Source organism: Gymnodraco acuticeps, unplaced genomic scaffold (genome assembly GCF_902827175.1).
Source record: "Gymnodraco acuticeps unplaced genomic scaffold, fGymAcu1.1, whole genome shotgun sequence".
Classification (NCBI taxonomy): Eukaryota; Metazoa; Chordata; class Actinopteri; order Perciformes; family Bathydraconidae; genus Gymnodraco; species Gymnodraco acuticeps.
Genome location: NW_022990701.1, coordinates 5106718 through 5250514, shown reverse-complemented (window position 1 = coordinate 5250514; position 143797 = coordinate 5106718). Strand labels below are relative to the sequence as shown.

The window sequence follows — 143797 nt, the reverse complement described above, 5'->3', positions numbered from 1 at the left end:
CTTGGAGCACGGGGACAAGCACCTGGTGGTCGACCTGGGTGGCAAGGCCGAGCACGTCTCGGTGGACCGGGGTGAAGGCTGCTCACCTGGACTTGGACCAGCCTGTGGTGCTGGCTCAACCTCCGCGACGGGGCCGGCCTCGTCCCCTGTCACGGATTTAAGACCTGTTGTTCCGGTCCCTCCCCTTCCGGGAGCCGCACAGGCGGAAGTCACTTTTCCGACTCCCGTGCTCAGGAGTCGTGGGGGTCGGTGTGTCGTTCCTCCCCGCAATGCTGATTTTGTTTATGTGTGAATTCTGGGGGGGCTTGTGTGGTGACACGTTATTGGACATAATTCACCTTGCTTACTGTGTTGCCACACGGACCCTTTAGTGGGGAACACCTGTAGCTTTAGCTGCCATTCCTGCTAGCTCATCAGGCAGAGCAGTGCATGTGTTAACCTCTCTAATATTAATGGATAATAAAGATTGGAACTCCATTCTTAATACACCGCCTCCGACTCTCTTTTCACGGCACTACAATAGCCCAATATCACAAATGTTACATTTGTCTCAGTGGACTTCACAGTTTGTACAGAATATCAGTATGACAATACGACACCCTCTGTCCTTAGACCCTCACATCGTACAAGGAAAAACTTCCGGAGAAAACCCACAGTTTAAAGGGAAAATGGGAGAAACCTCAGGGAGAGCAACAGAGGAGGGATCCCTCTCCCAGGACGGACAGACGTGCAATAGATGCCGTGTGTAAATTGAAAAGATAATACATTTGCAACATAGGTAGTTCAAATGTTTGGAAATGCATGTGTGTATAATAGGAAGATGAATCCACGAGGATATCCATCCAGGACTTATGATCCAGGACCACAGCCACGACTCAAGATCCAGGGCTCGCGATCCAGGACACAGGACCGCAGCAACAGGATCATCCATGACTCCGGATCCCGGCGTATATAGACACCAAAAAGAAAGAAATTTGGGGAAGCTGGGTTATTCGGAACATGAGAGTACAAGATGTCCCCCGACAAACTAAGCCTATATTAGCAAAACTAGGGGCTGAATCTAATCAGCCCTAACTATAAGCTTTATCAAAAAGGAAGGTCTTAAGCGCACTCTTAAAAACGGATAGGGTGTCTGTCTGCCGCCTGAACACAAACTGGAAGCTGATTCCACAAATGTGGAGCTTGATAAGAAAAGGCTCTGGCTCCCATTGTACTTTTAGAGACTCTAGGAACGACCAACAACCCTGCATTCTTGGAACGCAATGCCCGATTACAGTGTTTTTCAAAGTGGGGGCCCCGACCCCCCGGGGGGCCGCCAGGGGGGTCATGCAAAGTTTGAGGGAAAGGGGAATCTTTTTTTTTTAAAGTTACATTTTTTTGGAGGATTTTATTAATAACTGCATATCTATCAATCTATGTGTCCTTTGATGCCAATCTTTTAATATTTTTTACTTATTCATATATATATATATATAATATATATTTTTTTTAAATCACACGACCGCCCTTCAAGCCAATCAGAATCGAGCTACTGAGAGTGAAACTGAGTATCTGATCAGCTTTTGGAGCAAGTGAGAGCTAGTGAATATTTCGCTCTGCAGCTGGATGAGAGCACGGATGTAGCAAATATTGATGTTTATATATATGAATATAAATATGTTTATTGTTAATATTACTGTTGAATATTATATATAATATTATTAAGGCATAAGTAGCTTTCAAAAATGCTAAAAATATATGTTAATTGTTCATATTACTGTTCAAAATTATATAATATTATAAAGACAGAAATCACTTTAAAAATGCTTTAAAAATATGTTTACTGTTGATATTACTGTTTAATATTGTGTTAAGAATGTTCATAACAGAAGACACAATGAATTTAATAAATGACAAACAAAAGATAAATACAAAACATTTTAGAAGAATAACTGATTATTAATTATTAATACAAATATATATTAAGAAAATGTATTAAGCTGTATGATTAATTTGTCATATTATCCATCATAATGTACTGATCATTTAAAAAAAAATTGCAACAGGGGGGTCCCCGCCAGACGATAATGCTATATGGGGGTCCTTGGCATGGCAAAGTTTGGGAACCCCTGCCCTAGTAGGACAGTAGGGTATAACGAGTTATTTAAGGTAAGATGGCGCCTGCCCATTAAGGGCTTTGTAGGCGAGAAGAAGAATTTTAAATTCTATCCTGTGTTCTATAGGGAGCCAGTGTAAGGCAGCCAGAACAGGAGTAATGTGGTCCCTTTTCCTAACTGGTTAGTACACGAGCTGCAGCATTTTGAATCAGCTGAAGCGACTTGACTGACTTCTTGGTACACCCTGATAATAAGGAGTTACAATAATCCAGCCTTGAAGTAACAAATGCATGGACTAGTTTCTCTGCATCGTTTTGAGACAAGATATGCCTGATTTTTGCAATGTTACGTAGATGGAAGTAGGCGGTCCTTGAAATTGATTTTATGTGTGCGTTAAAGGATCAATCCTGATCAAATATAACACCAAGATTCCTTACAGTCTCACTGGAGGCCAAATGAATGCCATCCATAGTTAGTATATCTTTAGATAATTTGTTTCGTAGATTATTCGGGCCAAGTACAATAACTTTAGTTTTGGTCGTGTTTAACATCAAAAAGTTTAAGGTCATCCACGTTTTTAAGTCCTTGAGGCAGTCTTGAATTTTATTTAGATGATTAATTTCATCAGGCTTGATTGATAAATATAGTTGAATATCATCCGCATAACAATGAAAGTTTACAGAATGATTCCTTATAATATTGCCTAATGGACGCATACATAATGTGAACAAAATACGTCCGAGCACTGAGCCCTGTGGCACTCCATGGCTAACTTTGGTTTGCGTGGAAGATTCATCGTTGACACGTACACACTGAGAGCGTTCGGATAGATAGGACCTAAACCAGCCCCCTGTATGCCTAAATGCTCTAGTCTTTGCAATAAGATATCATGGTCGATAGTATCAAATGCAGCACTGAGATCGAGCAAGACAAGAATAGAGACACGTCCCTTGTCAGAGGCTATTAGAATGTCATTTGTGACTTTAACCAGAGCTATGATGTGTTCTAACGCCAGATTGAAAATCTTCAAATAAATCATTGTTTTTTAAGTAATCACACAACTGTTTTGCGACCGCTTTCTCAAGAATTTTTGAGAGGAAGGGAAGATTAGAAATAGGTCTATAGTTGGCTAAAACCTCTGGATCGAGGTTGTGCTTTTTAAGAAGCGGTTTTATCACTGCTACTTTGAATGACTGTGGAACATGATAATAAAGACATATTCATAATATTTAATAAAGAAGTGCTAATTAATGGAAAAACTTCCTTCAACACTTTAGTTGGAATTGCGTCTAACATACACATTGATGGTTTAGAAGAGAGAATCATTGAATTTAATTGTTCAAGGTTAATGGCTGAAAAGCATTCTAGTTTACTATCTAGTGTAATATTAGAACTTACGTTTCCGGGAGCTGTTGATAACACTATACTGGTCAAAGGCAAGAGGTCGTTAATTTTGTTTCTAAGAGTAACAATTTTATCGTTAAAAAAGCACATACAATCATTACTACTGAGTGCTAGGGAGGCGTGTGGCGCAGTGGATAGAGCCTTGGTGTTGGGATCAGGGGGTCACAGGTTCGAACCCCACTGCAGTCAGCATGTCGTTGTGTCCCTGGGCAAGACACTTCAACCCAAATTGCTCCTGTGGGGATTGCCCACAGTATTGAGTATGGAAGTCGCTTTGGATAAAAGCGTCTAACAAGTAACATGTAATGTAATGTAATGCTATGGGAATAGAAGGCTCAATCTAGCTATGGCTCTCTGTCAGCCTGGCTACAGTGCTGAAAAGAAATCTTGCATTATTCTTATTCTCATCTATTAATGAAGAGTAGTAGGCTGCTCTCGCTTTACGCAGTGCTTTCTTATATTCATTGAGAGTAATATGCCAAATTAAACGAGATTCTTCAAGTTTAGTGGAACGCCATATCCTTTCAAGTTGTCTCGACTTTTGCTTTATTTTGCGGGTTTCGGCATTATGCCATGGAGCTAATCTATGTTGTTTTATTTTCTTCTTTTTCAAAGGAGCAACAGAGTCTAATTTTATTCACAGCACATCTGTAGCACTATCAACAACATGATCAATTTGGGGTGGTGTACATTTTGTATAAGTTTCCTCCCTTACATGCAGACATGCTATCGAGTTAAGTATTGGTGGAATATCTTCCTTAAATTTGGCTATAGCACTAAAAGATAGGTTTCTGCTGCAGGAGCTTTTGACTAATGCTTTGTAGTCTAGTAACAGTACTTCAAAAGTTACTAAGAAATGGTCGGATAAAGCAGGATTTCAATACCATAAGTCAGAACAAGGTCGAGTGTGATTATAGCAGTGGGTTGGTTTATTTACACTCTGACGAAAACCAACATAATCTAATAGAGTTAACAATAAGGTGAGGACACGACAGATAAAAAAGTGTTTCTATTTGCGCATTTCAAGGAGAGATTGTATCTATGGGTTCAGATTCATGATCTGCTTACATCCATGGAAGTCACACACAAATGACCCAAAAAGTACAGTATGTCAAAAGAAATAATTCAAACCGTTTATTGTTTTAAACAAAACAAAAACACAGTCAGTCTGTTGTATTCCCTGCCAGTCAAACTACAGGCTGTGTACAAAATATGGCTGCTTTAAGAAGCAGTTGTTTTACAAATATTGAGCAAGACTGTAAATAATTTGTTTTAATCAAACAATGAAATATCAAAATGACCAATCATTAAGACAGAGAACTGAGAACACATGATGAAGAGAAATGGCACAATAAAGAATAATGGCCCTCACTTACTTTCCCAGATGAAGACTTGTGATGAATCTGATGAAGAGTTAATATATACCCTGTAGGCATGCTCCCTAAGAAAAGTAGACCAGCGGTTTCCTGCATATTAGATAAAATACTGTGATAATTAAATGTTGCAATGTGAAGCAATGAGACTGCATGTGGCATATGAGTGCATTAAGTGTTTCCTAAATGAATCTTAAGTGTATACCTGAAGCACTAGACTGTGCTGCGCTCCACATAGACAGAGTAGCTGCACTTACACTTTGAAAATCAACCTTCAGAGAATACCTGTTTGAAACCTGTGGTTTTAATTAAAGGTTAAATGCTTAAATGTGGTCATAAATGTCTAGTTTTCAAGCTGGATGTTGTTATTTCAGTGTGTTGACTTTTATCAACGAGAGAAGACCTGTAACTAGATCTTAACACCTGATTATGTGGAGGTTTCAGTCACATCCAGATAACTGAGGGCCAATATCTTATAAACATGAGATGCGATCTACAGTATCAGTACTGTTCAGCCATCATTAATACTGTCAGGGACGACCAGCCGGTGAAGGGGTGGCTCCCTTGGCCCCTGCCAGTGCCGTCATTGTACTGTTCCCAGATATACCCTGTTTCAACATACTGTCTGTAAACATTACTGATGATGTTAGTCCTGAGTTCCTCATAAAGAGCAGCTGCCATCTCTTGGTATGGCCCTTCTGTGTTGCTGTAGTGGTGCAGGGCTCTGACTGCCAAGTAGTTGATGTTAATCCATATCGGTCCCCTCCAGTAGGGGGCATCGTGTTCTGTGTTTCGCTTCATGTACATTGGATCGGACTTGGAGATTGAACGCAGGCCGTAGGGCGTCCACAGCTTGTTGGAGTCTCTCATGTCACGCAAGATGTGTTCTAGTTTGGGGGAATCCGGTGTTAGAATCTGCAGCAAGAAGGGGAACAAGCTAACGTAACCCAAAGCATTAACAAACTGCAGCTTAGGGGCCCGGCGGACTGAGCGCACGAGGCGCGCCACAGGGAACTGATGGCGAGGCTGTCCGGGAGGCACGTACACCTTCTCCTGCTGCAAGGACACAGCCTGGGTGTGGTTGCCAAAGTCGCTGAAAGCATTAAGTTGGTCTGACCAGTGGAGCTCATTCAGCTTGTCGTTGTCACTGAGCACATGGTGGGTGAGCTCATAGTCCTGATGTGGCTCGCCTAGAAGCCGCGCTATACTCGCCATGATGCCTGAGGATAAGGCCATCCAGCAGTGTAAATCCACATGGCGCTCTTCTGCTGATGGATGTGAGGCACGAGGGTAGTCGTCCAGCCCAGAAGTCAAGGTCTTGGGATTGAGGAAAAGATTGGTGTCCTTGTCACGTCCACGCCAGCGGTATGAGTTGGGTAGGGGCCCGGTCTGTGTGGTGTTGTACCATTCGAACCAGGTTTTCAGTCTGGGGAAGAGCCGTCGGAGGAAAGGCAAGGTCGGTTGAGATGTTGCCTTCTCTGGATTGAAATGTAGCTGTTCTATGAGTTTTTGAAGGGCTAGGAACAGAGTGGGTGGGTTGGCGTTCTCGTTACGCTGAACGACAAACTCAGCTGGGACTTTACTGCGAGCCTCGTCTCCCAGGATCTGCTCACGGGGGATCCAGCCCTCCATATTTATCAGGTCTATCCAGTGAGCAATAGACTCCCGTGTCACCTGGGGGTCCCACTTGCTCAGCAGCAGTTGGTGAAAGCCCTCATCCCAAAGGAATCCTCTGGGAAAGAAAGAGCGTGATGGTACGGCTGTGAATAAAGCCCCCTCGGGATAGAGGAGCGGGTATTCATTGTAGACCGACTGAACCACTGACTGGCCGTAGAAGTAGCCCATTCCCCCCAACATGTTGCTGAGCGCTGCCTTGCCAAACCTAACATGTGCCTGGCTATAGCCTTTGCTCTCCAGCCCAAAAGTCTTCTCAAACTTTGAGTCGAACTCCGCTTTCCTCCTCTCCAGCTCCTGAGTCATCACGGAGCCCACCAGTTGGTTGGGACGGCTGTGGAAACTCCCAGACTCAAACAGAACTTCTATCTGAAACGGCATTTGGACGGTCACCTGGTGAAGCACGAAGGCACCCTCTTTCCGGGTGTCAGCGGGTTTCTGTTGGTTCTGGTGGTGGGGGGGCTTGTAGGTATCTACAGCTATGTAATGCCTCTTCTCCCCAGAAGGAGGGCTGTAGACAAACCTGCGGTTCAGACTTTGCTTCACAATGTCACTCAGCTTCTCCAAGCCAGGAGAGACAGTCTGAAGATAGTTGTAGCTGAAAAAGACAAGACACTATTGTCAACTTTTTTGTGTTTTTAAATTCTATGAAATCAGAGCAATCACGAAAACCTTTAAATTATTTTTTAAAAATCTCAAATGCACTAGCTATGTTTGTGAAGCCTAAGCCCAATGTGTCCTAAGTCGTGAGGGTCTCATATTGTAGTGGTGAGGTTAAGTCAATTGTAAGAATGACAGTAAACCAATATTAAGCTCCCACTTAAATGACCCATCTTCTTTAGCCACTGCTCAATCTTTTTCTATCAGTGCATACTGTACCTTTTCATTTTCTACGCTGGTCTCTTCTGGCCCTCATCAAAGTGTGAAATATTGTCGGTCCCTGGAGGTGTTGCCAGCAGAGAATCAAAAAAATACTGAAACAACAGTTCCTTCTGAAGGTAGATAAACACCTTCACTAAACGACATCTGTGCCGTTCAGAAGAAGACTAGAGCCCTTTTTGAAAGGCTCGGTTTCTTTTAAGCTTTTCAAGGGATATATATATATATATATATATATATATATCGTTTATTTAAGAAGGGAAATGCACATTAATCAACATGAGCACTTGAGTCCACGATGTAAATGTGCCAGAACGAGCCATAAAGGCTCATTTTCCTCTGTATATGATATACTTTCTGCTGTATTGTATCTCAGGATGCTCATAAGACTTTTAGAATTAAGAAAACCTAATACCTTCAGTTGGTTTTTGAAAATCTCTGCTTTTCCTGCCATCTAGTGGTTGTTTTTTGTTTTTACCCAAGTAGTAATGTAGGTTCACCCAGAGAACAACATGATTACTACCATGTAGCATCCCGATGAGCGATTCTGTCCCACAGACATCAACAAATCAGGGACATTCAAATGTGTTGTTTTATATACACCTAAATAAGATTTTGTAATTCATCACACTTTAAAATCACCTATTTTTTCCTTTTGTATGCATCATTCTTTTCCTGAAATGCAGTTGAAATGGCCATTGCCTGTTAATGCAATATGACGATGTCTTCTTACTTTTGTATAAATGATTTATTAACACATGGCTTTTCAAACCCCTCACTGTTTGATCATTTCACTATTTGGATCAGCACATAAAAAGAAAAGTATGTTATTTTTTGGAAAAATATTAAGTAATTTTCTGTTCTCCATATCTTTAATTCTGATCAAACTGAGCACTGGCAGTCATTCTATAGCATGCACACTTCAGCTTCCTTTTCCATCATCACGCTCTTTTGGAGCTGAGCTCATTTTAACACCTACTCCTGTAATCAAACACTTACCTTGCATATTTGGCACTGGATGATTCCCCCGTAACTGGCTTTCGGAAGGAGATCTTAAAGTTTCCAAGCTCCTCTGAGAAACCAGTGATGGATGCGAGGCGGCTTCTATCCTCAACGTGAGCCTCCAGTGAGCCCTGGGTGTCTGCTGCTGCGTAAAACATCAGGGAGATGACTGGCGCTTGAGGAGCCGAGCTCTGGTGGGCAAAGACAAAACAAAAATGATCAAAACTTGAATAAAAAAACATTCATCGTAAGACATATCTGCAACTGGATGGTATATTTTAAACACATAGTAAAATATGTGTGGGTCATGTGAGGTAATATCTGCTCATAAAGCTGAACAAACAATCACACTCACATGCTGTTTGGCGGTGATCCTCCAGGTCCAGTCTCCTCCGTGACCCCCACCCATCCTCTTGACAAACTCTGTGGTGAGTGTGAAATCGTTGTCTCGGATTTCTTGGACCCCAAAAGTGATCCCATCATGCATCATCCAGCCATAGCCTTGCAAACGATCCCCTTGCTCACAAGTGTGCCTCAGGTTTACGTCCATGTCAGAAAACTGACGCATCCACATCATACCTGGGGAGATGTAGCAGTGAAAGTTCAGTTATTTGGTTGTGGTTTACAACACAGAAGATGCACAAATACAACATTTGGAAAAGGATTCAGTCTCAAAACTCACTGGCTGCATGCACCATGTTACTGGCCAACAGGGTTTTGAGAACAGTGGTGCTTGATTAACTGTTGGTACTCAACATCGGAAAATACAGTTCACATTGTGCTGTCAACTAATAAACAACATTGGTCTTCCAAATTGGCTGACAGGGTAAACAGGTAAACAGTCCCAGGAACTATGTCCAAAATGTTCTTGAATTTGACAAGTGCCTGGGCTTATTTCCCAGATCTAGTGCAATTTAACATTGAAGATTTGATTGAATCACCTTATTTCACCCTATGACATCATTGTATACATTTCAAATTGGGTTCTAATTAATTGAAGTAAGATGATGTAAACATTTTAAATAAAGCTTACTGTATTGCACAGAATCAGTAAGGTTTAAGAGGTTAAAAAGCTCTCTTTGTGGTTTTCAACTCATTATTGTGGGGCTTAACTCGTTTTGTCATCATAGCAAACATGATCCAAACATGGACACATTTGCATATGATATACGACATGTCTCTCACCTGTAATTATGGACCTGGGACTCCTGGTTTTCATGCCAAAGTAGACCTGAGGCCTGTACGAGCCCCAGAACCTCTCCGTGGAGACTTTGGCACTGCTGCTGTTGGCGTCCAGGACAGGGTGCGACGGGTGCAGCGTTATTACCCGTTTGGACAGACTGGACCGCATGTAAAGCGCGTAAAAGAACCAGATCAGGCTGAATATGCAGAGGCCAATGGAGATGTTGATGAAGACTTTGCCAATATCAACTTTCTTTTTCTTCTCTTTACGGGGAAATGCAGTGGGCTTCTCATCTATCCTTGGAGGTGGAGCAGCTTCACCGGTCACCACCCTTTTCCTCTGCCTGCCCATCCTGCCCTGCTGAAGCTGGAGACAAAGGGAAGATATTTGCATTTATAAGTATTTGCTTTGTACCAATGACATGTTCATGAATATTTAAATATTGCTTTTAGACCAAGAATGGTAGTCCTATTGTAAACAAAACTAAATAAATACACTGGTTATGGAGAAGTTGCACCATTAAGATAAAAAGGAAAACTCAGATTTCTCTTTTAAAAATATATATTAATATGAAAGAGAATAGCTGATTAAACCAACATGTTTAAATAGACAAAGGTCTAGCCAAGTTAGACATAAACTAAATACATACAAATTGGTTGTGACAAAAAAGCAGTGCAACAAAAACAGATAAGGCATTCAGGCATTTTGCAGGTGCATTACAAAAGAAATTGAACAGCTTTTCTGTCTGCACTGTAAACTATAGCTATGTTTAGTTGCTAGTTAAACGGTACACCTAGCTTAACACATGCAGTGTAATCGAGTCCTGAAACAAATCCTGCCCTTTAATGTTTTGTATTTTGTTTAAACTGTATTAGAGAGGCTGCAGTTTGTGTCGTGCTGATCAATTGTATTGAGTATACCGATCATTTATTTCAATATTCTTTCGACAAACACTGAAAGGGGGGGCCAATGATAAGGAAATAATCTAAATATTCAAACAAATGGATGTAGGATTTATTGAATGACTGTTATTTAAGGCAACATTATTCTAAGCATTACCACATACACTCACAAAGGAGTTCAGTGTTTCGTCCACTAAAGCAATGGGACATATTAACCATTACTAGAGTACATTACAGTATTGTATAATAATTGCGATAGCATTTAGTTAACGTCTTCCAAGGCTAAAATAAGCGGTTTAGCTAGCTTACGTTAACTCTTATGGTACCGTTGCATGGTGTGTGATGGCAAAAATGGTGCAAGTACAGCGAGCATGTTATACTTAAACTCTGCCTGTTAAATGTAAGACACATGGCACAGAAGCCCGGACATACACCTGCTCTTCTCCTGACAGATTCCGCTGTATCTCTCCACTATGCCCCGGTTATGCAGCGCTTCCTGCTGCACGATACTCGCTAGTAGTGCTAACGTTATATCATTTTTTAGCAAAACCGACCGGCTATCGCTATCTAATGTGGCATTAATCAGTCAGAAGCTAGTAAATATGCAACCAATAAGTACTTCTAGGTTAATGTTCATTGAGCAAATGATTACTAACCTGTCAAAATACCAAAGTCTCAGCTGCTCATTATCCGTTGCTAGCTTACTAGCCACTTCCTGGTTACTACTCGTTCCCACTGACGTGTACTTTGTTTCTTCTTCTACTTCCGTTTAAGGTAGGCGTTAGTCTACAGACCTATAAATATATAAATATATATATAAAAAAATATATATATATATATATATATATATATATCGGAAACATGATATGTTAGGGGATATATATATATATATATTTATTTTTCCCTTTTTTATTCAAGAACATATTGAACATCATATATTTTGTTAACATCAGGGGTATTATAAAGTAATAATACTTTTTTTTAATTCTGTCAAGCGTCGTTGAGTTTCCTGAAAAGCGCTATAGTCTCATGTATTATTATTATTATTAATAAAAATGTCCTTAAATGAATAAGAAATAAAAGAAAAATAAAGTTTTATATTTCAAATTAAATATTTGTTAAAAAAAACTATTAGTTTAGTAGGAAAAAATGCAAATATGACACTGTGGAGGGAAATATGTAGTTTTATTGAAATATAGAAATGGAAGTTAATGTTTAGGGGAGTGTTTTAAACATGTTGCCGTTCCAAAATAAGTGAAGAGTACAAATGTGATGTAGGAATACAACACATAAACATTATAGTCTATTTGAGTGGACAGCTGCATGCATGCATGAATGTCCTGCAAATAACACCAGTTTCCAAAATATGAACCAGTTAACATAATTTCCCTCAACCACTTATTTACACTGTAAGCTTTATAATTTATAAAGCTTTGCCATGAGACATGGGGTATCTTAGATGTACCATGGACGGGGTCAAAAGTCAGAGAGAAAACAAAAAAATTAAAGCTTTGGCCTCAAACTGCTTCTCAGTTACAGGTTTAAATTAAAATGTCTACACCTGCTCCGACCAGTATTCATAAAGAAAGATGGGAAATGAGAAAGATAGAAGATATATTGTTGAAAGACAAGTGGAAACATACAACTATGATCACAACTGTTGAATGATCAACAAATGTGATTGATGTACATCTCTACTACACTTGCACAATAAACCACCCCTGGTTACTTTGAATCAATACTGCGGGCATGACCAAAAATAAATACAGAAAACTATTTTTTGTTGCTTTTAATGAATTATATATATACACACACATTTTTTACTTTCGTCAACATGAAAAACAACCAGTGCATAAATGAATATGCATAAATGAATATGCTTATCAAAGCTGAGGTGGCCATTTTACAGACAAATTAGACAGGTAACCCAGTTTAAAGTCAACTTCCTGATTCTCTACATGTTGAGCTGTAGATTTATTAACTGAAAATTGCTCGATTGCTCAAAATATTGCATGCTTAATTTGGTTTTATTTGCATACATTAACCCCAATATTTGTTTTTCTTCCAGAAAAAGAGCAACGTATATTTGCCCAAAGCAAGTTTCAATTACCCAACCAACCAACCAGTGTCAAATAAAGTTAACATTTGGTCTCAGAGGACCAAGATGCAATAAAAAGAAAACTGAACAAAAAAAAACCCCTTTCATAAAAGATCAATAGAAATCACTTGTACCAGAAGGTAGTAAGTATGTTGTCCTTGAAATAATTTCTAATAATTTGTGGCAGAAAATGAAGCGGTTTTGATCCTGTTGTTGAGCCAAATTACTAAGCGCTCTGAATGTTGAGTATGCTCTGTCTTTTAAGTAATTTGTTTCGATAGCGCTCAACATTTAGCGAAGCAACAGACAAAACACCCAGATTCATCTCCCACACACCCCAGCCCGTCTACTCGTCTTTCTGCAGCTCTGACTCTAGTTATTCTTGACAAACAGGTACAAAGACTGAGGCAAGGGGGGCGCATCGACCCCAAAAATAAAGAATTTTCTTACAAAAAAATGTCACAAACAGTGATCAACAAGATGAATGGAACCGATCGCCTGGGCAAATTTTCCGTCTACTTACACCAAACATCAATGCTGGTTTGTGTAATGACAACATTATCAGGAGAGGAACAAGGAAACTTTAGACTGCCAGCACGCCCCGATATCACAGGGGAAACATGTTGAAGCTGGAGAGGAAACTGGGTGAGGACCTGTAGACACCCCTCCTCTCCCTCCTCCTGCGGCTCTTTCTCCTGTGAATTAGCTCTTGATCACTCCACCATCTCCTTCACTGACAAAGCGCTTCCGTCCCCTGGTGGTGAAAATACAGATTGAGAAACATGTTTAGTGTAAATTCAGTATGCACCTTAATACTTCTTAATAAACTAAAATAACAAATTATTTAAAAGGTTAAAAAAGCTAGTCTTTTTATCGTCAACCAACCCAGTAATACAACCAAATTGAATCGATCCTTACAACAAGTTCTGTCTCAGTTGTGAAAGCCTGGTGAGTCTTTTTGTCTTTGGCATAGAGCTCCATTGTTTTATCAAAAACTATAGACATCAATGAGCTACACCGTTGTACTGGATGAAGTAATACTTAATACTACAGTTATCAGCTGTTTTTGAAAATTATTTATTGGGAAAGTTGTGCAACAGATATAAATACCATTATATAAATACCAGGATACAGTTGAAAGGTACAAATTAACCAAAGGAGAGCAAGCAGCAGGTTAAGAAAAAAAGTTTTATTTTTCAGGAGGAATCAGAAATAGACATTATTGAGCAGTATTCTTATATAAATCAGCCACCAGGATTTTTTAAATTGTGGAAATTAGGCACCGATTGCACAGAATGTCCTGGACTTCGTCATTGAGTGCAGCCAGTGAAAGAGACTTTTCTCCGGTTTTATTTTTTATTCAACATTAGAGAGCTGAAACCATGGTCAAAATAAAGCACTTAACGAGTGACTATGAAGCACCTTTTGTGCTTAATAACAGAGCAGGTCGCTGTCTTGCTGATCTTTGTGAGTGTGGGCGGGTTTGCAAAACATGACATGCAGAGACAAGCAAACGATTTTGGCCTTTTCTGAGGATTTGTTGGTTAAACTATAAAATAACAACAGCCATTAGGACTTTTTTTAGTTTTGAGATATGAAGACAAAAACTTGAGGTGCTGATTCAAGACCAGTTTACCTGGCAGGGCAGGCTTCCTGCAGCTTTTTGGTGATCACACCCTCCTTGAAGCAGAGGTCCACAAAGGTCTCCATGATGGAGTGAGCATGCGGCACATCGAGGTTGATTTCTGGGAGCTCGTCATAGACACGGTGGAAACCCTACATGGAGAACAGCATAGAAATTGTTTAACTCATGTGTTTAATGCACAATTATATTTATAACTTTTGATACTAGAACATTAAAAATGTCACTGACCCTGTTCATCTGATCCACAGTGATGAGCCCCGTTTTCCAGAAGGACTGCAGCAGCTTTATCATCATGTGACTGGCAGTGTCTCCTTTCGACTCCAGCACCATAACCACAACCTAAAAAAAGAGAATACAACACCTAACGTTTAAAAAAAAGAGAAGTGTTGCAATTATTTCTTTATTTATGTTTAACATCACAGCGAGCTGCAGAGTTCTCCACAGGGTGGCAGTGTTTAACATCATTTAAAAACATAAGGAGAAGGGGCTATAATTTCATTACTTAAAGGTGGGGTAGGTCATTTTGGAGAAACCAGCTCGAGTGCGCTAGAATTTGAAAATACACAGCCGGAAGAAATCTGCTACTTCCTTACAGAGCCCCTCCTCCAACACACACGAACACGCACATGACCAATGAGGGCACGAGATACGTTTGTGCACAGATGGAAGGCTGACAGGCAGGTAGGCCATCCGGTTATTTTAGCCGGGCCGGCTCAGATGATTGGTCGTGCTTTTTACAGTACTACAGCTTCCACAGATGACATTTTTTTATGGATTTTTTGTCAAAGCACTTAAGATATTCATTGCTATTGGGATGTTAAGAGCATTCCATGGAATATAACAAAAAGTGTATCTCGAGCCGGTTTCTCAAACTTACCTACCCCACCTTTAATATGGAAAAAAAAAACATTTTAATTTGTAGTTATTTCTAGATACTATAAATCTGATAAGCTAAAACAACTCCAGCTGAGTGAATCCTTTATGAATGTGCTGCACCTTAAAAAACAAACAGCACTAAGGTACAGTACATTGTGTCCACAACTAATCCTGATCAAACATTTGGTAACCAATTCTTGATCACCTGTTTTTTTATTACAAAAACAGATGTCACAGAGTAAACATGTTCACTCAGCTACACCCTGAACATAATCAGAGAAATTAGCACGGAGGATAGACAGTTCCATGTAATGCAAAGTGCCTTTTAATTTAAGATTTATTTGGACTGAGCTGTTGATGCATAAATTGCAAATGAGAGATTGTCACTGCCAGACACACGCTGTCCTTGGCAGAGAGCGGTGAGGACAGTCACCAACCACTTACTAGTTTTCCTTTCCAATTCAATTCACTTGGCTGTCTGACATGTTTGACATATCTCTGAAAATGTTATTTATACCTGCAAGTCTTACTCATTCTGTGTGCAAAACACTTAGTTTAAAGTGGACCTATCATGCTATATTTGAATAATATATTGTAGGGCCATACCTATATAAAACATGTCTGTGAAGTTGTTTTTTTTTCAAAATACCAAACAGATCATGCATTTTAGCCATGCCTCATTTCGCTCTATTTGCTCTATTCCAGTCCTGTTTTGCAAGGGCTGATTCTGTGGCAAATGAGCTGCAGCTGACCACGCCCCCCTGCAAAGGAAGGGGGCGAGGCACGAGCGTCATGTTACCATGCTGTTACCATGCTGTTACCATGCTGTTACCATGCTGTTACCATGCCACGCAACCTCTCATTCCCCTGATAGGTGGAGAGTTGCCCATATAGGCGGAGCTTCTTGTTTCTGACGTCAGAACAATTTCAAATCTGGATCAGTCTGTATCAGATCCGTTGCAGCCCCGTTTTTAGAGATTTGGGTATGGAGGAAAAGAGAGAGGGTTGTGTTTTCTGACACTTGGTGAGTTCCCTGACACACCGGGGACACATATTCATGTATAAAAGATGTACAAAAGTGCATTTTGCATGATAGGTCCCCTTTAAATGTGTCTTTTACATATTTAATTCAGCTTCTGCATTCAAGTGTTTTATTCTATTGCTTTTGTTTGACTGTTTTCTTGATGAATATGTGAGAAAGCGTGTAGGGTTTTCCATGACATATAACCAGAGTTGGGTGTAACCAGAGTTGGGAGTAACGCGTTACTGTAATAATATTACTTTGTCGGTAACGGAGTAGTGTAACGCGCTACTTTTATAATTCAGTAATCACACTACAGTTACTAACATTGCCCCGACACGCGTTACTTCGTTACTTACTCAAATCAGTCATAATCACACCTCAACAAACACCTGCAAAGAACACATGCTGGTGAAGCTAACGCACAGCTATTTGTTGTTTGTTTATATCACGTAGTCTGTGCTTCTTCTCTGTCTTCCGGTTGTTGCCTGTTTTGAATGATAAATACACACTACCGCCGCCTGCTGGTAAGGAGAGTTATTGCCACTCACGCATGCGCAGTTCGTACGTGCTCGGCTGAAGTCTTTGCGTTGTGCTCCAGTCTGGTTCCAGTTCAACACATGGCCAACACGCAGGAGAACACGCCGACGCAACAGCGTGAGCAGAGATAGACTAGACTACGCAAAATATACAGATAGCAGGAGACAGAGGACAGCCACGGTCAGATAGGAAGAACATTCAGGAGCTATCTGGATCAGTCTAATGCGACAATGGAAACTGAACTAAAGAGAACATTTGAAACTTTAGCAGTCTGCGTGATCTGCCTGCAGGGAGGGGCAGGCCGGCCCTGCGAGTAAAGTAACGAGTTACTTTATGTAGAGAGTAACGAAGTAGTGTAATATATTACTTTTTTTTTAAAGTAATATGTAACTTTTTTTTAAGTAACGACCCCATCTCTGGGTGTAACGCATTACTGTAATAATATTACTTTTGTCGGTAACGGGGTAGTGTAACGCGCTACTTTTATAATTCAGTAATCACACTACAGTTACTAACATTGCCCCGACACGCGTTACTTCGTTACTTACTAAATTAATCAGTCATAATCATCACACTGACAGACAAGAGGGGTTTCCGCCACAGGTTTATAACGTAATCTGCGCGACTTGCGCGTCCACATCTCCACGTGCAGTGCTGCATGGCTGAGTCAGCGATAACTTTCGAGGGGTGGAGGTATGCCCATTATTTTGAGTTCGTCGGAAGAATAGACAGGAATGTGACGGTGAGGTGCAAACTGTGTCCAGGCCAGAAGCTGTTATCCACTGCTGTAAACACCACGTCAAACCTCAACACACACCTGCAAAGAACACATGCTAAGGTGAAGCTAACACACACGGTATTTGTTGTTTGTTTATATCACGTAGTCTGTTCTTCTTCTCTGTCTTCCGGTTGTTGCCTGTTTTGAATGATAAATACACACTACCGCCGCCTGCTGGTAAGGAGAGTTATTGCCACTCACGCATGCGCAGTTCGTACGTGCTCGGCGAGTAAAGTAACGAGTAAAGTAACGAGTTACTTTATGTAGATAGTAACAAAGTAGTGTAATATATTACTTTTTTTTTAAAGTAATATGTAATATGTAATATATTACATATTACTTTTTTTAAAGTAATATGTAATATATATATTACATTTTTTTAGTAACGACCCCATCTCTGCATATAACAAAGGCTTCAATACCTCATAGACCAGTTCATGGTGGAAGTGTGGGACCTCCAGATCCCGCAGACAGTGCTCCGCCTCCGAAACGTCTCCTGATACCAGGTACTCCTTCAGAAGGAGGTTCATCTGGAAACAAGACACACAAATACAACTTTGTTATTGAGGTTTTTGTGGCAATAAATATCCTTTGGAATCTTTCCATGAGGATACAACAGAATGGACTGCAAAAGTTTGTTTCTTTACTTCTTTATTAAGACAAAAATCAGAGCGAGGGTGGTGATTGAGGCATGATAATTGATGGAATAAGTCTGTTGAAATTATGCTAAATATCCCACGTTCAGTTACACGGACCTCGTCTTTATCTAGTGCAAGACTTTGTTTCAACACACCCAAGATATTGTGATACTACAGTAGTTGTAAAAGTTAACATAAAATCTTTAAATATATGTTTTATTCACGGGACTGAAAAAAAGACAAAGCTGAAGAGAGCTCAATAAGATCTACCCGTTGCTCAAAAGTATTTCCTCAATTCACAATATGTGGGGGGGATTATTAGAGCAATAACCTGACTTCCTTAGGAAATAAAACTCTGCACACATGTCTGATATATCTGGAAAACATTTCTTCGTGTTTAGTGGTGTGCATAAACGGTTCAGTCTCTGCTTTATTTTTAAGTGTTCATTTGTTATATAACGTTTACTGATCTGCACATGCACCAACCATTTCGCTTAAAACCTATTTTTGGAACAATTAGTCATTCGCCTTGAGGGGAGCAACAAGTTCAAAACCCTCAAAGCTACACCGACAGTTGTGTAATTGGGTCTAATTCACTGAGCGTTGGGAATGTGTGGTTGTCCGAACATCTGGTAATAACAAAGACATTTATGTAATGTGGACATACAGGGCTCTGACAGAGGAAAGGACGTAGAAGTTGAAAAGACAAAAAGAAGAATGCAAGTCATAGCCCAACAATGAGAGGGAATCCGAAATAAAGTAAGAAGAGCAGGCAAAATAATCAGTTTGCTTCCTGCAGTCCAGTGTGTCGCCCTGAGGCTACACACCACCAGGCAGGAGGTCAACACTGGAAGCCTGCACCTCTGAGGCTTACACAATGCAGGGTGACTGAGAAAACATTGACGAAAATGCAATTGCTTAACAAGCACTGAATCCCTAAAATGCATAAATTACAAAATATGAAGACAATAAACACGACACGACACACACCCACATTAGCATAAATCATTCCAGCAATTCCGGTTAGTATCCGTTAAAGGCTAGGGTGTGATTTTGTGTTTGCCCCTCCTGTGCCAATACCAAATTCTCATGGGAGAAAAGTGCTCTGTTGACAATGAAAAATAGCAGAGGGTTGGCCTGTGGCTCTCTACCCAGCATGCATTTCTGCCTTCTGTTTACCTTATGTAATGTCAATAAAGAAGCAAAACGTGTCAATACATATGGAAATGAGAAGGTGACTCATCAGTTTATTGTTTTGTTTTTTAAAATGATCTTACCTCTCTGACGAGATGCTTCACAGGTCTCAGGCCTCCACCAACGCCCCACACATTATCTAAACGAACCATCTCCCTCTTCATGGTCAGCAGCACTTCGGCACGGTCTAAAGCCACTCTGGGGAGAAAAAACAACACCATAATATATTTCTTGCACTTAAATGGGCTTTCAGTAAGTACATTCAGTCATTAAGTGAAAAGGAAGACGTGTTGCGTGTTCCTCTTCAAAAATGAAAAGTAAAAACCTTTCCCAACACAGAGGAGGAAGATATGACACATTTTAGAACTGTCGCATAAAAGGTGGATTTCTTTAAAAGGACTGTATCTTGAATTTGTTGTTTTGCCATCTCGTCTCACCTGGCATGCTCGCAGTCCACTTTGCCCTTGTAAAAGTCCAGGAAAGACATGGGGAGGACGTGGTCTGCTATGGCTCTTGCTACAAACTGCCCTAACATCTGAGAGATATTAAAGAAAAAAACATCAGAATGCAACTCCACATGACATATGTTTTGTTACAGCACTATGACACAATATAAACACCTACCTGTGGAGCCTCTGGTGTGTCCAGTATGAGGTCTGGCAGCTCTTTGAGGATCTTGTCGAAGGCACGGGCCATTTCACTTTGTGACAGCATCTTGCCTGACAGATCGGACAGCAGGCGGGAGGTCAGCTCTCTGTGGCTGGCTTTGCCCTCCAGGGACAGGGACACGGCCAGGGAGGAAAACTCGTACTTATGTGAGCCCAGGTTGAGCCCCTTCAGCAACATCTGATAGAGAGAGGACAAATAACAAAATCAGAATCCCTTTATTCGTCCCACAGAGGGGAAATTTGCATTTGTTACAGCAACAACAGAGCTAAAGACAGCTTAATATTAACTTAACATTAAGGTAAATTGTCAATGAATGAAGTTTGAATAAGTTAAAATGTAATGTAGTCGCAGAACCATATAGTCTCTGATCAGTACTGATGTAATCTTTCTATATATGCTCTACATTATTGGGTTAATCCGTCCAAACCTGCTCACTGGTGGTCAGCAGTGAGAGGAAGAGGAAATGCTTCATTTGAAAATATTTACCTGGACCTCTTTCGTGTCTCCGTGTTCAAAGTACTCCTGTACAATCGGGTTCACCATTTTCTCCAGTTCCTTCTCATCTATTTCTGGAACAACTGTCGCGTAAACTGTGTCCCCCTGTGGAAGTATAAACATATCAGTCCATCCGTGCACACATGTATGCACAACAAAGTGGATGTACATTCAGTATTACAAGCCGTCAGTTATCCAAAATAACAGGTATGTTAAATGTACACTATCAAGGTTTCATTGCAAGTTTTCATGCGAGTCTAAAAAAATCTATACCAACAACCATTAAATAGTTAGATAGTGCTTTCTGTCCCCATGCTATCTCGAGGTGGTGATATAACATAAGCCTCTTTCATCTCAACTGTTTGCATTAGTGTCAAAACCCATCCAACCTCCCTTTCAGGTTATGTTTCTTTTAATAGGAAGAACAATGAAACATTGATAAAATAATGAGATTAGCATTGATTGAATACATTCAACAACAACAACAACAAAAGCCTACAAATTATAATAAAACTAGAAAAACACATTTTTTATTTAAGCTGGCTCTGATTTGTCCTGTCAAACTTGACCATAAAAACTAATCACAGGATTGTTTTGACCTGTACTGATAAGACCAAGTTTATAGAACAAGAAAAGAAGGATTGTAGCTAAATGTCCAAAATGCTGATTCACTTTCCGGTTTTATAAGCTGTTGCCTATAAACAATGTGGACTGTAGAAGGGGATGTGAGAGAATCAAAACAATAGTTTACGGTCAAGTACAGGCAAAACTGAACCTGTATTTTACACATCTTCAACATGGAGGCCTGATACTTTAAGGCATAATCAAAGAAGAGGAAAGGTGGCATGCTTTAGTTTCCGCTCCATTGCCCGATTTTATTCTTAATACATTTTGTTGGGCCTTTTCCTACGTACAGGATGACCTGTGAGTCGAGAAATCCATCAGGTGACCCCCTCAGTCTGGTTCAAAGGGCACCGTCTGCAAATCAACTCCGTCCCCGTTCCCTTTTTAAAAATCACTTTCTTTCCACAGCCCTCCTACTACGTTCAAAGCCAAATCAAACAGGCTTTACTGGGCTGTTCCCAAAACTGTTATCATTTTTTTTTTCTGACAGAAGCTCGGATCCCACCCTGAATGAAGCCAGTGTGACCTGAGCCTGGGGCAAACTAACTCAGCCTTCAGCATTACACAGAGCATTTGGTCGAAAACAGGGTTAAAGATTAAAAATAATGTTGATTGTGAAGCAATGGAGCCACCTGGATGAAACAATCCTGTGTGTTTAAAAAAAGTATTGGCCAAATCATATAGACTCTAATGTAGAGTCGCATCTCCCAATTGATTCATACTCTTTGATCTTATGCCATCCAAGTGATCGATGCATTGTGTAACTCATTAGAGATGCAAGAGAGCATGTTTTATGAGAGTGTACACTCATTATCTTGTTTGCAGAGCAAAGCCTCTTTTATATTCAGCGTGTTTGAGCAGCAGCTCCTCAACATCAGCATGTTTGTTTGACACAAGAAATAAAAAGGTGTCGGCTCTGATCACCGGGCCTCTTTGGAACAAAAAGCTGCTCGGCACAACAGGTCAGCCCATCAACAACTGAGATAAACTATCCTCTGCTCTTTCATCAGCAGCAAAAACAGATGAGAGAGTGTGTGTACAGACTGCTGACAGTCAGGTAAAGGAAACATTTTGGATCAACGTCAAACACATTTCCCTTTATCTTAGTCGTTTTTCCAGGTAAAATTGTCAAGAATCTGTGGCCAATGTTTTTAGATTGAACATTTTAAAGATTGCAATTTGAATCAATGATAGAAAGAAATCCGACTGGTTTCAGCCCTCCTTTAAATCGTTGATAAATGTAAGTATTGTATTTACTCGCAGATAGCTAAGTGGAAATAATGTGTAATGACAATTTGTTATGTTATAAGCACAAAACCTGGGGCACAAGTCCTGCCTGCATCATTTTTCATTTCCCATCTCCCTTCTTCTCATTTCCTGTCATCTCTCTACTGCCATACATGTCTCTAAAGACATACAATGCCCCCGCAAAGAAAAACAAATATTTAAAATCAACAAAATGCAAATTAAAAAAAGCACAGAAATCAAGCTTTGTGTGAGAGTCTAAAACCCTTTAACATTCATTTGATGAAAAATCCAGATCTGCTGTACTCGCTTACCTGAGAAGACTCATCGTAGTTTGGGTCTCGCATATCAGGCTCCTCGTCTTCATAAACCATCCCTGCGGCCCCCCACACTCCTTTACCTCCTGCCCCACCTGTAGACACAAACCATAAACACATGCTCAGCATTATGATTAAATGATAAAGCCATTGGCTGCAGGGAATGAAAAGTGGATCATGCAACAGTTTTCCAACCAACATTATTGCTACTGTCAACAATCAGCACATGTGAAAACAAATATTCTATTGTCTGTCGTTTGGTTTAGGACTTTAGGTTATATAACCGGTCCGCGGTTTATTTACACTAAAATTCTGTACATGTTTTGTTTTTACAAGAAAAAGGGGAGCACCTGTCTTAAGCGCTGCTCTATAAAGTTTATTTATATATATATATATATATATATATATATATATAACACAACGCCTCTTCTATGCTACTATAACATGGCTGTGAGTGTAGCTCAAATGTACCTTTTTTTGGCAGCCCTCTTCCTTTGCCGGCCCTGGATTTGCGGTCGCTGACGATGATTTTGCCCTTCGGACTGTTAGGGTCACCTCCTGAAGTTTCTCCCGATTCGGAGAAGGACTCGCTGGTGGAGTTGCGGGATGACTTGCGCAGGCGGCGCTTGGCTTTGGCTTTAAGTCGCGCCTCGTGGAGCGCTTTCTCCTGAGGGGTCCAGTTCTCGTTCACCTCCGCCTCATTCAGCAACTCATCGTCAACCGTGTAGGGACAGTTCGCCTGGGCCAGGTTGTCTTCGAAAGAGAAAACCCCTGTGGTCAGAAAAGGGTTTATATGGTTTATATTTTGCCAAACGAGACGATAACACCAAAGCAAACAACGTTGTCATTCTACTGCCATAATAACATTATTGGGTAGTTAAGTAGACCATCTTGTGTAAATGATCTGGACACAATAGTAACAGTTTGGGGAAGCCTTTACCGAGACAATGTCACAGTGCACATTGTTACAGAAGTTATTGTAGGTCTCAGACCTCATTAATGCTCTTGTGACTGAATGGAGCAAATCACTGTAGGTCACACTCTTTTGGATTCAGGTGTATGCATGTTAAATCGTATTACAGTGGATAGTGTACATTTCAGATGCTATAGTTTTACAAATGTTGTCAAACACTTTTGTAAATCTGAGGCTGGCTACAAACATTAATGCTTACTACCAACACATTTCTGCCATTTTTGTAAAAAGACAAAGTTATGTTCTGCATGTTGTTGCTGTATTTATCCTTATCTCATGACAATAGTGAGACATGTTTTCTTGTGTATGGCTATTGTAGGTAAAAAAATAAAACTGCACCAACACCTTTACACCACAGCAACACCAAAGCTTTGTGCCCTACAGCCAGCGCCATATATCAGGGCCATGTTGTGCGTATCAAGCCAAAGGTCATGTAACACTCAAAAGATTACACCAGAGGATCAGCAGCAGATACGTTTATACAGTCTTTTAAGACCTAGCAGCAGATGTTAAAATGTAGGTGTGATATTTAGTATCAAGTTACTTTATATACTATTCTGTATTGATGAAAATATTGTATATAATAACAAAATATGGCCTCTACTAGGTATGGGACGACAACAACAACATGTGCGACTGGAGTTTTACTGCAGGCCTGGGGGGAGGGAGGGACCAAACGGGAACACATGCCTGAGAAATGCTGACATGGCCGTTTGACTTTTTTCCTACTCTGTCTTCTCGCGATCTGTCCGCGGCTGCTAGAGTGGACCTGACTACATATGGCATGTTTTGGGCCACGGCTGGTCACATGACCAGGCGGTAGTACATAAACAGAGCAGGAGGAGGAGGAATGTCTGAGGGTGTAATGAATACTTGCAGTCCTTGTGCAGAGTTATGGCCCTATATATTACAGGTCATGTATAAAACACGAGGAGGAACATTTCCAGAGCCAAAGTAAAACTGACTACCTAAAAAAAGCTGTCTGTATTCGGCAAAAAGTACCAAATGGTTTTACCTTGGGTAATTATAATACTTTTGGCAAAGGAAAAAACTATTAACTTGCAACCTTCTTTATAAAAGAAACATTTCAAAATGACCTTAAATGTTTTTCGTTGAGTTTGAATAACAAATGAAAGGACGCACCTTTGTGCAAAGCAGGACCTTTAATGCCTTTACTTAACCTGTTGCAGTAAGAGCAGCACCACACCCTGGACTTTAGAAACTGTAAACAGCCGGCCATGTGTCATGTCCTCCTCCTGTTCTTCCCTCATGTTTGCCACAATGCCTGCCAGCGCACTAAATTGGAAACGTACCAAGGGCAACGAACCAAATTAACAACCAGCCAATTGGAAAAGAGCAGAAAAGTAGGAAGGCAGAAAAGTCAGAGCTGTCTTCTAAGAGTTGCTAAACGAGAAGGGGAAAGAATGCAGACGAGCTAAATGCATTTTTAAACTCTGCAGAGACCATGTGACTCTGTGACTTCAGAAAAGTTCTGGTGTAAAGGTTTAATCTATACTGTCTCTCATAAAGCTGCAGCAACAAACGCAGCTGTCTTAAAGCCTTGAAGACTCCCAGAGCACAACCAAATTATACCAAACCACACAACGCTGTCATGGTGGTTTTCAAAACCACCCCCACATGTAACCAGTTTCTAAACCCAGGCGGAGGCAGGCCAGCTGAAGACCTCTGCACTACATGTTGAGTAGAAGCTGTCCACAGCCATGAGGTTAGTTTTAGGTCTCCATAGAGAAGCAGGGGTCATGAATGAGAGGGTCAGTGGAGCACAATTCCTCCATGAACAGTCCTAGGTACACTGAGAGTTAATTTAACTATAAGTATGAAGTATTGCAATTTAGGAGAGTCTTGTCAAATTCTGCACTATTTATACCCCCCCTGCTCAAAAACATGTCATACTAGTATGCGCAGAATGATGCATTTTCAAGGTTTAACACAAGAAGGCTGTGCATACTTCTCTCTCAACGAGGAATGTTGTTTTTTGTTTACATTAGGCATATACATACAGGCATGATTTATGGAAAGTGTTCCCAGCAGGCACATTTTTGTAATGAGCATTTGCATATTCAGAAATTACAGATTTTATAATTATGTTTTTTAGTTGTAACTAAGTTATCAAAGTTTTTTTTAAACTAAATCAGAGGATCTGAACACATTTTGAAAAGGACAGCAACTAATGCAACTTAAAGCCTACTAAACTGACTCACTACTTGTATTCATTTCTGTGAATTGTAACTTGTGACCACCAGCAGTTTACGCAATATATATATATATTTTGTATGAACTTAGTACAAATTATTTATAGTTATTATTATTTATAGTTTATTATTTATAGTTAGAAGGTTGACCAAAAAACTAAAAACGCATGTTTGCTAGGCTTTATGTTTTCGAAAATCTACTTAAACATTGTTCCTCTGTCCACCTACGCTCAGAAAATACATTCTAAGGTCAAACAACTATCTGCACAACAAAATAGGGGACAAAAAAAACTGCCGTACTGTATAATGTCCTTTAGTGTGTTTATCTATCAGGGGAGAAAGGGTGTGGACGTCTTTGGGGTTTAACGGTCATTTCATTTAATGAAAGGGGAAGAATTTTACAAAAACATGTTTTAGAGACATCAGTAAACGTTGTGGGCCAAGGTGACTCATGTTTAAATAGACAACAGCAGGGCAAGTGCCACACACGCTCCAAAAGTAAAACAAATACAAGGGTTGCTACTCGTATAACACGGTAATGTTATATTTATGCAGGAAGGGAAAAATTAACAACTAAATTTAATGTAAAGTTGTGCTGTTTTGCTGACTGTACTTTTTTGAGTCCCCCTCTGTAACTGCTAAGCAACAACAGAGACAAAGTGCATGCTCAGGGAGGTGCATAAAAGATTAGAGCTACTTAGATAAACGGTTAAGAGGCTAATTACATGCTTCTTTTTTTTTTTTTTTTTTTTAAATCAGACAATCACATCTGCACAGGACAACTCTACTTTGCACCAGTTGTTTTCTCAGCTTAAAAACTGAACATCTTGTGCAAGTGGATGGTGTGCAAACATGTTTTCATGAATGTATGTGGGGGAAAGAGGAGGTGGTAACAATATATTAAGTACAGAACTGAAAGAGGGGTAAGACTAAACAACTAAATATCTACTCAGCAGGCCAGGAAGAAATCTGGTCTGACATGTATGGCTGTAGGTTTCTATAGGATGCTTGTTACTCAAGTATTTACCCAAGAAGTTAGAGTCACATAGTGTACAAAGACACATTATGGCAAAACCTCACAACTCTCATAAATGCAAGTATTCATGGAGAGATGGGCACTATCAATAATCTGTTTATATTAAAAAAATCCCTAATTTACGAGAAAAAAACCGACATATTCTAAACCAGGATTACCGATCATTTGGGAATATACGTGTTGGATCAGACTGTGCTATAAAGGTTAACATGGTAAAGACTGTTGTGCAACTTCATTGACCCACAAATGTGTCGGCACAGACAATAGAGTCTTTGACAGTCTGCATGACCACCTCATCAACAGTGGCTGCTCAATCAAGCATGGCCGACCTTCCTTGAGAAAAAGGCAACCAAGTTCATGCAGAAAAGCCCATCTGTGCCCTGGAGCACAGGCTGATTTCTCACACACTAACATAACACACCAGTAACAAACCGTGTGGTTTCTCACATGCAACCATTTACCTCCGTGGAACCTTGAATGTGTGTGAGAGTGCAACACAAATATAGGAATTATTGTGCAGAGGTGTGAGAAGTACTCAGATCTTGTACTTGAGTTAAAGTAGAAGTACCGATAGTGTAGGAAAAGTCCTGCATTAAAAATGTTACTCAAGTAAAGAAAAAAAGCATAAGCATCTAATTAAATAAAAGGTACAAAATAAATGTATGAAGTGGAGTAAAAGTATACCGTTAACCTCTGAATTGTAGAGGGGTAAAGTACAAAGTAGCATAAAATAGTATCTCGAAATTGTACTTAAGTACAGTACATGAGTAAATGTACTTAGTTACTTCCCACCTCTGTTAATGTGTGAAACCACTCACACATAACTTACAGTGCTAACAATACTACTACTTATGTAAGCCTTAAATACACAGCAAGGGATGAATTATGTAAGGATTTCCTATTGGCTCCTATGGTAGGCTATACTACATGTCTACGTCATCGCCAGTCTGAGAGAAAAAAACCACGGGACCCAGTGTACCATAAGTGAGATATCAAAGATTATTGAGAAGATATCACACATTACTCAGACAATGTGGAGACATTATTCGTTAATTGTCGTTGCTGCTCAGATTGTGCTTCATGTTGTTGTTTTTTATACCCATAAAACGTCGTGTTTTTTAAGCATTTCCTTGTAAAAATATGTCTGTTCGTGCAGGAAAGGGGCGTGCATCGTTGTAAGCTCCGATAATGGGTCTAAATCTAAAACGGGCTAACACAAAAGGTGTTGACACAAGTAGGTGATTAAGGAACCGTATATATTTCATACTCTCAAGGGGGAGACTAAAATCAGGAACCAAAACAGCTAAGTGTTACTCATGCATGTAGTCTTTTAACGTCAAAAACATGCAGCAGAAAAACAGCAGCAGAAAAACAACAGGTATCTCAAAATGCACTCAGCAGCAGCGCTGGTGTGTGCAAACAACGACTTGTCAAAGCGGAAGTAAGCATGGTGTCCTCGTCCAATCAGAAACGCGAAATGGTTAAATGCAAAAGCAGTTCAACAACAACACCGTAACAAAGCACCATTTTAAAAAAAGGGTAACGTTTGGGTCTATTTGCAGCGTGAATCAAACAAAGCTGCGTCAGTGTGCAGTGACTGTTGCACCAGCAGTGCTCGGTGTGTGTGTGCGTGCACGCGCGCGCGCGTGTGTGTGTGTGTGTGTGTGTTTTAACAGAGCACATGGTGGAGTATGGCTGGTGTTGCAGCCCATCCCATGCAGGACAATGGATTAGGCAGAGCACGCCAGCAGGCCCATCGTGGCTCGTTGACACTTTGCACCGATGAACCACACACAGCCAGCCCGGGTTCAGTTACTCACCATCGGCTTTAGGAGCGGAGGACCACGTATCCACTTCGGTCGCCATGGCGCTCTCCAAATGCTTGATTAAAAAACCTCACGAGGAGCTTCTAAAAAAAAAACAGCAAGCCTCACGTCTGCAGAACAATATATTAAGTACAGAACTGTCTTCGACAAATTGCAGGTGCTGAAGAACAAAAACTGAAAGCCTGGTCGCTTTTTGTGTCGTGTTACACGGTGTGAGCTGCAGAAATCAGAAAAAAACAATGAGAATTAATTACAAGGAAATGATAAGGCAGCGAAATAAAAAGAGCTTTTCGTGCTCTTCTCAGCGTTTACGGCTGGGAAGAGTAGAATAACGTGGCTTTGAAGTAGGTTCTAGTCTGAGAGCATTTCAGCTAACAACCTGCAAGATAAACAAAGTCTGTTTTTAACTTTGCAAGAGAGAGAGGAGGGGGTCACGTGAACACAACGCGGATGGGGAGTGGTCAGAAAAGGGGGTGGGTGCTGGTCCTCTCTGACCAATCACAGAGCAGGAAAAAACACGGCCACTGTAATGTACACAATAACAACATATGCTTATTTACCTGAATTACCTTATTACAAGGACAAAGAGCAACATTTAAGTCTTTATTGCATTAAGCTCATATCGTTCTTTATATATATATATATATATATATATATATATATTTTATAGTTTTTGTTTTGGCACGTCAATGAGGTATTTTATATCTAACTGACTATTCTCATATGTACATCTCCTTTTTTCCAAGCTGGGATGTGGTTGTTGTACGTAGGCTTGTTGTACACTTTCTTTGCAACTGTAGTTGGTATCCCATGTGGTGGTTAAATGCATTTGGGAATAAAAACATGAAAGATTAAGACTGCTAAATGAAGGTCATGCAAAGCAGGCCAATAATATGTAATATGATATACATTTAATTCTGGAGCATTTGTGCCCAGAATGAAATGTGCTCCCCTATGGTTTGGGCAGTTTTTGCCTAGTAATACAGCCGTGGTAATAATAACTAGTTTTTCTAGTGGGACACAAAGGTTTTGGACTTCATCTCATCAGGGGGAGAAGAGCAATGCAAACAGACCGGTCTTGTATAGGCATATGGCAGTATTTCATATATTACAACTATGTCTAGCAACAAGGGACTGCAGATGTTCTCACACTGCATGTTGCATTTGACATCTCTGATAAACAATGCTGCCTGCAACACACGATCACACATTTTAAACGCTTTTTGTTCTTGTAGTTACTCCTGAAAAGAGGATTTTTTTTCCATGTAAGTGCAGCTTGATGATTCATCCTGAGTCACAGGGACAGCCACTCATAAGTGGGTGTTTTTAGCTCTTCCCTGGTGAAATAAGTTCAGTGCATTTGCTTTTTTTCAAAGCAGAGTACAGCTTGTACCTCAGGCAACTACAACTAGAGATGTGTATATTTACAAAAACCACAGACATGCATTTGGTAGCATTTTGAAGCTTTTATTTTGACACAAAATCCAAAGTTTTGCTGAATAAAGTAACGCAGATTTCTGTGTTCAACAAGGTAGAATCCCAATGAGCATCAATTGAAAAACCTCAAATTGAAGGAAATTAAATACTGCGCCTTCTGGGGGAAACCAGCACCAGGACATGTGCAACCAAACAAATAGATATGAGAGAATCTGCTAGTTTTGATTTGACATCAGAGTAAGCATCAGAAATCTCTATGCTATACACCAAGATACAAAATCAACTTGATATTCATGATGACATAAACATGTTTGGATATTTATATTGACATGTTAACAAATACCAGCAACAATCGACTTTGGCCTCATAATAAGCAACGATGATTTAAACAGCACAACAACACGGCCGACGATAACTCTCTCACACATGCATACACTGAAGAGCCGCAGGTAGAATTGCACAAGGATACCCTCAAAGAACACCACATGTTGTAGCAATATTTATCTGAACTAATCCACATACAATCACATAAAGATACTTCTAAAAATCCTGCTGTCTTGTAGCTGCAGGGGTAAAAGGGGAGAACACTTTCCCAGGGGCAAACATTGAGTAATCCTGAATTAACAGGGACTGATATTTTGTTTTTTCCTGGCAAAACAGCACTTCAGCCGTACCAACATGAGCTCTTCAATTTCAATTTTTCAATTCTCGGCATCACAAAATAAAGTCAGTACGAATATAGAGTAAATACTATCTTGATAAGTTGAAGTAAACAGTCCTTTGCAGTCAAAACTCAGCGAGGTAACAGTCTTATATCAGGCCTTGGCCTGTAGTGGCAATGAGGGTAGAGTTTGGGCGTTTTGTCTGTGCATACTAGCTGCTGACAAGGTAAATAAATCAAACTAGTTCTATATACACTGAACTCAGTTCAGTTTGGCTTCAATGTCAAATCAGAGCTGGAGTCCAAGTAGCCTCTGGTTGGGCCCTTTTTGCTTACAATTACATTTGAGACACAGAGCTAAACATCTGTTTGAAAAAAAGTAATAATAATAAGTCCATCAAGTCATTTAACAACACAACAACACTGATCAAAATCAATGAAGGATGCCTTTATCAATCTGGACAAAACGACTTTTGTACAATAAAAAGGTTATTTTCCTAACAGAATATGTCATCGTTTGGTTGTGCTATGTAAAATTGACACTCAAAAATCGTCATAAAGGAGTATTGGGACACACCTTCCTTGATTTTCTTTGCTGACTTTACCTCTTTGGGCTCTAAATAAACAAGATGTTGCATATGGGCCACGGCCAAATAAATGCAATATTATATATAAAAAATAGAAAGTAACATTAATATAGAAAATGTAACAGCTAAAAAAACATGTGAATATTGGTCCACGTTCACACATGAAGCAAGGGGATACACTATGTGCAGCTGCCGTATTTGTGTGGATAAGGAAAAAATACTTGAATTTGAGAAATGCCTTCAAACCTTTATCTAATCTTTTGGGACTCTGGAAATAACGTCATCAAATATATTTTTAAGAAACACAGATGCGTAGCTCCGTGACCCAAATATAATGACAATACACGACAGGCACAACTGGGCCTATGTAAACCCAGATCATCTGAGTGTGCACTTGGGAGAAACCTTAAGCCAAGGCATTCAAATGCAGAGTCATGTACAATCACAGGCCTCTGCCCAGCACAGCTCACGGATCAGTAATAAAGAGGTAAATGTATTTTTCACAACAGTTAATTTCCTATCAACCAGCATTAACTAGAGTAAGGAAAAAAGTGTGAATACTATTGCTAAATACTATTTTTGCAAGTCTCACATGTACTGCGTACTGTGTATTTTATAAAGAGACCGCTAAGCACTGCTAGAAAATCTTTGCCCATTTGTTGTACGACTTTACAATTTACGTAACACATATACACTCACATAGCAGCAGTAAACTATAACAATGCCTTACAGAAAGTCTATTTTCATCTAGGCACCATATACTTTGATAAACGCCCATTAAACTTATCACAAAATAAAAAAAATCCCGACTATATAGCCAAAACATTTACCATAGCCGCCAGAAAGATTACATATTGAAATGTTCAGAGGGTCTCAATCAGACCATCCTTCACCTCTGAGTCATCACAGGAGAGCTTTCAACAGAGATGATCAGAGGATGTTAAAATGACCTTCATAACAAACCAAAACATCCTTAGACTCCATATACAAACAAGATCTGTGACAAATAAAGGTAATATTGAGCCGAACCCAGGCAATGTTTTCACTCCGTAGAACTATAAATGAGTTGAAAGCTTTGCCTTCAACTTTAAACATTTAAGGTGGCTTTGCACTGAGCCAAGGACACAATGAAGTGGCGTCTAGTCATTGAACTACAGACACATTTGTCTCATATTGACTACAGCAAGACAAACACATACAAAAATGTGATGGGAGACATTCTCACTTTCTAAATCTTGTTCCATGCTTTAGTACACTTTGCACTGAGAATTCATTACACGAGTACATTTGTGCCATTCCCACTGCTAAGATCATCCAATTTCACACAATCCTAGCAAGTAAGAGCATCTACCACAAGTTTCTACCTCACAGTGAGGCTATTTTCTACACACTGTGCAACTGACAGATGATTTTAAATACAAAAAAGGATCAGCCAGGATACATTAAGAGCAAAGCAGTCCAACTCTCAGAAGTGACCACCTTTTAGCCACAGAAAATAAAGAGGCATTACTCTGACTCTAAACCCTTTACCTCGTACATTTACACCATCGATATCTCACAATCATTACTTGCCTCAGACAGACATTACAATCGGCACTTTATTTCTAACCCCACACCTGGCAGATTGTATTGCCTTGCTGCAGATTTGGACACTTTTCCAGAGGTTTTTCAGTCAAGTTGCATTCTATAAAAATTATCAGTAAACAATTCAAATGTTCCTTTTTGTTGCGATGCATAACCTTTTACATTCAATAACAGTGAGGAGACTAGGCTTAAAGTTTCTGCCTCGTAAAAACCCAACAGTCCGCCCATGGAGGAATCAGATTTATGTTGCCTTGCAAAAAAATGGCAACGACCAACCAGGAAAACGTGTTCAACAACATTGAATCCAAAGTCAAACAGTCAGTTCATTATACAGTATAATCATGTAACAGTCTAAAACAACAATATATTACCATTGTAAAGCTTTGCCACCCACACGATATAATTAAAGTTGGCACCCCTTTCCTATTGGGAGCAACGTAAGACACAATGTATAAAAACACACAATTCACAATTCAGTCCAAATGGTTCCCTTCTTATTTCCTCTAAAACAGAGGGAAGTAGGCTGGTGAAAGCAAATAAAATCACCCTACAACTAAAAAGGTCACCACATACCTCAAACTATTCAATAGTTGTGAACCTCCTTCAAAAGATAGGATCCAGTGAATTAAGATTATATAACAGGATCAAGAGACACAATAAATTAGAGCTGCTCTTTTGAAAATAATTTGTTGAGTGACTTAACTTCATAAACTTCTAGAATATAATTTGTCCTCAATTTAAAACTATGTAAATTGATGATAGACAGTCTTCTTCATTGCTGCTGAGATGATTTGAGTAATATGCTTTATCAGGCAGCGGCTCCCAACCGTGGTGTGTGTGACCCTTTAAAATAAAATAATATTAATGTGTGGACCCCTCATACATTTCACACCAAGACTTTTAAAGCAGGCCCTTTAAAGATAGATGTTTGCCTCTCGATTGTGTTATTGAACAACTTTGAAGTGCATAAAAAATTGTTAATAGTTTCACATAAAAAGATATTAGATAAAGCATTATGTCGTTTTTTCTTTATCATAACAATATGTTTCTACTTTCTTACACGGTTAGTCGTCAAGACACCTCGAGTTATCCGGAGACGTCTTGAGGGGTCCTGACCACCAGGCTGGGAACCACTGACTATTAGGCATGTTGTTTCTATGGAGCTAAACGTTTTTTTTTTAGCAATGTTAAACAGTAAAGGGACATCGAGATATGACACTGAGCCACTAGTGAAAATGGAGATGGGGAAAGAGCAATTCATTAGAATTTTTCATAACTTCAGAGAATAAGATATGCCTTTTCCGAAACCATAAATAAATCAACTTAAAAAAAGGGTTTTCAGGTGTCGGCTTCTCTGGGAGTTTCTCATTTAAATACAGAGAAAACAAGAGGTTTCATTTCTCATCCCGTCTCCAACCATTAAAGTAAGACCTGCAAGACTTTTCTTCAGTGACTTTTCACCTACTAGTCTTGATCCATGAAGATGCTATCAAGCATTTTCATCTCACTTCTTTCTCTTTTGGATCACATCTGGCTGTCAGCTTACGAGGACTCCACAGTGATGATGGCCTCGCACGTCTTCTGGAGGATTCTACGGGATGAGGAGACGAGGCCTCGCTGTTCAGCGCAGTCTTCAGATAGCGGTGAGTGAGCGGCAGCCCTCGCTCTCAGGGAGCAGTCCATGCTGTCGTGCAGCACGTCTGCCCTCTCCTCTTCCTGCAAAGCCTCTCTTCCTCCTTTCCAAAAATGCCCTTTCTGCAGTTCCTCCTCCTCTTGCTCTTCTCTCTTCACGTGACAACGACATACCTCGATGCCCGAGTCACCCGTTAGCCTGCGATGCCGGAAATGATCCTCCTCTTCTTCTTCCTCTTCCTCCTCTTCTCGTTTTTGCTCCTCTTTTTTGTTGTTGTAATATGTTAAATCAGCCACATTTGAAGCAAAGAGAGCCGGTTTAGGGGGGGACAGAGCGGGTCTGGGGGGCGGACCACGAGGCAGGACCTCTTCTTTTCTGCTTCTCTGAATGGCTCCAAGTGGGTCTGAGAAGAGAAGAGGATGGACTTGACCAGGAGAGAGGGAGGATAACAGGATGAGGGGAGAAAGTGGCAGGCGAGAAGGGTGTGAAGGACGAGAGTGTAGAGGGAGAGAGAGAGATGGCAGCGGGACCCCTTCACTGCCGTTAGGGGACCTTCTCTGTATGGGTATGACATCTGGGGCGGCGGCAGGTATAACATCAGGTGGAACTTGTGAAGGAGGTGTCGTAGAAGAAGTGGGAGTGAAGTTGGCCCCGAGCCTCGGCATGACGGCGCAGTCGCACCCTGCTTCACTGGGGGTGGAGAAGTGGCTGCTGTACGTCTCGTCTGTCACCTGGAGAGAGAAGGAGTTGCTGGAGGGGGAGGTGAGGGAGCACGACTCGCAGGAGCAGCTGGTGTAGTTGTCAGAGCTCTGGGAGGAAGTCAGGCCACTGGGACCGGGGCCGGGGCCCAGATAGGGAGGGCAGGGGTGACGGTGGTGGTGGTAATGAGCGTAGGAGGAGCTAGGACCCCCCATGGTTCCTCCCTGCAGGGCGAAGACGGAGCTGTAAGGCGGAGGAGGAGTGCAGGGCTGCGCCGCCACCTCCTCGTAGGAAGGCAACTTGAAGGATGCCAGAAAACCTGAGACGAAAGAAATGTCACACATCAGCTCAAATGTGAAGTATGCTACAAGACTGGAGAGACAGTTTTTAATATGCATCTGACATAAATCACAACAACGAGTGTAACTTACTAACAAGTACTGCCTGTGGATCCATACCTCCTTAGTGACCAAAAACTATTTAAAACACACCAATGAGAAATATCTCACATGCTTCCTCATTAACATGGGCACAGTATTTTCTTTAGTCAATCCCACATAACTAACTCACCAACATTTTTTATATTATATATTTCCCAACTTTCGAGAAACAAGTTGTCGAACAAATGCACTATAAATATTATTGTTAGATGGTCGTTTAGTAAAAACCAGTGGCCAACTGCTCATCAAAATCAAATAGCTTTATGTTGTTCCAACTTTTCTTTGCAGCATTGATGTTAAAAGTCTCTGACTCTGCAGTTCCCCTGACAGCAGAAATACACCATCAAAAATAATGATAATATGAATAAAAGAACCTACTGAGGTCAAGCATGGAGGAAGGGTAGTTGCTGGCTCCGTTGTAGGCGATCAGGTTGATCTCCCTCTGTCTCTGCTGCTGTTGGATCCTCAGCTTGGCTCGGCGGTGGCGGTAAGCACAGAAACAGCTGAAGAGGATCAGCATCGTCCACAGCAGCCAGAACCCTGCACACAACGGGAGCCCAACAATAATCAAAGATCAATATGAACACAACAAATCATCTGTTCTGTTGTTTGAAATTGCATCTCAGATCTATTCAAATAAGAGGCGATAATAATGGTGGTTTTGGATATGTTGTGCCATCACGTAAAAATATTTTAACGTTTTACATTACTACTGTAAGCTTTGCAAAGAAAACCTTAAGATTTAAGACGAATTTCCTTGCTTTGTTTGCATTCATTTGACCATGATGTTTATAATTAATATGAATATTAAAAAAATTAACAATTCCTAAGTACATACCACTTAGAAATTCAGTGGTTTTAATCAGCGTACAGCTGGGGAGTAGAGTATAAATCCTCAACAACATCATATTACTTAACCCCTAACTTTTTCTTTAAATCTCCAAATATTTGATGCTGTGATCTGACTGTATGATCAGATTAAACTAGAGAGTGTTGCAACATGAAGCCCAACACTGTAGTTTGGTGCTTCCTAGTGTTTATTTCTTGAACCCTGAAAGCATTTTTAGATACAAGTTAAGATTAAACCAATAACAACAACTAAAGTTAATGTGAAGGGTGAATGGAAAAGCTCAAAAGGGCCTATCAATTAGGTAAACCTAAATGTTTCATAATTGAGAATGTAACAGACATATATAGGTTAAATGTGTTATAGAAGACAATTATATCAATACAAGTTCATCACTGCAAGAGAGATGTTCGACATTTTAAAACTGACTCATGGTGTCTGTCTGAATTCATTTGAAAATAAATTCATAACATTAAATGCACAACATTTATTACGTCGGATTATTTAATTTACATTTTGTCTGGATATGCTGGTTTGATAAATCCATTCAATGCTCCATAAATCCAATTAATATGTTGAAGAATGTAATGGAAATGTGAGTAAAATCTGATTGTTTTGTGTGCAGTTCACCTAACACATCCTGGCAGGACTGAATAATACATGTGATAGAGCGCAGCCTTGGCCTCGTGACCTTGTTACAGTAACACAGTAGAGAAGAAGTAAAGTCAGGTGACTCACACCAGAGTTCATAATAGTAGGTGCAGCATCCCGTCTCTCCGCAGCAGTGCCCCGTCTCACACAGGTAGCCGGGGTTGTTGTTGACCCCTGGACAGTACTTGGGGCTGACACCAGGCTGGCTACCTGAGCCCCCGTGATGCTTCACCACCTAGTGGACAAAACAAAGCATCACATATCACCACAGAGAAAATGATGTTTCTGCTAAAGTTCAATAGTTGGTGTGACTATGGTTTCCTTTTGAAAAGTATGAGCGCAGGGACCTTTCAAACCATGCAAATGTAATATGACTGTTGACCTGAAATCCGCTTCTTTTTTTTCAAGGCTTTTAACCAGAAGATAAGGTCAGGACAGAACAGGCGGCCATTAACATCTTACACCATCTTTAAACGGACACAGGGGTTTCAATCTCATCTTTATATGACCACTCTATCGCCTAACCCAAATAATAATAATACATTTATTTTGGGGGGCGCCTTTCATAACACCCAAGGACACCTTACAGGGTTACAGATTTACAATTTACATTTACAATTTTACCTTACAATTTAAAACAGTGGATTTAGTGAAGTATCAGCCGGGGTAAGACAAGACAAACAACGGGAAATTGACTACAAAAGGACACAAAGGGACACAGGGTACAGATTATACAGAAAATGCCAGTTTGAACAGGTGGGTTTTGAGTTGGGTTTTGAATGTTGTTATGGAATCAGACTGTCGGATGTGTAGTGGCAGGGAGTTCCAGAGTCTGGGAGCCGAGCAGCTGAAAGCTCGAGCACCCATGGTTTTGAGGCGATAGCTTGGGACGGTGAGAAGTCCTACGGACGAAGAGTGGAGGGTGCGTACTTAAGTCAAATTATGACAATCAAGCCATCGTTGTGACTACTGAGAAAACTCCATCTCCTCATGAAGACCATGAGAGGGGGTTGAAAGAGGGTAGTTCTTCAATCTGACTTTTATATCCCAGGTGGCACAATAAGCTGTATATACTGACATATTATTGATAAACTGTGGCCGATATGTTAGAGTAACATTAGCATTCATTTCATGACCATGTTCAACTGATAAATAAATCCAATACAATCTATACTGTATCTGTATTATAGCTCTGTTTTGGCCTCCAACTCATAAGGGAAATATGTGTCTCTTAAGTAGCTGAATGCTCGATTAGGTTCACAAGATAGTCACACATTTTGTCTGTGCAGGTAGTGTACAGTGGCATCATCAGTTTCACAAAGAAAGACTTTGACTAGATGTCACAAATAGTCAGCCTTTAGATTATTTCTGGATTATTTTTGTCTTGTTAAGCAAGACAACGGTACAATGAATTCTGAATAAAAAAGGACTTAGTCTAAAATATCTTTGTGATACTGGTCCCAGAGATTATTGGTGAATAAAGCTGCCTGTGTTAGTTTGAAACTGTGTTGACATGAGCCTGATTTGACTATATGATTCTGTAATGCTTCATGGTGGCTGATAATTCTCTATGGGCTGCTTGCTACAAGTGACCCCTTTCACATTACACATTTAATTAATTTTTGCATGGAAATATTAATTACTGCAGCTTTAAGATGGTGGCTACAGTTTGTGGTTTAATAAAAAAACACCTCACACCTTATTCACTGTGCGCTCCTTCTGGGAAACAGCCACCTAAAAAGAGAAATGGAAAGCCCTCTGTGAATTAAAACATTACATCTTATTCATTAGCAGGTCAGTGCTAAAGAGAGAAGATCTGAAGCCATACTTTCAATATTATATTTTGGACACATCATAAAAACATTTCAATACATGGCGAGAAGAGTCTAGAGGAGCTCAGACGCGACAGTAATAATGCTGCAAGAACAGGTTGGTTGCTATATCTGTTATGTACATAGTTACCACATATGAGGCTGAGAAGTGCTAACAAATTATTATTATTTGCCATAGCAACCACTGTGGTTAAGCTTGGAGGCTTTTTTTACTCATGTGTGGACAATGTTTTATATTATCTAGTGTTTGAAATGTTTAGTGGTTGAAGGTCACGCTCCCTACCGTAGCAGCTTCAGTGCCATCCAGGCCCTGCAGGGACATGGTCATCTGGAAAAAGGCAGAGAGCCAATGGTTAAAAAGGAGCCAAACAGAGAGGAATAATATGATGTAAACGACAACGAAATGATACGAAGTATGGCACTGTATGATTACAGACAAGGGCACAAACAACCCATATATTGTGCTGTCATTCTAGTACTCGGGCATGAAAAAAAAAGGCCACTAAAAGCAGTTTCCATCCGCAGGTTACCCAACACTCGGCTCCTCAAGGAGCTGGGAAGGTCAATGGCTTTTTAACAAAACCTATTTCTCCTCTGTGGGCCGAGGTAGCAGACAGATGGCACCAATTCCCAGACACTCTCCCTTTCTCTTTCAAACACACACATACATGCAATAGCTACAGCTCTAAAACTGTGACCATTCAAATTCAGCGTTTAATCTAAAATATGTCAGAAAATTGAGAAAAGCAAAGCAGGCCCAAGGTGAAATGTTCAATTTGCAAAAACATAGAGGCCCAAAGATATTCATGTATTTAAAAGCAAGACAAACAAAAGACTTGATAAAAGCATGATAAATAAGTTATTAAAATGTTGATTGACAAAGCATTCCTACACTAAAATCAGTCACATACTGTATGAAGCATCTGGTCCTTTTAAAAGAGTATCAGTTTGCCTCGTGAGGGTATTTTTGACAGATGTAGCATCTCAGGCAATGACACCTATAAAAAAAATCACACAGGCTGACCTACCTTTAGGAAAACTAATGAATAAACATATATTGACTTGAGTCTGCATACTATCTACAAAGGAAATAAATACCATATGTGCATTCGCCCAGTGCAATTCGGTACATAGTGAAAAAGGTTCTGTGTCACCTCTGTCCACAGTGAGTAAAAGGATTGTATCCCTGTGTGTGCTGCTGGATGTGGGGCTGGGCCGCTGCCAGAAACAATGTGAGACAGTTGGGGCTGCAGCCATATCACTGATGCTTTTGTTAACAGCTGCCTGCTGATTATGTAGTCAATGTAGGAACAATGTTGGCTGCACAGTGTGTTCATGCACACATACACACAAAGTGCTACAGGTTCTGAGTTACAACTATTGTCTTTTTACAAAGTGCAAAATGAAAATGAGCCAAATGTGACACGAAGCTAACTCCACACACTACCCTGAGGCTGTTTAAATGACAATAGTAGCTGTTAGTTAGCCTAGAGACAATGACATTTGATCAAATATATCATATACAACTGTTCATATGCATCAGCAACACCTGTGCATCTACAGGTTTATATAAAATGCATGACATAACTTCGCATGACAGTGGTGAAAGAGCAAGGACATGAAGGTGGAGCATGAGACAAACTGACAATGACTCTTCTGCAGGAAAGTGATGTGGATGCTGGCAGCGACATGTGACCATGAACACATGATGTTCACAGGCAGTGCATCTATAGCTGGGTACGATTTCCGATACTAGCAATATAGTATTTAGGTGTTTTACCTAAATACCATTTTGTTGATTTCTTTCTTTGAGAGATACATTATATTCTTTCAAACTAATGTAACTTTGTAGCACTATAAGCCAAAGGGCTGACAATAACCTTCCTTCATGACATATTCTAAAAATTACCATTTAAACAACACACAATATGATCAAAGCATACAAACTTTGGATTGGCTACTTGGGGATTTTAAATATTCTGTGCTGCAGACACATTTTAGAGGATACCAAACAAGTATTGAGGTCTGATAAATACCAGAGTTCAGGTTTATCAATGACATCCCTACTGACAATCAACTGTTCAACAAGAGCTATTTTTTGTATTAACTTTGCTAAAACTAATCATAGATAAATAAGATATCCTGCAAAATGTGTCTATCTGCATAGGCCAGCAGAGAAGTCATGCTGCATATTTGCCTGTCAAACATAACCTCAGGAGGTTCATAAGTAAGCTTTTGTACGGTTATGCAAGTCAGAGTCAAGAGGGTTTCAGGAGGGAGCAGAGTTCCTGTGGTAAATCCACCGCACGGCACAGAGTACACGCACACGGGTGTGAAGTGATCATTCAGACTTCCCCAGAGACCACAGACTCACCACAAATTATTTCCACCCCTGGGGTCCCAAGGTTTACCATAGTACCACCACACACACATACAAACCTTCACTAAATGACTTAAAACCTGTCAGCCTTTTCCTGACACCTGAAAACCCACAAATCATGAGTGAGGGGAGATCGAATGGAGAAGCACTGCTAAAGACTGCAGGATATAAGAAAACATTCAAAGTTCTGTCAAATGGCCTTAAGTCAAGTCACAGTAAATTGTGAACATGCAAATAAAACATGCCATTACGTAATTTTGTCATGAACACGATGCCATGGATGTTGTATTATAAAGATGGCATGGAAATAAGATGCGATTAAGGTGAGGTAAAGGGACTTCAGGCAAACCATTGTAATCATCATGTTTTAAGATTTTCACTTTTATTGTCAGACTAAATGCAATAAAGATAACCACTGCACTCTTCCTTGGTGAAATATTATGCTGAGGCAATACTGTACTTAATATTAACAATGATATTAAAGCAAGCATAACAACATCTCCCCACAGGACTTTTATTGTCAGATGTTATCAATATTTTTGTTATATGGCACACTGGCTTAACATACAGCAGATTTCTTGAAATCCTTCAAATAGATGTAAACCAATTAAGGTTTCATGTTGTTGTAATAAATACAGTTGTGTAAGCCTACAAGTTTTCCGACAACAACAGACTTGAAAGAAGGAAACATCATCCTCAGTGTGGAGCCAGCAGTGTCCTAATTCAGCATTGTGCTGTTCTTGTGCTGGACAAGCAGCTGTACATAGATTTATGAGGCTACAAGGGTTTGGCAGACAAAGCTCTTTCAATGACATGCATAAATTAAAAAGAAATCTTTGGTGCATTACGGCAGATTTAATATGCTATTCCGTTTCAAACAAGAAATTAACTTGAAATCTAACTGCGGTCTTATCAACAAGTTACAACCTGCTATTGAAATCATAAATATCCAACTCATAACTTTCCTATAGTTTTACAAGAAAAAGTGCAATTCTGTGGTAGCTCTTAGTTTAGAGATAATGACCTTACAGGACATTTTAGTACAGTATATCTGTCAGGACATCAGTTGTGCGTTAGAGGACCCATGCTTCTAAAAACCTATAATCCAATGTTATGCATTACCTAGAGCTCTCACAGTAAACCTTAACATTGAGCACAAACAACCAAATTAAAAGGCATACCTGACAGACTTTACTGGAAACCAAACATTTGCTGCAGTGGTGCAAAAAAAATGCCCCCTTTGTCCTCGATACATGTCAACAGATAACACATCTCAAGATGAAGACATGAAAGACAGATGGTTACAGAACAAGTTGAGGCCACTGTTTGTCAACAACACACAGACCTTGGAAAGCATGTTGCTCTGCACAATAACTGAAGCCCAGCTGTTGGCAGTGTGTGTGCATCAAAGGAAATATGTGCATTACCTCCTCAGCCTTCAGCCCGAGGCAGAATGTCAACGTTTTCTCTGGATCCATGGCGAGAGCTGAATACCAAGCTAAACAGAGAAAATAGACACGCAGAAGTGGGATGTTATTCTGCTAAGCCCCCATCACTGCTGTCCCACTCCACAGACACGGTGGCTTCCCCATCCGCCATTACCCGGACGTGCGGACGGATGCCCCTCCCAGACTCCGCTGCACACGCCGGAGCACCAGGGCCAGATCCCAGGTGGGTTTTAAGGACGGGCCCGCGGGGTATCACAGTGCAGACGCTTGTGTCGTCGACTGTTGTTTGGAGTAGTGAAATAAATATGTTTTACTCTTTGTTTTCGCAGGGAGGGATGGGGCTGTGCATGATGTCATGCTTCTCCAGCCCCCAAAGTACTTGTATGGCAGCGCTGCGGCTTTGATTGGCCGGAGCTCCCAGCAACAGCCGCACCGAGCAGCATCCACACTGTTGCTTTATTCACTTACTACCAAAACACCTGTGCGTTTCATATCGTAGTAAAACAGAACCGTGCTATTAAACAGTATAGGTTTACACAATTTAAAACAATGCTCAATGACGTTTTTACTAGCTGTACATCATGCTACCTGTAGACAGGTGATCCAAATAGTAATGCAAATGTCAATTCAGGGCAGGATAAACGAACTTAGGTTAGGGCCTTTAGGTAGGTGAAATAGCCCAATAAACTCATAATTGATTAGTTCATTGGAAGTGAAACCTACGTAACGAATTAGTGATGTTCACATTAAACAAGGTAAACAGTTTCTTCACAGCGTTGAATTATCGCTATTATGGAACACATTGATGTGTTGTTGCTGAAGATCATTATTGTTTTGTATTTAAAATATTAACCTCTAAGGTAACTTGTTATTATAACTGTCAACTTAATGTATTTGAAAAAAAAGTATAATATTTTCCTATCTATGAAGTAGCAATGTACTTAAGACCAAGTACCTACTAATTGTAGTACAGTAACTGAGTAAATATAGTTTTTTTCTAATGCTACCTGTTGCTGAACTTATAAGTATGTTATATGTTTGATTGTTTTTTGGCTTGGTCTACTTTGAGAAAGTAGAGTTTACAACATGTTATGTTGCTTTCTTGGTAAGGACCCTTGTAAACTAGTTTTAAATCTAATGAAAATGTTCCTGGTAAAAAACACACTTAATTGATATTTTAAGCACATTTGGAAATGTTTCTGTACCACTTTTCTTTTCTTTTGGTATCATGTGTTATAGAGATGGTTTCATGATCAGCTGTCATATTACATGATTGCCTGTCAATCCAAAGTCGACGAAGGTGCATGAAAAACAGAGTTGGGCTTTTATTCACTAGAGGGCAGCAGACTACATGTTTTTGCATTTTGGCCAGATGGTTAACCTGCAGTATAAAATAAGACTACAACTCAGTAAGACATGGGCAATAGTGACAGTTAATATAACAGTTAAAGAAATGGTCCTGACATTTTCCTTTGAGACTTATGTATCATAAATAATTTATCCACCATTGCGTCTCCACCTATTTATTTCTCTCGTGACATAAAAGGGGAACAAGGAAACTCAAGTATTTTCATAGTTCCACCTATATTGTTTCCCCCATAGTTCATACCTGTGGTAATGTATAGTGAAATACCAGTTTGAGCTCTTGCTCAGTATTGGTCTGACATTTGAGTGTAAACCCATTGTACTCTCTGGATTAAACACTAATAAACAGGGTGTGGTAGCACCTAAGAGGTATTGTGTGAATGCAGAAATGGGTGTCGATTAGAAGGTAATCACAACTTGTTCCATACCATGTGAGTGAGCCACATTCAGGTAGGAAATTATTAAGAATCAAGATTCAGGATTTACAAATTGGATTCTCATTGTGTGAGCACAACAACATTGCTTCAGTTCAAAGAATAAAAGGCACTAATAGAGATTATTGGTAGCGCTAGCCTAATAACTTCATAAAACAGTTGAATTATTACTGTACCCTGGTTTACTGTAATTTTCTCACGTAATACAGAACAATTAGGTCAACTTGTTTGTTCAGCCACATAATGACAAACATCCTTCCTCTGACTTGGCATAGGCCTACACATGTATGTACACACCCACACAAAAACAACAAACCCAAAATAAACCTTACTGGGCAATAGAAGTAAGGTTTTATTTGAGTGAAAATAAATACATAAGTGTATCATGCTGTGGTATAAAAAAAAGAATATGTTTGCATAAAATAGACTAAATGAATTTAATTCAGAAAAACTGGAACTAGACAGTTATGGCACACAATTCCTGTCATATATGTGGAAAAATGGGAATTCATTTATTTGTTAAAAACGGGAACACTTGAAAGTACATGAGAAGGGCACACAACTTACTATCATATTTAGAGGAGACTCAAAATGAAACTCATTTTATGTTTTGTTTTCCCCTGGTGATGTTAGACATGTGATTTCTGCAGTAATCACTCCTGTTCCACGCCCAGCAGCCTGAGGAATATTGATATGGTCAACTGGCATTCAGTAGTGAGATGTGGCCTTGAAGCACGTCTCCATCTCTATCTCACATCAAAGTCATCATCCCATTTTATGGAAGAGGAGTGGCTAACTCATAAGCTACACAGTGTCATTGTAATTTATGTGTGTAATTTATGTGTACAATACAACAAATATTATAATTTTCCATTTTTGTTTCACCTTATAATGGAAAAGAAACATACTACAGGTGCTTGTAAAGACTTCCACTGTCGGGTACAGCTGACAGTCACTTCCTTAGCTCACACACAATGGATGCTGACAGCATGGGGCATGACAAACACAGGTTGTTTTGTGAGAGACGAGATACAGCCGGACCTAAATTCAAGAGTTCATTCCGTTGGATTTGACGCAGTTGTCAAAAATAAAGCCCTTTTAAGACAGTAAGGAATGTTTCCTGTGACTGCTGTGTTATTTAAAACCTGCCCATCAAATAATAGTCATACATCTTCACAATGATGTCACTCTGGAAAGCTGAAAGGGGAACAGTTCATGACACTTCAAACTTCCTTCTTATCTCTGAATGTCCAACCGAAATTCCACAAATCAACCACCAAAGCTCAATAATTTGCTAATGCCGGGAAATGCAAAGTGGCCTTGTGCTGCTAAAAAACATGCATCAGCTTACCACATTGTCAAGTCACATCCTGTGCCTTGTGGACATGTGACATTTAAAAATGCCACTGTAAATGACAGCACAGTGCATGATGGGTCCCTGAAGGGGAGTGAACAATTCTATATACTTTGCATTATTGCCGTCCATTTTCCAAAGCAATGAGAATCACTGAGCTTTTCCCTTACCTGCATGTTAAATTAAAGCCGTTTTGTTCACCTTTTCAACAGTGTGTGCCTTTGATAACATGTCCTAGTCGAAAACCTCAATATTTGAATTTTCTGAAGCAGGTATCTCCCAACGTAAATACCCCCTTTACATTGCGTCTCCCTCGGCCCCTTTGTAGGATCTAATTTGCACTGTATTTGACTTGGTTCTTTGTAAAATATGCAAAGTGACAGGTTGTTTATTTACCGATCTAGCATTTTCCCTGGTTAACATTGGCTTAAAGGACCTTGAAACCTGTTTTCCTAATCAGCTTTTTCTTTAAGATCCTTTCAATTTGATATACTTACAATATATTATTGTATGTGTGATCCTGCTACTTTGAATTGGATTAGGTGATGTATCAGCATCAGTAAAAACAATATAGGAATACCTTGTTTTTTTTGGGTTATATTTGTACCTCCATAGGCCTTTAAAAACCCTTCAAAATGAAGCTCTTTAATTCATCTGAGATAGTTCACTTCTCATGACCATAACCTCTAATGAAGGTGAACAAGTACACAAAAGATGGCTGTCCCTTATATAAGATGCGTACTACTTTAATCAGCAGTACATTTAGATTTCACACTTGTGAATTATTTATTTTTTACCTATTCAAATAAAAAACTGTTTTGCATTACTGACATTTTCACATCAATTAATGTCATGTTGTGGAAACATTTTTGCATAAAAAAGTAATTTATACAGTAAACAAGAAGTTATATCAGACTCAGCGGAAAAATCAGAAAACACATTTGTTTAGGTTTGTTTTCTTTGTTGCCATGGTGATTTCACTGTCAATCAACAATGATTCACCACAACCCAAACACTCCTCAAGCAGATCTTTTGAGAGATGAGAGATCAATTTTTATGTTTCAATTTTATCCTCTTCAACAATTTCTTTAAATATTTTATTTTATTTTATTTATCCTTTATTTATCCAGGAATGTCCCATTGAGATACAAGATCTCTTCTTCCAGGGAGTCCTGACCTGAATATGTAATGTTATAAAGAATATAAGACAAGAACACTTCCATTACATTACAGGAAATAGTTGCCCTGTCATATTATTGGTCAGTTTGATTGAGTTGAAATTGTTAATATAAAATGATCTTTCTAGCCTGCTTAACGCATGAATGTTCAGAGAATTGGAAACAGCATTGAAGGCGAAGCCAAACATATTTTACTGTCAATAATTGGCAAATAATACATAACATTTCAAACCACTTTTTTAGATGCTTTGAATGTATTAACTTTGCATGCAGGCAGAAATGTTGTCGTCACAGCCATCAAGTACCTGCCAATGATACCTGACAGCCAACACAAGGCCTTCAAATGCCCCCCTAGAAGATCCTCCACCAGCTGTCACTGATTAAGTCAGACCTAGTGTCTGGATCAGTGTCATTGGACTCTTTGTTTGAAGTACGACTGCAGTGTGTTATCATCAGCATAGTAAATCAGCGGTCCCTGTGCTAATATACTACAGCTGTCAAACAGAACTACAGGGAGATAGATACACAAAACTATTTCTCTGATGTTTGTTGAAGGATCACAGCACTAATCCGGCTGCAAACATTTGTCATTATATGTCGTGGTATAGTGCTGCGCCAACCACATGAAAACCACACATAGAAAAAACACAATGTATTACACTGCTGCACTATGTAAGTCAATACACAAACACAAAGGGCTTTATTGCTTCTGCTTTATGATGCATTCTCATCTCGTCTCGTGTGAGTGGACATCATGCGACTTTCAGGGGAAAACATATTTTTGCTGATGTGTGCCCAATCAATCTGTGGTGTTTTGTTCCACCAAGCAGTTGTATTAATGTGAGTCACTATCTCTAGGAAGGAGAGCACAACCTGACTCTGCTAAAGAAAATTACAAGATAGTAAACATCTGCTGTTTGGGCACAAACTTCTCACATCACACTCACACATCTTCCTGTTCTAACACTTCATTTTTCTCCCCTGCAGGTCTTTTTCTCGTGCGTGTAACTATAGTTTCCATGTGAAACAGTTGATGCAAACATAATGACTTGAGACAAACACTGCTTTTCACTCAGAGAGGAAGAACGCATGACTGACAGGCTGTTTTGCACCCCTTCTCTCCTGTTCCTCTCTTGGACAGCGGATTAAACTGACAGATTGTAGCCCCACACACACACACACACACACACACACACACACACACACACACACACACACACGCACACGCACACACAGACACCCACACACACACACACACACACACAGTCTGGAACCACAGGCCAAACAGAGGTTAATGACAAGTCCTGGCAAGCCATCCGTAGTTAACTTAATGAGGGTAGTGAAGACCTGGACACACACACACACACACACACACACACACACACACACACACACACACACACACACACACACACACACACGCTATCAAACATGATTATCATGCCATTGAGTGAAACAGCCAAAACACCATATGAGACGACTTGCATCAGGTGACCTCTTATTGCCTGAAACCTAAAACTTCACATCAGATGACAGAACACAAACAAAATGTTGTATATCATAATCCAGAGAATTCAGTTTTGATATTTCTGTTTACCTGAAGGTTCAAAAGGATTAGCTACTGAGCCATGTGCATCATTCTAAGGGCACCAAGGACACAGACGTCAGAAACATTATTTTTAAACATTTGAAAATAATATCCACAATAAGAGTTTTGAGTGATGACAAAACATGTACATGTTGGTTTGGAAGCAACACATGCATAAATAGTGCAATAATTCTTGTGACTCTCTAATGTAATTAATGCAAGCTAAAAGTGGCACATATCTATATGCTGCTTTTGGAAACCAGCCCTTCTATTTCTGACACGGTTGTTCAAATATGCACACAGCGGTGCGACAAACAACGTGGTATACAATGCTGGGCGCCTGAAAAAAGAGAACATATCAAAGATAAAGGAGAGCACAATTGGGATCCCATTCAAAGTCAAATTCAAGGTTTCCCCCCATTCCAAATGAATTATCCATTAATAACTGAGACCAAACACTGGCATAGAATAACTAAAGTATTGGACAATCCTGAGGAGTAAAGAATTGAGGAAGGGGATTTAGAGAAGCGCATATGAAAAACAGAGAACGAAAAATCCTGAATAAGTTAAAAGTGGGCTTCCATATCAGTGCAGTTCTTCCCTTTTCTCCATTGTTGCATCCACTCCCTCGGCAGGACCTTGATGTCTTTCTTTAGTGCTGCTGACATTAGGCTTTTGTTTCAGCCCGGCACAAAAACAAGAGGAACCCAAAGGACCAGCAGAGCCCAGAGAGGAACAGAGAAGCATGAGCAGTTCAAGAAGTGCACCAAACTTCTGCAAGCTAGTCAGCAGAGGAAACTCTGGCACAAGCATGTCTGCAATATGTCTGTTTCCCCATGTGCAAGTCTCATTTCAATTGAATTATTCTTTCAAGGAAAGGTTTACTGCTGCAGCCGTATTCCAATAAATAACACGGCACTGCAGCACGTAAACATGCACAAAGAATGCATCTTGTTTTGTATTTACCATGGTGCATGGTGGGAAATCTCAATATGGTTTCTTTAAAAAGGGGACTGACTGATATTGAAACATGGCTCCTATGCGCTAAATTGCAAACAGCTTTTGATGCTTGCACTTTTATGTGTCACACCTGCTTTTGGTGACACAAATCGAAAGTGTGCCTGTGAGGAGTAATGCTTTTGCAAACACCATTAATGTGTTATTGTCTATCAAGTAATCTGGCCTCTTAGTTTGGCCTCCTTTTTCTCCCTTCCTTACAGATTTGTTTCAGCACAGTTCAGTCCAGTGCTTTCTGGCCTGAGTCCACTACTGACTCTCTCTCTCAGTTTTCCCTTCCCCACTGCTCTATTTTCTTTCTTTTTTTCTGGAGTACTGAGACCATGGGCGTCACTTTGTAAGAATAAGTGGTGGCGACAATTTCTCCAGGTTTAACATCAGCAGCAGACAAAATACGTCCCTCCCCTGTTGAACTGCGAGCACCTGCATGTAAAACCAATGCAGACCTCTGGACCACCAATATGTTTTTATTACAATGAACGTCCAACTATAGGTCTTAATGTGATTTGTACCTTTATAACCACAACGAGCTAACAGGTATGGAGGATAGAACATGACATGAGTAAACAAATAATGAACGCATAAATACAGGAATGAAAAAAAAATACAAGAATAAAGAAATAAATAAAAACAAGGACAAAATTATGAATATGGAAATAAATAAATGAATGTATAAATAAAAAATATGTAAGTTGAGAATAAAACAGAACACACATCATTATATCTTTAATGTATTTCCAAATGTTCACTTAGAATAGAAAACTAACTTTAAAAAAAAACATTTTATATGAACATTTTTTTTTTCGAAAACTAAAGAAATAAAGTGGTACAAATATGAATTAAGTACATTATTTTTCATAAACTTTTTATATAAAACTTGGAAAAAATATTGAATTAAAAATGTGTTTGCAATAATTTACATAGTAGATAAATGGGGACAAAGACTTTCTGTTTGCTGCTCTAAGAAAGAAACACACACAAAGGAACAGGACTTTTTATGTTTTCATTTCCTTTATTATCTTTGTGATTTTTCATGTTTTGAGAGATGTTGTGTCCTGGGCAGCCTAAAGGGGACACCCCTCCACCTCCGTGGGACAATAAAAAAAGTCATGTGATTTAGTCATTTCAAATCAATCCTGCCTCCACAAGCTGCTGTATAGCTCAGTGGTTAAAGCAGGCGTCCATATTTAGATCTCTGTGAGACGTGGGTTTGAATCCCGAGCCTTGTAGTGTGTCTGGTCAAAAATAATAATAAAACATTTAAAAGTTCCTTAAAGAGAATTCACAAAAATTAAGCAAATGCAATTAAAAAGTAGTGGGGACAAAATTGGCCATCTCAAAAAGTGGTGGCATGTCCCCAGCGTCCCCAGAGCAAATGACCATGACTGAGAGACGTTGACCCACTTCCAGTTCCTTCCTCTCTTTAAAGCAAAGTGTGCATAAAAGTTCAAGCTAACCGTTTTTGTTTGAGCAGTATTTTTGCTTGAAGCCCTCTCTCTTTTTCTCCACTTCTCCTATGCAACACACCCACCCACCCCCACTCACTCGCTCGCTCTGCATGACCCAGGGAAGCGTCCTGTTTGCAAGTTGTGAATAGGGATCTTTGCCATGAGTCATTACCAGGGGACCCCTGGCACTCGGCTGTACCCCTCCTCTGCATGCAAGGAATGTTAGCTAGATGCACTCCAGCCTTAATGAAAGAGGGCACTTATTCAGATGCAGAGAGCAGAACTTCATGAAAGTTTGATAGACAGCAGGGTGTTGACAAAGAAAAGCAATTTGGCAAAATGAGGATTTTCCGAGCGTAAACGTGTCCATCCAGAGGACCAGAAAATTGATGGTCAGGATATTTTTATGAGCTCTTTTTTCCCTTTTTCTCTTTTTTAGGTGTGCACAGCTGCACTCTTGCTGTGGAAACATTTGCAGGCACGCACAAGGCTCTGGCTCTCTGACACACTCTGTCATTAAACATGTATACACGCCATACAATCTGTGTTAAACCTATACCTGCATGATCCAATCTAACATAAAAACAAAGCCAGGAAAGTCTTTCTTTTTTTCTCCTGTCTCTTTTTTCTCTCTATTATTTCTTTTAGCCTCTTGACTCCAGCCACTCCTGACTCTTGTTTTTCTCCCTCTGTCCCTCTACCTTCCCCCATGGCTGGCAGGGGCCACGGGTTCAAAGACGTGCAAGTGCCAGAATGTAGGTCAGCCATTGGTGCTGAGTTACCGATTAGAAACAGCTGTAAGCTTGTGGGCCATTCTCTCTGTCTGCAGCCATCGCAGAGACACACTGAGTTGTATCTTTACTTTTCAAAAGCCCCCCACCGCCCGCTCTGAAACTCCTTCACTTCGCTCAACTTTCCTCCCCTAAAAATGATGAATAAGGGAATTGCATGAGCTCTTCAGGTTTTGGTCAGCTCTTCTGAACTTGTGATTTGAATGCAAACAAAGGTTGTGAATCCTGGACCTCGCTGCTGTCTGACTTATTTCAATACATGTAGAAAAAACTATTAGCATGTTGTGTGTCTTTCCCAACATGCATGTTTCCTCTCTTGTTGCTTTTCGGTTCCCTCATAAAGACACCCCTGGAAGTTCATTGCCCTCCTTTTCACCGAGCACTTGAACACAGCTGGGCATATCTGTGGTTCTCCCTATTGTTTTCTGATGAAAACATTGCTCAACAGCATAATGTGTTTCCCTCCTGCTGCTCAGGACAAAAACTGATGTGTAACATGCATTAACCAGCGAGCGCCTGAGCAGAGTGAAAGCTGTGGTGGTCCTGAAGGTGACACTTATACTAGCATGTGTGGATTAACCCTCCATGCCCTTTCGGCCTTGCCCTCATTCCCAATGATGGTTCCTAAATATATATTTATGCACACACAGCACCTGGGGGTAATGACCTGTCATGGCCCATGTGGACGCCACCTGTCAGGGGCCTCAGCACATGTATAGAGAGAGGATACATGTCTTATTTTAAGAGGAGTTCCTTGCATATACAACTTCTACTACTCACAGAGACCCCTCCCCAAAGTGAAAGAGAAAAAAACCACAAAAGCAAGAAAACACCCCGCTGAAGTTCTGTAAGAGGAAAGTGAAGCAGGGCAAGAGTACTGCAGGAAGAGAGCTGCGATGACTCCTCACAGTCCGGACCCTTTCACACCCCTCCCTCCACTGCCAGCTCAGCAGCAGATATGAGGCAAACACTGTTACATGCAGCTGTGGGCCTTAAATGCCAGATGGGCAAAATAATGCACGCAGACACCCAAACACACACATCCACATATAGCACACTCACAATGCAAGTGTGCGTGCAAGCATAGACAAAGCATAAACAAAGGTTCCCATGTAATCAGCCTCAAAAACAAATGCTTCCCTGTATGACCCTGTTAGCATGGTAATTACAGCGGCGTGCTGTCTCTGACATTTGTCCCTGCCACGCCCTTTGACTCCTTCAGTTAGCTGATGAAAAGCTTAAGCGACACATTCCAGCAACGCAGGTATTCCCTCACACATGCAACTAATTACTGGTGGGGCGCGTGTACGTTTGTTTTTCCAAAGCATATGGATACTGCTAGCTCAGAAATTTAATCATACTCCAAGTAAAGTTTCTTTGAAATAAAGGGGTTAACTGGGAATGTTTAACTAGTGTTTTCTGTGTGATGACCGATGTGTGTGACTGAACTGTCTTGTTGTGATGTTTATATCAGTAAAGTGATCTTAGTTTGCTCGTGTAGAATATTAAGCCACTTTTTGTCAAGAAGATACAGAAACTGATTTAAATGTAAAATTGGATTATAATGCAGAAGTGGTAAAAAAAAAACGATTTTGATCTGTTTCCTAGTTGGTCATTTTCACTTTCTGGCTAAGAACTAGAGAGTCATATTGATCTCTAACTCATATCACACCATTTCAAACAGTTTTTCTTAATTATTCATGTCTTTTCTGGTCTAAATGCAGTAGGTTTAAGATGACCACTGTTTTCAGGCAAAAGGCCTGCAAACCTTTAAAGTCACCTTTCATGCCTACAGGGGGTAATTACTCAAAAGACAGACTTTGGGTGGAGTATCAACTGACCTGAATGCAGGGAAATGCACGGTAAACAAATTACAAAGGTTATAGACAATGACACACCGGGGTTTTGTTAGTCCAGACATCCGGAGAAGTATTCTCAGTGGCAAATCTGACTCAAGTCCAAAACCAGGACCGGGCCTTCGTTTGTGCTTCTTGTTTAATCATTTTCTAATATTCATCCATTATCAGAAGTGAATCAGATCCATCGGTGGGTGGTCTGTCTGCCCGCCCACCAGAGGAGATAGGCCTGGTTTGCATATTTATATGGAGGATGTTTGTTGTAAGAGGCCCGCTGTTTGAGTGTATGAATTAGCTGAAGTTCGCCGGTTGTCATGGTCACGGATATGGTTGTTTTATTTGAGCCCATTCAACCCCACATGCACCCCCCCAACCACCCCTTTCCTTGAGTTTCAGTTGCTGTCTTACTCGCCAATGGTGTCTGTGTGTCAGCTTGGTTTCACATTTTACTCTGTGCTCACATTATAATTAATTAAGGGAAAACTAATTACAGTAAATGGGAGTTTTTTTGTGTCAGATTTTCTTTGGATAGATTTGCCATGATACTCAGCTACATATCTGAAGGCAGCAGCCCTGTGCACTCTGCTTTAACATCACATGAGTTCCTGGTCCCACAGAGGACATATGCCACAACAACATGGTGTTGTCATGTGTCATCGGGCACAAGAGGGGAAGGACCAACCACAGCAGCCATGCCAGCAAGGCAGAGGAACTGAGGAGCCCAGGAACCTAGGGAGAGTCCAGGCCATGCAGGACACGTCAGGGTGATCCAATAGAGCCACCAAAATAAATTGAGGAGCATAAGACTGAAGCGGTGTAGGATAGACACATAGTTTGCAACCTTTCAGCCTCTTGCTGTGTGAACAGACGCCAGCTCTGTGTGCAGACAAATAGAGAAAGCCGGACAGAGGGGTGGGACACAGATGGGTGAGGACATGGGTGGAATGGGAGGAAATAGTCATTTGGATGAGCTCAATGCACATGTATGGACCCAGAACACACTGCTGCCCGGGTGACAAGTAAATTACTCGGTTTCAAATATGCTAAATCAGCTTTATGCAAAATGCGATTGCAAAAATGTGTGAGAAAACGTCAAGCACCGAGAAAACAGAGTGGATAAGGATAGCCAATGGTGTAATGGGTACATACAAATACTGTAACTTATAATAATGTACTTATAAGATTAACAGATTTAAAAACTGAGACTATGTTACCTATTCATTTTTCAATCACTAGTTTGTTTGTTTATTAGTTGCTACTAAAGTTTACTTTTATATTGTACATTGCTGAGGACCAGCTCAGCAAATTGTAATCATTCTAAACACGATGACAAATATAGATCTATATACAGTATTAACATTATTTGTCTATTCTTGTATGCCTTTAAAAGAACCAAAGAGCAACCTAAAAATATCATTACATTACATGTTATATGTTAGACGCTTTTATCCAAAGCGACTTACATACTCAGTACTGTGGGCAATCCCCACAGGAGCAATTTGGGGTGAAGTGTCTTGCCCAGGGACATGCTGACTGCAGTGGGGTTTGAACATGTTCTGAACACCAACGCTCTATCCACTGCGCCACACGCATCATGCTCATAACACATGATGAGGTAAACATGGCTGTATAAGATATGACTCAAATAGATGTGACAGTCAGCACGTTGAAGATGCACTTTGAAAGCTGAGAGGGGGAATATAAAAAAAAAACTCTTTCCAAAAAATGTTTAAATGGTTACAGCAAACCATAAACACAAAGTATGATCATGATGATTGTTGAAGGAAAAGGTCTAGACTGGATACCTGCATGTGTGATGTGTGTGTGCATCGGACTGTCCTATATGTGTGAGATATTCTGACTGAAAGAAAGACATATAAACCCACCGTCTGAGGTGTAAAACCATAAAAGCTTTCAACCCTGGATTTGAGATGAGACTTACAGACGTTTCGTTATGTGACGCAAGCTGGGAGTTATACCATGAGAGCGCCCTGCCTTAAACACACTATAACATAATGCAATACAATGTATTGCATCATGCCTTAAACACACTATAACATGATGCAATACACTTCTGAAAATGTACTCTCTTTGTGCTTGTAGGTGCCGACACACTTCTTTTAATTACTTCTTATAATTAGATTTGTACAAGAAGGTTATGTACTTATTTAATTTCATTCAACCCTGTAAGTCAGATAATCAACAAATGTTGGATAATGCAATTGGATGTTTTGTTGTGTTTGTGAATATGAGCATACACGCCCCACCTCGCCATTGAGTAACTTTTCCAGACAGTTAACTCAGTATTTACCGTCACCATCTATGACACACAGGATGCTCCTGAAATGCACCGGGGGGGGGGGATGTATGAAAGAACCTGTAATTTCTCTTTGTGTCAATGTCTGTACGCAAACCATGTGGTGTATTTCATCAGCTAAAGCAGGTGTCACACAAGCAGAGCACCTTTTTGTGACGGGACATCATTATTACGGTGTGAACATGAAATGAAGTGTTACTCGTCACTCAGAAAGTAGTCACGCTAATGCGACCTGACCTATGTTCCTGACCCTTAGTCAGTGTGGCCATGGACACTGGTTCCTGATCTGAGCCTTCTAATAGGCTTTAACTCTATCAGCTTGGGTTTTTAGCATCTATTTCTACATCTAAAAGATCTAAAATACTTTTAACCCTTTAACAATAATCTGATCCGGAGCGTGTTGATAGAGTCCGTTGACTTTTGTCCTGTAGCATACTGTTAACAGGTTAATCTTGATTACATGGGAAAACAGGATCATGGAAAGAAGACTACAGTTTCTGACCTTTGGCCTAAAAAATGGAGTGGAGGGCGCTTGAAAATGGAGAGAAGGTAGCCGGTAAACAATTAGTGTAAACAAGAAAAACAACTCCCCAACACTGGAATCTCTTTATCCTCTTCCTTCTGAACCATGGACCTAAACCAGGATGTAGCACAATATGAGACCATCCTGGTTAAAGAGGAGGGGGAAAAATGAATAAATATGGACGGGCCCCACACTATTTACTGTTGTCTTTTAGGATTCAATCTCTCCACTATTCACTGTTGAAGGTTTTACGAGCCTTAAGCGTGACTGTAAATGAGACTGACAGCAGCCTTGTGTAGAAAATGGAGCCGCCCCCCACTCACATACTGAAAGCATTTGGGTTATTTCCTGAGAACATAACTTTGATTGAGGGATTATCACTTTGAGTCTGTGGCTCAGGAAGCAGAAAACACATGTTATTGATATGTTGTCGCTCACTCATTACTAGAAGAGGAAGGAGGATTTGTTATACTTAAATACTTAAGGATACATTTCTGACCTCCTGCTAAATTATGAACCATCCAGATCTCTCAGGTCTTCAGGGACTGGTCAGCTTTCTGTCCCCAGAGTCAGAACTAAACATGGTAAAGCAGCGTTCAGTTATTATGCTCCAAATATCTGGAACAAACTCCCAGAAACCTGCAGGTCCGCTGCAACTCTGACTACTTTTAAATCCAGGCTGAAGACTTTTCTTTTTGTCGCTGCTTTTAATTGAACTATTCACATCTTAGACTGCACTGTAACTTTTATCCATGTACTTTTTTCTTTTAATGTTTAATTGAACTATTCATATCTTAGACTGCACTGTAACTTTTATCCATGTATTTTTTCTTTTAATGTTTATTTTATTAGCTTTTCTTTTTAATGACTGATTTTAAATGCCATTTTCTTAATGTCTTTCATTTTTTGTAAAGCACTTTGAATTGCCTTGTGTTGAAAAGTGCTATATAAATAAACTTGCCTTGCCTTGCCTTAAATTAAAACATTTTATTTTATTAAATTGATTCCCTCTATGATCAATGATTATTGCATTGGGCTGGATTGCACCTTGAAGAATACACATGTTGTTATATTTAATTATTAGAAAAATAAAGAGTATTGATAAATAATGTCTGTTTTCAGTGATTTCATGTTGAAGGCTTCTGCAGAGCTGCAGCACAGGTCACAGTGTGGTGTTTATTAAATGCGACTTCAAACATGTAGGCCAATAATGTTCAAGTAAACAAGGGAAAAGGGAAATGAGAGCAGCTAAAAAAGACCCCAATGAAGAAGCCTGTAGTTTTAGTTGTTTCTGAAATTATTATATCCATAGTCAGCAAAGCTGGCAGTTTCTAAATATAACAAATGTATTTTTGATCAAAATTAAACAAATAGTTTAATAGTGGAATTTGGGGAAGTATGCTTTCCAAAAACTGTGGTGCAGAACCAAACTAGAAACAAAAGCCCTAAATATTAAAATCAAATCATTATCAAAAGCTTTACTTGGTAGATACCAAAAGGCTCATGTTGCTCTCATTTACTGCACTACATACATGTTGTTGTTGTTGTTGTTGTTGAGGCCAGCTGGTTACCGGTAGGATGGACAGCATAGAGATGTTTGGCTCAGATGAAGCGATGGATGGAAGAAAACAATAAAAGAGTGGAGAGTGTAGTCGTTTGGCTTACTGGCCCGGGGTGTCAGCAAGCGAGGCCTGAGCCACTATGATCAGAGAGCATGCAGATGATAAGTCTATAAATAGAAACATGCAGCGGGAGGGACAAAGGCTATTTGCTTTCATATGATGCAAAAGGATGGTTGGATGTCTCTACTGTAATGAGCGCTTTAGAACATGACCTGTTCTCAGTTCATGTGTTCCCCTTTTGGCTCAATGACCTAAAACACGCAAGCATGATGACTATTCTGATCATATTATATTTAAATTAAACATTAAAAGGTTAGATGGATAACACTGTTTTCTAATGCAAGTTAGGAGATAAATGTACTCCATTCATTTGTTATTTGGACAGTATTAAATTCATTAATATAAAAACAATTATTCATACATGTTGCAAACACCATATGGATTGCACAACCATGGACACATACTAGCCAGCTGATATGACCTTTTAGTCAATGACCAGGCTTCTTTATGGCTGTGAAAATGCTCATGCATTTGCAAAAGATGATGATAGATACTTGCACACGTTGACATGACAGTTTTCATTTTAAGATATCTTGTAAATGAGATTCAGGCTGAAATTCAAAACATAAATGTGTGTGACTAAAGCAGATGTTATTTTGCAAGTCTTTTGCATTCTGAATGAACACAAGGTCAGAGTTCTTCCTTTGTCTCTGTTTGATCAGAATACAATATTTAACACCTTTCTATAAAGATTATTGGTTTGTTTTATTACTGTAACTGAGAATGTCCAACCCTGTCAGTCACTGAATAATTACAACACAGAGCCACATCTTTCTAAATGTTCAGTTGAGAAAGAGAGGAAACAGGACTTCTAAAACTATACAGGCTGAATGAATGCCAACAGCTCAGAAATAATCACATTCACAGAATGATGAATGCTTGCTTACATAAAAGGTTCAAGGTCAAGTTTCTCATGCACATTTGCTCGAATGCATTGACCTCAAGTAAGGTCAAACAAATGCTCACACATCAAAAATCTGAAGAGACAAACACCCCATGTGACTCGATAAACCTGTGGACTCCCTGCAATCTGAAATCGGCTTCAGATGAACAAAGTTCGAGAGAATCGACGTCACTGCATATGTGGGCATATGATAAGAAGTGTACAAGTTGCATAACGTCTCTTTAATTAACCCAGAAATAGACATGAGGTGTAGCCCAAACACTGTATCAGGCTTAAACAGATCGAGCAATAGCTTAGCTGCACTGTATGTGTTACATTTTCACTATGACTGTACAGCGGCTTTTTTTTTTAAAAGGATGTAAAATGGCGGATCCGGTCTCTTGTTTCTGTGAAGCAAGCTATCAAACCTCCTCACAATAAAACATTATTTTATGAAGCCTCAAAGGTGACACAAACACAAAAGAGCAATAGATATCTCCCCTGTTATGATCTGTGTATAGCACATTCAAATTAAATGGGAGGAGAGATCATAAATCATATCACTGAAGGCAGCCTTGCATCATAAGATGGTTTTAAAGAGGACAAAGACAGCTAACACAACATATAAGCCTTCCACATAATCATCTTCTGCACGAGGGCGACAATGCATTTGTGAAATAAAAAACAAACAGGTGTTACCACTCCATTCAGATGACACTGAAATGATGTCAAGCAAAACTAAGGCAGGCCAGACAGGAAATAAAAGTTCTTGATGCAGCCTGAATAAATATATTTGTACATTTTCATTTGCAGCTGAATGTGGTTTCTGCATGGTTTTAGCTGGCTGTTCTACATATAATAATACTTTCTGTAAATCATCCACATCCACCCTGCGATTTGAATGCCTTGCCAAATCATTTAACATGTACACCAACTTGCCAGTAAATTATTATGCCTAGGTAAAACGAATGCAGTATAATACAGCCCTACGTCATGACATAATGTTCAGTTTTAGAGAGATATTTCTTTCAAATGTATGGTTATGTTGGAGGATGTAGTTAAAGGTGTAAATTATTGTGGTGGTGTTAATAGTGAGAGAGCTTTTTCTTATATTTTACCCAACCAAATTGTATCAATGATGGTATACAACATATTAGTAACTCCTCTGAGTATAAGACAGTCATTTTGTCTTCACATGTAAAAAGTGGCAACTGTACAGCACTCTGTCTTATCACAAGGTACATTTTTAACACCACCAATATATTTCTATTTGTGTGGCTGTTAGTGGAAATCTTACACAGCTTAACACATTCTAGGATTGTTTGCACATTTGTTCACATGTAGAAGCTGACAGCAACAGATTTAACCAGCAATTTGTGTCGTCAGATACCTTGAAATCCATTTACTCTCTGCGTTACATGCCCCATGAGGAACTTTCATGACAATTGTTTCCAAGAAACTTCAACAAAAACAAAGTTTGTGGTTCTGATCCTCACGGGCCTTTTCCTCATCATTCACACTAAAAGGTTTCTTCCCTCATCATAAAGCCTCTGCGATTTCTTCAGTGTGTACTCGATCTGAGGCACAAACATCTGGCTGCAAGCAATATAAACTGCCTGCCATGCAGAGAAACCCACTTTGTACTCTGCAGGAATTCCTGCTGAGATATGCATAACTCTTCTATTGCTCTTGCGAAGTGACACTTTGCTCATTTCAGCTGCAAGGATATCAACAACTGAGGATTTTGTGTGAAAACTAAGCAACTTAAAGCATTGTTCTGTTTGGAGTATACCCTCTGAAATGAGGCACTAGTACTTGATCTGGAGCCTAAAGTAGTCAGTCATGATTCTGGTTACATCAGGCTTGATTAGACTAAATTACACTTAAACCAATGATCTAGGCTGTTGGTCTGTGTTACATCCCAGGACCGTAAATAAACGTTACATATTTTGTCATGAGTTATCTGTTGTCATTTCCCTGACAATGGATACTGAATCAGCTTAAAGGAAATATCTTATCTGGCAATGCAAACAGGCAGACAGACAACAGATAATCAAATTCAGATGTAAAGACTTTCCTTAGGTCAGCTCAAAATGGATGGCATCGTGCTAAATATTATTAATCTTTTGTTTGGTTTGGTTTCAAAAATTGAACAAAGTCCATTACAATTTGTTGAGTTATTAAAATTGTATTGTCATACCAACAATATTTATTCAGAATCTATAACTAGAATATGTTTCTCATTTTTATTTTAGAATATGTTTGTCATTTTTATAATAACATTTACAATTAATCAATAACTAATAGTGTCCTATTATGTTTGGCGTATTTGTCTTAAAAAACATGCTTTATTTCTTCAGCACTCGTAAACCAAATCAGTTTCTGCAGCCTCATACAGGACTTTCATAATGACATGGACAGGAAATGAACGAACACACCACGCTGTGGGTATTTCTGCAATGTCACACACTCTTGTGGGAAATACAGACTGCAACACAGCTTTGTTTACTGAATGTCGTGTTGTAGTTTACTTCACGGTCCACATTTAAGACCATACTTTTGAGAAGTTATCAAATATTTTCTACCCAAACAACAGCCCAAGTTCAACTATGTGGTCACACGCCCAGAATTCTTCCCAGCCAATCAGAGGTCGCTTGTTTCACACCAATCAGCTGGGTGGTGGGCGGGGCAACTCAGGCTGTTGCTAGGGTATGCCTTTTGCAGGCAAGCCAATCAATTCACACCACACCGTGTTTTCAGCCCGCCCATAGGCTGAGACATACTCGGAGAACCCGCATACAGGCGTTTCCCATTGGGCAGACGTGCCATCACTCACTTCTCTGAGTTTTAGTTAGGTGCTGTTGATACTGTAGTTTGGAGTCACCAAGACTCAGAACTGAATATAGCAGCACACGTTCATCGCTCTGAAACAGTTTTTAAAATTTCCATTACATAATCCCATGACTTGTACATTTGTGTAAATAGATATTTTCTATTTTTTTTATATCGAGACAACGACGAGATGGAACTTAATTCTCTTCTTATTCTGCTGGAGGCTGCAGAGTACTTGGAAAGAAGAGACAGAGGTATTTCCAGCCAAACTGACAAGTTGACAGCATTTCTACTGAATACTATTGAATGGGGCATTGCTAGGACAGCAGCTAGCTTAATCTTGTATCTTGTGTAAAGTTTTACCGAGCCCTGCCTTAGTGCAGGTATGATGTCACTTTACAGACAATGGGGCGATGGGTGCAAAGTGGACCTAGCAGCCTGTATTCCTAGAAAATAATAGCTCTACTTTATTATTTAAAGTATGTCACGTGTTTATAAACTGAGCTTTCAACCTTTCCAATACAGCTCATGTGTTGTGTATGCTCATAACTGCAGTGTGTATTCGTATTAGCTCTTCGGAAATGAATAAACAAGAGTGACATTGACAATATGAGGCAGTATCATAATGACAGATACTCACCAATGCAAATGTAACACTGATTGTTTTACACTATTAGACCTTGCTGAAGACTATACAGTGCTATATTGATATATTGCAAGCGATTACTCTGATGATCGATCACGTTTTGTTCCTCTTGAAATGACTTAGCCTCTATAAAGCTATCTCATGTTTCACCATTTCCCCGAGTGACTGATGGACAGCTTACATTTTTTTTATTCTTGCAGCAAACACCAGAATAAATTAACATTTTGTTTTGTTTTGTCTATAGAGGCAGAACACGGTTATGCGTCTGTTTTACCGTACATGGACGACTTTTCCAGTAAGAAAACGAAAGCCTCGCCAATTTCCCGCAAAACTCACAACAATAGGTAAATACAAGTCTTGTTTTTTTTTTTTTTTTGTGGAAATGCAAGCTTATAGAAACATGCACACACACAGGGATCTGTTTTCATGCACACTGCTATCTCTCTCTCCGCTGCTGTGCCTGGGCTGGGTCTCTGTTTTGGTCTCTCCCATAAACACTGCCACGCGTACACTGTCAACTCTGCTGCTCCAACTCTCCGTGTTTCACACACACTGTCTACACACACACACACACACTTAAAACACTCCCCATGCTCAGAGAAACATGCACTCAACCTTTTGCTTCTGCACCCTGTCTGTCTCACACATGCTTCCACCTGTGCCCAGGGGCGGACTGGGGGGAAAAAGTGGCCCGGGGATTAATTGACAGACAGGCCCACTTAATGCGTGGCATGTATCGGCCGGCCGGCGACGAAAGTATGTTACTTAACAAAAAACCCTATGTATTTTATGTTATTTTGGACCATTATTCATATAGTCATCACATTACCTGAGCCCTTGAGTTGCCTAAGCAAAATAGTTACAGCATATATTTAGTGATTTTAATGTTAACAGATCATTGATGCAATAACATTTGGACCCAATTTGCCTGACTTGATGCATGGAATAAAACATGGGTGTAGGAAGCATCCTCAATGTGGGTGAGACAATTTGACAGGGGGTATGGGCAGGTGGTGGACCTCACCTCCTCTAGGGGGGTCCGGGGGCATGCTCCCCCGGGAAGATTTGTTTTAAAATGTTGAAGTTAAATGCATCAATCTGGTGCATTTTGAGAGCAAAATTAGGGACTAAATCTATGGATACATCTCTCAACACCAATATGAAACAGAACTGTAAACAGATTTACTTTTTCTTTCAACATTTATTTGAACAGCAAGTGGAGGCAAAAGTGACTGCACCCAGAACAATAAACCTGCTCGCTAACTAGCCTAAACTCAGTAACAGAATGTGGGTTCTGAATGAACGTTCTTCTCCACAGCCGTGCGACCTCTGAGTCAGACGTCACTTCCCCCTTTTCTATCCTACGGGTGCAGCCACTCCCCCTGAACCCCGTTTTACCCCCCCTCCCCTATGCAAGCCCCTCCCTCTGAACCCAGGGCTCGCTACAATACTGTATACACATACACAACAACAAAAAACACTAGAGGGCAGGGCAACATACTTATAAACAATAAGCCCTGTCAATACTTCCCTCTCTACCCTTTTGGGTCTATAAGTGAGCTCATCCATGTGTTGCTTTTAAAAGGAGGAGGCTGGGTTGAAGTGGTTGATTTTGACATTGGGAGCAAGGTTGTAGAAGTCAGTCCCCTCTGGAAAAAATAGGGTGGCCTATGGGTGAGAGACAAAACATATATGCATGTTATGTACTATGTATGATACTGACATCCACCTGAAGCCTTCATTAGAACAAATGTCATGTTTTTAATGTTGTTTAATAGTCTGCAATAATCACTAATTTATTAGTGTCAAGATTGGGAAGTCACATAGTAATAAATGTAAATGTATTATTACCTCACTGAATTAGTAGTTTCTGCAGCAGCTCACTTTTCTCTGCAACACCATCTATAATTTGGTCACTATCCAGCATCTTCAAAACATCTGGTTGAGTAGCCATGAGCATAAAGGACTCCAGGTTCTGTTGAGAGAGCGAGCTCCTGAGCTTGTTTTTGATGAATTTTAGTGTTGAAAAGCTTCGCTCGCATGCTACCTGTGTGACAGACAGGGTAAGCAGGAACCTGTATGCAAGGCCAATGATGTGGTATGCATCTGTCAGGAGGTTGTACTGCTTAAGGATACGGTAGCAACACAATGGGCAGTCCTTGCAAGATGAGCACTTTTTATATACCATCTCCGCTTCATCTTCAGCATCCTCTGGCCCAGCCTCTGTTGTCTTGGTTGTGTATTCCTCAAATACAGATGTCTTCAACCTATTCCACTGTCCTGCCAGACTGATGAGCTCACTCTGTAATTTGGCCACCGTTGCTCTGTCATCAAATGGCAGCAAGCACTTGCTTAATTCTTGGAGTGCTGCCTCTGGGAAACCACCGGCATAAGATGTTACCTGGCTGAATCTTTTTGGGTCCAGAAGTGCCAAATCAGCATACAAAGTGCCATTTTTGAGGAAGCGCTGGTGCATGCTTCCTGTGACTGTGTCCATGATTTGATTATGGACATCAATCTTGTATGATGTTTCAGCATCAGTCACAGCCTCATCCTTGGACATCTCTCCAGGCATGGTTTTCTTCTTTCTACCCCGTTTCTGTGGCAGAGCGGCCTCAACCTCCAGCTCAGTCTCCTCACTCTGCTCCTCTGATTGATTGTTGGCCCACTGGACGAATGTGGCGGCCGCCGTCTTGACTTTCTCGAAGTCTCTGGTCATATCTTTCAGCTGTGTTTCTGCAGCCACAATCATCCGATGAGCTGTCAGGATGTCCATTCCACTTTTCTGAAGGTATTTTGAGACTGGTGAGGTGACCTGGAAAATTCTCAGGAAGATCTGAGCTGTAAGTATTGTTTCATACCTCAGAAGCTGGGTGATGTATCCACGTGCATTGACCCGTGCAGTGGCGTTGATGGTCTGTCCATGTTGAATGGCGGAGAGGGTATGAAGGACATCAACATACAGGGCATTATCTGGCTTTCCAAAAGAGCCAAATACCTTAGTCACAGCAACGTCTTTGGACCACCAGCGTGTCTCTCCAATCGGGGCGAGACGTCTGTGTCTTGGGTCTTTGCTCTCCTTCTCCCAGATGTTCATCCTCTGGTAGGACACTCTGATGAAGACAGCGATGTTGTTCAACAGGGAAAAAAGAGACCCACTTGCCAATACACATTGTGTTGTGTCTGCCAGGACGAGGTTCAGGACGTGTGCGTAGCACCATACATGGACATGGGTGGGGGACATTTTGGCGAGCAGTGCAGAGAAGCCTTTATATTGGCCTTGCATATTGGAGGCCCCATCGGTGGAATCTCCAATACACTGCCTCACATCCAGTTTCATGGTCTCCAGTACTTCATTCACAACAAGTTGTGCAAAGTACTGCCCAGTGGATGCCTCACATTTAATCACAGCAACAAGTCGCTCATGAACAATGTCTGTCACATATCGTATGACAACAGAGCACTGATCTTGGGCTGTGATGTCCTGTGTGGTGTCAATCTGGACAGAATACATGCCAGATTCCCGGACTTCAGTGGCGATGGTGGCCTTCATTAGGCGTTGGATGGTGGTGATGATGTAGTTGATGGTTGTTTTGGATAGGAGAGTGACAAGGGAACCTCTACCTTGTCTTAAATCAGACTGGTGTATTTGCTTGCTCTTTTCTATACAGAGAGTGAGGTGTTCCTTGAGACACACATCATATTTTCCCAGCAAAACAATCATCTCTAAAAAGTTACCATGATCAATGGTGTCATCATCTAGTGTATATAATGCCTCCGCCTGCGTGCCCCTGTAGCTCAAACCCCTTTGACCAATGAGTTTCAACACATCTATGATGCGCTCCAACACTTGACGCTTCCTGCGGACTTCCTCTCTGTGACGTGACATCTGAGGTCCCATGAGAAGGTCCTGAATTGTGTTTTTTGAGAATCTGAGGAAATATGCCTCAGCGCAACCTCTGTGAGCATGGCTCTGCTCATGCTCCTCGACTCTCTGATGTATGTGTGTGAAGTTGGTCATACCAGTGATGAAGGAGTTGCTATCTCTAGGATTAGCAAAAGCCATACAAAGGGAGCAGAAGAGTACTTCTCTAGCTTCACTGTATGATAGCCATTTCCTGTTTGTGCCGTCTTTGCAAAAAAAAGCCCTCTGCACTACAGCCTTGTCTGCCTTCTGCTGGGGGTGAAAACGGAAGAATAGGTCTAATGTGCCTGACATCGGCCTGGTGAAATAATCAACTGGGGTGGCACTGAATCCTGGCCTTGACTAACTCTGTCAGTGTCAGCAGCAGGATCATCTTCAGCCTACATAAATGATTAGTATTGATTAGTATGTTACGTTATTATGTTACCACCATGGTATTATTATGTATGTAAACCAAGTAAAGTCTTAAAGACAGTAACAGGCTAATTTCCACCAGACAGTAACTTTAGTTGCAGGTTGACAAATAATGGACCCTTTATTATTTTTAGTATTAATAAGGTAACCTAACGTCTAAGCTAATCAAACAAAAGACAGTATAAGCAATCATAGTAGTCTCATTGATTCACCAGCCCAAGTCAAGTGGCTATAATGTTCAAATAGATTACCGTTGTCAATGAGTGAAGCAAATCTACCAGCAGCTTGCATATTTCACCAGAATTTGGTCAGTGAATGGTGTTAATTTTACCCTGTCCCTGTGAACACACAATGTACTGTAGGCAATAGGCTAGCTAGCTAATGCATTAGCTGTCCCTGTGAACACACAATGTACTGTAGGCAATAGCCTAGCTAGCTAGAAATAGGCTAGCTAGCTAATATTACCTCATCTGCTACATTAAAAAGCAAGCTAGCATTAGCCAAATGAGGATTTTCACTTTCAGCATCAATCATAACATTAACTTACCATCATATCACTGCTGGTACTGGGCTCTAGATGCCGCTGTGCTGTGTCAGTTTCATTGCTGGACTCACTGCCACTGGGAATGGCCGCTGTGTCGGCTAACGTTACATCAGCTTCTCCGGTGGTGGTTGTACTACAACTAGAACCAGCTGCAGGACCAAACGAAAAGTCTGTAATTTTTTTTGATTTTGCTGAACCTTCCTCAAGTGCTTTCATTTTTTTATCCCTAAGTTTTTGTGCACCTCCTTTACGCTTTGGAGCTTGTTTATCCATCAGTAACTCACTCCTGATCTTTCACTGCGCAGTGACAGCTGCTACGGGCCTGATGGGGAGTGGCCGGCCCGGAACACTTACAAATGTGGGCCGGTAGGATTTAGTTAAGCAAAAAAAAAAAGGGAGTGGCCGGTATACTTACAAATGTGGGCCGGTAGGATTTAGGCAAAAAAAAAAAAAAAAAAAAAAAAAAAAAAAATGTATTTATTGTTTTGGCCCTCCGGCCCACGCACAGCACCGGCCCACCGGGGAAACTCCCGGTATTCCCGATGGCCAGTCCGCCCCTGCCTGTGCCTCTTCGTTCTTCATGTGGTTTAGTGTGTTTTGTATGTGTGTGTGTGTGTGTGTGTGTGATGTTAAGTGCTTTACCACCAAGGTCTCCCATCCCATGTAGTTCGACTTTCTCCCCCACACACAGGGCATGAGTAGATCGAGGTTCCTGAACAGATTATCGATTGCTTTTCATTATCTCCTCATCAAACTGTAATTAACACGCGTTCATCCCTCGTTTGACTCCATTTGCATCTCGTGACAGTTTGCAACCAATAACAACTCTGCTGCAAGGCCATAATAATCACACAGAATAACATTGCACAAGTGAACAGATTAAAGTTTCAGTTTCGGTCCTATCCTGATCTGAGGCTGTTTTTAGACCAGTAGAACAGCTGGCTAAATGGAATGTAAAACTAAGCATGTTAATACGTGATAATAATTAAGAAAGAAATAGGGAGTGCTGCACTGGGTACAGAAACTGGGCGTTGGTAATGAATTAAAATCATATCAAAAGGCAATAACTTACTGGAAATGGAAGTCCATGGAATTTGTGGGCAGTCTGAATTCATCTGATGCACTCTTATTATATTTTTAAAACCCTATATTGCCACCCAACACCATAGACAACTATTCAAAGAAAGCAGGGCAGTCTTTTTTATTCTTACTAGGTTTACATTGAATTCTTATCTCTAACAATGTAAATGCATGTTTAGTAGGAAGATCAATAACAGAGCTGGTAATCAATATTATTTTTATTATTTGTTCTTGTTTAATAATTCATAGTTTTGCCTATAGCATATCAGAGAATAGTGAGATGGCCAACATGGAGGACAAGCCAGTGAACCTTATGTTTGTCTGGAATAGTGTTTAAATTGGCTGTATCAACGTGGGACACGCCCTCACTAACTCCTTTTCTCTTGATTTATGACCCTAATTTGAGGACACCCAAGGCTGCATGCAAAATGTTGTGGGGTTATTTGGCCAGGTGTGGACAACAGTGGACCCTTTCATCTGGTAACCACCTGTCATTTGCAGGAAAGGTGTTTTTAGGTTAAACTGTCCAGAAACATTTGCATGATGTGTCCAATTGAATTCCCAAGAACACAAGCACATGAGTTTCTGATGAAAAAAACCAAACTTTCCTGTTAGCTAATATTAGTTTAGGGAAGCACCGTGAGGCCGGTTTCCTCAGTAGTAAGAGTTACATCACTGCACGTACATGCTGAACTATTGTGTTACTATTGTATTTACACTCTTTTATATGGATTTGTAAATAAAATAAAAACACTTTTCGATGTCACAAATCAGGTTCAGGTTCAGGTTCAATGAGAATGCAGCCTCTTCCACATTCCTTTGACAGTCTGACAGAGCAACACAATTGTGTACGTGTGTGTGGTTGAGGGTGTGGTGCCTCCAACAGACACCTCCACACAAACACCAGCCCCCAGGCTCCATGCACCAGACATGCTTTTCCTCTTCCTTCTTGTGACTGCACTGTGGCCAAATTCCCATATTCCCTTTATACTCTCCAACAGTTTTGTATAAGCGTCAACAGGATGCAGGGTGTATGAAGTAAAAACATGATCTTAAACCGTATTTTCGGAAAAAACGAAGCTGTTGGTTAAAAAAGCAAAATGCAGTGCTTTGTACCGAGCACTGTTTAATACAGTTCATGACCAAATCTGCAAATCAAACAGATCACATGTTTTGCAAGAGAGCAATATTCAGGGCATGTGGAAGAAAAACAACAGCCGGGAGTCTATTTCTGCAGAGAGAAAAACCCTGGTGGAGTTTCCTTTCTTTACATGCACACTGGTATTAAATCAAAACGCTTCTAAAAGAAAGGGGAAAGACATGGAATTGTATTGTTGAAAGATTTCCTGCTTCACCTCTCTGTCACAGATACGAAATTTAAAATAAAAATAGCGTGACCATGGGAAAAACATACACACGATGCTCTGCTCTGGCAGTTCTGCATCCCATTAAAACATCATTGATAGGAGGCTTATATGTAGGCCTTTGATCATCGGGGCCATGTATTGACATCAGAGTCATTTCCATGGCAGCATTATTTTACATAATATGTGGAGGTGTTTTAACCTGCTGTAATATTACAGGTCTGATGACTTCCTGGTCACGCCTTGCGTTTTGAATGGGCAATTCCCCAATCTGTGCAGATTTGAATGGCACAACTTCCTCCATGATGGTATGAAGCTATGTGTTGGCCTTTTGGAATCAGGTTATTAGCAGCAGTGCAACATCCTGTGTTACTTCTGGGATCATTTTGTGCAGACGCCACATTATCACAGTTGCACAGTAACCCTTTTTGATGCAGCTGTGGGAACCACTGCTTCACGAGCACAAGGGCTCTCAAACAGCGGAAAGAATCTGAAAAGGCTTGTTGTCAGTCTGGCCCTTTGTTGTTGCTGTTTTTATTTGTATTGCCGTGGTATCCATGACGGCCTCATGAACAGAGGGCCTGTTTTCAGATGGACTGCAGTGCCCTCGCTGCAGATCTCGACAGGGGCTCTCCCCGCTCAGAATAGCCCACACGCTGAGGAATTCTGCAGCCGCTCGGCCTCCAGACGTCTGAGTGTGTTTTTATCCCATGTCCACGCTGCTTTCCTGCCAGCGTGCAGCAACAACAGCAGTGTGTGCATGCTGTTTGTGTGTGTGAGCGGGAGGGGAGGGATCTCTCTCTCTCTCCCTCTCGCTCTCATTTTTGCCCACTGCAGCACACTGTCTGACAGATGTCACACAGACATGCAAAATATTAAAAAAACTAGCACACAAGTTTTATGTTTGTCTACAGAGTGATCAGTTTTGGACTTTGTTAATAGTTGGTGTTTAAGGTCAAACTAGTAAAGCAACGCACGCATTTAAAAGCCTTGAGGCCACACATGGACGCAGAAAGATAGACAGACACAGAAATGAAATGACACCACATTGTTCCTCTGAATAAACGTTTCTCAGATGTGCATTCTCTTCCAAACGTCTTGCTTTTATGTCTTTCATTTAAACTCTTAGACTTAAAAGTTCATCTCCAATCAAGACTTTTAACCTTCAACACATTTATTAACTAAGCCTCACTCCTTTGGATCTTTCTCCACACAGCTTCCTGTCATGTCATTTGATTTGAAGTGTGTGTAGTATTTTGACAGCACGACACTGCCCTGACACGCCTACTTGTCTTTTGTCCTTTCAGATCATCGCACAACGAGTTGGAGAAACACAGGTAATGTGACATCGGAGGCTCTGTGGCCTATTTGTATGATGTGCGTCTTTGCCAAACACCTTTTAAGTTCCTCACATACTAAGTGAAGATATGCAGGCTGCAGGTAGACAACCACGATACCGCCTCTCATTCAAAAAACACCAGATAATATCAGAGGTCGTCTTCAAAGAGATTTGAATCAATTAATTCCTTGTGTCTGAATAAGGATTATAATCTGATTTCAGAGAGCGACTTCATGTTGATTAGATCTGTCTCCATTTCACGGATGAGACTCGTTACCTTTTTATGGGAAGGGGAATCCTGTCAGTAATGTGATAATCCTTCCCAGGCTGACGCTGTGAATCTGGCTCTCGCCTGTCATTTCTCCAAACTGAGAAACACACACTCACACACAGACACACACACACATCCCGCTCATTAAAGTCACAGACGTTTGTTTTGCGCTGTTTTGACTTCACTAAGAGGAAGCACCTCTATAGATCCAAAGGGGTTTCTAGTCAGGAAGCAAGACTCCTCTTTGATGCTACAAAGCCGAGTTGCTTTAGGGGAGAATGGTTGGGGGAACAGGCAACATTTATTTTTGTTACGTGCAGGTTTTTGTTTTTGAATTGAGGCCAAAAATGATCCTCTGAAAACCAGAGCAGAGCAGAATTAGACAACAGCTGATGTGACTAACAGCATGTGAGCAGAGGCAGGGATGGGTGTGTTCGGCTGCATGTTCGTGACGTTGAGGGATTGGGGTTTGCCAGTCACATGTCTGGGAGTGAGTAATATATGTGTGTAGTGCAGAGAAACTTGTCCAGACATATTCCTCCCAGACCTGAGATTAAGAGAAGCCCCGGCTGAGCGCACTGCAGGCGTTGACACACAGCAGTTACCTCATGTCCGATGACGGGCGTTGTTGGTTACCATGGTGTGACGTCCAGTCAAACTGACAAATGCAAGTAGTGCCAGTAAAGTGTTCCTCAATCAGTTTATTCACTTCCCTTGTTGTCACTAAACGGCCATAGGTTTCTACATGTATTATGAATTCAGTGAAGCATTGTGACGATGATGGTAAAATATGTGATTTACTTCCCTTGTGTTTCGGCCTTTTTGTAAGGGCTTCAAAATAGGAAACTAAGAAGAAGTACTCCGTCACACTGCACTGTCCTTGGTGACAAATGAAGCATGTCTTCTTTGTGTTTGAAAGTACCTTCTTGCCCTCATCTTTCATTCGTCCATGACTGTTTGTACAGAAACATTTCCACCTACTTATTTGTAATAACAGGCCCCGTCGTGCCGAGGTGTGAGCGTTTTGCAACGTAATTCATTCTGATGCATCCTCAAATTACACGGCCATTACCCCCAAATGCCAGGTGTTAACGGTCGAAAATGTGACTTCAGGCTTTGGCACGATCATCAGCAGCGCATGGGTGTGATACCTTTTACCTGAACTAGTGTTGAGATTTGAATCAGTCAGTCAAAGTCAAAAGTCAACTTTATTGTCAATCTTTCAGTTTGTATGTACAGACAGAGATCGAAATACCGTTTGTCACAATCCTGAATACAAAAACAAATATATATAAAAATATGTATACAAATATGTATATACCTATATATATATATATACACAATCAACAGACAGTTGACAGCTAGCAGTTTTCGTTTACGTTTTTTATCATGGAAAAAAAGTTACAGCTGCTCAAATTCAAGGAATTGTACAGATGTTCTCAGTTTTGTTATCACATGGATTGATTATCTTTAGGTCTTGGACTATTGGCCACAAAAACAAGTCATTGAAAGACATATAGCGTTCTCTCAATAAGTACAATGGGCTTTTTTCAACATTTTCTTACATTTTAGAAACTTCAAACAATCAATTGTTTATCAAGAGTAGATGTCTAAGCGAAATGTTATCAGTTACAGGCCTAATGGTATGCTTTCAAAGAAACTAAACAAACACGTCCAGTGTCCTTAGTTGATTTCCTTCTCTGTTTCTGATTCATAAGAGAGACAAAAGTCTTCAGTCGTCCTGTTGGACCAGTTTGATGATTGTTTGATCAGGGCAGCACCAGAGCTTCAGACCTGTTTAATCTCCAGCAGTGCCAGTATCGCTTTCTGAAGCTCGACCTCCCTCACGCCCTCAGACGCCACTTCAGGGAGGAGCTGCAGTTTGAGCCCTGACTCACAGCCTTTGTTTGGTCATGTGTCGTCGTTGTGTTGGGTTCACGTCGGTGCAGCATAGAGCCATCCCTCTACTGTTCAATCACGTGATGGGCAAAACGTCTGACAGATATTACGTTTATTCAAAGGTTTGACCTACCCCTAGGCCAATGTCATTGGGTTTCAAAAGGGCCAGTCTTCTATCATGATAGCATGAGGTTCTTTATATATCTCAAGAACGATACATATATTAAAATATAGCATGTTTTCTGGTCATTCAATAAATAGTCTTCAGTAAAAAGCCACATAGTGAAGCCCCTTTTTGTAGATGTTGTGTGAATTAACTACTTGATAAATGAGTATCATCTCATTTCATCAACTGTAGTGTCAAATCTAAAGTTTCAAGTCAAATTATTATAAAAACATATATATCTAGCTAAACATTGACTAAGTCTACATGCAGGAACAGAAATAATGAAATTACTGTAAGATGCAATTTCATTTAAATTGTGTCCAGTTTTTGAATAAAACTCAACTGAGCTTTAAATTAAAGTAATCTCCAATAAATATTCCCTCAAAATATAAAATGTCTGAGTCAGTATGACCTTGTTATTATCAATTTAGACAAATTAATTGAGTATCACTTTATCTAGATACTTTGATATCTCGATTCATTGAAAGAGGATAAATCATTTTAAGGAATTATCTCCCAGCTCTTGCTTTCATATGTCCAAACATGTCCATTACCCGTGGATACCAGGCTCACTGGCTGCTGCTCAGCGGCATCATGTGTTCTAGGTGTCCTTCATGAAACTGAATGGCATTTACGAGGCACCCTGAATTTATTTGTGTCCTGCTATCAGAGTGAGCCGTCTGGGTGGGAGCCAGCGCCGCTCCAGGCTCTCCTGTCCTGAGTCGACACAACCTGCTTATCTGCTGCAGCCATGACAGCACTTCTGGAGGGTGACGCTGCTGTTTTCTGTCTCCACCTCCTCGATGCGTTTGAGAACAGAGCTGCGCGGCGTCAGCTTGTCGTTTCTGGGAAACCAATTGCTGCTGTGTGGTTGGTCGCTGCTGGCATTGCTTCCTTCCCATTTCTGACTTAAACTGCTCTTGATGAAGCCTATGACGTCTTGTCAGCGCCACTCGTTTCCTTTTCTAGAAACGCTTGAAAAAAGAGTGAAACTACAGACGTTTCGTTTTCCCACACATCACCTGATTACAGGAAATCCAGTCGCGTAAGGCTGGTATGTTTGTGATGCTTCCCTCATTTGAAAAAAAGGATTTACATCTCCATTTATAACTTCCCATAAGCAGACACCGCCCGTGGCCATCAGGTGCCTTCGGTTTCATTTCTGAGATCACTCATAAACAATGCTCAAAGTGCGTACATCAACAAACAGTATTTTCTTACAATATAGATCATACCACAGATAGCGTACATGTGGGCCAACATCTGAAGCTAACTCTGAATGGAAATGCACTTCATGGACAGGAGCAGGACTCAGTCTGTCACGCTCTAATCTTCACTCTAATTAAATGTACTCTCTTCCACTCCCAGCTGTGATGAATGACTTATTTGGCTTTGAGGAACTCTCTCCCCTCGAGTAAAGCTCCTGTGTGTGTGTGTGTGTGTGTGTGTGTGTGTGTGTGTGTGTGTGTGTGTGTGTGTGTGTGTGTGTGTGTGTGTGTGTGTGTGTGTGTGTGTGTGTGTGTGTGTGTGTGTGTGTGTGTGTGTGTGTGTGTGTGTGTGTGTGTGTGTGTGTGTGTGTGTGTGTGTGTGAGAGCTGAGTTATGGCAGTGTGTTATGTGTCCGACTCCTACAGCCCCGCTCTTCACCTCCTTGCCTTCTCCTCTTTGTCTCCTTCTTTCTCCAGAGACCACATCTGTTTTCTCTGTTATGTTTTTTTCTCCTTATTCCGGCTCTCCTTTTCCCCCCTAAAAGTGTCTGAGTCAGCAGAAACCTGAGGCAGCAGGGAGGAGAAAGGCTGGCTCGCTGCTCACAGAGGGCCTTTATCACTCTTTACTCGTCCTCCTGCCAAAACTCATCCGTGCCCGTTTCTCATCCTTTAAAGTATAAATCTTCTTTTGTGACGGTGAGTTTATGTGGAAGACGCCAGGCTTTGATGGGCCTGTTAATCCGGGTCATCTGCATTTTAATAAGGACTGTAAATGAAACAACACTGGACTCATATTAGGTCTACATCCTGCCTTTAAAAATGAGTTAAGAGACAGCTATAAACAAGGTGCAAAGCTTCTTTATTGTCTTTTGGGTTTAAATGTGGCATTCACGTGCTCACACGATAGCACGTGGCTTTTGTACTTCACTTCCTCTAATGTCACACTGTCAGTTACATTCCTCGTGTGTGTGTGGTGACCTGGAGTCATTAGGTCTGCACGGGCAGCTAATAACCCACAGTAATGACTGATATACTGTATACTCTAATCATTAGGCACATAATGATAAAACCCTGCATACTAAAAGAGTAGGACTGCAACTAAGGATGATTATCATTATATATTACTTTTTATTTTCGTTAATGATTAATAGTTTTGCCTATAAAGCGTCAGAAATGTGTGAAAAAGCCCATGAAATATGACATTGTTTCGGCATTTTTACTTGAAGAAAATACTAACTTAAATAATTATATAAATAGTAACAGGTCAATATTATATTAGTAAGCCTTTTATATTTAAAGAATGCATTTTGTGTTATTGATATGTCTTTTGCAGATACAAAATGTATTGTAAAGTCTGTGTCCAGACATCCAATAAATTGTACATATTGAAATTGCCATAAAGAAGTGTTTTTATAGAGAACAACAACCAGATGCATTAAAAGGATTTCTTTATTGGTATTCACAGTACGTAATATACAGTTAAGATAAGATAGATAAGATAAGATAGTACTTTATTGATCCCAATTTGGGAATTTTTTGTGTTGCAGCAGCATAAAAAGACGTAATATACATTTACAACCTTTCCTGATCATCATATTGGGTTTGTCCACTTTGTTATACACGTACTGACGGTATAGCTGCAGGACAGTCTCCGTTGATAACAGATGTAGACTAAGAATAAAGAACCGGCTATAGCTGGAGGTCAGCCGTAGAGGTCACATGTGTAATTTCTCCACCCTGAGGTCACAGAGCACCGTGACACTCAGGCCCCGTCTCAGGTCGACTATTTTAGTTTCCTCGGTCTCACCGGAAGTTGATTTGTCTGCGCCATCTTGAGTAGCGTCCCATGGCTCTTATTTCTGCCGGAGGACCGAGGATCAAGGAGCGATAATGGAGGAGCGATAACCGAGGAACCACCAGACCATCCTCCGATGAAATCCTCAGACACTTGCCCCGCCCCCTTACTGTGTATCGCTCACTGATTGGACGATGCAGCGCATGCACTGATCTGATGCTTCTTGACATGAGAGCAGTTTCCCAGCGGAGTGAAGAAAATAAATGAAACTCACGGGAGTCACTCCTCAGTTTATACCGTGTTTTGTTTCAATTCATGTATCATTTAGTTAAAAATATGTGATATATCTGAACAACAAAGTGGTCAAAAATCATTTTATTCATTTATTGGAAACATTTTCATGATCGCTTTTTTCGTTTTACATTTTCGTCATTTCCATTCAGTCAGTCATTAAGTGCTATTTAAAATGTTAATGTGCTACATATCCAAACAAACAAACAAAGTGTGCAATCCAATGAATGTTAATCTAACTGGGTTTTGATAGATAATATATCTCTTTTTCTTCTCTCAATTATTTTATTTCTATTGTACACTCTAATCAATATTAATCAAACTATTGTTCGTTTATACATTTTAAGAATGGCGTTTATCTTTTTTGAGAATGAGTTCTTATTTTATTTTATTTATTGGGGTCTACAACAGATGATACAAATGTTTGTGTCAGTAAATGTGTGGCGGGGGTGTTTGTGAAAACAACGGGGACAGAGCATGGATGTATAATAAGAACTGGATACAGCGTGGGAGGCGGGGCCTCATTCATTCCTATGAGAGTTGCTCAATGGCGCATGATGACAAAATGGCCCAACGTTTGAGAGAGTGAAACGTCACAGATTACCCGGCATGCCTGAGAAGTACCCGTATGTGCACTCATAGAGCATGCGCAACTTTAACCACGCCGCCCAAAAGGCTCGTTCACATTAAGCACGTGAATTTGCGTACACGTAACAGCACCGCGCGTTCATGACAGCATGGTACTGGATTTATATTAACGAGGCGGCAGTTAGCAGCTAGCGGCTAGCTAGTAAATTATGCTAAGTTACACATCAATCGTTATGTACTTTTATATTACGCTGACATCAGGATCTAGTGATATCCAAGCAACAGAGCTTCATTTAGCATAATACTTGTGTGGGTTGTACATGAAACCACTTGGTAATATATAAAAATGTATATGTTGAAGCCTGTTATGATCAATTGTGAGTTAAAACTGTATCTAAAAAGTAAAGCTGATGATGGATTACTGTGGTGGAGTTAAAATAACAATAGCCTATTTATTTTTTAAATGTGATGGAGTAAAAGGATAGTAACGGTGATTATTCATGTTAAGTAGCCCACAAGTAACTAAAACAATTGCAAGTGCAATAAGAAGCTACAGGAACGTTAATCTACGTCGGTAATATTAACTTTATTTAATACAACATTTACGGTACAAGATTTACATCATACAGCCCATGTAGTATAATATTTTACAAATGATGAATTACAGCAAACATGTGCAATATATCCATTATTACAGCTCCGTGGGCTGGCAGTAAGGCGATATGGTCCGTTCTTATTGTGCATCCATGGGTAAAGAGAAACTCATGTAGTACTGACATGTAACATGAACGTGCCGGGCGGCGCGGTCCCGTGGGTTAGATGCGTGTTCATAATGCCGAGGGAAATAACTCTCAGAATAACGTTATTAGCACATTTTTACAACTTGAGGAACGAATGTTTTTAATAAGGGCTATACAAACGTTCATACTGGGTAGTTAATTTAGTTTAAAAAAAATTATCCAACGAGTTACAGACCACTCTTTCCCAATGTAAGTCAATGGGAAAAAGTGTTTCCGGGCCCAGCAACCTAAAGGAAGTGTAGTACCGCCGTTTGACCAGCACGAATATTCTCATCAGACTCCGGCGCACTTCCTGGGGGCTTGGGACAGAGCTGCTGTCAGACGAACAGCGTCATCACAAACTGACGTCGGTTCACGTGACGCTCCGGAGGAAAGGACGTTCCATTGCTCTTAAAACTCATTTCCCTGCCTCTCGTGGTTTCCTTGCGTCCCTCCATGCTTCCCTGGTGGGAGGGACTAAACGCAGGGAAACTACGCAAGTGAGGGAAGCAAGGATTCCATTTAACCGACCTGAGATGGGGCCTCAGTCAGGTCAAGCCCGGCCACACTAACACATACAGTACTATCTGTGGACGCGTGTGAGGCCTGCTGATAATGTCTACAGGCTGTTACACTGACACTGACATATTTAAGTGTGCCACCGTAGACAACGAGAACGTCCCACTCCCTCTCAGGTGTCGCTGCTGCAGGGGACATCGCCTTTCTGTGTCAGTAAACTTTGTTAACTGCAGCAGCTGATGCCCATAAAAACAGCAGCGTATGATGCACTTTAACAAGGTGTGAGCACAGCCTTGGGGATTCAAGGGCAAGTAAAACAACAATTAAAGAAAGAAGTGTAAAAGAGGACAGAGGGGAGGAAAGGAAGTCAACTACCTTCACCATGCTGAGGAGGAGGAGGAGGAGGAGGAATTCTTGAGTGTTGCTGCAGGGAGGAATGGGAGGCAGCGTAGGATGTGGCTGCTTTGTGTGTGCAGCAGGCAGCCTGAAATTCACGTCAGCAGTGTGCACACACACGCTGGAATGTAGGCTGTTTAGTATGGGGGTTATTCCCTATCTTTATTCAAGAGCGTGGTATTTAAATTTGAGAGCATACTTTATGTATGTATTTCCCTCAAACCCTGTCCTCGCACTCAAATAGTGCCTGCTTGCACTTAGATTTACTCTGCTTGTGCTCAAACTGTACGCTTGCACTCAGATATATTGCTGCTTACAGATTTGTTCTGCTCTCAGATTTATTCTGTGCGCGCTCGAAACTTTTGTGCAACAATCCTGTCAAATCCCTCAACCAATAGGAGGCCTGGTGTCCTTGCGGGTGCGTTCGCTTTACTTATTACAGCGTCCCGTAAGGGCGGTTACTCTTTGGTTTATAAAGGTTACTCTTTGGTTTATAAACTCCCGCCCTTCACGGCTTTATAACATAACATGTACTTCACTTCGCTGTACAACTTTTTTTTTGGGGGAGGGGTTAGCACAGTTAGTATATGTTTATAAAACGGACAAGTCAAATCAAGCAATCTGATGTTTCTTAGCCGTGATATAATGAGCATATATCCCGGGTATAATTGTAGTTACTTTTCACAAATCAGTATCCCTCCGCGTCTGAGAACCGTTACAACTGTTACATTACGTCCGTTACGAAACTAACTAACTAGGCTAACTAACAAAGCTTAAGATGGAAACATTTAAGGTTAACTTCGACCTCCGGGGTGGCCTTACTATGGAGGAGTGGATTGAGAAGTGCCTATCTCCAGAAAAAAAAAAGCACCTAAACGACGACATTGCGGTCTGTCTAACGGCACATTTCCACTGCAGCGGGGTAGCCCCGTTCAAGCGTCCCTAAGCGTCCTCGCTCAGGCCTCGGGCTGCCTCGCTGGCCGTCCGAGGCCGTGGCGCATTTCCATGACAGTTTAGGACCTGGGGTAGCAACACAGTGTAGGCGGGGCATCTGTGCAGAGACATCCTGGAACACTTTCACATTTCGAGTTGTTCCGTCGAGCTCCCGCTGGATTTTATCATCCCCAATGATATGTAGGAACGTCAAAAAATGCTGTGTATAAAAATGCTGCAAGCTTACTTCTAGATATATATGCGACGCTAGGGATGATCTCGCGCGCGATCTTGTGACGATTCTCTCTGACCAATCAGCAGTCGAGAGTGTTGACGTCACTAGTTCAGCCCTGCATGGCCCTGGCCTGATAGAACCACGATTTTATGGGGCCGGAAAGAGGGAAAAAGTACCCGCTAGCCGGTGCTACGCTATATGGAAAGGCCACCAAAAACTGGCCTGGCCGCTTGAGGACGATTAAGGACGCTTAAACGGGGCTACCCGCTGCAGTGGAAATGCGCCATTTTATATATATATATAATATGTTCTCTAGCTGTTATTGTTGTTGCATAGCAACCAACTCGCACTATGTTTTGTGCAGAAGGCAACGGAGGGACTATTTTATTTTGAACATCATTATTTAATAATAAAAACTATTTAAATTGGAGTGTGTATTTTTCTTTCACATTGCCAGCCACACGTGGTAACCGTTTTATAAATGCCGGTCGAGATTCCCGGGCTGATTTTTAGTCCCAGTACGCCACTGAACGTAGCTATTATGTAAGGTGCTGGTATACTAACTGCTTCACCCCCCAAAAAATTGTAAATCAAACAAGTGAAGTACATGCTATGTTATAAAGCCGTGGAGGGCGGGAGTTTATAAACCAAAGAGTAACCGCCCTTACGGGACGCTGTAATAAGTAAAGCGAACGCACCCGCAAGGACAACAGGCCTCCTATTGGTTGAGGGATTTGAAATCTGTAAATCTGTAAACAGCAATATATCTGAGTGCAAGCGTACAGTTTGAGCACAAGCAGAGTAAATCTAAGTGCAAGCAGGCACTATTTGAGTGCGAGGACAGGGTTTGAGGGAAATAAATACATAAAGTATGCTCTCAAATTTAAATACCACGCTCTTGAATAAAGATAGGGAATAACCCCCATAGTTTAGGGGGGAGACAGCGGGAGGATGGGGGTCACAAAACTTGCAGGCCGAGCATTACTACAATGCTCTGCAGCCGCGTCCTCGCTGGGTGCTGCCTGTGTTTTTTGCCAGGCAGGGGGTCACAAGCAAAATATGTGTTTGATAATGCATTGATAGAGAGGATCAGAGCTGCAGGCAGGCTGTCACTCACCTATCTGTTCCCTAATTTCATTTTTTCTCTGTTGTTGAGTTGTTTTACAGCAGCAGTTTGCCACATTTATGGCGTGCACCCCCAAAAATGACATCTTGTTACAGGTTGCATGTTGTGACTTATTCTTGTTTTATTTAAAAGGTACTAATGTACTGCATTTTGCAAGAAGAAAGCAAACAAACTCAGACCTCAGTGTAATAGAAATGTCTCTTTTTCTCTTTATTATCTCCTCAGATTTATCTTAAGTACGCCCAGATCTTCATACAGGACCCCCCCCCCCCCCCCCCCACTCCTAAACCTCCTTCCAGAAGTAAAAATGCAACTTTAACAGTAAACACTTGAACTGTCTCTCATGCCACTACCCTGTGTGTTGATCATTGACGAGCATTCATTATAAAATGGAGTGTGTCCCGTGTCAGGGGAATGTGTTTATTGAGCTCGCTGAACTTGTCTCTGCTAGTCCGTCCAACATGTGCAGATGCACACAGCGGAAGGCAATTCATGTCCAGGTCTGTCATTTGAGGTTGTGTTGAAATGATTCAGAGATGCCCAGGGAGCTGGTTCCCCTCTGTGTTTTACCCACTCTCCACTTTAAGTTCTCCATGACATCTGTTTCTCTGTGGACAGCAGGGTAAGCTGGCCGTGCTGAGGAAGGGACTTTGTGATGATCCATGCTCACACAGGGGATTTGTTTTAGTACACGAAAAAAACTGAAATGAATGTAATTACTAGGCATCCCCTCGCACGCCCAGTGGAAATTCCAGTTTGTTTGGTAGAAATACTACGAGTGAACAACAACTGCCTAATTCTGCAGTTTCCTGTTGTTCAATCAGCAGTAAGGCATGCTGAGCTCTTCTTTAGTGAAGTTCTGCCCCGCCCTCTGTGTTTCAGTTTGCTGCTTGCGTGTGAGAGCAGAGTCATGTGAGAGCGAGCTCCATATTCCTGCCGCCAGGAAAATGTGTTTATGGGGGACTAGTATCCGACTGTCTGGCTCTGCAGTTGTCACTGCACACAGCGGGTGGGTGTGGCATCCTTGACGACAGAAAACAAATACAGATCTTTCCCAGACGACTGACATTTCATATCAGGGTGATGAAAGAGTCTCCCCGCGTGTCTCTCGTCTCGGGGGCGTGGGCAGCGTGGCAAAGCGCTCTGCAGGTTTCACATGAGCTGCTCCGTTTCTCTTGTTGTTCACAGACAGCACATCTGTTAAATGTAAACATGTTGAGGGCAAGGCAAGAGGGTGACAGGGAGACTGATGAAGGGCTGCTGAAAGGCCCAGTGTGTGTGTGTGTTTGCCGGCTGGGACCCTGGGTAGGGTCCCTCACCACCTCAAGAGCCCCTCCATCTGGCCTCGCTCTCTCAGCCAGATGTGGAGCCGCTCGGTTGGCAACCCCAAATTCCACCACCTCGACATGGCGATCCACACTCACGCACCGCAGCCCCACTTTCACTTCACATCACAGAGCTGCGTGTAAACAAGGAGGCCAGATGCATACAAAGTTTGCAAAATTTAAAACAACGATAAACTAAGTCTTCAAATCAGGAATAACATGTATAATAAACAATTGTTATGGTGCTTGTCTGCAGATTTTTTTAGCCATAACTTCTATCAGTGATGGTAAGAATGCATTTAGAGATGATACGATTGCGTTGTTGTGTCTGCTTAACGCTGACTACGCAGTGAATCCGTCATGCTGCTGTCTTGTGGGCTCGAGTGAAAACAACACCAGAGGCCTGGTTGTGCATTTGTCTTCTCTTTAAAGCCAACGGGGAACAAACCGAGTCAGCTCTGGCAGTGAGAGGAAACATTGCAGTGGTGTTTCAGATGACCTTTGACCTTAGTTTAGCGGGTTTGGCTCCTTGCCAGACAAGCCACTCAGTGCTGTGTGTACGGGCTGAGGAATGCGCCGCCGGGCTGCAGCGAGCTCATTAAACAGAGAGTGAGGGGTGAAGGCCCGTTGTTTGCACTGGTGCACTCCTCAGGCCCTGCAGCGCTTTGTGTGCCCATAGATCTCCAGTCCCTGCACTGTCCTGGGACACTGCTGTCACCGGGACAGTCTGTGTGTGGACACTGGCCATGTTTTCTCTGCAGCAGCAGCAGCAGCACACAAAGATAACCTTCAATATGCTGCAGATACAGAGCTCGCCGTCAACATTTCATGGTTGCTTTCCTTCGAAGGCCTACAGTTTGAGCATATCTGTGAAAAAGGGTCTGTACAGTAACCTTGGAGCACAAGTCAGCAGTTTAAAGATCTTGTTCCAGTTTTCAGCAGCGTGCATGCAGCTTTTCTGAGTAAAAAGTTCCCTTTTTTTCTCTCCCCTGCCTTTGCTTTGTTTTGGCACTGAGCCCCTGATGGAGAGGGAGGACAGGGGCGGGGGGGGAGGCCAGAGATCAGACACAAATCATCCCGTGGTACTCTGCACGTGAGAACAGTCAGGTGGTCACTTCCCTGCAGACGTGACTCTGGATCAAATCTAATTGGAGGTTTACTATTAAATCCTCTCCTGCAGAGACATGTTGTTTTTTGCAGAGGGATGGCTACTTTTAAAACAATAACACTTTGAAATGAGAGTTTTTAGTCAAATCCCAAGAGTATTGTGTCCACAGGACATAGAAACCATGGCTTTTGCACTGTGTTTGAACTTGTTGACACACAAGTAGAAACTGTTATACACCACAGTAACAGGCTTGCATCGGGACACTTGTCATGACTGGAATATCAAAGACTGTCCTATTTTCAACCCAGACACATTTGATGATTTTCAGAACCACTTGTAGATTCATGTTCATCTGGTGGGCTTGCATGGCTGTTTGAAGCCGTCTGATAAACATAGCGTGACTCGGTTTAGGAATAACAAACGTGAGTGGAGGAGGGTCCTAACCCTGCTCCAAATAGACTGTGTGCTCTTGAAGAAAAGCAGCGAGTGTGTCTCGCGGCGGGGGGAACATTGGAGGAGCTGTCAGAGACACACTGCCAGGTTAAACCAAGAAACCTACTTTATTGATATGCATGAGAAGCCTTTTTGTCACAAAGCATTTAGCATGAAATGCACGGCTCAAGACGAAGAGAAGCCCAGACTTGTTGAAACTTCAGTGACAGAAATGTTGAAGTGGATCGTTATCAGCAATTACATAAATAACCTGTTTACGTCAATTCAAAAGCTACAGTTGGAAAGTATAGATAAGAGTGGAGAGATTTTGATTTAGGTTTTCACATTTGAAACTCGTGCCATGTGACATACAAAAAATAAATAACATAGAATAAATAGTCAGATGTTATTCCATATTTAACCTAATAATTTAACATTTTAGACGAGCTTAGGAAGAGAAAATTCATCCCACTCTCACATGATCGGACTGCGATAATAACTCCAGACCGATCTTCACACATTAGAGCATCTGTGCACATTTATATCCTCTGCATGCCAGGTCAAATATGCGGTGAGCATACAGGTGGAGCCTTCAATGAAGTCGGTACAAACAGGTTTTTCTTGGAGGGGAAAGGTGGGAAGTCAGGCAGAGTATTCGGGGAACGCCTTGTTTTTGTTTTTCATCATAAGAGAGGGGGGAGCGGGGTGCAAGATGGTGGCCCATTGGCTCAAGTTTCCCTGTGAATGGTGTGTGTGGAGCGCTGCCTGGTGCAGCTGAGCACACTGCGCTCAAAGGGCCCTTTTTTCAACCGCAGAGAAAGTCAAGCCGCTAGCTCGGACCCCGCTCCCTTTCCAAAAAAACACTCCCCTCCCCCCGCTGCTGAGACCCCCAGCTCCTTCCTGCCCGCTTCCCCTGGCCGCTGTCCAAGTGCTTCATGTGGCTGGACAGGGGCAGGTTGGAGGTGGGCCCTCGCCCCTGACTTCAGAAGACACTTGTTTTCCACTGGGACGAGGGTGTGTTGGTGTTGGCAGGGTGGAGCAGAGGGGTGGAAGGGTTCAGCGGATGAGGGGGGAGACAGAAATGCCTCCTGGGAGAGGAGGAAATAAAAGAACCAGAGCACTTTCACACGCCCCTTCATGGGAACGCCTGTGTGCACCTGTAGGGAGGTAGATGTTTAAAGGGCGCCTTTGATAATCTGGTGCATTTTTACCATTTAAATCCATAAAATATTTAAGATGCAACTATCATTTAGGACTTCAATTTGTAGCGCTAAATATTTATTGCCTACAGGCCGCCTCTGGGTGACCTCTGAATGAAACAGACGGAGCTTGTGAGAGGGTCTCAATCTATGTGGAAAACACAGACGACGCCCTTCCTGAAAAAGACAAAAAAAAGACAGGGATGTGTGTGTGTGTGTGTGTGTGTGTGTGTGTGTGTGTGTGTGTGTGTGTGTGTGTGTGTGTGTGTGTGTGTGTGTGTGTGTGTGTGTGTGTGTGTGTGTGTGTGTGTGTGTGTGTGTGTGTGTGTGTGTGTGTGTGTGTGTGTGTGTGTGTGTGTGTGTGTGTGTGTGTGTGTGTGTGTGTGTGTGTGTGTGTGTGTGTGTGTGTCTGATTAGGTGCATTGTGGTTGCAGCGATGGCCGGTGGAGACCTTGCATTGTTGGAGTTTGTTTACCGTTCAGACAGAGTTAGCCAAAGTAACGGGAGAAAAAGGGGGAAGGCTAGCTCGGAACAAAGAGACGGTTCATGGACTAGCATGACTGATGGAGGATTGAAAGGCCTTTATGGACACATGTGAATGAACCAAGGACAGACAGGGAAGGTAATCTACTGATAAGAAATGTTGTGGATTAAAAACAGTCTTTTGGAATTATACACAATAACCGTTGAGTGTCCGCACTGAGACTTACTCTGCCTTGTCGTCACTATCGCTGAATAAAACGCCCGATGCTGCATCCAGCGAGCTGTTTACTTCCAGGGTTGTTGGCCTGCAGGACTTTGGCAGCGATGCAGAGTTTTCCGTGGCCACAGTTTGTGTCTTGAGTTCAACCAGCAGAACAGATGAGAAACTTCTCATGGCTGTCATTTTGGTCAATAATGATTTTTGCACCCGGTGACTGCGGGTTAAAGATCGCTCCCACAGACTTCGGGTGGAACAGCGTGTCCATTTGGTAAATCAATCAAACACAACTTTTATAAGAGGCTATAAAAGCAGCTGAGATTGGTAATGCATGACTACAGTTTGCAGTTATATAGAAGTCAGCATGTTGCACTGAGGTGTTATGCATTACTAATAGTGAGCAGTTGTGCAATGCCAGTAGGCCTATGTTATTTGTGAAAATGTAGTCACAGGGAGGCCAAACTCTAAAAGGTTAGATAAAAACAGGGAAACTAAGGCTGTGGTTGGCCTTTTGAATGTGTGTTACATGTGGGTAGCTCTTTTTGAGGAGGAACAATATAAAAAGTTGATTTACCTTAGTAAGCTCTGGCTTTATGGTATGTAATATAATATACAAAAATGTCCTCTCTCATGCTGAAAGGAACTGATTCCTCCCTGGGATTTGAAAGAGGTTTTCTGGCCCCTTTTTGAGCTTTAAACATGTGAAACCAGCACGACTCTGCACCCATCATCTCTTTAAACATGCAACGTCTCAATTCCAAAATCACAACAGCAACTTAATCCGACCCTGTAGTATTCAGTCTTTGCTTCAGTATGTTTCCCAGTCACAGTTCAGGAGGATCAGTATATGTTTCTGCCCTTCAGTGACTTGTGGATAAACTCCTGTCGGTGTGTTTGTGTAGGTCACATGTGTCAAACTCAAGGCCCGGAGGCCAAATCAGGCCCGTGGTGGATTTAATTTCGGCCCGCAGGATAATTTTTAATTACTATTAGATCTGGCCCGCCGGTATTTTTGCACGCACACCTTCACTCAATCCTGAGGGTTTCCTCAGCTCAGAGCCTGTCCCCAAACATTGATGAACTTGCACCCAAGATGAGATGCCAAGTATCTGGCTTGAACTAGCATCACAGAGCAGCACACTGAGTTTAAATGAATGTTTCCTTCTGCACTTTTTCTCTCACGACGACAGGGCATGTTTGGTTTTTTTGAAGCTGTTGTTGGCCTGTGGAAAAATGTAATCATAAGAAATGACTCCGGAAAAGCTGCAGATAGAGCCATAAGAAATTAATGCAACTGATTATTTAATGTTGTTTTTATAGGCAATCATTTAAGCTTTGTTAGTTCCAGGTTTAATATGAGCAATAAGTTCATTTCAATACGTTCTGCAATAAACATTGAACCAGTCCAGCCCTCGACTAGTACCCATTTTTTCATTTTGGCCCACTGTGTATTTGAGTTTGACACCCCTGGTGTAGGTGCTTGCTCACTTTTTCTGCTGGTGGATGTCCACTGACTCACCCTGTGCTTGTGTGTTTGCAGACGTGCCAAACTACGGCTGTACTTGGACCAGTTGAAGAAGCTGGTGCCTTTGGGTCCAGACAGCACAAGACACACCACACTGAGCTTGCTGAAAAGGGCCAAGATGCACATCAAGGTATTAATAAAACACAGCTGTATGAAAACAAAAATGCTCCGAACCTGTCTTATTGTTTCATTTTGGATCTGTTTGATGAGTTAGCCTTTGTTTGACAGATTACTGACAACAATTTTGATAACTGTTTGGTCAAATGGAGCATCAATGCCAAACATTTGCTGGCTCCATCTGGATACATTTTAGGATTTGTGCTGTTTTTCTATCATTTTAAATCAAATATGTTTGGTTCTGAGCTGTTTTCAGATAAAAACAGCATTTAAAGAAAGTCTGTGGGTTATGGTGAAATATCAATCGAATTTTTTACAATTTTTGGACTAAAAAAACAATCAATAAATCCCAAAATCCAACCATTTTTCGTTTGAAGCTCTAGTGTAGAGTGATTACAAAGTGGTTGTAGTTTTTGTCTTCCTTGTTTTTTTTTTAAACGTTTTCTTATCTTTTAATCAGAGCCGTTAAGGGCATGTCAGAAATAAATACCCCCAAGATCTAAAGGAAAACAAAGAAGTCAACAAAGAGCAAGACGCAGGACATAATGGCTGATCTGTAGATATGTGGAAGGAGATAATTACATGTTTAAGGCCTCTTTCTGCATGGTTCATTAACTGTTGCAGGCCGTTTACACACACACACACGCACGCACACACACACACACACACACACACACACACACACACACACACACACACACACACACACACACACACAGATACAATGATGCAACAGGAGCTGTGACAAAGAGTCTTGAAACACTTTAGTGCCTGCAGAATATTATTAGAATCCTATCGTTGCCCTGCAGAGGATGAACTTGCATCTAAGGACTGTACTGATCTCACTGTTTACCAGCAGCAACACTGTGGTCGGTGGAAAATCCAGACGTGGCGCGTTTTAACCCTTCATTTCCTGTTTACCATGTCCTCTCTGCTCAGACGATCTGCGCTAATTCTCGTCAACGTTGTGTCTTCTCATATCAAAAGGGGCCACATGTGTTTGTCTTCGCTTTCATTAACCACTGAAAGCTTTCATATGCCAAGGAGTGCAAAATATAATCCCACATTGACTCAAACTTAGAAATGTCATACTTAGTTTGAGTCATTCAGTCACTTCCTTATTGTTGTTAAATATTCTCTTTGGCAGGAGATGATAGAAAAACACTAGTTTTAGGAGTAAAAATAGAGAGGAAAGGTGGATATTGTTGTGTCCAGAACAGACTCTGATTGGTGCTTTGCATGCTTATGTCCCTGCAGAAGCTGGAGGAGCTGGACAAGAAGGCTTTAAACACGAAGGAGCAGCTGCAGAGAGAGCACCGCTACCTCAAACGCCGCCTGGAGCAGCTTTCTGTCTCCGGATCCTCGGAGCGCATCCGCACCGACAGCATGGGCTCCACCATCTCCACCGACTCTGAGCAAGGTACACTGTTTTTAAAAAAGGCAACCAGTCGCACTCTCCCTACACACTAAATAACCTTGTTTGTCCCAAATGTTGATAGCAGGGGTTTAAAAACAAAAGTTTTATCATGAAAGAATATTACGTGAATTCTTTTAAAATGTCAATTTAGTGGCCTTCGATGGATAGGAGACTAAATCATATAATATTAATAATACATTTGATTTTTAGGCGCCTTTCATGACACCCAAGGACACCGTACAATTTGTTAAAAAAATAAATAAAAATAAAACGCTAATAGGCAACAGAACATGATAAAAACACAAACAGGAAATCATGGAGGAGACAGTCAAGTGGACACAAATGAAACATATAATGGGGAGCACTACAGTGAGTAAGCAGATTTGAACAGGTGGGTTTTTAATTGGGATTTGAATATGGTGATTGTGGCTGACTGTCGGATGTGCGGGGGGAGGGAGTTCCAGAGTCTGGGAGCAGTGCAGCTAAAAGCCCGAGCACCCATGGTGACGAGGCGTGGGGTGGGGACGGTCAGCAGACCAGCAGAGGAGGAGCGGAGTGAGCGAGAGGGGGTGTACTCCTGAAGAAGGTCAGCCAGATAGGGGGGGGGGGGGGGGGGGGTGGCAGGTTATGTAGGGCTTTGTAAGTGAGCAGTAGGTTTTTGAAGTTGATACGGGATTGAACAGGGAGCCAGTGGAGTTGGATGAGGATGGGGGGTGATGTGTTCGGAGGCCTTGGTGCCGGTGATGATCCGGGCTGCGGAGTTCTGTATGATTTGTAGTTTATTGATGAGCTTGGTGGGTATGCCTGAGAGGATGGCGTTACAGTAGTCGATGCGGGACGTGACAAATGCATTGACCAGGACTTCAGTGTTTGATTGAGAAAGGGATGGGCGGAGTCTGGAGATGTTGCGTATGTGGAAGAAGACAGTCCGGGTGATGTTATTTATGTGAGGTGAAAATGAGAGGGAGCTGTCCAGGATGACACCAAGGCTCTTAACTTGGCCAGAGAAGGGGATGGAGTAGCCATCAATGATGAGGTTGGAGGCAGGGGAGGATGAGGTTTTGGAGAGGGTGGTTTTGGTGCCAACCAGCAGGGCTTCGGTTTTGCTGCCGTTGAGTTTTAGGAAGTTCCTGCTCATCCAGCTCCTGATGTCCTGGAGGCAGTTGGTGAGAGAGGTTGGGGGGAGGGCAGTGTTGGGTTTGCTGGAAATGTAGACCTGGGTATCGTCGGCGTAACAGTGGAAATGGACATTATGATGACGGAGGATAGTGCCAAGGGGGAGTAGGTAGATAATAAACAGGAGTGGACCCAATACTGACCCCTGAGGAACACCATGTGAGACAGTGGAGCAGCTTGACCGGTGGGTGCTGAGACGGACATATTGTTTTCTGTCTGTGAGGTAGGATGAAAACCATGAGAGTGCAGTACCAGTGATCCCAATGTCTGCCAAACGTTTGATAAGCAGTGCGTGTGAGATGGTGTCAAAGGCAGCTGTGAAGTCAAGGAGGATTAGGATGGTGAGCAGTCCAGATTCAGCTGCACGGAGGAGGTCGTTGGTGATTTTTACCAGCGCTGTTTCGGTGCTGTGCTTTGAGCGGAAACCCGATTGGAAGGGTTCATGAAGGTTGTTTTTGTCCAGGTGTTGTTGAAGTTGGTCAGCAACCACTCTTTCAAGGGTTTTTGAGATGAAGGAGAGGTTAGAGATGGGCCTGTAGTTATTCAGGTCATCTCGGTCAGCTCCAGGTTTTTTGAGTGTTGGTGTTATTGCAGCAGTTTTGAGGTTTGGCAGTACAGTTCCAGTTGCGAGGGACGAGTTAAGGATTCTTGTGATCAAGGGGTAAGTAGAGGGCACACAGGTTTTAACGAGGGGAGTGGTTCGAGCTGACAGGTAGTAGGTTTGGATTTACGGATAAGCTCAGTGATGGAGAACTCAGTAGCTGCCGAGAAATTGGACAGGGTGGGGATTAGCTGGTGACTGGTGGAGCTCAGGCACTGTTGGTCGTCTTTGGAGGTGCTAGATGCAGCCAGTTGCAGGTGGATGGTGTTGATTTTGCTATTGAAGAAATTCAGAAAGTCATTGCAGTCATCAGATGAGATGTCTGTGGGGAGTGTTGTGGGAGGTTGAAGTAGGTGTCTGACGGTTGAGAAGAGGTTTCTCGTGTTACCTTTTCCAGAACTGATGATGTTGGAGTAGTAGGAGGACTTAGCGGTGGTGAGGGCGTTCTTGTAAAGGCAGAGATGTTCTTTGTAGAGCTGAATGTGGATTAAGAGTCCAGTCTTTTTGCACAGACGTTCAAGACGCCGGCCAGTGGTTTTTAGCTGGTGGAGGGCAGCAGTGTACCAGGGAGCAGTGTACACAAAAGAGACTATGCGAGACTTCAGAGGAGCAAGCGCATCCAGGGAAGATGTGAGACAGTTGTTGTAGTGACTCACCAGTTCAGCAGCGGTTGAGGAGGAGGATAGGGGTGGACTGGGCACGGAGGCAATAAGGGAGTTAAGGTCTCTGGGGTCAATGCGTTTGATGTTTCTGAAGGTGATGGTCCGCAGTGCTCTTGTTTTAGATATGGGGACATTTACCTCAAAAAGCACAGATTTATGGTCAGAGATGGGGAACTCAGCATCAGTGAGGTTAAAAGGAGTGCCCATTTAACACAATCAGTTTATATAAACAATCCCTATACAATAATATCAACTCACAACAAGCAACTCATTCGACAATTGTATTACTGGGCTCTGAAGGAAGGAGGTGTGCTTTATCAGAAATGGTGACAGCAGTGAAATGAGAATTTCAAAATAAAGGCGTGTTTGCTAGTAGTTTTTTTAATTCTCCCATCAGTAATGACATGTGCGTGCAAAGACATGTACAAAGAAATGTGTACCATATTCTGAAAAGCCTTTTCTGACAATATAAATGTAGATTTATTCTAGATATTATTACGTGACATTAGATTTGTGTACTTTATCATGTGGATAGTCCTGGGCATTGTTGTGGTCACAGCTTTTTGTAACTATGACAATAATGTAAATAAAATGTAGATCACTTCCAAATTTGATGCAAATCAATAACCACGGAGGTATGTCTCGGACTGACGTTCACATGCTCACAGACTGTATGCCCTGCAGCTAAATACCCGCTCAGCACAGCTCTATTAATGCCTTTATTTACATGTAATAGTCAGCTGTTTGCATTCCTCTCGCTGTCCACCGATAAACTCTGAGCCAGACTGTGATCCCTGCACGATTTGCCCCGGCCTTGTTTGCAGGTGATGCCCCAGGGGTTAAAGGTTAAATATTGATTTTCTTCTATAGCTACTGATGGTGGGAGATCTCATGTCATGTGGGATTGCGGGAACCAGTGCAGATCATAGCAGCTTAAAGAACTTGTTACGTCTCATCTGTCAAAATTACAAAAGAGTAATCTTTCAGGTTCAGGTACTATTTGAATGTCATTACCCTGAAACAGCAGCCAATATCAACTAAAGGAGCCAGTATACTTCCTTAAAAGTGCTTCTTGGATAGAAAATCGGCAGCTCAAGACTTCCCACTTTTCTGACATCACAATAAAATCTAGGGAGGTCTGTGTTCGGCCAACTTTATGAGCACCATGAATGGCTTCTAGGAGAGTCTATTTTAAAAAGGTTTGCCGTTAACCTCATATTTAAACCGTTAATGGTGAACTCCTCTCTTTCTGTCTATATATACTTTTTTCCTTTCAATGCAGTCGCACTACAGGTTGTATCATTTAGTTGTTTTCCAGCATACCCAGAGTTCAAAGGTGCAATGTGCTGCTCACTGGTGTCACGTAAAAGCTCAGTCTGGTCTGTTACAGTGTGTTTACTAATCCTGGATGAGGTAAACACACATGCGGTTGTTTATCAATGGAGGGGGATAAGCTTTGGGAGCACAAAGATCTGTGTGGTAATGGCTGCCTAAATCTGGGTTTAATCCGTGGGCGCTGCAGGCGGCCTCATAAATATTCCCACAGTTTTGGTGGAAATAAACAGTTTCCTCTCACTTTTATCTGAAACTGAAAAGTGCCAAATGTAACCATGTGTGTTTTTCTTTTTTTCGCTTGCAGACGTGGACATCGAGGGCATGGAGTTCACTCCCGGCGAGGTGGACAGCGTGGACAGCATCAGCGACGGCGAGGAGGAGGAGGACCACTACAGCCTCCAGAGCAGCTCCAGCGACACCAGTTACACAGCCACACATTCCCACAGACTGCAGCCGCACCACTGTTAGGACGCCGAGCGGACATCCACCTCCCAACCAGCTTCCTCCCCCACGCTTCCCCCCCCCCTCACCTATACCTTCCCCGACCATTTTCCGCCCGCAAACCTCCATCAGACCGGTCCACAGCGGAGATGAACCCCCCCTTCTCCTGGCCCCGGCTCTACAGGAAATGCCACTCAAAAAGCCTTCCTGACCCCCCTGACCACTGACCCTACCTCACCCTACTGTATCCTGCCTGAACTCGCACCACCCCGCCCCCCCCCTTCACACCCCCTGCCCTCCCACTGCCATCACACCCCCTTACCTAGTGTTGCCACAGGCTCATAGAGAGCAGAGCAGAGTTTGTGGGTTTTATTGGGGACTTCTGTGGTGTGGTGGACAGCTTTGACTTGTTAATCGTGTGTGTGTGTGTGTGTGTGTGTGTGTGTGTGTGTGTGTGTGTGTGTGTGTGTGTGTGTGTGTGTGTGTGTGTGTGTGGTGTGTGTGTGTGGTGTGTGTGTGTGTGTTGTGTGTGTTGTGTGTGTGTGTGTGTGTGTGTGTGTTGTGTGTGTGTGTGTGTTGTGTGGGTTGTGTGTGTGTGTGTGTGTGTGCGAATATGTAAGAGAGAAAGAACAAGCGAGGGAGTTTAGGAGGGTTAAAAAACAAAATATAGACTTCCTGTAATCTCTATAAGGCCATAGCAACCCCAGACAGGCACCGTGTTTGTGATGTAAAAGGTAAAGCACTTCTGCATTCTCTGCAATATTTGCAACACGCAAAGGTATTTACATCACACAGTATCTTCCCTTTACACAATATAAGATTTACCGGAGCAGCTATTGCAGGCGTCACGCACTTTCCTTGAAACGATGAAAAATGGAGAAGGTTAGAGTAATAGTTTGACATTTTGGGGAAATGTATAGCTTTCGTTTTGAGCCGTTTCTCCTACAATTCCAGTCTTTATGCTAAGCTAAGCGACCGCTGGCTGTAGCTTCACATTTAGCAAACAGACGTATGGTATCGATCTTCTCATCTAACTAAGCTTCTTTTTTCCCAAAATGTAAAACTATTCCTTTATTTGTTCCCCATTTTCATGTCAAAGTGCTGCGTCTGTGTCACTAAAAATAGGACGTTTTCAGTAGCTACGTCTGCACACAAATGCATGCATCTTCAAAACAGGGCTGATTTCTGGCCAAAGACAATCTGAAAAACGTACAGAGCTGTAGCAGAGAATAATTATTGTATATAGACGCACAGTTACTGTCTCCCTGTGGTCGGGTTGCCTCACCACTACTCCACACTACTGACCACTACACTATACCACCCTATGGTGTGGATGGACTACTAAGTCAATTGAAAAAAGGAGTTGCCTCATTACTAAAAACTCTATTCCTTAAAGATTGATTCAAATCTTGTGATTCCTTCTCAGTAGCGAATTGATGTAGCAATAAATACGAGAGGCAGGTTGTTCCTCTGAGTGTTTAAACAATTCTGGAGGACCATGAGGCGTCACGGAGACTTTTACCTGTTCAACGGCCAGTGGGTGTTAACTGAGAGCGGACCAGCGGAAAAAGGAGCAATTCTCCTTTTTCTTGTTCACTAATGGATCCCTCTCTGTGCTCACAACGCCATTTACCCAGAATTCCCATTCCTCTACAGCTTTGTTGCTTTTTCAACAGTATTCAGGTGTGTCCGGATGTTTGTCTGTCTTTCTGATTAACAAGTCAAAGCTGTGAATTTGGAGAGAAAAAATGTAAAAGATAAAAAAAAAGGGCCAGCTCTAAGGACGTGTTTTCTGTAGAGGCGTTTGCTTTAGCTTATAACTAATCACATTCAGTTTCTTTAACAAAGACTAATAGTTATTTTTCTCTGCTATCTGTTACTTGTCTCCAGGGCTTGTAATTGATTCACGATAGTCACTATTGACGGAAGGGGCGCTTCTGTCGCTCTCTGACCATTTAATAATCATTAGGCCTCAGTCTGGCAGTCTTTAGAGCTTGGCATTCAAACACTTGAAAACAAAAAAGACCTGTCCACCATGGCAGGTCTGCCAAAAAACTATAAAAAAACTACAAAAGACTCAAGAACACAAAAAACAAAAGAAGCAACATGTCACTCAAAGTGATGTTAGCCAGTGTAGTCTATATTTCTTGTATTACATTTTGTATTATATTTTCCTAAATGTTCTCTTGTAATGAAAAGACAAAAAAGAGCAAGTATATCTATCTATATATAAATGTAAAATATAAATATATATGAGAGACAGACGGACGTGAGGTCAGGCTTGTTGAAGGGAGAGTGGGGGCAGGGGAGCTGATACACTGGCCCCTCTCCCTTGGGTGACTCTCCTGCTGTCATTCTGTGCCTTGGTGAGCCTTCGACCTCCCCCCCCCCCCCCCCCCCCCCCACCTCCTCCTCCTCACCCTCGCTCCCTACTCAGGTCACACTCCCCCTTCTCTTTGTCCCACCCTCCCTCTGGTGGGAGATTTCCACCATTTACCATGCCAAAACACTTCCATGAGCAATGGGCACTTGAAGAGAAGATCTCATTATAAATACATTTGAAAAAAACCCCTCTCTCTACTGTTGTTTTAGGCACCCCCCCCCCCCCCCCCCCCCCCCCAAAGACCCTGACGCCCGCTCGTCTGCCAGCGCTGCCTCTGTCACAGAACATGTTTTCAAAACCACACACTGGTAAACTCCCATGGCAGCTTCCAGTCACCCCCAATAACCACCAACGGGGCTCAAAACTTCTGGGCTTGAAGCAAGTTTTTATTTTGTTTTTGTTAATTTACTTTTGTTCTTTGTTGACTATTTGTTCGTTCAATGGGAGTCACTGGGATGGGAGTGATAAAATAATCCAATCGATGGCAGCTTAAAGGTGTAATCCTCCGCGCTCCCAGTGGTCCGTCCCAGTAAAAGTGTTACCCGCTGATCAGGGGACCTCTTGAGACACAGCAATATTACCATCTCGTGCTTTCTGGGGGTGGGCGGGGGGGTTTAAAGGCAAGCAGGCAGTTTGGCTTTTGACTCTGTGGTGCATTTTATGGTGACCAACTCTACATTTTGTTTTGATGACCTCCTATCTGCACTCTCTCCATACACTGCAGGAGGGCAACAAAAAAAACTAGAGTTTAAAAAACGTTTGAAAAGCTGTTTTTTTTTTATATTTGTCATCAAGAGTTTACATTTATGTCAATGGATTTGTACATGACTGTATCAGAAATGTCAGAAATGAACAACGAAGCGAACCAGATGAATGCATAAAGTGATTCTCTTGCACAGAACCTCCCAGCGGAAACCTGACCGAGTGAATGGGACGAGGGCCAGATATGAGATTATAATAAATGGCATTATTGAAAAATGTACATAGCACACTCAGAAGGGCTTTGAACAGCTGACTGGACGGCGACGCGGTAACATTTAGTCTGAATGCTGGATGGATAGTGTTTATGGACAATCTTTTAATGATGTGCCTTAAAAAAAGTTATTTTCAGAGATGGTACAAATAAATGAAGATGGTTCAATCAGGTAGAAGCCCCTTTAAGAGGAAACAGAATATGTTACTGCCTCTTTCTTTATAAAATAAGGTTCATATTTATGGGACTCTTCATTAAAACTCCTTTTGAGATTAAAGCACGATTTAAGAGTCATCAGAGCGAGCACAGGCGTGGTTTGATATTTGCTTTCATGTTGCTGTTGCAGAGATTTACTTCAGCGTGTTGGGTTTTTTCTAAGAGCACAAAAGCACAGTGTGATATTTGGGGAAGTCAGCAGGCAGAGAGAGAGAGAGAGGGTGGGAGGTGGGATGAAATCAGAAACAGAACCACCATCCTATTGCTCAGCGGTGGTTCTTACATAAACAGACACTTCCATTAAATATGATTCCTGCCAAAAAAAATTGTCACTTTTTAAACCTTCCATGCAGAATGATCTGTAATGTGATTTCAGGCGACTAGCTTTAAGTACTTGTAGGCTTTAGGTCAGCATCCCGCTATCCAGACCCCCAGCCTTTTTGTCTTTTCTCCTTTTTATTTTGTTCATCTTCTGTACCCAGAGGCTTGCTGGGATTTGTAGTGGAGGGGGGAGGGGGGGGGGGAGTTAGTTGTGGGCTGACATACTGTGCAGAGAAGGGAGAGTTCTGTGCCAGAGACCTGTGAATATGTTCCTTTTTAGCGAATGTGTAATATGCATTCAGAAGATGTTATATATAAGTTCCTTTTTTTTGTTTTGTGTGAGTACACATGTACCTGGTGCTGGCTACATTTTGGCAAACACATGAAGGTATTGTGCATTCTCTCATTGTAATATAATTAAAATGTTTTATACATACGCGGCCTCATCATTGCCTGGTGAATGATTTATGCAGCGCTGTGACAACAAAGCAGCGGGAATATGCAGATCTGTGTTCAGATGTTAAAGGGCTTCCTGTTTGTGCAGCTGTGAAACTGATCTGGAATAGTAACTGGTTTGAAAGGTCAGAGTTCATCTTTTTGCCACAGCAGAGAAAGTGATAAACTCAAGAGAGGCACATTTAAATCAATAACTTATCACATTTTAATAAAGCATAATTTCACAATGAAAAAACAAGACATCAGACTCTCAACTTGCAAGGTTGGTTTAAAATGTTTTTGAATGAGTAACAAAATATATTATATTTTTTAATAAAAAATCTAAACCATTTAGTTTTTACATTTCTTACTCTGTACTTATATCTCTAGATATACTCCGTATCACAAATGCATAATTCTAAATAAGCATTCATACATCACATGATTATATATATAACATAATATTATTTAAAACTATTATAGTTCAAGTTTTGAAGCAGCAAAGTCCAGAAATGTCCATCTAGAAAAAGGGAATGCAATCACTGAAATCTTTCGTCATATTCAGTACTACTTCAGCTTCATACACAGGAAATGATATAAAAAGGGTTCCTTAACGACCTCAGTGTCAAACAGAGACATCACAAAGTCAATCTGAACACAGAAAACCTTCTCACTATGACTTTATATAGGTCACTTTGGTTTCTTGTGATTATCAGAGCTTCGGTACCAGTAGCTTTTAAACCAAGTGTTTTATTGTTATGTGCAGTTTTACAGAGGACTCTGCATGCCGACACTCATACAACACACTGTGTGATGTGTTTGAAAGTGACACGAAGAGTCTCAACCCCAGAAAATGTTAAATAAGTAAGAAATCATTAAGAAATCCCTTTGAATATTCCACGATTCCTTATCCTTGTCCTTTAGTTGTTTAAGCTTAACTAAAGTTACACAGTCACAGTATCAGAGGATGAACCTATAACAATAATAATATATTACTTCAAGTCCAAAGTGTGCAACTGTTTGAGAAGAGTTTTATCGTTTTACATGAAAATAAGATTAATAAATTAAAATAGATAAATTACATACATGGCAAGACAAGAAAATGTGCATTTATAAACATGACGTAGTTACAGCATTAACAGGTGCTGCTGATCACAATCCGAACAATTTCCCACAGAGACGATATGTTTCAGACGAAGGCTCGGGACCTGAGACGCAACGTAGACAGAAAGGTCACGGTAGCTGCTTCATACTTCAAGAACACACAAAAGAACCACCGATCAGCGAGATCCCAGAACCCCTCAGTCCAGTGGAGGAGATGAAAAGGCGTGGTGTTGAGTTCATGTCACCTGCACAGCGCTCCACACTGCGGCCCCTCAGACGTACTGCGGGGGTTTCTGTGGGACCGACGCAGCTGAAGCCAGGCTCTTGGCCCCCCCCTTGGCCTTCACTGGGTCCCTGAGAGGCCGCTGGGGCGTCTCTCCTGAGGGCCCAGAGAGAGAGGGAGAACGCTCAGTTAGTTTATTTAAGCCCCTTTCAGACATGAAATGCATAACATTGCTGTCCACATCAAGCTGCTAAGGCAGGGGTGTCCAAACTGCGACCTGGGGGCCAAATGCGGCTCGTGGACCATTTTGAATCGGCCCTCAGCCAATTAAAAAAGAATAATGAAATATGGCCCACAAATGAAACTTGAGCTTGTCTTATATTGTACTTCTTAAATATAAATGTACAAAAATATCACACAGTAGTATTCATGTATTAATAAGACCACTTTTCAAATAAAATTCAGTCAATTAGAGTTGGAAACATGTTCTAACATATCTTAGTTGATAAGAACAAAGCCCATAACAAGCTTGAAATACACCCTTCCTATTTCTCCTTATTATAATCAATCTGAGGTTTCTGTTTTAAGGGATGAGCTGCCAACACTCACAAGCATCATGTACCTACATTTCAATGATTTTGCTAACTTATAACTGAACTTATGAGGCACTCTAGTGAGCGGCCCAGCCCTTCATATCTTTTTCTGTATGTGGCCCTCGGTGAAAAAAGTTTGGACACCCCTGTGTTAAAGTGTCCAGACATAGAGGACCTTTACTACGCGACTTTGCATCTACTTGTTCAGTACAAATATTTTTATCCTCAAATACTTCCCGGTAAGATTGTACCATAACATTTATTCGCACTGCATTTGGATTAGTTTTTTGTAAGCCCCAAACCAGTGGAAGCCCCTGCCTGACGATGTGAGGAGCTGCAGCACTTTCAAATAAACTCACCAAGTCTGTTAAAAGCTCTGGACCTTGAATCCTACCTAGTGGTCACGATGACTTTAAACTGCCAAGCATACGTTTGTGATGTGCTGTTGTGTGCAGCTTTGTTTGTGTGTTTGGTGACTTTGTTCTTGCTCAACATATCAGTGTTTGTACTATTTGTTATTGTGCGTTTTTTGTTTTGACATGCCCAGCGACTAGAGATGCCAATTAGCTTAAAGGTGGGTAATGACATTTATTTCAGAAACACTTTTTGTTATATTCCATGGATGCTCTTAACATCCCGATAGCAATGAATAAATTAAATGCTTTGACAATAAATACATACAAAAATGTCATCTGTGGAAGCCGTGGCGCTGTCAAAAGCACGACCAATCATCTGAGCCTGCCCGGCTAAAATAACCGGATGGCCTAACTGCCTGTCAGCCTTCCATCTGTGCACAAACTCATCCCGTGCCCTCATTGGTCATGTGCGCGTTCGTGTGTGTTGGAGGAGGGGCTCTGTAAGGAAGTCTGAAGGAAGAGGCAGATTTTTTCCGGTTGTGTGTTTTCAAATTCTAGCGCACTCGAGCTGGTTTCTCCAAAATTACATACCCCGCCTTTAAGGCTATAATCTGGTACGGTGCATAAAATATTGACATTTATAATTCAAACATAACATAGTTCCCTTTATATCAATAGATTTAGCGTAACTTGCTATTGAAGATTTAAATTTGAAAATATGAGAAGGGAGACAGCTGGTCCGATTATTTCTGCTGTTTCCCTTCTCATATTTTCGGCTCTATGAAACCTGATGTACTTATATGATTCTGTTTTCTTCAAGGTTGTGTCTTCCTGGTCGAATGTACTTATTGTAAGTCGCTTTGGATAAAAGCGTCAGCTAAATGCAATGTAATGTAATGTTTACAAGATCTAGCCTAATTTGCCCTGGTCACACTGTGAGGGGAAATGTTTTTATGAAGTGCTCTCACATAAAAAGCTTCTCTAACAAATGTAAAATCATCTCTTTTACTAAAGTGGCTTTGTCTCCCAACAGCAGATAAATACAGTGATATGACTCCAGGTAAACAAGATGTCTGAAAGAGGCTTCATATATCATATAAAAGGGAAAATGCTTGGGATAAAGTCTTGAAGTGAGCACACCCACATTTGTATCAGCTGCAGACTGCCTCGCACTGGATTCAGTGCTGGCTTTTTGTGCCTGACCCAACTGTGAACCCTTAAAACCTAAAATACCTCACGTAAGAACAACAAAACTAATCACAATACAACCGAGCGGCTTCCTAAACCTTCCAAAGACGGAGAGAGAGGCGAGCCGAGCCGCTTCCTCCAGACAGAGCTGCCGATTCAGACAATAACTGCAGCGAGCCGATACAAAGCACACCAAATGCTTTACCTTTCAACATCATATCATCTAAATGACAACAAATACATTCAAAAAGGTGCAAACTTACTGGCTTCAAATGTCATAAGAAACATAAAAACCAGAATCACTACATGCCTCTGTGTCCTTATCCAACTTATGTGCACCATGCAGGTTTGAGTGGGCGGTGATATCAGCCCATACTAAAAATGAAATGACTTGTAACTGTCACACCTGTTTTAACACGTTTCCTTTTACTCACTAAAGTCGAGTTGTTTATGTGTCTGAATCAGTCTCAGTCAACGTTAAATAAAACTGATTTCAGGGCTTTTATGAAAGCCCCTAAACAAAGTTCAAATCCACCGTAAGGTACTTTCACAATATAAAAAAACACTCAGCGTTCCCATGGTCTATGTTTGTAGTGACAGATTTAGATGTTTATTTTCCTCTGGTGGAATAAAACAGACATCGTGGTCCAACGCGAGGGGCGGGGACTGAGGGGGACGTCAGGTGATGTTGATACAAGGGATTCATTGTGTTAAAGCAGGTTCAAAAATACTATTGGTCTTACGTGAGGCTGTGAATAGGTGTTTGTTTATTGTGATATATATTATTTTTCACAAAAGGTACAGTAAGTGTAGCTGGTATGCGTGGATCAACTTGGAGGTTTAAATTACTTTGACATTACTTTATATATTTCCAGGCTTTAAAAAGGTGTCATTCTGAAGAAACCTATGTTGAACAAAAGTGCATAGTCAGTTGAAATCAGGCCTTCATACATTGACATTTAGGAGAATTAAATAACTTGTAAGAGCTGACTTTAACTTATGAGATCTCTCTGGCATTTCTTATTGTGGCAGACATTTCTTACTTATAACCTTGTCTCTTGCAATTATCTATCCATCTCAGCCTTATTTTACACCATTTGTATTCCCCTCCTCTTCTCTGCACCCCTCTCACAATCTGCTGCTCAAACCCTAAGCTGAAATATAAAAGCACCTTTCTTCTTTACTATGTTAACTTCATGATAACTTGAAGTGTCGGTTATGGTGAGTAACTGGCTAAGGTTTGCTGCTGCTGTCTGATCAGCGACACAGCAGGAACCACATGAACCTCACAAAACAACACCTGATATTAACAGCAGTGTTTCCCCTACCATTGACTTGGAGGGGCGCTGCGCCCCGCCAACGGAGCCCCGCGCCCCCCTGAAATTCAAGGTGTTTTAAAAAAAAAAAAAAATTATAATTTTCTTTTTTTTTTTAATATATATAGCACAAAATTGCAAATAATCTATAACTACTGTCACTTTTCACATTGAACATGTGCTCTTTTATTAAATAAACGAAACACTTTCATTTTAAGTTGTGAGTTTATTATCTTTGACCCTAAGAAACGGATGCATTAATCAATAACAATAATCCACAGCTCCTCTCCCTGCTCAGACAGCACCCCCCCCCCCCCAAAGCAGTCAACCTAGGGGAAATACTGAACAGTACTAAGAACAGAACCTGTATTTTGAGATTCATCGTTTTTCTACACACACACAACAGAAAAACTCATGTGTGCTATTCACTGTGGGAGTTTTATTATGACTACCTGTTTGTCTGGAATCTTTAGTGAAATTATTTCACAGTTTTGCATCAGCCTTTACTCGGGGCCTTGCTAGCAGTGGAGTGGAGCAGTAATGCTAATTAACATGAAGAACAAGGCTGCTGAGCTGCATGTGGATCTATAACATGAACCTTTTATCCCACAGTCTATCTAATCCATAAATGTGAAAAGTAAAAACAGCATAAACTTGGTTAGAGTTTTAATTATTATCATCTCAAATTACTGTGAAGTAATTTCACATTAAAATGTTGTTCTCAAAGTCCTGCGAGAAGCTTCCAACAGTGACCCTGATCCTGAGGCAACTGTGCTATTTGATTTAAAGTGCTGGGACAATAATAATTAATATAACAACACCTTCTATATTAATAAAGGACACAAGTATCTCTCAATTCCTCAAAACACAACTCTAATCAAACTAAACCGGCCTCCTTCATTTAGAAAAACATCAGAATGAATTCATCTCTATGAAACCTTTCTAAGAATTCTCAAAAGGCAATTTCATTCATTCTAAAAACAAAGACCAGGTGCTTTTTCTCAAATGAATGCATTATGCTTTCACACCATAAAGTTCAACCAGGCAGTCTCAGAGGAACGTGGAGGTCCTCTCTGTACCGCAGCTCTTATGATTGACTGTACTGCCATACCATGGCTAAATGCAGTAATTGACACCATGTCTAAGTACAAGGGTTTGCCTATACTGTACAACATAAGATGTGTACAAATCACAAATTCAATGTGGTAAGAAGAGTCTCAACCCCATTCACTAATTCAAAGATGCAAAACTTGATATAGCATACAAAGGAAGCTCGGCGCAAGTTCAACCAGGAAGACCTTCTTTACTCTTCATTTACTATTTCCATGTTACTACTCTCTCTCCTCTCAATAAGTGATCGGGGGCGTCACTCCCCACCAATCACTTCGCTCTATTCTCACAAGCCTATCATAGCGCTCCGCTAAACCTTTTAAATCTGCTCTCCCCTCTGACAGCTGTCAGTTCAGTCAGACAACTCACGTGTTTCTTTGACATGTTTATTAGAAGCAGCATATAGTTGAGTTTGGCGTCTAGGCTCGGGCCTCATCACTCCGTAGATATACATAGCACGATGAGTGATGATCAAATAACTAACCCCCAGAGCCTACAGGTGGAAGCTGGGGTGGAAGCTGGGGTGGTGGTGGGGCAGCAAGCAGCAGCGACGTAGAAGTAGCTGCAGCAATAGCAGCAGCAAGCAAAGCATGGAGAGAGATCTGGCAGGTTAAATAGAGCGGTGTATTAAGGAGACTCTGTTTGGTTGGTTGTAGAGTGGCAAGGGGCGTTATGTATGAATGCAGCATAAGTGCTCGAGTTGACAGCCTGAACTAGTTCGCAGGCTTCGCCCCATTTCAGGTGACTCGACGCAACCCTCCTCCACCCCTTTTCACCTCAGGTCCCTCTGAATCCAGGGTCAAGCTAAGCCACTCCCCTTCAGACCGACCCCAACTATCCATTCACCACCACCACTGTCTAGACCCCGGGGGGTTTCATCGGATCGGTTCTCCCCTCCCGAATGATACTCCTGCAAAACAGGGCCTAATCGCCAAAACTCCATTACATTCATTTGTGTATTCCTTGCAATAAATATGTATTCTATTCTTACATCAAAACCGTCTCTCCTGATTGAACTAGTAGCTGCATTGTTCTTAGATTATAATCAATGTAGAGGGGAAAGAGTTTTACTCCATAGGTTAATTTAGCTACCTTGCCATTTTAAAGTTGAAGTTTTAGCGCATAAACTGTATATACATGTCGAATGACAATCACCACAATCTCTCACAGGGTTCATTTTTATATCAAACAAATAGGGGTCATAAGGATTTACTAAACTAAAGACTATCTACACAACGCTAGATCAACTGCTGAGTCATCTTTTCTCCTAGTTTCTGACTATTTAAGACAAAGAGGTTCTGCACACACACAAGGGGAGACGGGCACTACATCAGCTACTCGCTCTACTCTGTGAGGCTCATACTGGGCATCATGTGACACCCTGGGCAGGCCGGGGGGGTACATGATGCCTCACTGCGAGCAGACTTACCACAACGCTCAGCCTGATCCCTGCGGTGCCATCACACAGGGGCAGAGGGGCAACAATGGAGAACGTCCTTTCAGACAACAGTACGCTGAATCAGCACAACACACCTCGCTCGTTAGGGAACGCTGCTAAACAACGCATCGCTCCATCATCTAATGGCTTCCCGGGATTTAAATCCACCTCTCTGTGTCTTCAGACAGATGATGGTTTGTGAAAGAGTTGATGATTTGCATGCATTTGTCTTCTTTGAAATAAAAAATAAATAAATGTTAAATACCTTTTTAGAGTTTGATGTAACGTTTTTCCAAATTAAATGTTTCCGGGTTTTATTCTCAATTGTGTGGCTATGCCTTTGATGGGCTAAGCAGTTCATTGGTTGCTAGAGTGTCTGAATCTTTTGCAACCAAAAAACTTTAATTTATTTTCTTTGTTGGTAACGTAACTGTTTCACACCGGAGACGTAAATGAAGCTGAACAGATTCTGAGGTTTTTTCATCATCTCTGAATGTTTTTTGACAATTAACTGACCAAACAATGGATTGAATCAAGGTCATTATCATTATTTTTGTAAATAATTTAAAATGTTTGATATTTTCATCAGTTCAGTGAAGTCTCTCTCATATTCCTCTTGCAGGGACAGGCTTTTTCTGCCTTTCAGATTGCTCCTCAGTATTTTGTTTATGCAGCACAGAGAGCCTGAATTGTTTTGGTCTGAGTCTAAATTCAGACGTGTTTGTCACTGTAGTTGCCATGGTTTCATATCCCTTTGCAGTCACATGGTGTTTACGAGCGAAAAGGACCTCAAGGCTGCTCAAATTAACCTGTTTCTTAGGAAACCATGTAGGGGTAGATTACTAGGCAATGCTGATAACTTTCCAATTCCAGAGTATGGGCTTCAAACTCCTGAGGCTGAACGATTGAATTTCGATGTCAGAGGCGAGCCAACTCAATTACTACTGGATTCATGAAAACACACCTTGAGCATGTTTAGCCATGAAACCAAAGTAAAGGGAACATATAAATAACACCATCAATACGTAAAATAAAGTGTGTACAACGGGCCTGATGTTTTAAGGGAAAGTTTGTCCTCTCCAGAAATAGCAACAGTTACAAATAAACTGTTTTGTTTCCCTCTTCTTTCTGCCATGACGTACCCTGTATGTTGGAGAGCGCGTACTCCAGCCCTTTCATGGCCTTCACCTGGTTGCTCTTGAATCGGGCCAGTCCGAACTCCTGGGAAAGAGAGAACAGGAAACGGCTTTGCATGAGGGAGCCGTCGAACAAAAACACACTTAGCTAACAGCCCTCTCTCTCCGTCTCTCCGGGGGTTTCAAAGCAAGCCGGGCATCTTCAACATCTAACAATAACAATTTTATCTGGACATATTTTGGCACCGTTTTCACTTCTTCCTTTGAATCTCCCACTTGTTTTTTGTGTTGGCATTTGCACACAGGCTCCCACGCCTCTACTGCTCATACTCTACTACACATACCAACAAATCAAACTGAAGCCTTCTTGATGCTGTATATCACCATCTAAATATACACAAACTAATGTATTTACTTAAACAAATATATATTTCTACAATCTAGGATGGATAATAGTTAGTCATTGTAAATAAATGTAGCATGCTTTGCTACTTGCTTACTGCTATTACACATCTACAGTGACAAATGCATTTCTAGGAAAGTAACGGCTATTTTCTTAAAATACGAATATCAGAATCAGATTCAGAAACAGGTTTATTACCAGGTAGGTTGACACGTAGGAGGAATTTGACTTGGTGTCATGGTGCATACATAAAAGTAAAACAACAACAGCAAAAAACAGATAGAGAACTATTTTAAGAAGATTATAATAACATTAAAAATGATAAAAAATATAGTTAAATATAACAGTAAATTATGGAATAAAATTCGGCAGTAATAAAAACAGAAAACAGATATTGTGTGCAATATGATGAAAATGTACCATTCACTGAGGACAGTTTAACATGTTGATAAAAGCATGGGTTATTATTGCAAAAAGAGAATAAAGGTACCTGAATAGGTCTGGAGACGCCATAAACGTTTGAGGATATCCACGCCTCCCGTCTTATCTGGGTGGAGGCCGGCTGCTCCGCGGAGTCTTGGAAAATACAACGCTCCTCCACTGACTGAGAGCGGGGAAAATAAAAAAACAGCAAATTATTAAAAGGACAAGGCTATGGAACTGTCCTAATAATCCACACAGTACAGAAAATAAAGTAAAATAATTTCATAAATGCTTTTCTTCCACAGACCTAAAAGGTGATTTATTTTACAAAAAAAGAATGAAAAAAATAAATCCACTTTTCCTGCATGATTTTCACCACTATGTGAATGAGGACATCTCTGTTAGGCCACAGTACATTTAGCTAACAATACATCAAAGTAATGAGTACAGGAAATAACTAAATGGGAACATTAATGTATTTTCCATAAAGATTTGGATGCTTTGATCAGAAAATGTCTTTGATCACAACCAGTCAGCTATCTTAACATCCGGTTGAGTTTCATACTGCAGGAGATTAAGAACATGAGCAGCATTAATCCCTCCTGCATTAGCGTACAGTGTGCAGCAGTGAGAGTGTGGAAATAGCACACTTTAAAGGCTGCATAATGTACAAGTCATGTCAAGGCCCTTCTTCTCTGTGTTCAAACGCTCGCCTCCTTTGAAGATCAGGCCGGTTGAATTAATATTTCCTCCTCCCTTGAGGGGTAAGCAGCCACACCTGACTGGTAAATCAGGTAGTTTACAGTACAAAGCAAGGAGAAACCGCAACACTAAGCTCTTTTTTTTCTCTAATATAGATCTCAATTCTTGTAGATCTCAGTTGTTGCTAGAATTGAACACACTGTTGAATGTTTAGTGTGTGTGTGCAATACTGAACTTGTAATGGTCCTAAATCACTGAAGCTATGTGAAAACGTTAACCCTTGGAGATAGAAAACATTTATTTTGGCCACTTGGGGGCGGTTGTGATCACAACACTGATATATCATCACCTTTTAAGTTCAAATCACTTACTTGTTATTAGCAAAACGCTGCTTAGTCTCAACCAACTGGGCATTATTTATTTTTAAAACCCAAAAGGCTCTTACTGTTTTTCATCCTCACTTAGAGACTGTACATTCCTTCATATGTTATTGCTGGCCCTTATTAGGGCTGCTCGATTATGGCAAAAATCATAATCTCGATTATTTGGGTCAATAAATGATGTGATATCAATTATTGACCCAAATAATCGAGACTATGATTTTTTTAAATGATTATTAAAAACGATTATCCATTTACTTTGAAAACATCAATTTATTGGAGAAATTTGTTTTGAACAGTATGTTTTGAACAGTTGATTAACGTTAAGTATAATTCAACTGAAAAACCCCCAAAAAAAACAATTATTAAAAAATAAATAAAAAAATAATAATAATAATACAAAAATAATCGTTTTATTTCGATTACGTTGTTTTCGTAATCGTTGCAAGCTACAGTATAATCGTAATTGCGATTCAAATACGATTAATTGAGCAGCCCTTATGGAACATCCACATGATTAGATTACGTTGCAGGTACCTGCTGTTTTTGCTGAGCTTGGCAAATACAGTTTTTATCACTGTGCACTGCCAACCTGTAGAAACATGCAGAACAAACTTAAGCTTACGTCACTTATATCCTTAGGCAAATTGTGTTTTTAACGTTGGTCAAATGAAGTAACGGAATGAAGGATGTCCTGAGGGGAACATATAATAGACCTTTTAGCTGCTAAACGCTTCACTTTGCTCACCAGCTTGTAGCTAGCTGTGTCTATTTGGTGCTGAGCATGTGCAGCTGGTTTATGAGAGATTTGTAGCTGTAAAAAGCTGAGGCACATAGATCAGGCTGTGAGAACAATGTCAATTATCAACTTTTCCAAGAAAGAAATGGTCTGAACACAGAATCAGGCCCCTCACCATGAGCGTTGTATGGTTGAGGTTCCAGGTGTAGGTGGTCAGCTTCCTGTTGACGGGGTCCACGATGGAGTCCTCGATGATGTACACACAGCGAGACATGCCGGAGGGGAAGATCCGCTCCGCCCAGCGAGGAAGCCGATTGGTCTTCATCAGGAGGCGTCTGGAGAGCAGCCGGTGGTCCGCGGTCACCTCCCGGTACACAACGTCCTCTGTGAGGACATGGGTGCTGAGGGACACAAAAACACACAGCCATGTGTCATTAGGTCTGTCTTTAAAAATAGTCAGGTGCACATACAGCTCTGGAAACAATTAAGAGATTTTATCAACAATCTTGCCCAAGTATGTAAGAAGGGGATATTTTAAAGGCCAATATGAATATAATGGATGCTCAGAGAAAACAAAAACAGTTTGAATGTACAATGTGAACCTATCTAACCTTTAACTGTCAGGTTTCATGTCTGCTTTAAATGATTTTCAGTTCTGTTTAAAAACAGAGTTCTACTTTTCCAAGCTGTCAATCAAAAGAAAAAGTGTATTTGTGTGTTTTTTCTGTTATGGTAAAGTTTTATTTTCCCCAAAATGTCACTGGGATGTTTAGATATTGTAGAGAAAATATCTTTCAAGACTGTTAGATCAAGTCATAAGGAAAGTAAAACAGAATGATCACACAACTATGAAACTATGAATACGCTAAACTTAGCTTTACTTCTCTGATGTGTGTTCTCGGTTCTGGATCTGAATCATGACTGAGGGCTGATCTAAACTTTAATTGTATTATGATGTTACTTGCAAATTACTCTAGCAGGTGAAATTTCACATGCAAAAGTTGTGCGGTTTCCTTTTTTTTCATATCTAGGAAACATTAAGCAAGTATTATGTTGTAGATAATTGGTTTAATTCCAGGCACTGTACTGCTAAAACTATAATATCTTAAAATTGGTGTTGACTTTTGACACCCATCACATCCTTTACAATGGTCATTTCTAATTAAAACTGATCATGAACATATAACAGTACCTGAATGGGTTAGGGTATCTCTGCCAGAAAGCAGCGACAACATGGTCCCACGTGCTCCTGATGTCTGCATTACTACAAAAATACTTGACCATTTTCTTCCCGCTGCTGTACAGGATTCAGATCCCTGAGGTCCCTGGATGCGACTACACGAGGAAATAATACCTCAGGTGCTGAATCCATCCAAAACCTGACACAGCCCTGCAAAGAGGAACAGAAACAGCTTTACCAAATGATAAACCTCCAGCAAGCCGGAAATAAACAAAGGTACCAAAAGAATGTATCTTCTTACACGTTAAAAACACACGTTTGACAATCAAGGGATATTGTCTTGTCATGATATGCAATATTATTTTATAATAGACAATAAAAAATGTCCAATATCCATATCTCTCTCTAGTAGCTATCTTAACAGTATACTTTGGTATATGTTGCCCCTAAATGCAATGCTGCATATTAAGGAGCAGGCCTGCTTTATGGCACTGTTGGAATATTATTATGGTTTTTGATTTAATGTGATTATCTACCTTCATGTATTATATATATCTAATTGGGACCGCCAATTTTCTGTATATTTTCTTCATGTCATTGCAGCCCTATTTACGTTATAAAACTATTGATATTGTTAATAGGGATTGTATTAATATCTTCTTCTCCTATATATGTATAAAACTGTCTCTATATATGTATTCGGTTATTACATTACTAATAGAGTTATTATTCCAGCAATACAGCCATGCACATTTACTAATATACCAAATATATTCAGTATCACCAATTTGTATATACATCTTACAGGGACGAAATGCTGTGTTTGTTGTCCATTGTTGACTATAAACATGTATTTTCATACATTCATGAAGTAGATTATGTTGATTTGTCATTTTCACTTCCACAGCACAATGTTTTAGCTTCTTAAATAAAGGGTTATAATGATAAAGAAAATCCTTTAACTTGCACCAAATCACAGTAAAGTGGAGGCATCCTTTGCTACATTTCTTTACAAATCCTGTGAAGTACTTTCACGAAATGGTTGATCTTTCAACTACTAAACAATAACTTAAACATCTGAGTATCTGAGTGTCACTGTAAGTTGTGCAACCTGCACACGTCACCTTGACTTTACATTGAGCCATACCATTAGCCGGGGCCAGAGCCATATCTACATGGCGCTGGCCGGGGCTTGCTCCTAGCTAGGTGGCTAATGTTAAAGCTAACAATATGTGAACTCCTTAGATATCTTACATATAGCTAGCTCCTTAAAACTGACTTAAATTACTATAGTTTGGCATATTACGGTTTGATACTATTTGACAGTTTATAGCTATATCAGTTAATAACACAATCATGACTTTGTTGAGGATTTGACAGCTAGCTTAGTATAAGGTTAATTAAGTGTAGCTAGCCCGGTAGGATCTAAAGTTTCTCAGGCTGTCAGGAAATAAGAGAAGACTTACCTGAAATCACTGTTAGTGAAATATGAGGCTCATAAATATCCAAAGAGAGCCTGCTTCATGAGTGTTTTGCCTTCTAAAATAACTAGCGATAGTTAATTAGATCCATTGTCCCATAGAGAGTTCAGATCAGAATAATGTGAAAGAACTACGTACATAGTTCTTCTTCTGCTTCGTGTAAAAACCTTTATATATACAGTCTATGGTCAAAACGAGCAGCACACAGTATGATTATTGCACCCTCTGCTGTACCGGAGGGGAAATCACTTTTTTGCGTTTAATGGTGAATAGCAAAACCAACTTTTAAGCGTATTTTGCCATCTACCGTAAGGGAGTGTGTAGTGCAGGATCTAGTCTGTTCTTATTTCTGGATATTTGTTTTAGAAAAATGTGTCTATTTAACTGTTTTTCGTATCCCCTACAAAGTACACTATTTCCCTGCTGGGTTAGGGTTATAAGAAGAAGATATTGTAAAAACACTTGTTGAAACTCATCACAGAAGTGACAGTCCATTTTTTTTTTTTTATCTGTTCAGAAAAATCCAAGGCATCTGGAGTCAGGTTACTTTAATATGTCCTTTAGAAATAATGGAATTTAGCCTGTGTATCTTTCCAACTTTACCAAACTTCAGTTTTTTTTAATCAATGAGTTTTAGGTAGGTATTAGAAAATCTTTAATAGCAACACCATTTTTGACGCTAATAAACATTTATATCTGGCTCTTGAAGGCTCTGAAGTGAATATACATTCATTTATTTATTTATTTATTCTTTCTTGTGTTTACCTATTCCTGTATTTATTTCCATTGTTGTTATGAATTGCTGTATTTATTTCCACATTTATTAATTTAGTTTTTTTCCACATTTATTTATTCTTGTATTTTTTTATTCCTGTATTTATGCATTTGTCTATTTTTTTACTCATGTCATGTTCTGTCCTCCATAACTGTGTGCTCGTTGTGGTTATAAAGGTACACATTCACTCAAAATCACATCACAGCAAGACCTATAGTTAGACGTTCATTAAAATAAAAACACATTGGTGCTCCAGAGGTCTGCATTGGATTTTCATGCAGGTGCTCAAGGTTCAACACTCAGGGCTGGGACATATGTTGTCTCCTATGCTGATGTTAAATCTGGAAAAATGGTCCCCACCACTTTTTCGACAAAGTGAGGCCCATGTAAATCTTACACTATCCCAGTAATTATTTCACTGACAAACCCAGTTAGCATTAAAGTTATCCTATAATACTCTTTTTAATCAATATAGTTCTCAGCAGTGTTCGAATTACCCATTTGCTTTCGGGGGAGCCATATTTATTTATTTTTTGGCAATCATATAGGCAGACCTGAAATATGTATATGTGTCTTGCATTAGATCAACATTGATTGCCAATACCTTGTTTGGTATGACATATTTTTTTCTCATCTCCGAAATCTCGATTGCCTTTTCGTGTGCCTGGCTCTTATGGTGCTTATAAATCTTTTCCCACAGGTTATTCTGTTGATCACTGCTGACTTTTCCCTGACTCCATTCGTGTGAAAGGTGCACTCCGGTGGATTTTTCAGCCAGCGGCAGGGAGATCATTCAATATACTTTTCGTCTCTTTGCAAATCTCACATCCACATTTTTTTTGCCGCCGTAACCATAGCAACGTAAGGTAAAGAATGCAGCGCCGCGAGAAATATTCACAAATATTCAGAAACTGTAATGAACAATGACTATTTATTTCAAGAACTTTTATGCGCAAATGCGGCGCAATTTAGCGCGCCACAGTTTCGCCGCTGCGAGACTCCGGCGCTCGCATTTCACGCCCGTTAAAATTGTTATGACATCATAAAGTGGCCAAAATCTGATCAGCTCATTTTCAGACAGGTTTGTGGATCAGGACAAAGAGTGAGCAAATATTTGTTCCTGAAACTTTCAGAATCTCTTTACACAGAGGGGACACATGTTTATGTATAAAATACATGAAAAAGTGGATTTTGCATAATAGGTGACCTTTAAAAAGAGAAAGATCGATAAGCCTCGGAAATGAAAGGAGCCATAAGATCCGGGTCTCTTCAAAGAGGCCTAATGCCCACGAACCTCCTGTCTGACCCGCAGAGGGGTGCATGTGAGGCGCTAATGAACCCGCCCTGTCATGTCTTCATGCCTCCTGTGGTAAAGGTTTCCTGTGTTGCGTTTAAGAATGTGTGTAAAAACCAACTCCTGCCGCGACCACTAGATTCCTCCTTCTCATCTCTGGAAATGCTGATTGATTCAAAGACTGCACGAACAGCCTGGGGGCGCAAATAAAACCTCTGTCAGTACCGGACACACACGCACACACACGTCTGACACACGTGTCTCTAATTTAGGGGACTGTGCGTCGCTTGGTCATTGACAGAAAAGTGGTTTCCTTTCGGAGGAAATGATGGAGAAGGAAAGTTTCTGACGCTCTCCGTTTAGTTGGGACTATCCGCAGGAAAACAGGGGATCATTTTTCGCTTTTCGGCGTCTGCTCGTCCTCATCATAACGCACACAGACTGTAAATCTGAAGAATCTGTACATGGATTTGGGATTTATCAGGTCTGCGACACTGAAATGTCTCAGGATTGGAAATGCAGCTCCACGCCTGTCTGTTGCTTTTTATTATCACAACAGGTAAGCAAATCTGCCAGACGAGTTTAGTATGTAGGCAACTCTTTTTGTTATGACTGGACTTTGTATTGGACACACTTTTAAGATAAAACTGTTGTTTCTTTTCTGTGACTTTTGCAATAGTGCTGCTGTATTGACAGAAAAAGGTTTGTTGGTGTTTGTTTCAAGCTCAGACTCGTAGGTTTCATCAAAATGTTGAAACGATTAACAAACAAGGGGGAATCTCTTTGATATGTTGTCAACATTTAATTGTTTTCACAAATTTTCTCAAATCTCTCTTAATTTTGCTTTTACCTTTTTTTAATCCCCCAAATTATTTGTATTATTTGTATTTTAAAAGTCTTCAACTAACTAACAACTACTATTTTCTATACTAAATATTCTGCTGATTCTTGTCTCAATTAATCGTTTGTTATATAACATTTCATATATTGATACAGAGAAAAACATATATTTGAGATACTATCAAAAATATTTAGCAATTATATTTCTGTCTATTGACTTTTTTTCTAGCTTTTGACAGCCTCACGTCCATGCATTTCTTTTAAAACTTGAATTTGTATGCCAAAGTGATACCCTCTCTTACCATCACCTTGTTTTTGTTATCTTTCCCCAGATAAAACATTGGCCTCGTTGCACCAACACTGTGGGGGAAATGTCCGCGTGGACAAAGAGCCTGCTGGTCACATCAACCTCACATTACCTGGACTTATTACTGACACCAACCAGTCTGAAAAAACCCTACCACCTTCAAACTGCACTTGGACGATAAATGTTCCTCTGGGTGTGACGGTACTATTAAAGTTAGTATGGTTGGAGAGTGGTTCGAGCATATCAGTGCAATGTGTTTTGAACGAGGAAGACAAAGTCCTCAAGAGCGGGGAGACAGCTCTGCTCTCTCTATGTGACGGAAACAAAGCCAGCTTCACTTGGACAGGAGCAGGACACTCTTCAAATGCATTTCAGCTCTTCTATTATGGTGAGAAACCATTACTCAATTATCTAGTTTGAATTATTGGGTCAGAAAGGCCCCTTTCCTGCACCCTCATCACGAGAATTTGATCTAATTGTTGTAATTACATTTGGGTCAGGCTTTAGAGTTTTAGAGTTATTGTTTTTTGTTGGGGTAATTTTATTGTCTAAATGAGTAAAGGGAAAATATCTGTTACAGAAGAACACTATCTTGATGCTTTGATTGTATAATGTTAAATGATGGAAACCCATTGTGCTTTTAGCTGTAAATCTACGGAAAGTTCTTATCACGCTCGCTGTGGTGTGGGAGAGAGAGATATGTTGTGTTGTGATTTCCACTCTGTCTCTCCTCACCCTGTCCCTCTCTGTTTTGTGTTTGTTCCTGGTCATTCAGTCCAGGAAAATGGGAGGAATTCCTCGGAGGACAACACCAGCCCACATTCAGACCTTTTGAGTTGGTCTGAGTCAGGAACCAGCTTCACAAGCACAGCTCCGATTGGTCAAGATGTGGTGAGCGGAACAGAAGGGGGCAGAGGTCGTCTCTACGAAGGTCTGGAGCAGAGTTATGGGCCTCAGTCTGCGTCTAGTCCCTCCTCTCAGGACCAGGGGCTGCTGCGCCCCACCTCACCCCTGCAGGGACTCACTGTGGCTGGGAGAGGCGATAGGGAAACGCTCCCTCTTCCTGAGGAAGAACCGAACAATGGAGCGGATACATCTGGAGCCGCTCACCTCGCTGATGGCAAAATGTCTGCCAGAGAGTGGACACACCCCTATTTTGAGCAAGCTCTAAGCACAGATACACTGTTTCACACATCACACACACCAGAAAGAAAATTACATTACGAGCTCCCTCGTACAGAGATGGCACTGACACGTAGCTCTGACACTTTGCATGGCACTGATAAACACAAATATACAGCCACATCTAAACTATCTACACCCACACAAGATCATCTACGCTCCAGGGTCCCATCTTTCACCTCCTCCCCCCCTGAGCAACATTCACGAACAACTTGGGAGATTAGCACCATCCCAATCCCACGTGGTGGAGCTGTAAGTGGGGCATCTGTAGAGAAACTACCCCATTCCTGGAGGAGCCAGCGAAGCACAGACAGAATTCACTCTGATTTGACCTCCACTGTCACCTTTGATCCTTTAACATCTTCCACCGACCTTCAGCAGGATGACTCAAGCAGCACACACTCTCACACTGACCCCACTGCGTCATTATCATCCTTACAGGAACCAAGCAGAACTCATTCATCCACCACCCACACAACTGAGCCCGACACCTCTGTTGGTTCTGTGGAGGCTGCTTCATTTCATCTAAACAGTACTGACTCATCTACATCAGCTGTGTCATATGTTACAAGTCAAACGGTTGCGTTCGAGGCCTCCGATACATTTGAAAACACAGAGATGCTTGACAATCTTACTTCTTCCACAGAGAGTAAAACCAACTCTCCACAAAGCACAGAGAGCTTCACACACTCGCCATCTCCTGATACATCCTCCCCATTGACCTGGACAAACAAAGAAGAACAAACAGCGACACAAAGAAATGAAGTAAATACAGAAATGGCTACTAACTCTCTCTCCTCATCGCCTGACTTTACCAAAGTCGAGGATGGGACTTTGGGTTTCACAGATTTTTCTTCTACACCCAGAGAAGATCTGACGTTGAGAGATGTAGTTACTGACACGGAAACGTACACCCTGCCTTCCACTAATGCACTCCTACATGACGACTCGCCCACAAATTCACAGACTCCCGTCCCTGTGTTGTCCTCCAGTACATCCATACACTCATCAACACCTTCAAACACCCTCCAAACACACACTACATTTCCTGTTAGTTCACATTCAACACACACACCCCTGTCTTTGCCCTCCATTACCACTGACTCCGCTGCACACACACTCCTCATCAACCACAAAACCACGCCTATACCCTCACAAACATCTTCACACACAACTCATGCACAGAACCAGCCTTTACCGTCTTCCACTGATGTCCCAGTCACACATAAACAGCTTAACAACTACCTTACTACTACCCAAACTTCTCTGGTCTCACTCACAACTGTAAAAGCAGATGATGGAAAAGAGAGGTAGAAGTACAGAATGAGTCTTGGCAGTGGGTTTACAGCAGCACAACTACACAAACTCCCACAACTCAAGCTCCATCCTGGACAGCACCATATGACAGCAAGGAAAACCATGTGGTATTCACACCTTCTGTTTTAACCTCCGTGCCCAATTTAAGCTCCACAACCAGTCGGACACCCAAGTTCTACATTGTGCCGGACCAACCTGCAGCCATCAAAGGTATGATAAAGATTTGTGTGGGATTTATAGACTAGTTAGGATGTTTTGAAGCGGGGATTTATGAGTTACTTATTCATGGTCAATGTTGGCCAGTAACGGATTACAAAAAAGTAACTATTATCAGCCAAGATTGCATTTGACAAGATCTGATTTTGATTTCTTGATGAGAGTTTGATTATGTCTTGAAACTATAGCAACATTATTCTCTTGTGCTGCAAAAGCAAAGTATGCAATGTCACTTTTCATATTGAAAATACGGCAGTGATGCACTGTGGTAGCTTACCTGGTAGAGTGGGAATTTATCACTGTATCTCTTGTTTGAAAACCCTTTAGCTGCATGTGATCCTCTCTCTCGCCCTTTCTTGTCGGTTTTATCATTGAAGGCAAAAAAATCCCCCCAAAAGTTTTTTGTTTTTTTTAAAACCTTCAGGGTTCAAGTTCAGATTGACAAAAGTCACATCATCTGTACATAATGACCATCAGTTAGTACCAAATACAATCCCACTTCAAAACATCCAAACTATCTAGTAAATAATATGTTTTGGTGTCTACATTTGTTGTCATTTTGTTTGTTGCTTGTTATGTCCAGTCGAGTCGATTGAGCTGCTGCTTCAGATCCTTGTAGAAGATTCCAGATCGGCTTTTACTTCTGGTTTGGAGGAAGACACAGCTGCCTGGGTGAGACTTATTCACACACACACCAGCAGGCATAAAACCACAAATGAATCCATAAGACAGCTTTAGAGTCGTCTTTAGTAGCTGCTACAAAGTTATCCCTCCCTGTTTTGTCCAGGTGGATCCATACCTACGGAAAGTCCCGGGGTTCAGCAGGCTGCTGGGAGTCTGGAGTAGGTGAGGTGTTTAAGAGGGCACATGTACTTAAACTAAACTGCATTTAGTCCTAGTGTGTGCCTATGTATAAGCATTGAATTCAAGTCACAAGTTTTAACCACATTGACATTTTAACACCCTATAAATCAGTTGCTTATTTACACATCCAAAATATGTGTAACTTCCTTAATTTAATGTCTTGTTCCTGTAAATCAAATTAATTCCTCTTTTAGCTCCTAATTCCTAAGGAGAGAAATATTTAGTTGGCAGCTATCTGCCGTTCAAACATACTGTACATCCAGAACAGCAATTAGTGTCGTAAAACAACCTTCAGGGTTTCTCAGAGATGGAAAGGTTTTACATTTTCTGAAAATTGGATGACTCCAATACAGTGGAAACCCACGAGAGGCACAAACTGTGGTGAGGTTGTGTAAAAAGAGGTGCTGAAGGTGAATGTGTTGCTGTTTTAGTGGCCATGCAGTGCAGAGTGTGGTGGAGTTTGAAACCAGCGGAGCTCTGCAGTGGCTCGGCATGACAGGACCCTCATCACTGTTGGAACGAACAGGACTATCTGAAGCTCTCAGCGAGGGGAGGACCTTCAGATCATCCAAGATTACCAACATCACACTGGGAGGTAAGCCTGGGTTGAGATGCCCACATACACTTTAAAGAGGCATGTTTATGCTTTTTGGGGGTTTTCCCTTTCTTGTCGAGTGTTCTATAGGTTTTTGTGCATGCAAATGGTCTGCAAAGGATAAAGCCCCAAAGTTCCCTCTTGAGGAAGTTCCAGTCTCTCTAAGCGGTTGACCAATCACAACAGAGCCGGCTGGCTATCCAATCAGAGCAGACTGGGCTCTGTTTTCAGACATAGGGTGAAAAGAGGGGCTGCAGCACAGGCATTATGAGTAGAATAAAGACCTTTTTGAACAATAGAGCATGTATACTCATGTCACAGTAGAGGCACAAAATACAAATATGAACCTGAAAATGAGCATAGTAGGGTCCCTTTTAACAAAGATGGCTAACCCTTAGGCCGCCCTGTGCATGTTGTTCACCTTTCTTCCTTGGCTTTCCTTTTATTTTTTTACTTTGACTCTTTTAATTTGAAAACATTTGATAATGTTGCTCTGTTAATGAAGGTTAAAAGTCCAGGTTAGCAGTCGGTCACAGTATATTCATTTATCTGAGAAGAAATTCCACCCTTAACATGCTTATTTAATTACCCCAGTTACAGATGGACTCATGTAAACATCGTAACTCGGTTAGGCTCGCAGTCCAGTTCTGAGAAATCTGATTAACATGTCTGGCTCATTGGTATTACTATGTAACTTGTTATTTTGGCATGTTATCATCTTACTGTACTCATTTTACATGTATTTATATGTTTGCAAACCTGTTCCGAGTCTTTGTGGATTGCTTTACTTTTTTTTTAAAAGGTGGACTTCATATTTAAGACAATTTTTTTTTTTTAGATTTACCTCCTTAGTAGCTTATGTATTGAAATTGGCTTACTCTTGCTCCCTTTTCAGACTGTTCAGGACACGATTACCTCTGTCCTTAGACAGTTGCATTGCATAGGTGAAATCCCCCAAAACTAATGTGGGAAAACTAGAAGTCATTATAGTCTTCGTTAATGAATCCAACACTGCCACATAAAGGGGAGGGAAGCACTGAGACTGACTAACACAATGTTGTTTTTATGTAGATATATAATGAAAATGTGGTAAACATCCGCCTCACTGTTTAACACAGGTCTGCAGGGTGATGTGTGTGACTGGTTACTACAATGTCCAGCAGGCTACAAGTGTGTGATTCAGCCTGGCACCTCAAACTATAGCTGTTCTTCAGTCTGCCACTTCGACTACTGCCACCACCACGGAATCTGTACTCACCACCCGGGACAACTTCCAGTTTGCCGGTAGGAGCACATAGAGGCACTCAATCATGTTGTATCTTTCCGTCTATCCAATAATGTTTTGTGCATGTAATTATCCTTTTCCTTGTGTGTCAGCTGCCTCGTAGGAGTGGACTTTTGGTACATGGGTCAGAGGTGTGATCTGAGGATGACTCGAGCACGTCTCGTGGGCGTATGTCTTGCCATCTTATTCGTCATGGTAACGATGATTGGTATTCTGGCTCTCGTTGCAGTGCGGCGCTACAGAGCCATTCTGATCCAGGCCAAAGTGGATCAGACTCGGAGCAGGTATGCCCACATATAATTACTGTGTTTGTGTTAGTGTGTGGTGAACAGTCCCTAAATTACCAAAGGAAAGAATCAATAAATATATTCTAAGGATAATATTATTAACAATAACAATGATATTTACTTTAAAAAAGCAGTTTGGAAAGCGCTGTGACAGCTGTTGCCGGTTTCCATAGACATTGCATGGCAGCTACGCCGCAGGCACTAACTCTCCCTCTGCTCTGATGTGTTTTCAGTGTAAGGCCAGACAAAAACAAGACAAAATTAGGCGTAGTTAAAGTAAACAGATCCAAAAAAAAAACAAGTCTATAAAAAGACAAAGAATAAAAGCAATAAAAATACCACATCACATAAAAGCAAGGCTATACAAATGGGAAGAACATACCACACACACACACACACACACGTTTGTTAAACATAGACGACAATACCACAATAGACACTTTGGAGATAAATCATGTGTTGTGACACTTAATATAGTATATGGCCATAATTGCATAAACATAAATTGTAATTGCAGTTGTGTCCACTAGGTGTCATAGTCTGGCTGCAGAACCACAGACTGTGATGAACGTTTTGCTGAAGACTTTGGAAAATGTTGAGACATCCAGACTTAATCCAAATGCTGCTGTCAGCCCTCATTTTGTACCATGATGCATTCACTGTCATCACGTCAAGTCTGTTAGGGTGCTGGGCCAGGAAGGGATACATGTGATTTTGACCTGGAAAACTATTCTTCTAAACCATTTCTTTTGTGCCGCCTGAAATTTGCAGTTTAAGTTAATTTATCGCATTAAATTAGGGCACAACATTCAACATTGGTGCAGTGTCCAAATCAGAGTAGGTAGATGTATGTGTCAACATTGAAATACAATTCTGAGTTTACTACTGTTGGGCTGCAGACATACCGACATCGTCTTTGTTATGTTCAGATCCTTGTCGCAAATAAATGTGAATTAATGCAAAATTATATTGCAAATAATACAATTGCAGTTAGACCTTTTTTTCAAACTGTTGAGGCCTACATCAAATACATTTAAATCAAATATAAAAATGTTGGCCTATGAAATGTACATAGTTGACTGGATTGGACATTTTTGTGTCCCTTGATAGCCCTGTGTGGACTTGATAAATTGGAGGTATAAAAGCGTTTTTGAAGAGTTGACTTCGGGTTTCAGCCTTGTGTTGTGTAAAGACACTTATGTTGTCATCTGAGTGGGGCTGCATGGGCGTTTTGTTTACCTGAACTGAGATACTTTACTACGTCCTATTACTGAGATTAACGTCTAATAGTGGGTACAGATTTAGACGGAGAGAGTTCAGACTCTGTGAGGTTAAGCCTTAAATCAACAGTATCTCATTAACAGTAGGGAGAGAGCTTCCTATCCAGAGAAAGTTTGACCCTTCGATCTGAGCTTTACTTCCTCCAGCAGCTCCAGTCGGAGAGCACATTCAGCTGACTGTCGTTTGAACATCTCCCCAACATTGATTCTATTTTTTTCTTCAACACTTTATTGAGTCATATACTAGAAATCAATGAAACAACCCACCAATTAGACTGTTGACCCTCAATTGTCTCTCAATAGATGAACATGTGTCACTGGGCTGTGCGTAGAGACGTATTGGATGGTTTTTAGCAATAAAAGTATTTTTCTTCCAAAGTGAAGGTGATGTTTGACCATGTAATGGTCGAGGCGGGACTTGAGACAGTTAATCGTCTTGGATGTGACAACGCTTTCTGGCAGATCATTCCACAAGTCAACCACACGCAGGCTGAAAAAGATGCAGCGGATAGCCAGTCTTGAGTTGTTTCTTCAACTTGAGGCAGTGTCCACGAGTCCTGGTGTTATAATCCCGTTGTAATGGGCATGATGTTTTGTAGATGTTGTCATGGTGGACACAGTAGCATTACATGGTACTCAGATCTTTTAAAGTAGTAATACCAGTTCAGAAATACTCTGTTGCAAGTAAAGGACCTGCATTCAAAATATCTCAAGTATATTATATAATATATATATAATTAAAAGTATGAAAGTATTAGCATTAAAATATACTTAAAGTAGTCAAAGTAATTTTTCTACACAACAACCTGTTTTATAGTAATATATGATATTGGGGTATGATTGATGTGTTCATCATTTTAATGTTATAGTTGTTTTTTAACATACTGACAGGTATTTTTTTAATTCTAACAAGTGGTCAATAAAGTGTATTTTAATCTTTTTAAATGATATCTTGTATTGTCAATCATCTTTTCAATGTAACTAAAGTTATCAAGTAAATGTAATGGTAGTTTCCTCAGAAGGAGTAGCTGTATAAAGAAGCAAGAAAATGGAAATACTAAAGCAAAAAGTTCCCAAAAATGACTACAGTACTGAGTAAATGTACTTAGTTGCTGTCCAACACTGTATAAGTATGACAAATGTTTGTTTTACTTAAACCCAGATCAAATTGAAGCAGAAACAATAAATGAATACAATATATAAGTGTACCCTATAATATTAATCTTATTATTTTTGTATGCAGCTATCGCAGGTTCAACCATTTTGACGAGCTGTCAGGGCGGTTCTGGTTGCGCTCTTGGGCCGGATCAGCTGACTCACTGGATAATCCCGCTTTCACACGCTCCAATGAGCTGCTGCACCTGCGGGCGCTCGACCGCCCCTGCTGTTACCACGACGACACGCTGTCCCTGGCCTCCACCTCTGCCAGCCATGGGACACGCATCAATACAATCTACCCACACAGGTACACACACACACACACACACACACACACACACACACACACACACACACACACACACACACACACACACACACACACACACACTCTCTCTCTCTCTCTCTCTCTCTCTCTCTCTCTCTCTCTCTCTCTCTCTCACACACAGACAAAGTCAAATATCACACTTGAATGGTCCATATACCTTAACAGTATCACAAAGTTATGGATTATGCTGGAATAAAAGGTCTGTCTGTCCTCCTCAAACTGATCTAAATGTCTTACAATAAAAACCTGTTATTTTAGTTCAAGTAATGGTGCGCTAGATTTCATTGCCTGTTATGGGATGTTGCCCCTTTTTAAGCATTAGTAATCATTGTGATTCTCCAACAAGAGCTGTCATTAATTGCCTTTTTATCCAGTTTAAAATCACATTTCTGCGATACACTTTTTAGATCTTGATTGTTTCTACCTATCTGTCTGTTAGGTTTGTTGTCTTTAGTGAAACCATGCCGAAGATATTTCTAGAAAACCCAAATTAGACATAAAGAAAAACTGATCAGGATGTAAAATAGCATTTGTAAACGTAAGCACTTTTAAAGTAATATGTGTAATGCCAGGTCAATTGCTTAAAATAAATAGAGGGCAACATTTCACCCCTTCAACCGAGTCCAGACAACTTAAATGTGCATTCACAAGTAATTAATTTAGCATTGACACCATTTGAATATGGAATCATTCATATAGCACCTTTCTAGTCCTCTCAAAGCGCTTTTACACTACACGCCAACATTAACCCACTCATACACTGATGGCAGGGCTGCCACAGTACCAAACTGCTCTACTGATCTAATGCTCATAGACACACTCACACACCTTTTGAGACAATTTGGGGTTCAGCATCTGGCACAAGGACACAGGTATAATATACAACGATAATCTATAGTTAACAATGTTCTAGGATGTATAGAAATCTGATTTTAAAATGAAATATAAAGATGGAAATATTGACACACAAAGCATACAAATTATGTTTTGTCTGTGTATTCCCTGTAGCTCTCAGTATGGTTGGAGAGGAAGTGAGATGAGCATGGGGGATGGGGTGTTGGACTCGGGTAAGGCCAGTGACCTCTCTGTGTGTAGCTGGCCTGTGGAGCCCATCCAGTGGACTCCATTCCCACTTCTGCAGCAGCTGGCCTCCCACAGGACGCCCGCAGTGAGTGTTTCACTTTGTTTGTGAAACATAGAGATAGAGATGTGTAATTCAATATATTTAATGATGTGTTGTTTTCACCAGGTGAGAGTGTCAAGGCCGCGGTCCTACTGTGAGGGCATGGAGCTGGTGGACCTGGGGAAGAGCTGGACTGCTTGACAGCATAATGAAGAAACAACTCAAATGTTGACACTTGACACTGGTATTTTGCAGCTCATTCTTGCATATTAGGTCTTAAATGTTGTAAAGGTTCTTGTTGTGTTGAGAAAAACGTTCAAAAGAATAAGTGTATATGTGTATATAAGTGTATATTTCGTCAGATTGTTACCTGCTAAATGTTTACTACCAGTTTGAAGCGGCAAGCTGTTTCCTATATGCAAACTCTGATAAGATGTCTAATTGTCTATGGTGCAGAGTCTTATACAATGCTTTAATAAACACAAATCTTACTCAGGGCAACAATAAATGTGTTATTTGTTTTTTTGGCAGTTAAAATGTCCGTTCTTTTGCATTTAAACATACTGTGCTTTCTACTCTGAGGTCATTGCATGACAAAGATTTTTATTCGTGAAGTACAAACATGTACACATTTTTCAAGCACAAGGGCAGTGGAAGTGCTCTATACAATGCATTAAAAACATTTCACAGATAGTAAAGTATAAACCATTCAAACGCAAATAAAGAATACAAAATATTTAAATTAAATATTTGTACTCAAAATATATACAAGTTTGTTCTCGGCGGACATTGATTAAGTGTACTACTAACCCAGGTTGTTCTTTGTACATCGTTTAATAATTCAGTTTTAAAGTACACTCGGAACTAAGGTGTGGCCCACATTATTACTGAACCTAATCATGGTGCCCTGTCTGATAATTGATCATGCTAATTTAATCATATTCTGATAAAGCAAATAAAAAATAAACAAATTACACTAGTTGAAATAAATCTATTTTTAAAAGGGGTATGGGAAAATGATTTGATCTTATATACTCTATTGTTATAAATGACCTATGGGAGAGAATATTTTGCTTATAATGGCCAATGTTTTTCCTCTGGCTCCCGAGCTGGCCATGGTTCAACCTCCATGTTGTACATAATAAATAAATGATGATACTCCACGATTAGTTTGAACTCTGGTAATGGGTGAACAGAATATCAAATCAAACGAGAGGGCTTATATGTTTAAAGACATGAAGGGGTCTATGTGGGCCTAAACCACTGTAAAGTCTTTGTAAATTCAACTTAATTAAATAACACACTGCTTAATCAGAGGCCGGGGAATTAGTTTGATGTGTGAACTTGTATTTGTCAGTCTGGAACTTGTATCTTCTAATATTACTTGACAAAGTATTACACATACCTTTGTTCCTCTCTCTGACTCACTTGAGCACACTCACACACACACACACACACACACACACTTACTCACACAAGCCACACCTCTTGATGCTGTGTGTGAACCTCTGCTGGAATGTGATGCCATAAATGACCGGGACAAACTGGTAGAGAGTGAAACAGGCAAATACTGCATTGCACTCCTATAATTGGCATTGTCCTCGGAAATAAATAAGGAAATGAATGAAACGGGTAGAGGGGAAATGTGGTGAATGAAGGAAGAGAGTGAACGTTTGTTAAAGGGAGAGAGGGCGCCAGAGATAGGGATGAGTGAGAAGTGGACAGAAGCTACCTGCTAGCTTCTTCCATATACGGTCTTAGTCAGAGCCAAGAGCCAGGCCTGTGAATTTCCCTGACTGTGTGAGTGAGCAATGCAGGAAGTGTGTTCATAAGTGTGTGCATGTGTGTGTTTGTGTGTTGTAATGCATACATGATTCACGCACGCCACATAATAATGAAATTGCTTGAGGACTTTCATGAGAGGAAACATTGGAAAATATCTGTCAGGGAGGAGTCACTTATTTCAAAATTAAAACAAAAAACAAGTTAAGAAATGTTGGTGATACCATTTTATGTAGCTTTGTTTGAGAGAAGGTACAATGTAATTTACTAAGTACAAATTCCAATGCAGCCAGAATTATCCATAAGTCTATTTTTCATCTTTAGTCCATAGACAAAGGGTCACAAAAGGCGTTCTAAAACATATCAGAAAATAATCAAGAACAGTACCTGCAGGTTTTGAAAAGTTGATACAATTGTTCAAAGAAGAAAGCAGAAGTGAAATATAGACACAAAGAAAGATGATACAAAAAGGCAGAACATATACAGCCGCATCAAATGATTTGTAGTGCTGACAAAGAGTGTATTAATCATTCATCAGTACATACATGTACATCTCTGGGAATTAAGGATGCAGAAATTAAACCTAAAGCAACATGCACATTTGCTCACAGACACACTCACACATACATCCTTAAAAAGGGAGTTTCATTCATTTCCTCAGACTGGTCACATGACATGAGCAGTGCATTCTTCCTCCCATGTGACCAGCTCCAATATCTCCTTATATGGACGTCATCCAAAGGAACTCTTAAAGGGATGGTTGTCCTGCCCAGTGTGTGTGTGTGTGTGTGTGTGTGTGTGTGTGTGTGTGTGTGTGGTGTGTGCATGCGTGTGTGTGGTGTGTGAGTGGTGTGTGCGTGCGTGCGTGTGTGTGGTGTGTGAGTGGTGTGTGTGTGTGCGTGTGTGTTGTGTCTGTCTGAAGCAGGATAACGCCAATTCCCTGATGAGCTCACTCAACCCCCTACTATCTTATCCTTGGATGATCTTACACAAGGCCAGTTGTGTGTGTTTGTAGGTCTGTGTGGTCACTTCCTGCATTCATCTGCATGTAGTAAAACACTATGAAAACTACTTCCTGTCTCCTTTGCTGTACTGGCTCCTATATATCCTTATTAGGAACACATAGAGCCAGTGAGAAGTCACTACTTGTAAGTGTATGGGTCTTTGTCCAGTGCCCTTATTGAGTTAAAGCAGCACCCTGACCCACCCACTCTGAGTCTCCGGTCAACTTATGAGATGAGCTTTGCATGACAACTTGAGTGTGTTATCAAAAAATAAACATGAAAACGTATTGCAGGTTGGAGACACACAAGTCTTTGGGGACATATTTGGATGAGTGTATACAAATATGCTTGTCTGAGTAGGTGCCATTCCTTATTAACAATTGTATCAGGCCTCACAATATTTTCATTTGACACCAAATATAGTCACATTCCAGAAATACACACTTATGTATCGCAACTCATTGAGGCAGGCACGGTTAATCTGCCCCCGACCACTTAAACATTACAAGTGATGAGCATAAGAGATTTACAGCCTACTGAGTGTTTGCTGTAAACATGCCTGACCACATGTATCAGTATCACTCTGCTCTGCATGTGTGTGTGTGCGTGTGTGTGTGTGTGTGTGTGTGTGTGTGTGTGTGTGTGTGTGTGTGTGTGTGTGTGTGTGTGTGTGTGTGTGTGTGTGTGTGTGTGTGTGTGTGTGTGTGTGTGTGTGTGTGTGTGTGTGTGTGTGTGTGTGTGTGTGGTGTGACACACTGGTATGCCAGGGCAGACGTGTTAATCAGGGTGTTGACGGTGCTGTCAGTGACCCTGAGATTATGATGTCCTGGCACTGCTTACCACAAGTGTCTGCCATGAATATGCAAATGCTTCAGCCTAGTTCTGTTGCATTCCCTTATGTGCTTCAATTGAATTAGATGAATCATTGATGTTCTGCGTTTTTCCTCCAATGCACGAGAGGCTACAACAGAAGACAATAAGATGGTTATATGCAAAATGTGGTGGAGAGTTTGTGTAATCAGGATATGTAGGCCCCCTCCCTGTCATGGGTGGATTACTAGGAAAACAGGCCCAATACATTGTTTTGCAAGTCCCTAAAACAGGCAAGACCTGAGATAAAGTTTCATTTAGTCTTTGGGCTTGGGTGGAAGGTATCGATCATTTGCAAGTCAAAAGGTTCTCGTCCAAGTGTCATAGTGAATTTGCATTTTATTTGTAATTTTATCAAGCAGAGTCTAAAATCAGGGCTCCCCTGGCCTACCTACACACAAATTGTCACTCCAAGATGCACGTATTATGCTGTCAGGAAGAGACACAAAATGACTATACAGAGACACAAAGAGGGGTAAAATAACTTTACAGTCTAACTGTATTGCTCCTTTTTAGGAGAGGTGGTGGGCCCTTTTAGCATGTCTGTGCCCAGGGGCTCACAAATCTATTAATCTCCCCATGTCCCCAATGTGGATAATGTATCAGGGATTACAACTATAAAACGCTAGACTTAATAACATAAAGGTGTTCTAATTAGTTCAATAGAAAATAACATTGAAGCTAATTGTTTCATACTCAAGGACTCTGCAGTGATTTCTAGCACAAGTGCATTGCCTCATCATCCCACTTGCTGTTATCATTGTAATGACATATGGGGAAATACAAACGTATGTTATTGAACTGTACTGCTCGACCCCAGATTGATAGTATTGATAGTAGGGTTTAGGTTCGTGTTCCTGTTGCTTGTCCCATCTTCTCTTGTCAAAGTGCAGGAGCGATATCTGCATGCGCCACACCCAGTGGAGGCGGACGGACCAATCAGATGGCACCGTGCGGAAAGTTGTCCTTATATGGAAAGGGGCTGCAGCGCCGGCTCTGATAAAACCCTGCACATCATTGGCCTCTATTGCAGTCAAACTCAGACATCCTACCGGAGTGTAACCCTCATTCACAGACTTCCCAAAGCCGATAACCCTTCCTCAAACAGGTAAGTCAATATGCAAGCTTATTTTGAGTGCTTTTTACCTACGTTCAAGTTTTGCTTTAGCCAGCAAACTTAATTTAGTTAGCCGGTTAAGTTATGTGTGAGTTATCTGGGTGACTTCCCTCAATTTAAAGCATTATATATCGTTGAAGCTTCTAGTTGACATTTGCTGCATTACGTTGCCTTTCATTCATTGTGATTCTGATTAAACACTGGTTGAGTTTGAGGAGATGCCACCAGTAACTGTTAACTATAGAAATATGTTGGCAATGCTGTCATTTATCCTCAGCAGATGGTGTGAAATGACCCGGTTACGACGTGCTGTCACCAGTTTAACAAATCAGGCTGCCTTCATCGTCTCGGTGACATGCACGCCTTGGCACGGTGTCTGGTGTCTCCGATTTCAAACAGACAGTCTGATGGCAGATTAGACGGATTAAACCTAAAAGACTTAGTTTGAATGGGCTCATGGGCGTTTAGAAATGGTAAAAAACGGTTGATGTGATATTTCGTTAAAGATCACGTTACACCTAATGTCAGTAGTTTTGTCACATTATCTTTTGATGGGCACGACACAAAGATGCACCTGATGAGACTGACAACACGGAAGTTCATTCACGTCGACAATTAAACGGATGTATTAAAATTAAAACATGTGGGCATGGTTAATTCAGTTATGGTGATCCCGGTGTAAGGGAGTGGTCGGTGTCATCTGGGTGTAACGACACACACGGGGCTGCCACCGCCGTCTCTGAGCTGTACTCACTTTTGCCTTATATGGCCAGACCCAGAGAGAATCAGCCTTTTGTTTCAGCCCTGGATCTGGACTGGACCTGCGCCACTGCGACATCCAGCGTCCAGTCTCCATAATGACGAGGCTTTAAACAGCCTTGATGTTTCCAGATGTAACTGACTGTCACACAGCATCAGTTTAAACGTTTAAACCCATCGGCCTATGTTCCAGCTACTGAGATTTAGACTTTTTTAAAGAGTTGTTAACTAGACAAACATTTGAAGACATTTCAGAGTCGCAAAAAACTCCTTATCATACTATAATTATTTGGGCACATGGGACTACTGTTAGAAAAAAAGAGAAACACAACCATTTTCTATAATATCAAAAACATCTGGATTTGTATATTGCAGAAATGTAATGGGACTGCTTTTAGATACACACTTTCCTGCATTGTCTGTTCATATTTCAAGACTCCTTGTTATACTAAATGTAGTCATTGTTTCCATATTGATTTAAATATTCTCCCCCTTTCACCCCTCCTCTTCAGAAAATGGAAGACGAAATCGCCGCCCTCGTTGTTGACAACGGCTCCGGTATGTGCAAAGCTGGCTTTGCAGGAGATGATGCTCCCCGTGCTGTGTTCCCCTCCATTGTTGGGCGTCCCAGACATCAGGTACAGTTTCTGAGTTGTCTTTTAAATCATTAATGACAAACGCTTTGAAATATTGTCTGCATTGCCTTTCATTGTGCTGTTTGTAACTTGGTTTTTGGTTCTCTTTCCCAGGGTGTGATGGTTGGTATGGGCCAGAAGGACAGCTATGTTGGTGATGAAGCCCAGAGCAAAAGAGGTATCCTAACTCTGAAGTATCCCATTGAGCACGGTATCGTGACCAACTGGGACGACATGGAGAAGATCTGGCATCACACCTTCTACAATGAGCTGAGAGTTGCCCCAGAGGAGCACCCAGTCCTGCTCACAGAGGCGCCCCTGAACCCCAAGGCCAACAGAGAAAAGATGACCCAGGTAAGGAGCGCCGACATACACTGACAAATCCCCTCGGGAAACTCTCTGCTCGCCTACATGTTTCCATCCTCTGCTCAAACTGTCAATTTCCTCCTGCTCCTTAAATCTCCAGGTTTCTTCTATCCTGTGCTGATATTTTCATCTCTGTGGAGGCTTCAGGTTTCTATCTCTGGCAATGTAATGCATCAGGAATGTTGTTGTCTTTGCAGCATGGTCTTTTAAATTAGGTGTGTGTTTTTTAGACTTTCTAAAGTAGATGGCAAGCCTCCAACTACACGGGTGCCTGCATGATTCAACAGATTATGTTTGCGCAGATTGCTGCACTATCTGTAAGAGTAAACGTGACTAAACTTAAGTACAGGTTTATTGAAGTGACTAGTTTTTAATATGGTGTTTCTACTCAAAACAAAACCAGGCCAGTGTGCAGTGCCTTTCTGTACTAACCCATTCTAGCTTACTCCAGGTTATTATGACTCCTTGGTTCAATGACTCATCTCTCGTTTCCTCTTTTCCAGATCATGTTCGAGACCTTCAACACCCCTGCCATGTATGTGGCCATCCAGGCTGTGCTGTCCCTGTACGCCTCTGGTCGTACCACTGGTATCGTCATGGACTCTGGTGATGGTGTGACCCACACAGTGCCCATCTATGAAGGCTACGCCCTGCCCCACGCCATCCTCAGGCTGGATCTGGCTGGCAGAGACCTCACGGACTACCTCATGAAGATCCTGACTGAGAGGGGCTACAGCTTCACCACCACAGGTTAGACTACAAACACTGAAATCAAACTAAATGTATACAAAAAAAATGAATATTAGATTCCTTAAATGATAGTTGCCGAGCGAAGAGTTTACTAATGTTGCGGCTCTACTTTTCTTGTCTTATAGCTGAGCGTGAAATTGTGCGTGACATCAAGGAGAAGCTTTGCTACGTTGCACTGGACTTTGAGCAAGAAATGGGCACTGCTGCCTCCTCCTCTTCCCTGGAGAAGAGCTACGAGCTGCCCGACGGACAGGTCATCACCATCGGAAACGAGAGGTTCCGTTGCCCTGAGGCCCTCTTCCAGCCCTCTTTCCTTGGTAAGAGAAATTACAAAGAATCTGCTAAAATATACTTGTATATTCAGTTTGTAGAAGCAAGAACTGGGCTTTAATTTAAGTATGTTGAACACAAACTTACTTTCTTCTTTCACACCGTCTCACAGGAATGGAGTCTTGCGGTATCCATGAAACTACCTTCAACAGCATCATGAAGTGTGACGTCGACATCCGTAAGGACCTGTACGCCAACACTGTGATGTCTGGAGGTACCACCATGTACCCTGGCATCGCTGACCGTATGCAGAAGGAAATCACTGCCCTGGCACCCACCACCATGAAGATCAAGGTATAACTCCTCCTCATTGCCCTTTACTCGCATCCTCCCACAGGCAAAGAATGTTGTAGAAAGCTATTTACCCCAGCTGCCATTTAGTGTACAAACATGGCTAATGCAATATTCAAGCCCTATTGCTTGTTTTTTAACTTGTCCTACCTGTAGTGGTGCCAAAGCACAAGATGACAGCCTCAATTGTCTTTAACTGTACACTTCAAGTATTTGCAGGATATAAGTTGGTTTACAAACGGATGCTTTAACACGTTGCCACCATGTTTTCTGCAGATCATTGCTCCCCCAGAGAGGAAGTACTCTGTATGGATCGGTGGCTCCATCCTGGCCTCCCTGTCCACTTTCCAGCAGATGTGGATCAGCAAGCAGGAGTACGATGAGTCCGGCCCCAGCATTGTCCACAGGAAGTGCTTCTAAACAGACTTGTCAGTCCCCTCCCCAAAACACACACTGCTACAAACCCAAACGACTGGCTCTGCATACACTCCTGCACCAACACACTGGTGTGTGCTGAGCCCACAACACTCTCTTCCAGTTTTTCCCTCATCACTATGGCTATGACACCAAGCCCCCTGATGGGGAGAAACTCTGCAGGAAGTTCAGAGCGTCCCATGCGGTGTGAATGTGTGGAACATGATGTCCATTCTTGTGTTTGTGTATGTCATTCCAGATGTGTTTGTTCACCACCTTATTTGCCTCTATGAAGGTTTCTTCTCTGGTGGGGCTCACTGCCCAACAGACCTGTAGTATTGCTTATGTAAATTATGCGATCTTTTGTTTTTGTACTTTCAGCCTTAAACAATACTTGGTCCAGTTTGTTTTTGTCATTATGCAAAAGACAAAGCTTCTACCTTGTATGAAGGTTTGTGCAAGCCTCTGTTGTACACAACAACCCAATAAATCGCACATGTCTGAAATTCTGTTGAGTGTGCCTGGTCTTTATTAGCTCAGCTTGGTTCACAAAGAGAACTTAAATCGCTCGTATATTACTTCTGTTTGTTAAGCTTCACACGGCATTTGTCTTAAAAAATTAAAGTTTCCACTGTGTAAAAGAGTAGATTCAAGGATCATTGAGTCATTCTAGCAACACAGGATTGAAGTTACAGTCTGTATGACACGATGAAACAAAATAATGGATTTTATTAAATCATGTTTATCAAGTCAAAAACGGTAATTGAAGCAAAAGCTATATACTTCGTGTCTAAAGAAACTCAAGCTTCAATATTGTGTTCACTTTGTTTGTCACAAGGGCAAATGTCTCTTTACAAAATTGAACTTGACTAGAAAAACAGTTTTGGAAGAACTTTGAATCTTGCCTATTTGTGAATTTTTCCAACAAAGTATTTTGATTTGTCTTAACTTCCGAGACTCATTACACAATTTTAATGTCTTCATTCATAACTGTTAGAAGTTCCAGTCATTTATACAATTCAAAGTTTAAATAACATTTGGGAAATATTTGTTCACAAATCTAAGGATCAAATTGTCACAAATAGCCCTGCTGTAAAGAAGTCAATGATGGTCCAGTTCCATTTGAGATTTATTAGTATCATCTTTAATTAATAAACATTTGATTTTCCATACCCAACTTGACTATGCTAAATCATTTGTTAGTCACTATCGTCTTATAGTGTAAAAGGAAAACAACATTCAACTACAGGAACAAAAAAAAACTTGCACCTTTCACACCTTAAGGTCAGCATAAAATACATAAAGGAACTCCCTTATTCGGGATGAGCATTTCAACATTTATTAGAATTTGTTGAAGCTGTATATTAAATATATTGTTAGGATGTCATGTTAGATAAAATTATTTGGGAGTCCTACAGTACATGTTCTTGGTTTTACCAGGTCCGAGTGCAAATGTAAAGACTTGTATAAGAACTTCACTATTAACTGCTTAGCCCTGAGGTAATTTTCCATCTCGTTAGCAGTTTCTCACCTTAAAAAAACAAACAGACTACAACTCAATTCAATCCTCTTCTCTGGATAGTGACGTGATTATTAGGGAAGGAACGCAAAGGAATGAAGAGGTTAAACAAAATGTCTTAATGCACCTGTTATGTCTAAAGACCAATACAAACCAGAAAACACACAAGGGTTGTTATTCGAGTGTCCGACACAGGAAAATCCTGAGTTAAACTTGTTTAAGCTTCATTTTTTCTCAAAAGGTATTAGGCCCCTAGAATTCCCCTTCATTATATAAAAATGTTTTCAAATATTTTGATCTGTAAATATTGATCATAAAAACTGCTTAAATATTATTATTTTTCTAAATGTATTAGTTATTTACGTTTATGTTTTAATTTAGTTATTTCGGTCACCTTCTGCATGTCATGTTGGAATGTTGCACTGTTTCTTACTATCATAAGATGTACATGTGTTCAATAAGTACTATTAAAAAAATTAAATAAGAGGAATTACTATAATTCTGTAAGATATTTCTATATAAAAAAATGAACAGATGCAATTTTTTTTAGTTCCCTGGAAACTTTATTGAACTTTTTTTCAAATACATCAGAAACAGGCCCACCCCAGCAGTGTTCATTAAATTAATTCAAACTAAGGGCAATTGTGAACAGAAAAAATAAAATAAAACAAAATCAGAAATTAAAGTGAGTGGAAGAAACAGCTGGGCTTTTTGAATTCGGCTACATTTAATTGATAATTTGTATAGTTAAGAAAACTAATAAATCCTGGAGAAATGTTGAGGAAGAGGCCTTTGTGGATGAAGTATTTTTGCAAAAATACTTACTCATTCCTAATTCTGTTTTAATTAAAAAAGTAAATGAAAATGGGATTCGACCGACAGGAAGTGTGTCCCTCACTGTAAGAGGTCCGTCTGTGTGCAGCAGTGAACGTTCTCCGCCCTGTCAGCGGCCGGGTGTCACACCGCCTGTGGTTCACTGTGGAGCGGCTTCCTCGGAACATGAACCCAGCTGGATGAACATCTAAAATAAAATTTAAAATCCTGGTGATCATGAGTAGGATCGTGAGAGGGATATCAGAGGACATGCACCGACAAATTATACAAGTGGGTTCCCCGACAAACCTCTAAAAACCCGCATGAATAGTTAACGGTAACGCTGAGGAACTCAACTAACGCTAGCTAATGTTAACGCTAACTCTATGGGCTGGACCAGGGTACACCCACATTTCTGCTTTTTAATACACAGTTCAAATTAAACCTACATAGATAGCTTAGAAAAAAGACGTGTGATTTGGTGCAATTCTTGATTGTTAAATAATACAGATGTTGTAAATGTGAGGAGAAAGACAGTGAACACTTGGGCTGGTGCTAACAATGATAGTAATATCTGTGCCTTGCTGCAAAGTGCCTTGTATCTGGGTTCACAGGCTTTATATTTGAAATATATTTTATACTTTAAATCGTGTTGATTTGGCGTAGTAATGTCATCACAAATGTGTGGTTTACCTTATTATAACTATAACGTTATATGAGATGGCAAAATTGATACATTTCATTGTCATTTATAACATATTCTCAAACACAATTTTGAGGGAAAAGTTTATGAATTAAAATAACCAAAAATGAATAGCTGACTTTGCCAAGTAAAGCAAATTAAACACTCACACATTTCTTAGATGGACATTATCTAAAAATCCAGTGTTGCCATTAAGCAGTACCATGCATTGATTTGCAGCATTGAAAATAAAGATACCATGGGCATATCATCCAGGCATAATCTAGTGTGTTAATAACAGTTTATTTCTCTATCCTCAACTTAAAACACGAAATACCAATAATTAGTTATTGCTACCATATGAGAGAAGCAGCGGGTCCATCTTGGTCATTATTTTTAAAGGTTGACTGTAGAGCAATGTTGATAAATTGATAGACTAGTCGATGAATGTACAGAAAGGAAAACAAATATTGATATTGTTTTTGTTTGTCATTTATTTTGAGTGGAGGTAGTGGAACAATAGATATTTGGGGAAATGTTGACTCTTGTTTTAATTTCATAGACTAATTGAAATAAAAGTTGTTACACAGAGGGTCTAAAAGCACTAAACTGTGACATTGTTTACTGTCTGTCTCAGGCTGTATTTGACGAGGACACAATGTCCTCTACCTCCGTGGGAATGTCAGATTTGTCTGATGAGATCCTGCTTTGCATTCTCCGCCATGTTCCAGTGTGTGACCTGATGAAGAATGTGGCCAACGTCTGCCACAAGTTACACACACTGTGCCATGATAAGACCCTGCTCACAAACGTCAGCTTGTCTGAGGAGTATCAGGTAAGACTCTTATTTTAGTAAAAGAACTATCACAGTTTTCTATGAATCTTCGATCTTGTGCATTTGTGAGGATCTTTCTGTATATTTAGATTAAAAACAAAATCGAATCAACACAGTGGAATACTTTCAACAGATGGAAATTTGATTAAAATGCTCTTTGTTTTCTCCAGGCTGACGATGTTTTGGTCCGCTACATATTGAAGCAGCTAGCCAATCACATGCAGTCTTTGAGCTTGAATGGCTGCTACTGGCTGTCTGGCTCTACGATGGAGCTTCTGGCTCGCTGCAGAGGAGTGACACACCTGGATGTCACCGGCTGTCGCATAACTTCCCTGCGTCTCTCCCGTCTCCTCTCCTCCCTTTCTCTGCTCAGATCCCTCGCTTTTGATGTGACGCCGGGCTTCAACTCTGCTCAGCTCAGTTCAGAGGCGGTGGATTCTCTGAGCCGCCTGTCGGAGCTCAGACAGACACTGCTGACACCGAGTTATGGTGTGGTGCCATGCTGCGCCCAACTACGCAAGTAAGAATCTGTGCGATTACTGAGGTTTCACATGAGGCTTTTGTCCAGAATAACTTCCTATTTGACACTCAACGCAATATTGATTTATATATACACTTTTATGTGATCATCTGGATACAAGTTATAATGTTTATGCACCATGTTGTTTCTTAAGAAATGTAAAATGTACAGAATGGAGCAGAACAATTGACTAACAAGACTCTCATATTGATTGGTTGAGTTTAGAAACCATACACTGTTTGAGCTTAAAGGTAGGGTAGGTAAGAATGGAGAAAGCAGCTCGAGTGCGCTAGGATTTGAAAGTACGCAGCCAAAAAAAATCTGCCCCTTCCTTCAGACTTCCTTACAGAGCCCCTCCTCCAACACACATGAATGTGCACATGACCAATGAGGGCACGAGATAAGTTTGTGCACAGATGGAAGGCTGACAGGCAGGTAGGCCATCCAGTTATTTTAGCCGGGCCGGCTCAGATGATTGGTCGTGCTTTTTACAACGCCACGGCTTCCACAGATGACATTTTATTATTTATTGTCAAAGCATTTAATGTAGTCATTGCTATCGGGATTCCATGGAATATAACAAAAAGATTTTCTGAAGTGAATTAGCTACCCCACCTTTAAGGCATTCATCTTCTTTTTCCTGTCTTATGGCTTTGTTTTACTGCTGCTGTTTTACTTCACTGCTACAATGTTGAATGTTTGTTCACTGCAGGCTGATGCTTCAGTTTGACATCTCAGACGTGACTAGAGAAGGTATCGGTGTTTGCTGCCAGTTGATGATGGGTCAGAGCAGTGTGCCACATTACCAACAGCTGGAGGAGTTCACTGCCAGGCTGGCTCCAGGAGAGGTGAGCTTTGGTTTGTTCCCATGTGTCTGCAGCATACACTGGGTACTACACCCTGCATATTGTAAATCTAGTTTTTAATTTAAAATTGATTCAACCAGGAGCTTCATTGAGTTTAAACATCTCCTTTAGAAGAGACTCCCTACCAGCCTACAAAGCACTTTGAATTGCCTTGTGTTGAAAAGGTGCTATATAAATAAACTTGCCTTGCCTACCAAGACAGCAACAGCACATTAAACACACTTTTAGACATATAACAATTAAAGACAATATAATTCACACAATCACACAAGGGCAAAGAGCTCAGTCAAAACACGTAGGGAGACCCAACTAGACCCAAATCAGTCTGCAGCGAATCCAATCTGCAGAAGCAGCATCGCTATCATTTCAAGGCTGACATCGGGGACAGATAGCAGCAGGTAATACAAATACAGTATTATTAATTATGTGGCCAACGCAGCCATTGTGTGAGCAATTGTCTGAGAGAAGAGAGCGCTGCTGGACCCGTCGTACCAATAGTGCTTAAATGAGTATTGAAACGGTTAAAAAAATATTCAGAATCTATATTAGTCGAGTAATTGAAAGATGGGTTCATCAACTTTTGCTATGAGTTTGTAAACATCTTGACTTTATGAGTGTATCTGTGTGTTCCCCTCAGGTAAACCAGACGTTGCTCCTGCTCTATCTGGCCGTGTTCAGCGTTCACGTTCCAAAACGTCTGAGAGTTTTCCTTGTGTCGATTCCTGGTCCGAACCCCGCCCACTGGCCTGCTGCCCCCTCCCTGGCTCAGAGCCTCGGGCAGGGGGGCGACCTGGAGGCCCTGCAGCTCCCTCGCTCCTGGCTGGATTCCTTTTCCCTGAAGCGAGCCCTGGAGGGAAACAGCCCAAAGCACCTGAGCTTCAGCCGCTGCCCGGCGCTGTGGACGCAGGTGTTCCAGTCGCTGCTGGAGGGAGGAGTCAGAGACGCCAAGCAGCTGACCAGCCTGAACCTCAGCGGGATCAACAAGGTCCTCTACTCAGAGTGCAGGAGTGTGGAGGATCAGCTGGTTCCTGAGACTATGAGCCGCCTGGCAGCTGGTTGTTCCAACATTAGACAGTTAAACCTGATGCACACACACTACCATCACGAGAGCTCACCTGGGCAGGGTGGAGAAACACACCTGTGTGCCAGCTTGGCCAAACTCACACATCTGCGCTCTCTCACACTGCCTGCCTGCGCCCTGTCAGACAGCTTAAACACACATCAAGTCTCTATAAACAACACTCCCTCCCCTTTGTTCCTGGGGTTAAAGAAGAATCCACGGGTGGGGCTCCAGAACTACAAGCCTGATTTAGAGTCCTCTCTTTCAGAGGATAGCACCTCGGGGCTCTCTCTGCTGTTAGCTGGCTGCCCTTTTCTAGAAACCTTAGAAGTCATCGGTCCCGGTTTTGTCTCCGCGCTGCCTCGGCTCGAGCCCTGCACTCGTGCCAGTGTGGAGCCTCGTGGCATGTGTGAGTGGGCGCGAGGAGTCGGCGACGCACACTTAGCAGCACTTGAGGCTTTGCCTAGATTGCGCCGTCTGAGTCTGGCGGGGCTTCCTGGGGTCCTGAAAGGGACAGGGCTGGTACAGCTGACCCAGCAGTGCAGAGACCTCAGGGTTTTATCCCTCGCCAACATGGGCTCACTAAAGACCATGAACTACTCCCCTGCCTTGCTGGATTCACTTAAACAGTGCACACAGCTACAGGAACTCAGGTTAGAAGATGTGTACCCTTCATTTACTGTGACACTGTGCCACAAATTGATTATTTGCATATCAATAACTAAACACGTTACCTTGAGTTCTCGCAGCCTACACAGTAGACACAGAGTCTAGAAACAGAGAATATTCTTGACTGAATTCATAAATGGGATCTGCGTAAAACAATAGCACAACTCAATTAAAATGCATGTTTTGGGGAAATAGCACTAGATAAATGTTTTGGGAAATGTTGTAAATGGTTGTTTTAATAGAGGTTTGCTTATGTTAAACGTGGCCCCAACATATATATATATATATTATATTCACTACAGTATTAAGGGCAACAAACCAGTTAGTCCAATCACATTTAATGAAAGGAGTTCATGTGTTTGCTCAGCTCATTGTTCTGATTAATTGAACGTTGGTTGTCTGTGTGTTGTAGGTTAGAGCAGCCCTACCTGAATGCCAACGAGTCATTCTTCGAGGCTCTGTCCTGCTGCTCTCGTCTGCAGCGTCTCTGCCTTATCTCACGCAGCGGCACCTTCGACCCGTTGGCAGTAGAAAACTTCATGGAGCGATGCCGCCACGTCATCATGTGCCATATGTTCATGGGCGGCACTTTGGTGGCATGTCGCACACTGCAGAAAGTTCTTCTGAACAGGTTAGTGCTTGTGTGTGAGGACAAACTGTACGTCTGCATTAGAGGGATCTTTGAAGCGGGGTTGTATGAGGCCTGCACGACCCTAGTTACAAAAATGACAGGAGCTAAGGCACGGAGGCAAAGCAGTGTACTAGTGTGGACGGTGGGACGCAGCAAAACCTATTTTAGCCACCTAAAACAGGAATTTAAGCTTAAATGTGCACTATATTCAGAATATTTTCACTGCTTTACCTTGCCATCAGGTCGCTCTATACAATGGTGGACTGTTGCAGTTATCTTTGCTCTTCAATGCAACCAGAGACCTTTAACATAAACATTACATTTATAGTTGGAGTCGGGTGGCTTTGAAGAGAGCATACAGCAGATAACAGGTTCAGTTTCTCAGAGTTCTGTCTAACAGCTATGGCGGGAATTTATTTATCAAATGTGGATAGAGAATCAAACCATTCAGCTGTCTTTGTTGTATTTTATTTCTTGTAAGAAAGTTCAGTCAGTCATACAGAGAGCATACAGTCTGCAGAGTGAAAGACGAAGGATAGAGTCTGGGTTGCATATTTAACACAGAGAGAGGACAAAGGGAGGGGTGACGCTTGGTGATAATGAAAGGAGCATTCTGGAAGTTAGGGAGGTAGGGAGGCCATATCAGTTCTCAGTTCACCTGAGTTGAAGGTCATGCACATAGTGTAACTAACAACATTGCAACACATATTCTTAATAAGGAATTTTCCCAAGCTTAGCTAAGAAGTGTGATAAGTATATATAGATAAACATTAGCAAATAAGAATCACACAATGATTTTATTTAAGTAAGTAAGTAAGTGAGTATAATATTGTTCTATTACACAGCAAGTTAAAGTGCTGAAAATATTCTAAATATAGCATTCCGGTAATGTGATATCGGATTGAGGTGGGTTAAAATATGTTATTCAGCAGACACCATCTGCAACAGTGCTGGTTGGTTTCTCCAAACTGGGGGCATGCTGACCTTCATCTACTGTAGATATGGCTCTAAGTACCTCCTCCAACCTCGGGTTGAAAAAAACAAAACAACTATATCCCTTTTAAATGTCAAAACAGGATCTCAAATTGAACTTTTCTTGTGTCTTTTCTTAGATTTTCAGTGGAGCGTTCGGCCCTGAGCGTGGTCATCTATCCATTACAGCATGAGGACCTGACTTTAGTCATCAGAGATATCCCGCTCACACTGCTGGACAGAATCACTTTGTTCCAGAGTCACGTGGCCCAACCACCACATCTATCACCATTGTGACATCTCCAGAAAGCTTCAGTGTGATTGGTGCTCAAGAGCTACGAGGCTCAGACCACTTTTATTCTGCAGGAAATAAAATTCAACAATGTAAAGACTTGACAGTCGTCTGCACAGTGATACTAGATTGTGTGATTTGTTACATTAATAACTGTTGCCAGCTCCGCTACAAAAAAATCTTCAACTGTAATCGTTTACACTTACATGACAGAGTAAAGATGGTCTTTGCAGAGAAATGTACTTGCAGGGAGTTTTTAGTTTATTGTTCCAAGACATTTAACACTGAGTGCCATTGTCTCATTCAAAAACAATGTCTGTTAATTCACCACTCTGCTACTTTGAAAATAAGTGCCAAAAATACAAATGAAGGGATGTATTTCTTCAGATACTTTTACAGGAAATCTGAATCGAATTATGTTGTAATAAACTCCATATACATTATTTGTAATTGTTGTGTGTGTACCATTTATATGTTCATGGTTTTTTTTCATTATATAAAAAGATATTTAAAAAACTGAACATGGTCCCACATGTTCTCACTCAGTTGTGGTTAAAAAAACAAATAAGGTGCTATGTACATCAATCTTTTTGGTTCTGGAGGTGGAATTTGCCAAAAAGTGTTGTTCATATATCCAAGTGATGTGTTTATTCATGTAAACATACCCTGATAAGAACACTCGAGTCTCTGAGAGACATTTTAGGACTGCAGGCCACTGACACTTTGGTCCAATTGAATACAATTTATTCTACACTGGGCCACCGTAGAGGACACGTTATCATCCAGCATACAAGAGAGCACTTTTTCAAACATGAGGGCACAATGTCCCTCCTCAGTCCACCACGAGACCCTTTTCGGTTGTACTTCTATTCCCGATCACACAGCTGGGCGGTGTCTATGAGCCACAGTCCGGGGTAGAGCGGCTTTGTGAACGTGGTTTCTTCTCTGTGCAGCAGCTGCAGCGTTGACTCACAGACACAATAGAAGGTCAGATTCCCAGCCTTGTGATCGAGGAACACGCCAACTCTGGAGGACTGAGGCTCTGGCACTGCTTTCTCCTCATCATTGTGTCTGAAACATGTATCATTCCCGTTTATGTCTAAACTCCAGGATTTGTCGTTGCAGCCAAACGCACATTCTGAATAATAGTCCGATCTGCCTAGGTCTCTGTAGGCCACTGCTATTTCAACAGACCCCTGAAACTCCACCTCCCAGTAACACCGCCCAGACAGACCCTCCCTACACAGCACCTGATAGAGGTGAGAGAATCTGTCCGGGTGTTCAGGATACTCCTGGACCAAATCTGTGAGCACTGCCTTTCTGTCCCCCTCAGACAGAACCATCTCTCTGTACAATGTGTTGGGGTCCAGGGTCAGGTGACAGTAATCTGAGTGACAGTAGGAAGAAGTAGACGGATGGTCAACATTTCCTTTATACACTTCAAACTGATGTGTGACTGTGTTTTATTTCAGGCATATATATATATATATATCAGGATTTGTGAAGGATTACAGTATTAGTAAAGAGAGACTGTTTCGGTTTGGTTTTAAGATAGAAAAGATGACTCACATTGTAAGAGGTCTGCTCTGGTCTGAGGTTCTGTCAATAAATCATCTGTTTGACAACACACACACACACACACACACACACACACACACAAATTAGGAGTCTTATTGATAAATAGAGCTTTATGTTACCATTTTAAAAAAAAACGTATCTCAGAAGAAAACATGGGAGTGCTAGTATGTAGGCTAGAGCAGTGCTTCTCAAACTTTTTTCAGTAATGTACCCCCTTTGAAACATTTTCTCAGCCAAGTACCTCCTGACCGATCCCGAACATTTTTGATCGAAAAAGCCTATATAAATAATTACAATATAGTGATGTTCCCTCAGTGTGTGATATATTAACTCCTTCGTGGTATGCATTACAACAAACTAAGGATATT

The 143797-nt window shown here is 41.1% G+C and overlaps 9 protein-coding genes across 11 annotated transcripts in view; 4 read left to right on the top strand and 5 right to left on the bottom strand.

Moving 5' to 3' along the window:
• Positions 1–4611: 4611 nt before the first annotated feature.
• On the bottom strand, positions 4612–11270 carry mogs (mannosyl-oligosaccharide glucosidase). 2 transcript variants are annotated; one of them, XM_034231544.1, is made up of 5 exons: positions 11170–11270; positions 9614–9977; positions 8784–9007; positions 8426–8619; positions 5375–7145 (listed from the first exon to the last, which is right to left on the bottom strand). In XM_034231544.1, the coding sequence occupies exons 2-5, from the start codon at positions 9960–9962 to the stop codon at positions 5375–5377; spliced, it is 2538 nt and encodes an 845-aa protein (XP_034087435.1). In that variant the 5' UTR covers positions 9963–9977; positions 11170–11270. The 2 variants fall into 2 exon arrangements, with proteins under 2 accessions (XP_034087437.1, XP_034087435.1); XM_034231546.1 differs by lacking the exon at positions 11170–11270 and having other exon boundaries at positions 4612–7145; positions 9614–9962.
• A 1017-nt stretch (positions 11271–12287) lies between these two features.
• Positions 12288–29126, bottom strand: pdcd4a (programmed cell death 4a). The gene is made up of 11 exons (XM_034231411.1): positions 28696–29126; positions 23125–23424; positions 22651–22748; positions 20459–20572; positions 19928–20149; positions 19741–19838; positions 19387–19501; positions 17894–18001; positions 14485–14595; positions 14248–14387; positions 12288–13365 (listed from the first exon to the last, which is right to left on the bottom strand). The coding sequence occupies exons 1-11, from the start codon at positions 28739–28741 to the stop codon at positions 13314–13316; spliced, it is 1404 nt and encodes a 467-aa protein (XP_034087302.1). The 5' UTR covers positions 28742–29126; the 3' UTR covers positions 12288–13313.
• A 1021-nt stretch (positions 29127–30147) lies between these two features.
• On the bottom strand, positions 30148–43279 carry LOC117556206 (proline-, glutamic acid- and leucine-rich protein 1-like). The gene is made up of 6 exons (XM_034231498.1): positions 42880–43279; positions 39356–39400; positions 38939–38974; positions 37328–37475; positions 36121–36282; positions 30148–35621 (listed from the first exon to the last, which is right to left on the bottom strand). Exons 1-6 carry the CDS (start codon positions 42928–42930, stop codon positions 34513–34515), a joined length of 1551 nt encoding a protein of 516 aa, XP_034087389.1. The 5' UTR covers positions 42931–43279; the 3' UTR covers positions 30148–34512.
• Positions 43280–62173: 18894 nt separating this feature from the next.
• On the top strand, positions 62174–98052 carry mxd4 (MAX dimerization protein 4). The gene is made up of 6 exons (XM_034231551.1): positions 62174–62422; positions 63059–63158; positions 71449–71478; positions 87990–88104; positions 89349–89511; positions 93587–98052. Exons 1-6 carry the CDS (start codon positions 62359–62361, stop codon positions 93748–93750), a joined length of 636 nt encoding a protein of 211 aa, XP_034087442.1. The 5' UTR covers positions 62174–62358; the 3' UTR covers positions 93751–98052.
• A 94-nt stretch (positions 98053–98146) lies between these two features.
• On the bottom strand, positions 98147–111983 carry LOC117556247 (PRELI domain-containing protein 1, mitochondrial-like). Its single transcript, XM_034231552.1, has 6 exons — positions 111809–111983; positions 110355–110552; positions 109338–109563; positions 107409–107522; positions 106522–106600; positions 98147–99534 (listed from the first exon to the last, which is right to left on the bottom strand). The coding sequence occupies exons 2-6, from the start codon at positions 110444–110446 to the stop codon at positions 99428–99430; spliced, it is 618 nt and encodes a 205-aa protein (XP_034087443.1). The 5' UTR covers positions 110447–110552; positions 111809–111983; the 3' UTR covers positions 98147–99427.
• Positions 111984–114408: 2425 nt separating this feature from the next.
• Positions 114409–125175, top strand: si:ch211-14k19.8. Its single transcript, XM_034231396.1, has 12 exons — positions 114409–114451; positions 115065–115232; positions 115815–116178; positions 117570–117748; positions 118338–118426; positions 118542–118600; positions 119050–119213; positions 120332–120497; positions 120591–120782; positions 123309–123530; positions 124560–124719; positions 124801–125175. Exons 1-12 carry the CDS (start codon positions 114409–114411, stop codon positions 124873–124875), a joined length of 1881 nt encoding a protein of 626 aa, XP_034087287.1. The 3' UTR covers positions 124876–125175.
• Positions 125176–129171: 3996 nt separating this feature from the next.
• Positions 129172–133501, top strand: actb1 (actin, beta 1). 2 transcript variants are annotated; one of them, XM_034231549.1, is made up of 7 exons: positions 129172–129438; positions 130719–130844; positions 130956–131195; positions 131711–131957; positions 132083–132274; positions 132400–132581; positions 132855–132998. In XM_034231549.1, the coding sequence occupies exons 2-7, from the start codon at positions 130722–130724 to the stop codon at positions 132996–132998; spliced, it is 1128 nt and encodes a 375-aa protein (XP_034087440.1). In that variant the 5' UTR covers positions 129172–129438; positions 130719–130721. The 2 variants fall into 2 exon arrangements, with proteins under 2 accessions (XP_034087440.1, XP_034087441.1); XM_034231550.1 differs by lacking the exon at positions 129172–129438 and having other exon boundaries at positions 130722–130844; positions 132855–133501.
• Positions 133502–135373: 1872 nt separating this feature from the next.
• fbxl18 (F-box and leucine-rich repeat protein 18) lies at positions 135374–142294 on the top strand. Its single transcript, XM_034231365.1, has 7 exons — positions 135374–135615; positions 136644–136841; positions 137012–137361; positions 138074–138209; positions 138865–139940; positions 140369–140587; positions 141700–142294. The coding sequence occupies exons 1-7, from the start codon at positions 135562–135564 to the stop codon at positions 141854–141856; spliced, it is 2190 nt and encodes a 729-aa protein (XP_034087256.1). The 5' UTR covers positions 135374–135561; the 3' UTR covers positions 141857–142294.
• LOC117556133 (stonustoxin subunit alpha-like) overlaps positions 141040–143797 on the bottom strand; it is a 4912-nt gene continuing 2154 nt past the window's right edge. Inside the window, exons 3-4 of the mRNA XM_034231368.1 lie at positions 143421–143465; positions 141040–143238 (exon numbers count right to left, since the gene is read on the bottom strand). Of these exons, the coding sequence (XP_034087259.1) occupies positions 142718–143238; positions 143421–143465 (566 nt within the window). The 3' untranslated portion in view covers positions 141040–142717. The remainder of the gene's footprint in view (positions 143239–143420; positions 143466–143797) is intronic.

Excerpts from the sequence above, each read along its gene's own strand:
- LOC117556206 (XM_034231498.1), bottom strand. The coding sequence starts at position 42,930 with ATGGATCCAGAGAAAACGTTGACATTCTGCCTCGGGCTGAAGGCTGAG. Across the intron at positions 39,401-42,879 it reads TCGGGCTGAAGGCTGAGGAG|ATGACCATGTCCCTGCAGGG; the intron begins GTAATGCACATA and ends GCCTTTTTCCAG. Across the intron at positions 35,622-36,120 it reads TTCCTCCATGCTTGACCTCA|GTTTTCTGGCATCCTTCAAG; the intron begins GTAGGTTCTTTT and ends CTTTCGTCTCAG.
- si:ch211-14k19.8 (XM_034231396.1), top strand. The coding sequence starts at position 114,409 with ATGCAGCTCCACGCCTGTCTGTTGCTTTTTATTATCACAACAG. Across the intron at positions 114,452-115,064 it reads GCTTTTTATTATCACAACAG|ATAAAACATTGGCCTCGTTG; the intron begins GTAAGCAAATCT and ends ATCTTTCCCCAG. Across the intron at positions 119,214-120,331 it reads TACCAACATCACACTGGGAG|GTCTGCAGGGTGATGTGTGT; the intron begins GTAAGCCTGGGT and ends TGTTTAACACAG.
- LOC117556247 (XM_034231552.1), bottom strand. The coding sequence starts at position 110,446 with ATGGTCAAGTATTTTTGTAGTAATGCAGACATCAGGAGCACGTGGGAC. Across the intron at positions 107,523-109,337 it reads TCAACCATACAACGCTCATG|TCAGTGGAGGAGCGTTGTAT; the intron begins GTGAGGGGCCTG and ends CCCCGCTCTCAG. Across the intron at positions 99,535-106,521 it reads CGCGCTCTCCAACATACAGG|GAGAGACGCCCCAGCGGCCT; the intron begins GTACGTCATGGC and ends CTGGGCCCTCAG.
- pdcd4a (XM_034231411.1), bottom strand. The coding sequence starts at position 28,741 with ATGGCGACCGAAGTGGATACGTGGTCCTCCGCTCCTAAAGCCGATG. Across the intron at positions 19,839-19,927 it reads ACACACCAGAGGCTCCACAG|ATGTTAGGGCAGTTTGTAGC; the intron begins GTAGGTGTTTAT and ends AATATCTCTCAG. Across the intron at positions 14,388-14,484 it reads CTGTGGATCAGATGAACAGG|GGTTTCCACCGTGTCTATGA; the intron begins GTCAGTGACATT and ends TTCTCCATGTAG.
- actb1 (XM_034231550.1), top strand. The coding sequence starts at position 130,722 with ATGGAAGACGAAATCGCCGCCCTCGTTGTTGACAACGGCTCCGGTATG. Across the intron at positions 131,196-131,710 it reads ACAGAGAAAAGATGACCCAG|ATCATGTTCGAGACCTTCAA; the intron begins GTAAGGAGCGCC and ends CCTCTTTTCCAG. Across the intron at positions 132,275-132,399 it reads CTTCCAGCCCTCTTTCCTTG|GAATGGAGTCTTGCGGTATC; the intron begins GTAAGAGAAATT and ends ACCGTCTCACAG.
- mogs (XM_034231544.1), bottom strand. The coding sequence starts at position 9,962 with ATGGGCAGGCAGAGGAAAAGGGTGGTGACCGGTGAAGCTGCTCCACCT. Across the intron at positions 9,008-9,613 it reads TCCCAGGTCCATAATTACAG|GTATGATGTGGATGCGTCAG; the intron begins GTGAGAGACATG and ends ACATCTCCCCAG. Across the intron at positions 8,620-8,783 it reads GGATCACCGCCAAACAGCAT|AGCTCGGCTCCTCAAGCGCC; the intron begins GTGAGTGTGATT and ends TTTGCCCACCAG.
- fbxl18 (XM_034231365.1), top strand. The coding sequence starts at position 135,562 with ATGAGTAGGATCGTGAGAGGGATATCAGAGGACATGCACCGACAAATT. Across the intron at positions 137,362-138,073 it reads TGCTGCGCCCAACTACGCAA|GCTGATGCTTCAGTTTGACA; the intron begins GTAAGAATCTGT and ends TGTTCACTGCAG. Across the intron at positions 139,941-140,368 it reads ACACAGCTACAGGAACTCAG|GTTAGAGCAGCCCTACCTGA; the intron begins GTTAGAAGATGT and ends TGTGTGTTGTAG.
- mxd4 (XM_034231551.1), top strand. The coding sequence starts at position 62,359 with ATGGAACTTAATTCTCTTCTTATTCTGCTGGAGGCTGCAGAGTACTTG. Across the intron at positions 63,159-71,448 it reads CGCAAAACTCACAACAATAG|ATCATCGCACAACGAGTTGG; the intron begins GTAAATACAAGT and ends TTGTCCTTTCAG. Across the intron at positions 71,479-87,989 it reads AACGAGTTGGAGAAACACAG|ACGTGCCAAACTACGGCTGT; the intron begins GTAATGTGACAT and ends GTGTGTTTGCAG.